The following is a 140,066-nucleotide window of genomic DNA, read 5'->3' on the forward strand; positions in this document are numbered from 1 at the left end:
CAGTGAGCAAGACAGTCCTAGTCCCTCCCCTCCTGGAGCTCACAGCTTGGCGGGGGTCCCGTAGGGAAGTACAGCGTATTGGTGGTGGTGGTGCTGTGGCTTAGATTCCCACTCGCAGCGACCCTGTGTACAGCAGAGCAGAACCCTGCCCATCCTCTCATCTTTTGGTGCTATATCAGACAGTGGTCGGCTGCTATTCATAGAATTTTCATGGCCAGTGTTTTCGGAGTGGGTGGCCGCGTCCTTCTTCCTAGTGTGGCTTAGTCTGGCAGCTCCCCTGATACCTCTCCAGTGTGGGTGACCCTGCTGGTATTTGAAATACTGGTGGCATAGCTTTCAGCATCACGGCAACACACAGCCACCACAGTATGAGAACCGACAGACAGGTGGTGTGGTTCCTTGCCGAGGAAACAAACCTGGGCCGTGGTGGTGACAGTGCCAAATCTTAACCACTAGACCACCAGACAGAGTATTAGGAGAGCTCATAGAAGGGGCACTAAACCCAGTTGGAGGGGAGTCAGGGACGGTGTCCCTGGCAAGGGGACCTTCAGACTGAGAAGGATAGGTAAGACTAGCCAGGTGAAGAGAAGGAAGTGGAGGGAGGAAGTCTGCAGCTGAGAGAACAGCCTGTGCAAAGGCCCAGAGGGAGGGAGAGCAAGAAATTAGAGCCCAGGCTGAGGGCATTTGGCCCTCTAGTGAGTTCTCTGTGTTCTCAAGGAAGCACTGTGGGGAAGGGAAAAGAGCTGGCTCTGAGGACTGATCCGGGTTTGAATCTACCTCTATCACTGACTCGCTGTGTGACCTGTGTGACTCCTCTTCAGTTTCCTCATCTGAAATGGGCTCATAAGGCCTACCTCACAGGGTTGCTGTGACTGTTAAATGGGATGCATGAAAAGTGCTGGGTACATAGTACAAACTCAACAAACGTTTCCTGACGTTGCTTTCACTCAAGAGAAAGGGAGCACGCCACATGTGCGAGGTGCTTTTTTGTACAGCATTTCACTGGATCCCCACAGCCCTGAGAAGTTTCTTTAGAGCCCCTCACCCTTCTGTTTTAAGTTTGTCGTGAGCAAACGAGCACGCAGAGGGAACCTGCCCTTCAGAGGTGCTGTGAGGATCGAAGGAGGGGTGTTCATGAAAGCACCCCGATAGACTGAAGGGCTGTACTGTGCTGGTTGTGATCTGGCTGTTTAGAACAGACACCTCCAGGGACAGGGAGCTCACTCCTTTATGTGGCAACTTACTCTAGGGGTGTGCACCGCTGGCCTCTGCCCCTTGCCTCTCCCTCCATTCTCCTGACCCTAGCTGCTCTGCCTCCTCTGAGACCGCTCTGCCCTGGAGATCAGATCTTGCCCAGTGTCACCCTGGCTTTCACTGATCGTGCCTGGGTCATCCTGGGCAGTGGATGACCAGTGGGTCCCCTGCCTCAGAATCACAGGAAATGGGCAGGGTCCCGGGAAGCTAACTACTTTGCCCAAGTAGAAGGGCTGGGCTCTGAACCCACCTGGCTCCAGACCCTGCGCCTAGCAGCTCAGCCACACTTGCTAGAGTGGGGGCGTGTCCCGAGGAGCAGCCCAGGACCAGAGAAGGGAGGTGAGAGAAGTCATCAGAGCATGCTGCCCCCATTCTCTTCTCCCCTGGCTGAGGAAGTGGCTGCACTCTGAGCTGAGATCCAGGAGGCAGACTTATCAGCATGAGGAGGGGCTTCTGCCTGCAGAGACGTCCCCTGGCACGGGGCTGACTAGGGGAGGAGGGAGTCCCCTCCTGGGGAGTGCACAAGTACTTTTTCGTTCATTCCACTGCCGTCTATGGCTCTGGGCACTGTGGACACACGGGAACATCGGACCCAGTTCCCACCCTGGGATTCCCAGTCCGGGGGCCGGAGGATGTGTAGTTGGAACAAGGAAGGTGAGGATTCCCAGGCGGGGCTGGATCCGGCGTTCTCCCATCCCAGCTAAGAGTCTAGGCGCCCTAAGCCTTGGGTCCTGATGTGGACTGAGTGACCCGGCCCCTAGAAGTTGACATGCCACCCTGTCTCTTTTTCACACCTACACCCTCTCACAGAAACACACGCTCAGACTTGTAGACACCACACAGCCAGGGCAGCCCCCTGTCCTAAGTCCCGCCCCCGAGGTACCTGGCACTTACCTGGCCACGCCCTCTCCCAGGTGCCCGCAGCTGCTGCTCTCACAGGGACCACTCCTGTCTGTCCTGGGCAGCCTGAGCTCCAGTGTCCCTGCCGCTCTGCCCGGACTCCGCTCAGGCTCAGCTGCAGGAGGACAAAGGGGCTGGACGCCAGGGGGGAGGGGAGGGGAGAGAAGGGGAGGAGGGGACGCTGGGCTTTTGTTCCACTCTTGGACCAGCCCTGGCAGGGAAGGAAAGAGGGAGGAGGCAGGAGTATGCGTGGAATCAACTATGTACATCTCCAGGATCTGTGTGCCTGGATTGAGGGTGACTTGGCGTGAGCCGTGCACCTGAACGATGCACAGGTGTGAGGGTGGTGTGTGTGTGGGGTTGCCTGCCCCAGGGACACAGGGTGTAATCTGGTGGTTGTGAGCGTGCAGGCATTGCAGGGTACCGGTGTGGGAGTGTGGGAGTGCATGGGACACGGTGACGGCATAGCATTGGGGTGGGTGTGTGACCAAGAATGTGACTGCACGGCTTAGAGGTCTAGGTTTCCCTCCTGCCTCTGTGTGACTCTGTGCTGTGTCTGTGTTCCTGCTTGACAGCAGACGTGTCGTTGTGGGACTTGGTGTGTCTGGTTATATGCCTTGTGTGTCCGCATCTCTTTGTGTCTCTATGTGATCATTTCTTTGTGACAGCGGTCTGTCTATGCATGACGGGTCTGTGTCTCCATGGACCGTGTGGTGTGTGTGGACAGCATGTGGCCCTCTGTCTGTGGTCTGGCTTGAGTCAGGGTGGTTTTCACTCAACAATGCACCTGCCTTGGAGGGGGCCCGGTGGGGCGGGGCGTGGTGGAACTGGGCAGGCCTGTTGGGGTGGAGGAGAATGAGGCAGCTCTGGGTCAGCTTGGCCTCCTGGAGGAGGCCACTCCTCCAGGAGAGGGAAGCCACTCCGTAGGCTGGTGCCTGATCGTTTGCTGCCTCTACAAAGGGCTGCAGGACCTGGCGTCCATGGGGCGGGGGAGGGGATTTGGCTTCATGGACGAGGACAGCAGTTTGGGAGGAGGTTGCCTTGACAAGAGTCTGGATGGGCCCGGGGCACCTGGGGCCTGGTGCTCATGTGCCGTGTAGCCCTTCATAGATCACTGCCCACCCCTTGGCCCCGGCCCTTCATCTCATCAGGAGAGAGAATCATGATTCCTGCTCTGCCTATGGTATAGCATTGCTGTGACACTAGAGAGGGTTTGTGAGTGAAAGCCATGTGCCATGTGGAGTCAGTGAGGCCCGTGTGCTGCAGGGGCCATCCTGGCCAGCCTCAGGCAGGTCGAGTTTGTGGAAGGAGCCTGATGGGAGGGGTCACTGTGATGCTGGCCAAGTGTGTGTCCCGAGGCCTGGCAGGATAGTCTGTTCCATGGACCCTGCTCCAGGAAATGGCGTATATCCCTTCGCCCTAAAAAAGGGTGGTATGTGTTACTGTTTGTTAAAGGATGTGAGAGAGTCGGGCACCTTTCTATGTATACTTGGGAAGGAGGGGCTGAGGGTTCACGGAGGGCCCTAGAGGAGATGGAGGGCCGGCTCAGCCTGGGGGAGGCCTCACCCGCTCAGGTCCAAGGGAGGAAGGAAGGAGTGGGTCTGCAGGGGGTGGCAGGAAGGGGAGGGGACCCGTCCCCTGTTTCCCTGTGAATGGGCAGTCAGGCTGTCCTCCACAGACAAGGGGAGGACATGGGGGGGACATCAGGAAGGCGGGGTTCTCAGTAATCCCTCAGGTCAAGGGACAGGAGCCAGGGTTGACCACAGGCTGTGGCTCAGCTGAGGGTGGAGAAGGCCTGGCCATCTGCCCCACTGGGGTTGGCCTCCGTCCTCCCTCCATTGTCTGGGGTGAGGGGAAGCAGCTGGACTGCCTCTGCACTGGGGAGTTGGGGGGTACAGTGTAGGGCCGTGGGGAGAGTGGAACTCTGACTGGCTGTTCTACTCAGAACTCCCAGCCCCCTCCACCCCCTCCTGAAGATTCCAGGATATCTCGAGTTGCCCAGGTGTAGCCGGGAGGCTGGGACACCCTGGTCAGGGGGGCTTCCTGGACAGGGAGGGGCCCGCATGAAAGCTCAAATCCGCTTTCCCAGGTGGGCCTGCAGGAGGGTGAAGAGGAGGTTGTTGGGGCATTTGGGGTAGGGCCATGTACCCCACTTCTGACCCAGCTCTTCTGGGTTGCACTCATACTCCCTGCGCCCAGGGAGAGGTGGGAGCTGACCTCTGCCCCAGCAAGGGAAGCACTTGCCAGCTATTCAGTGAGGAGAAAGGAGGGGCAGTCCTAGAGGTTAATGTGGGGGGCCCAGTCCGGGTTCCAACATTTGGAAGCAGTTTCTTTTTCTTTCCTCCAAGGTGTCAGAATCACTGAGACCCCAAGAATTCTTTCCAGAAGACCCCTGTTTGGAGAAGAGACACACCCCTTGGCTTTCAGGAGGCACCACTTTTATTTAATGCAGGCTGGAGCAGGGGTTCACCTCCTTCTCCCTTAGGACACACCCAAGACCACGCAGACTCGTAGGACAAAGATGGGAGTTACAGACCTGCCCTGACTCTGCTGCCAAGCCCTTCCCACAGGGGGCAGAGGGCAGAGGTCCAAGGACTGAAAGACAGGAAGGGACATCTATGGTCTCAGGGGCTGTATTTTAGCTTTCAGCCCAGGTGCCCCACTGTGGCAGGAATGGGGGTGGGCCTCTTCGGTCAGGTCCAAAGCCCTGAGAAGTCAAAGCCAGACCGCCACCATGGGGGAGAGGCATCTGCTGGCTGAGGGCCTGTCCCTCCATAGGCCAGGGGCTCAGAGCCTCCATGTGGCCGTGAGGGGACCTGCTAGTCCCACTGCCCAGCCCTGTATGGGACCCAGAAGCCCTCCCCACCTGCCATGCCATTCCCGCTGCTTATGGAAGGCGCATGGACACACTGGGGCCAGAGCATGCATGGGATTCTGGCCTTACCTGTTCTAAGTTGTGTCACCTTGGACGGTCATTTTAACTCTCCAGGACTGTCTCCTCCACCACAATATGGGGATACTGGTTCCCCCCCACCCAGGGCTGTTAAGGAACCCCTGGTGCCATGGTGACGCAGGGTAGGGCTCAGCCACCCCGCCACTCTCCCATTCATTTCTGAGAATGGTTCCTCCTCAAATGATGGGGCCCAAACTGAATCTCAAACCCAGCAAGCTCTGTCCCCACCCTCCCACGGACAAATCCGAGAGGACACATGTCAAGATGGCAGCATTAATCATGTTGGCCAAGGCCCCTCGGGCTCCCTCCACTGCAGGCTTCCTTGGCCACACGCCCACCCTTGTACATGCCCAGAACACTTTTCCCAGATGGCCCCTGCCCTTTGGCCACTGACGTGGAAACTTGAAGTCATGTCAGTCTGTGGACTCCAGGTCACTCTGCCCCAGAGGCCTGTTGGACACTTGGGCACAGGATCGAGCAGCCCTGAGCCTGCCCTTTTGGCATCTCTAGCTGCTCCTACAGGACATGGCTCAGGCCCTCTCCTGGGGCAGGGATGGCGGCGGTGGGAGGCTGGTGGGGGCGGAGGAGTGTCTCCACCACCACAGCAGGCTTTCTCCTGGGCCAAACCTCCTTGTGCTTTGAGATGGACTTGAGGAGCAGAGCTGCTGGCAGTGGAGGCCCTGCTCAGACCCTCAAGGCAGGAGAAACACAGAGAAGTCGGCTGCCTCACAGCATGGACAGGAGGACGGACACACGTGGGCATCCACATCCTCCATCCACAGGGGGCATGGGATGGCCCAGTGACCCATCAAAGCTTCCAGATCACGATGCAAGGAGGGCCTAAGAGGGAGGACCAGGCCCCGGGCCCCAAACTTCCCAGAGGGAGCCCCAGGCCTGCAGGGGCATCTGAGAGGCTGGAGTCCTGGCCCACCTGGGCCTCAGGGGAGAGGGGTGCCCCCTCCAAGAGAGGCCATGGCTGACAAGAGGCTGGAGCCAACGAGGAGGCCATGGAGCCAGCTCCCAGAGCACTCCAAGTCCAGATACGCTCCTGCCAGCTCTCCTGGGTTCCTGGTCTCCACGTTTGGTACAGGCTGGGACAGACAGGTCTTCAGCTAACGCCCACTCCGGTCTGTGAAGGTCTTGGCGCGGCTGCCCCTCCCTCGGGGGTCCACAGGGGTGGTGGCGCTGTTGGCGTATGTGTCGTAACTGTTGTCTGAACAAACAGAGAGCTCATCGGAGACCTCCATGCCATCGCTGATCTCTGTTGGGCCAGAGGGAGGCAGAATGTGAGTGGGGGAGGGGGAGTTGACAAGAATGGCCGCCAGGTGCAGTGGGAAGGATGGCCTGCACCAAGTCCTGGTCAGGCACCTGGAGGCTAATGAAACCACTGGGTGCAGGTTTGGTATTGAGCTCGGCATTCAAGGCCCCCCTTGGTCTCTGCGAACACCCTCAGTCTGCTCTCCCTGGAACTGCACCTTCCAGCCACAGAAAACCATCTGCACCCTCCTGAGCTTGGCACCCCGGGCACTTACTCTCCTTTGTACATACTGGCCCCTCTCCTGGGAGTGACCTCCCCATCAACACCCCCTTTTCTCAAAATCGGGCCCAATTCTTCTCATCTCTGTTATTGCAGCCCCCTGAAAGCCTCCCCTGAGCCCCCTCAGGCTGGGATGGGGCCTCCTCATGGCCACCCTAGCCCCTGCTTCCACCTGTCCCATCACATCCTGTACTGTCACTGTCTGTGGCCCCCACTGACTGGAGCACTTCAAGGACAAGTGAGGTCTGGGCATCGGTGTCCCCAGTGCCTGGCACAGCACTGGACACAGAGCAGAGGCTCAGGAAAGGTCTGCTGAGTGGAGCTGAGCCCACCCTGAGGGGACTCAGGGTGCGTTGGTGGGGCTGAGGGTCTCTGGGGAGGACCTCTCAACCTGGAGTGGGCAGGGGGTGAGGACTGTGGCCCACTCCTCAGGAGGTACTCAGTCAATGGCCTTCAGCCCTGCAGGAGAGGCGGGGGCTGGATGGGCAGAACCTGCCAGGCCTAGGGGCTGGCCTCCTGCCTTCCATTCATTCTGCCTGTCCCTTCTGACTTCTGCAGGCAGGCACAGTGCAGGAGCCTGCGGACCCCAGGTGCCCTGGACTGGCCCTTCCTTCCAGGAGCTCCCCAGTGTGGTCAGAGGGCTGTGGGACCCCAGGGGAGGCACTCCAACCCAGCCTTGGTGCTCAGGGAAGGCTCCCAGGAGGAGGAGGTTTTTTTGAGAGAAGGTAGGAGGAATGTAAGTGCCTCACAGGCAAGAATCTGTATCTAGGCACCTAAGACAGTGCCTGGCATTCATCTATTGAAGGAATTAATAAAAAAGGAGTGAATAAGTAAGTGGATGTGCACATGATCCTTGGAGCCAGCCCCAAACCCACAGTCGCCCCCACTGGCTCCCGTTCATTCAAGCAGTGTTGACCAAGCACCCCTTGGCCGGGCGTGGTGCTAACCCTCACCAGTACCCCATGAGGGAGAGCTAGCCCATTTAACAGGTGGAGTGTGATGCTGAGGGAGGTTGGATCATGTGCCCAGTTCACACAGCTAATTGAGGACAGAGCTGGGATTTGAATCCAGGTCCATCTGGCTCCTATCTCTCTCTCAGATCTCTCCCGTCTGTTCCCATGCCCAGGTCTCTTGCCTGAATTATTGGTTTCCTTGCCTCTGATCCACCCTCCACACTTGTTATGGGTTGAATTGTGTCCCCCAAAATTCGTTATGTTGAAGTCCTAACCCCCAGTACCTCATAATGAGACCTTATTTGAAAATAAGGTCGTTGCAGATGTAACTGGTTAAGATGAGGTCATTAAGGTGGGCCCTCATCCAATATGGCTAGTGTCCTTATAAAGAGGGGAAATTTGGACACAGATGCATTCTGAGAGAATGCTGTGTAAACACGAAGGTGACCGTCTACAAGCCAGGGAGAGAGGCCTCGACCAGATCCTTCCCTCATGGCCCTCAGAACGAACCGACCCCGCCAACACCTCGATCTTGGACTTCTAGCCTCCAGCACTGTGAGACAATAAATTTCTGTTGTCTAAGCCCCTCAGTCTGTGGTACTTTGTTACAGCCCTATGGTAACAAACACAAATCTGCCCACGACTCTCTGCTTTCAGAATGAAGCCCGAGCTCCTGATCGCAAACTCGAGGCCCGCATGCCTCCCCAGTGCCATCTTGGGGTGAGCCAGCCAGAGGCCTCTCCCCTCAAGCCACATGGAGTCAGACTTAGTTCCTGGTGCCCCGGCAAGCAGTGCTGCCTCACTTCCTCTGAACACAAGCTGTTCTGCCTGGAATGCCCTTCCTTCCCTCTGCTCGCCCAGCCCTCACCTCAAACCCATCATCCAGGCCCATCCTTCCCCTTTCAGCTACGTCACCTCCTTGCAAAGTGGGCCCTCAAACCTTCCTCACTGCCCCAGGGAGCTCTGACCACTTTCTCCTCCTGTGCACCCCACTCTGGCTCAGCATCCCATCTGTTAGAGATCGAGTGACACCCAATTTCCCATGTGTTTGTTTATCCAGCTGCCTCTCCATCAGACTGGGAATGTCAGCAGGGGTGGGCAACAAGCAGGGGTGAAATCAATATTTGTGGGGTCTCTATGAACCAGGCAAAGGGGGATGGGCCTTCAAAGCAGACTCCTCCCCAGCCCCCACCCATCACCCCTGCCCACCACCCATGGGGCTGACACTGAGCCAAGGACCTGGAGTTCATGACTGCACGTGGGCGGGTATGTGTTTCTGTATGTGTACGGGGGCCTCCATTTGCCTGGAGGTGGGCGTGAAGCTGGGTGGGTATATGTGTGTCCATGCCGAGTCCCTGCCTGTATGTGCTGCGGGTGAATGTGTGTGCACACACCTGTGTGCACGTGTGGGGTACAGAGGACCAAGCCCAGGGCCCGTCTCAGCCTGTCTGCGGGGCTGCACACCTGAGAAGATGAGCTTCTCCTTCATGATGCTGACGTCTCGGCTGGTCCGGCGCACCGCAGCGCTCAGCATGATCTGCTCAGGGTTGTAGCTCTGTATGCCACCCAGGCGCCACCTGCAGAGATGGCCCCGCGGGCATCAGGTCCTTCACCCTTCCCTGGAGCAGGGGTCCTGCTCAGTCCAGAGCTTCTCTGGTTTGGGCCTGAGGGACCAGCAGGACTCTTGTCTGACTGTACCGATGGGGAAACTGAGGCCCAGAGAAGGGCAGAGCTGGGGCTTGACTCAGTTTGCTGACTCAGCCAGGGCACACCTGCCTCCCTCTTACCTCCGGAACCCCAGATCCGCTCCCCTTGTCCAGGAAGTTGGGTGGAGGTTGGTTAGTTCTGTCTCAGGTGCCCCCAGTTATACACCTGGCTCTCTTTAGATGGGACAAACCTGGGGAGGGGGCGCTTAGCTGATGACCCGCCCTGGGGTACACACCAATCTCGAGGAGTCCCCGCTGATGTCTCCTACAGCTCCGCCATCAGGACCAGGCTGAGCGAAGCCAGTGGGGAAACCCCAGAGAGGAAGGGAAGGAAAGCAGGGAGGTGAGGGAGACAGCGGGGGGCGGAGGGGCTTGTCTTCACAGGTTCACAGGGCAGGGGGGTTAGAGAGACTTGGGGCGGGGCCTGCTGCTCTGTTCCAACATCCTGGAAGAGTGGGGTGTACATTCTCTGATGGAGAGGGACAGGCTGGGGCATTAATCCCTCTGATGGCTGAGGCAGGAGCAAGGTGGGCTGAGAGGCGGGCTGCACAGGATGTGCAGGGGCCAGGCAGGGCCAGGAGGTCTCGGGTTCCTGCGCCCAGCCCAGGGCACTGCTTTGCTGCTGCACTTCCTCCAAACTAGCCCCAAATCCCTGGCCTCTGAATTTAGACTCTTCCTGCGACCCAGACAGAAGGATTCACTGGCCCCCACCCCAACTCCCACCAAGAGAAGCGGGCTCAGCTCGGAAACAAGGACCCAACGCCCCAGGGCACTGAGCCCTGCTGGGCTGGGTGGAGGGAGCCCAGACTCCAAGAGAAATCAATTATTTCCACATGGGGTCAGCGCAGCAGAAGTGGACAGACAGATGGACAGGCAGACGGGTGGGTGAACGGAGCAGACAGACAGGGGGAAAGCATGAAGCAGAGGGGAAGGCAGCCTGTGCTCTGGCTGGGCTGGCCGCCCCACACGTCCTTGAGGGCAGCGACTGGGTCTCTTACTTATCACTGTGTCCCTGGCACCAACTGCAGTGCCTGCTGTGTGGCGGGTGCCCCTAAGTATTTGTTGAGTGAATGAATGGAAGAATGAGGCCCACGGGGAAATGATCTTTTCCCCCCAGGGTCCCTTCCTCCCTCAGGCCTCTCCTGACCCCCAGGAAGACAATGACACCGCCCTGGCTATATGTCAAGCAGGCCCAGCATGTCCATCCCAGCCCCTGGACCATCACGGGCCAGCCTCCCCAGCACACTGGGGGCTCCGTGCAGGAAGGCCTGACTCCTTGCGGCAGGCCCCACCCCGGCACCAGCCAGCACACATGGATGTCTGCCGCCCGAGAGAATGGAGGAAGCACTGGGTAGATGTGCCTTCGCTGGGCTCAGTCCCACAGCCGGGGAGCAGTTTCTCCTCCTAGAAGCTGGACGGTGAAGCCGCCTGACCCAGAAGCGCCTAACGCACTTGACCGAGGGGGACCTGGATCCCCAAGACCTAGGTCTCATCTTGGAAATGAATATTAAACCCAGAAGGAAAGTGTCAGGCAGGGTCTCTGCAGCCAGCACATCTAGGACAGGAGGCTCAACCACTGTAGGGTCCTCCCCAGGGGGAAGCGGGGAGGCTGTGCGGATGGGGGGAGAGGGTCGGGGCAGGAGTCAGAGACAGGAAGTGAAAAAGAGATAGAGATGAGGGAGCCACAGAGACAGAGAGAGTGAGCAATGGGAGAGGCAGACCCGGAGAGGAGCAAGTAACAGATGGGAGAGGAGAGACAGAGCTCGGTGGGGCGTGTGCTGGGCAGTGGTGCCCTGCGAGTGCCAGAGGGAGATGCCAGGTGAGCAACCTGCAAGGAAAAGCTGGTTCCCCGTCTGTAGAAACAGCAGACAGAACCAAGAGAGCAGAGGGACACACACGGCAAGATGGGAAGAGAGAAGGGAGGACTGGGGGAGAGAAGGGGAGGGAGCAGGCTTCCGGCGAGGGTGGGTGTCTGGGAGGGTGGCCGGTGGGGAAGCCTGACCTGGGCACTGGGCTTGGTGTGAGGAAGGTTTTCAGAGGGAACCGGAGAAGGGAGTGGCAAGGAGCGGGGAGAAAGAGGAACAGGAGGAGGAAGCCCACACCAGAATTACCTGATCAAGTGATAGCTGTGAGATGCCAGAGTGCAGCAGAGAGAGGGGAGGGGGGAGAGGAGGGACATGCGCCGGATCAGAGCAGGATGGGACAGAGAGAGAATGTCAGTCAGGAATAAAACACCGCCCGGCAGGGCCCTACACCCTCCCCTGGACCAACCCCACCTCCCCACTACAACCACCGTCCCAGCTGTCGTCTGAGGGGTGGGGCGGTCTCCAGCAGGGCACGGGCCAGTGCCGAATGCTGTGGGAACCCATGCCCTGGGTAACAGGTGAGGAGGCAAGCCGGAGAGGCGCCGAAACTCGCCAAAGTCCACACAGCAAATCTCGGCAGAGCTTGGCTCTGGGATCCGGGCTGGGTGTGCATTCCAGAAGCCACCCAGCTCTGGCTGAGGGGGATGGGCTGGGGGCCACTGGGAGTCCTCCTTCTCCCCTGAACAGGGCCACCTGGCCAGGCCTTCTCCTAGCTGAGGACTCAGAAGGTTCCCCTGGCTGGGGTAGGGGCTGAGTCTGTCGCAGGGCAGGGAAGACCACGGAAGGTGGCCAGAGCCTACTCACTTCTGGAGCACGAAAATGCCAACGACGAGGATGAAGGAGATCAGGTCGGCGGTGACCCACATGAGACAGTACTCGTCCGGGGGCTGTGGACAGATGGCCCGCGGCCAGCTTCCAATCACAGCTGGTCCACACTGGGGCTCCAGACTGAGGGTCCAGGGGCAGGAGGACCCCATGTCACCATTGGGGAGGGGCAGGGTAGAACCTGGAGGGGCTTAGGGGCTTGAGATGATATTTTGTAGGAGTGGGCTCTGGGCACTGTGGGCCTGGGGTCTGGAGTGTGTGTGTGTGTGTGTGTGTGTGTGTGTGTGTACAGGATAAAGAGATCTGTGCAGTGTTCAAGGTAGAGGTGGTGAGTATTAAGCCTGGAGGGTTTGTGTGTTTAAGGGGCCTCAAAGCAAGGGCCGAATAACGAGAGACAAATGGATGAATGCAAGGTTGTGGCGTGACCAGCAGGTGCGCAGGTGTGTGTGTAGAGGTGTGTGGCACCCCTATGGGTGTAAGAGTCCATTTGTCACTGCAGGGTGTGGAGCACGGGGGCTTCCCCTCCAGGGACGACAGGAGGACCAGGGAGGGCACAGCCTCCAGTGCAGCCAGGCCTCGACCCTCCTGGCTCTCAGGTCAACTGTGGAGGAGGGGCGGGGTCAGGGCGAGGATGGGGGGCACTTCTTACTGGTGGCCAACTCCTGTGGCTTGAAAATTCAAGTGCGCTCATGGCTACTGCTGCCACAGTCAGTTATTTCCTCTCACTCTGAGCTGAGCCCTCGGAGGTTTTCAAGGACAATGGGCAGGTGGATGGACATAACCATCCGTAACCTCAATCCGACTCACTGACCCTGGCCCTGTCTTAGCCGTGACGAGACCCTCTATCTGCCTTTCACGTCCTCAGGGAGGTGGCAGTGGGAGCACAGGAGGGAGGTGAGGGACTCCCCAAGCCCCAGTGGCAGAGCTGGGACTGGGACTCGGGCCTGTCTGCAAGTGCTCAGTCAACCAGGTGAAAAATGGTTGTATTCCTGTATTCTCTGAGCAGATTTGCATGTTCCCTATTGTTGTCCTGTTACCCTCTATTTCCACAGATTTTCCTTCCTTTAAAATGACACGAAATAAACAACCCCCAAACCAAAAATCCCAAGTAGTTGTTTATTTCTCAAGGGCCCTTAAGTGATGCTTCTCTCTCTGTGGGTCAGGCCCAGGTTCCTCCCACCAACCAGCACCTTAGTGCAGACCCCAGAGGCCATGGAAATCCTCCTTATGCCTCAAGCCTGTCCCCCCACCCTGTGCTCCCCCCACCCTGAGAGCTTGTGGCACGGCTGGGGCAGGCCACAGGCAGCACTCTGCCCTTCCAGGTGCCCTGTGCCCCCCCCCACAACCCCCCAACTCACCATGATCCAGAGGGGGGAAGGCACCTGGGACAGGGTGTGGGAGTTGTCGGAGGTGACGGACGGGACCCCCGCGCACCACAGCAGGGAGAAGAGCCACGGTGCGTTGACCGTGTAGAGGTTCACGCTCAGGTTCCAGGACGCATAGTCCCTGTGGGGCAGCGTGGGGAGCCTGTAAGTTCCAAGCCCAGCGTGGGGAACCTGTAAAGCATGTCCCCTTCACAACCTCATGCCATCCTCACAACGGTCCCCAGAGGAAGGAATCTCTACTCCCAGAGGGCTCAGCTCAGGTACAAACCCAGGTCTGCCCAATGCTCACAACCTCTCCTCTTTGAACCAGGAGCCCCTGTGCATCCAGCCCAGATGTGCCCAGATGTGTGAGGGTAACAGGAATGGGGGAGACTGTCTCCCTCTCCTCTGGGTGAGCCTGGGGTGGGCTGGGAGGGGCACCTGAGCTCCTGGCGGGACACCTGCGTGTAGCGCAGGTTCAGCCGCTGGATGTGGCCTCTCCGCAGGCTGGCAGCCGCCTCCTTGGAGCCGGACGTCTGCTGGAAGCCAGGAGCCACCTTCTGCACCAAGGGCCTCTGCCTATTAGGCAGCCACATGACCTGCAGGCAGGGGGCGCTGGCTCAGATTGCTCTCCTGTAAAATGGGGTTAGGGTGTCTACCCCCCACAGAGCCCCTGGGGACTGGCACACAGTGAAGGCTCCCACGTAATAATCATCATTAGGGGCCCAGCAAGGCTGCGAATTGCTCTGGCAGCAACTCTGGAAGTTTCCCCTCTAGGCTCTTGTCACAACGAGACTGATAACCCAAACAATTGCTCTGCACGTGGCTACCAACGTCTAGTGTGCTGTCACAAGCTGGTGTCGGATTCCTCTGATCCCCAAATATTACACCACAAGGCTGTGGGCAACGCATCCTAGCCCCATTTTACAAATGTGGAAGCTGAGGTCTGGAGAGGGGACACGGTGAGTTTACACTGGGGCAGGACTCCGGCCACGCCGGGGCTCCCTGGGGGCGGGGCAGGGCTCCTTCAAGGGCCTGGGGAGGGCGGGGCTTCCTGGGGGCGGGGCTCCTCCAAGAAGCTGGGGAAGGCGGGGCTCCTCCAAGGGGCTGGGCGGAGCTGGGCTTCCTGGGGGCGGGGCCGGGCCGCAGGGTCTCACGTGGTGCTGGGGGAAGCCCGAGCGCAGCAGGGCCTCCAGCGTGACATTGAGGAAGCTGCCGCGGTAGGGGTGCTCCCGCGGCGGGTCGCGCAGGTTGAGCAACAGCGTGGCATTGCCCTTGGCCAGCTCCAGGAGCTCTGCTAGGCTGCAGATGGACTGGTTCTGGGCCTCCCTGTGGTCGGAGGGCGACAGGGAGCTGGCAGTCCAGAAGGGGTCCGTCTGGAAGAGACAGGGACACGCATGGCTGCGTCACCAGCCCTTTGGGGCACCCGCGTGCCTTCCTGGCAACTGAGCGTGGAGACCCCTGCGCTGCCAGTGCTTGCTGGTGTGTGCATCCAGGCAAATTGACGGCTGTGGCCCTGCGAGGCCTCTAGGAGACCCCGATCCTAACCTCTCTTTCCCACCCTGCTTACCAAAAGAATCGCTTGCGGGGACCGTCTCCCAGACCCAGCACACTTCTCCTGTAGCAGCGTTTCAGACCAGAGAACCAACCTCCCCCTAGAGTTTTACAGAGTTAACAATTTTAACTATTAACTATTATCATCACCATCCACTTTTTCTGTTGGGGGGGACAGAACCAGAAGAAGCAGTGACAACTATGATATCCGGGCTGCAGTGGCAGGAGCCCAAGGAGGCCGCTTACCAGCCTGGCTGTGAGTCAGGGAAGCTCCGGAGTGGGGGTCACCTGAGCTGAGAGCCGCCCCCGCCCCCTCACTCCGTAGGGTCCCCGCCTGTGCTTTCTGTGCCTAGGACGGGGACAGGTGCAGCCAGACCTTCAGGAACCACTGGCCGGCATTGAGCCTCTGTAGGACAGTCCAGTTGAGCATGGCGGCGGGCCTGCGGGCGAGCTCCGGGAACTCCTCCTCCACGTTGGTGGTGCGCCGCAGGGTGGCGTCATGCATGAGGAAGGGCACGCCGTCCAGGCTGCGGGAGGAGGGAGCCGCCGAGTCACTGCCAACCCGGTCCCTCACCTGCCCACCAATGATCACCCCCCAGACACACAATCCCTCCCCATCTACTTACACCAACCCACCGTGGGACCCAGGCAGGCTCTGCCCCTCTCTGGGGCTGCGGCTCCCCATCTGCACAGGGAGGACAGTGGGCTGCTGCTAAGCAACTCTCTCTGACTCTTTCTCTGAGGGTCAGATGGGCGTGGGGACTGCTGAGGAAGGAGGGCTGGGCCTGTTCTCTTAGCAACCTTGGAATGTAGGTGCTACCTCATTTGATAATGGGGAAACTGAGGCTGGGAGAGGGAAGCACCTAGCTCAAGGCCCACAAGCCAGTAAGTGGTGAAACCTGACCTAGAACCCAGTCCATGTGATGCCGTAATGAGAACAGTGCAAACGCAGGCCCCTTTGACAAATTCCACCCCACCACCATCCTGGTCTACCCCACAGGGGCTGCCAATAGCTCATATGGTGTGAAACAGTAAAAGACATCTGTGCCTCCCTTCCTCAAGGCATTTTACCACCATCTGCTAGAAAGTTTTGATAAATACACAATCCTGTGATGTCTATACTGGGAACAGTCTCCTCATATATGTGGTGTCCTTGTTCAGTACACAACCTGCACAACTATATCTGGCAGCCCTGCTCTCTCACCTTCTCAGAGATAATCTGTTATGAGATTGGTGTGGGTTCTTCTTGCCCTTTATACTAATACATACCTATATATCTACATATAGAAAACGTATAAATTACTTTTATGTGGTCTTTTAAAACATAATTGACATCAAGTGAATGTATCGCTCTGTGATTTGCTTATTTCTTAGAGTGTTTGAGCTCCATCTTGCTAAGCCATATAGATCTAGTGTTTCCCTCAAGTGGATCTGTGGCAGGACTCCAGATCCCCACCTTCCACCACTGCTTGACCCAAGAGCGTCTGCTCTTTTCTCTACGTTATATCCTGGAGTTTGGCACAAGATTTATTTGCACGAACAGGGTGCCTGCCCTGAAGTGGATATCCCAGCCTCCCCTCTCCCGTCTCCAAGGCTCTGGGATGGGAGTTCCTCCAGCAGAGACCTGGATGTGGATGCAGCGGGGACAGGAGGAGGTGCCATCCTCTCAACCCCACCCCCTACCTGATGGTGACGTCAGCCTGGAGTCCATACAGCTTCTGCTCAAGGGCCTTCCGGAAGGACATCAGCGTGTGCTCTGGGGCCAGCTGGGGAGGAAGAGGGTGGTGAGGGGAGGGCAGAGATTTAGCTGCTGGGCCCCTCCCCAGCCAGCAGAAAATCTTCCACGTCGGGAGGCTGGGTGGACCCTTCCACGAAGTAGCTGTGTGACCTTGGGCACCCACACAGCTGCTCTGAAACTGTTTCCTCATCTGTTAAATCATGCTGCCTCACGAGGTTTTTTGAGGGGAGGGGAGGGATACAAATGCCTGACATATAGCTAGCACTTAATAAGTAGTAGCCATGATCATTATATTATCACTGTTGTATTCCAGGCACTGAGCTAGACACTGGGGTGGGAGCGCTTTTTTACAGCCCTCTGCCTGATGGCAGTCTTAGGCTAGGGCCAAATGCCAGGTTTCCTCCTGGTCGCACCCTGAGTCCAGGTGGAGATCCCAGAGGGAGAGGAGAGGGTAGATAGCATGGCAGAGTTTCAATGGGGTGACCAGATACCTCATCTTTACAGACCATCCCCTGGACTGTTAACAGAGACTGAAAACCCCTAGCATGTTGCCTGATAGACAGTAAGTGCTTAACAAATGACAATTGTTAACCCTATAGCACATACATCAGAAGACCCTAATTCTAGCCTTGACTCTGCCATTAAATAGCTTTGTGACCTCATGTGCATCTCTTTCTCCTATGGACCTCAGTTTCCCCATTTGCCACTTCGGGGCATATATTCACTGTTCTCTGAGGGTCCTTCCAGTTGGGAGAGTCAGGGTTCTAAGTCTCCCTCCCTAGTTGTGTCTGGTCTGAGGACCCTGTCATACCCATTGCTGCCACTGGGGGTCAGCACCATACCAAGGACTGGGCTAGAACCAGGCACAGGGCAGAAGGGATGGGGTGGAAAGGCTCCCCAGGGCTGAGCTCATCCCTGGCAAGTCACGCTCATGCCCATCTTCTCTCCCTCTGGCCATGCTGTTTCCCAACGTGTAACATATTTCCTTCCTCTGGGAGGCAGCCTGGCCCGGAGGAGCCCACCATGGCAAGGGCTTTGGAGCTGACTGAGAAGGAGCAACTCCACTTCCCAGTCACCGCCCTGGGCCATCGCCTCACCTTCGGGAACCTCGGTTTCTTTAGCTATAAGGGCCAATGCTATCAAGCTCATAGGTGAGCTACCAGACACCAGCGGTCTCTATAAGGTGAGCTCCTTTCTTCCCCTTTCCCTGGGGCACAGCAGCCTTGGGGAACCTACTGTCCCCCAGTCCAGTGGGCTGTGTGAAGCCCCACCCAGAGGTGGAGTTCCCGCCACCTCACTCTAAATGTCCTGGGGCCAGGCCTCCCATGAGTGACCACCCAAGAGGTACCAGTGCTCCCTCCCCGGTGGCTGGCGCTGCAGAAGGTAGACTGTGGATAGACACAGTGGGCGGAGCAGGGGCTGCGGAGACCTTGGGGGGCAGAGGAAGTGTCTGGAGGGGACAGAGTCTCTTTCACATCAGGTCTCCCTGGGTTAGGTGCTGGCCTCCTGGAGAAAGAGGCGTGGAAACCTGGCACTATGTGGACCCAATGTGGATCCTGATTTTAAACAACTCAACTGTAAAAAGATATTTTTGAGATGACAAAGGAAAACTGAACATGGATTCTATATTAGATAATAATTAGGAATTAAAAATTTTCTACTAAAAGAACAATCCACGCTGGGGCCTTGCCCCTTCCCCTTGCCCCCTCCTCCCCTGCGTCAGGTCAGCACACCCTCTTGTCCCCTGGCCCCCAGAGCAGGTGGGGTGGGTAATCTGGGTCACGGAGGGAAGAGGAGCTATCATCTGGGCCCCCATCTGTGGGAAGGCTGCGCTTCTCATTTATCATCATAAAAGCCACAGCGTGAGGCTGAGGGGACCAGCAAGCCCCCGGGACACACAGGCAGCATGTGGTGAAACTAGACCCCAAATCCTGTCCCTGACTCCAAAGCCATGGCCTGTCTAGCTGGTTGCCTCTAGGAGGTGCCGGGACCAGCACGGGGTGTGGTGGGAGGGCACTGGGGCCAGCTCAGGGGCACAGGCCTCTGAGCCTTCCTTATATGGCAAGAGGGTACAATAAGGCCCACCATACGCAGAGGGGGAGGACCTTCAGGGTGATTCGCAGCCCCATCAGACTCAACTCCTTTTAAAACAGTGACTTTGTGAGGCCCCCTTGACTACCCTGAAATTCAATGACACCGTGGAACTCCCAATCATTGTGAGCACAGAGAAAAAGCTCTCACCAAGTCCCCAAACGCCCCCTGGGGGAGGGGAGTGGTACTGCCTCTGCAGAGAACCAAGGGTCAAGGCGTTGGTGGCTGAAGAAACCTTTGTCCAGAGAAGGGGGAGGGCCTGCCCAAGGTGACAGGACCGTCCACTTCTTCCTCTGTGCGCCAGGCTCACAGCTGGGCTGGCCACAAGGCTAACTCCTGCTTCTCAGCCCTCGGCGCAGGACTCGCACTATCCCAGACGAGGAAACCAGGCACAGAGAAGAGGGGAATGAGTCCGGGCTCCCACAGCGGCCAGGGGCTGAGGAAGCCTGGCTCTGGGGCCCCCTCTCGAGGGAGGGTCCACTGCCGGGTCACGGCACGTCAGTGGAGTAGCAGGGCACTGACTTTGACTCCTTCCTCTCTCTCCAGTTCAGCCCGGTTCACCTGTCTGCCCCTCAGCAGTGGGCTCTGAGCTGCACTCGCTTTCCCGCCCCCAAAGCCTGGCAGGTTCTCCTGGTGCCTCATCACAGCCATGGGCCGTGTCTCCACCCCACACCCGGTGTCTCTCTCTCCTGGGCCTTCCTAATCCATAACCCGGCGGTATCTGGCCGGCCTAAAGCCCTCCTGCGTCTTTCCAGGGCTCTCGGGGTAAAAGTCCAATCTTTTTAGCAAGATGCTTTCAGGGATCTTCAGGATTTGATCCCATCTAAGCTTTCCAGCCTTTTCACTAATCCTTCCCATATACCCCTCAAAAGGGGTAAAAATTGTTGCTATTATTACATTACATGTATTACATCCATTTCCCAACAAGGTCTTCCCCCTGGGGTCTTTGCCCATCTCCCTCCAGAGTGGCAGCTCTGCCCCCACCCTGGTCTGTTAGGACCCTCAGATGGCACTTACCATGGGGGCCCCGCGGTGGCCGATGAGGGCGGGCTTGGGGCCCAGGTCCTTTTTCTCCATGATGCAGGGAGAGGAGATGGAGAGAGGGACCAGGTAGAGGGCAAACACCACGGCGAAGAAGGTACAGAGAATGGCCATCTGGGAGGCTGCAGACACGGGGTGTGAGTGCTGCCTGGTGGGCCATTGGGCTCCCACCAGGCCCAATCATGAGCCCTGGGCAGGTTGGGAGGGAATGCTGGACCCCTCTTCCCTCCACCTGTCAGGATGCAGATGCTCTGAGGGACCCCGCACCAAGGGCAGCCCCCATTCTTGCTGGGAAGGTGAACCCAGCCTCTAACTCAGACACAGACACAGAGATACGGAGGAGGAAACAAGCAAGGCCGACCGAGGCTGCAGCCCTCTATGGAACCTGTGGGCCACTCTGGACCAGAACCCCCCACACTGAGAGTGAGGGCCCACCTTATCCCCAGGTCACCCAGGTAAAGTCCGGGTGAGGACAGGACAGCTGGCCTTGGTACTTGGAGGGCACAGGGGGGCAGGTCCTGCCCAGCTGTACTTACAGGACCGCTCTGCGCGGGCAAACTGTCCTGCCACGACCCAGGAGAGCGCGGTGACGGCAGCCAGGGCCCCCACGTGCAGGAACGGCGCTGTGCCCTGGTGTGTGGGAAGCAGCAGGAAGAACTATTGGCTCCCAGCCGCGCCCAGACCCTCCAGTCACCAACATCCTGACGGCCTATCTCTAGCCACGGGGAAGGCAACTCTGTCTGCATTCTTCAACAGGGGAAACTGGATCCAAACTGGGTTATAGCCCCCTCCCCGCGTCTGACTTGCTAGGTGACCTGGACCCCTCCCTGCCACCTCTGGGCCTTGGTCTGGAGAAACAGGAGCGACAAAAAGGTGCTGCCTGTTTTGAGGGTCCTGGGGCAGCAGCCGCCCTGCCCCCTGACCCCACTCACCTGCAGGGAGATGAGCAGCACCTCCCACTCGTCCTCCCATAGCTGGGCCACAGCCGACATGGCCACCACCGTGGACACCAGGATGACCACCAGTCCTATCTGGAAGGGGAAGAGCCACCAGACAGAGGGTCAGAGCAGGGTCAGAGCATGGACAGTCCGAGGGTCCCCAGTGTATCTGAGAGAGGGAGAGACTGAGAGACAGACAGTGGAGAAATGGACAGAGCAAGAGAGGCCGGCAGGGAAGAGGGGAGCAGGAAAGAGACAGGCATGGGCTGAAAGAAAGCCAGACAGAGAGGACAGTGAGAGACAGAGGCAAGAGGAGGCAGGCAGACCCAGCAAAGAAGGGACCGAAAGAGAAATAGAAGGGAAGATGGAGAGGAGACAAGGTGAAGGAGCTGGGTTAAGGTGGAGAGGCAGCCCCAGCGCTCAGCTTCACTGAGGGTGTGAGAAGGGAAGACACTCCACAAATGGGAGCCTCCCCTGGGCCCAGCAGGTCATCCATGCCCTCACCCAGCAGCCCCAGCAACCTTTCATCCAGCACAACAGATGAGGAAACCGAGGCCCCACTGAGAGGTGGGCCCAGGTCTCAGGGGCAGGAGGCTGACGAGCTGGGTCCCCTGCAGGAGCCTGATACCCAGTCCCTCCTCGCATACCTGGCTGGGCTCACAGCTGCACATCAGGCTGGAGAGGGCAGTGAGGCAGGCTCTGCCCCAGCCGCCCTGTCAAGGCATGCTCTCTGCTCCAGCCTCTGAGCTTCCAGCTTTGTATGTGTTTATGGGGGCTGCCCTCTCAGCAAGAGAAAGCAAGGAGCACAACTCTGATGGAGGACGAGATGGAACCTTCACAGGACAGAGATCTCTGCGGACAGATGGGATCTGAAACACCTCATGCAACACAAGATGCTCCCTGAAATGAAGTGAAGTCTGGTTTCGGGCTACTCAGCCCCCATCGCCCACCTTGAGTCCTGGCTCTCACCTTGCCCACCTTCCCCGCATTACTGGGCCGGCCTCCTGAAGCCCAGGTCCCCCCTCTACCCCAAAGCCTTCGTTCATAGCCCCCATGCTCCGTAATGGGCCATCCAGGCCGCCACAGCCTGCTCCCACTGCCTTCCCACCGCCGCCTCAAGCTGATCTCCTGCCAGCAGGGCTCTCGCCCTCCTTCTCCTCCTGCACTGCCTTTCCTAGAGCTCTGTAGCTGCATTCTGAGAAACCTCCAGCAACCGAACCAGCTCTAAATTGAGTTTCTAGATGGTGAGGGCAGAGACAGCAGCCCATCTATCTGGTTCCCTGCCAGACAGGGAAGGTTCATTCTGGCCTGGGATTAAGTTTTCCTTGGGAGGTCTGTCATCCCAGCCCATCAGCCTGGAAACGAATGTTCCAATAAGAAGCAGTAATAAGGCTGAGATGGGTCGGGGCCTTTACGGACTGTGATGTGCCGGCCTGGGGACACGGGAAGGGGAGGAATGCAGGGACACGGAGGGCCTGAGTGTGCCGGGTCTGGGGGAGGCACTTCCCATCTTCCTCGTGTTTACTCCTGTCTCGTCCCAGGTGAGGTGTTACCATGTTCATTTTTCACAGAGGCAGTGGGGCTCAGAGAGCATAGGGTCTGCCTGCCACGCAGCTCTGAGGGGATGGTTCCAGAACCAACCCCATTCTGCCTGTCTCAGAGGTCGTGCTCTTTCTGGGACATCACACTGCAGTGATGCTGGAGCCCAAGGAGTATCCTGACCATCCCTGAGAATCCCCCCTCAACACGCAGGCTCCCTGCCCGCTGCGGCCCCCTCCAGGCAGGCCCCGGGCCCAGCAAGTGTCTCGGAAGGGCAGTTTCCGAGAGCATCTTATTACAATATTTAACCGCTAGTGGAAATACTGGCAATAAAACTGATTCCCCATCATCCTAATGCAATTAGAAATTTTATTCTCTCTGAGTTTTTCAGTGGCAACCATTAGGCTCAGCAGCATTATTAAAACATTCAGTGTCTGTGGGATTTCCCCCCACACACTGTGTCCTTAAGCCACAGTAACAGCACAGACTCCCAACAATGGGACCCCCATTCCTTAAACCTGACTCAGAGGGTTAAATCCCACCCAGAAGAGTGGGTCCTCTCTGAGAAAGCAGTCTTTGGTTTCCTGTGTGGTGGGACTGTGGTTTGTGATGACAGTGGGAGGGACGGGGGAGACAGGAGGGACATCGTTCATTCAGGGAGCCTCGCTTGGGTGCGGGGCCCGAGAGGAGGTGGAGCCCAGCCTTGCAGAGGTGAACAGGGCGGCCTCTGGGGGCGGCTGGAACCTAGGTTCTGTGGTCCACATGGCAGATGGTTGGTGCAGGGTTCAGGGCCGCACTTGAGTCACATCCCTTGGGGACTCTGCCTAATGGGGGAGGCTAACCTCTCAGAGCCTGTTCCCTGGGCTGTGAATGGGGAGAGTGAGGGCCGCCTGGAAGAAGCTTGGGAAGAGAAATGAGAAAATGCAAGAAGTGCTGAGCACAGTGGCTGGCACCAAAATAGTAAGTGCTTACTAAATGTTAGCGGTATTGGGGCCAGCCCGGTGGTGCAGCGGTTAAGTGTGCGCACTCCCCTTCCACGGCCCGGGGTTCGCAGGTTCGGATCCCAGATGCGGACCTACGCACCGCTTATCAAGCCATGCTGTAGCAGGCGTCCCACATATAAAGTAGAAGAAGATGGGCACGGATGTTAGCCCAGGGCCAGTCTTCCTCAGCAAAAAGAGGGGGATTGGCATCAGATGTTAGCTCAGGGCTGATCTTGCTCAACAACAACAACAAAGAAAAGTTAGTGGTATAATTTTTAAAAGTGGGCATAATACAAATGAATAGGATTATTACAAGGAGTAAATGACACACTGTGTGGAAAGTGCCTGACATACGTAGAGTAAGTGCCCAATAAATGATGGTCATGGCTGTTATGACGAGCACGGAGCCTGACATGCAGGAGGCTCTCCAAGAATGTGCCTTCCTAGACTGCAGCTGGAGGGACAGAGGCTAGACACTGAGAAGAACTGTGCAGCCTGGGCCGGTTGTTTGGAGGGCAGTCTGAATTCACCGGGAGTGTTGATGAAGAGAACGTGGAGAGAAGCAAGCAGAGGCGCCGATGGGGCCTGGGCGGGGGGCTGCTGCCACCATGGCAGGGCAGTCGGGCGAGGACACAGACAGGAGCAGCGTGGAATGATCGGTGCTAGGACGGGGACAGCCTGGGGAGGTGGGGGCTGTGATCAAAGCCCCTCACAGCCATGGCATCTGAGCTGATTCTGGGGTGGTGGGAGGGGCAGGAAGGGGGGCATCTCAGGGAAAGGGCCTCCTGTTTCCTGTAAAGCCCCCAAGTCCCCTTCGACCTTCTTCCTCACCTCCTGGGCCCCTGGACTTCTGCTGGAGGCTCAGTGAGGAGGAGTTTCTGGGAAATAGGAGCTGTGGGAGGACTGGGGGCTGAGGGGGAAGGTCCCCAAGTGGGCACCTAGATCCCCTCACTGCACCCAGCCTGCCCCAAACGGCTCCCTCCCCCAGCCATCCTGGGCGCCTCTGTCCTCTGCCCCCCTCCCCCTGGGACTCAGAGGAACCAGGGTCTCTCAAAATAAAGATCGTGATAGAAACATAATATAAAACTGTGGTATTTAAAGCAGTATGATACTAGTATAAGACCAGAGAGATAAATGAAGGTAAATAAAAAGCTGAGAAACAGATCTAAATACATTTTAAAAAGTTTAGTATATGATAGAGGTGGCATCTCGAATTAGAGGGGGAAGGATGGATAACTCAAGAGAGTCAGGGACATTGGGGAGCCATCTGAAAAGAACAAAGTACAGGCACCCTGTACCCCAAAATAACCGCCAACAAGATAAAAAATTTAAATGTTGAAAAAAAGAAGAAACGTATAATTACCAAATGATACCACAGAGAACTTCTGTATAATCGTGGAGTGGGAAGACTTTCCTCAGGGTCTGACAGAAAACCCAGAAGCCATAAAAGAGATGACAGATTCTTAAGAATAAAAAAATTCCTACAGCAGAAATACAACAAGCAAGTCAAAAGATAGATGACAAGCTAGGAGGAATTATTTGCAGTTCATCAGCCAAAGGCTAATTTTCGGAATTTATACAGAGCTCTCGGAAATTAACAAGCAAAAAGCAAATCCCAGAGCAAAAAGGGCAAAAGATGTGAGGAGACAGTTTACAGAAAAGGAGATGCAAACAACTCAAGCAGGTGAAAGTTGCCAAATCTAACTCATCATAAGCGCAATGCAAATGAAAACTCCATCGAAGTACCATTTTCACCCATGGGCAAAAGTCAAGAAATGTGCACACGCTTCATGGGCAAGGGGGTTTTCGTAGGCACAGTCATACACGGCGGAGGAGCATGAATTGGTGGAACCTGGCAAGGGGGCAATTTGGCAAGAATTCTCACAATTACAGAAGTGCACACTCTTTACATGGCAGTTCCCCACCCAGGTCACTGCCACATCGTCCTGGCAATCAACTGAAAGCAACTGGGATGTCGATCAGGCCCGTCAACAGGGGACTGGCTAGGGACCTCAGGAACTCAGGATTAGACCAGGGGACAGGAGCAAGGGACGGACACCGATGGGAATGCTCTTAACGCACGGAAGGGGAAGGAGGTCCAAGGATTTTGCTAAGGTGCAGAAGAGAGGGGAGAGCAGGCTACTACTTGTGTTTAAAGAAAAAGGAAATGTATATGTCTATTTGTATGTACTTAGAATATCTCTGGGAACACAGTAGGGAGATTTACACTGTGTACTTTTTGGACCTTTTTAATTTTGAACCATGTCAATGTATTAGATGATCAAAAATTGGTTAAAACAAAGAAAAAGAATATGGATTCCTTAGAATCTTAGAATCAAACGATAGAATCTTGGAAACAGAATAGGATTTCCAGCCTCTACTTGAATACTCTGAGCCCCTGGGAACTCCCTCCCTCCAGGCGCAGCAGGTCCGGCTGAGCTCACTCTGCCTGGAAGGCCCTTCCTCGTGCTGAGATTGCATGGGTGGGGGGCGTGGTGCAGAGGGGCAAGAAAGGCAGGGCTGGCACCCCGGGAGCTGGCCTCGGCACGGATAAAGGGATCTGATCCTCCTGCCCCCAGGAGAAGACTCCCTGCACTGATCTGCCACCCTGGCTGCCTCAGTGCCCCCGGGGCCCCTCCACCAGGATCAAGCAGGTGTGACCTGGCCTGCTGAGAGCCAGGCCTCACCCAGAGGGGGTTACCACAGTATGAGCCAACCCCACCCGGGGTGCCGGCTGGTGTAGTTCTTTCAAGTGTCAGCTTTGCAGCCGGGAGAAGAAAGTGCCTCACAGAGGGGACTTCAGAAGCCCAGAGGAGACCTCAGGATAGAGACAAGCAGGAGGAAGGTGGGAGGGGACCAGAGGCTGCTGGCTGCTCTTCCCCGCTCCAGGACTGCAGTCACCCGGCTCCGAATGCCCAGCTCCAGATCATGGAGGGCCCCTAGATGCCCATGGCACCTCCCACTCCACACAGCCCAAATGGAGCTCCCACGTCCTTCTTCTGGTTCCCGGCCCATGTCCTCCTGGCTGGAAGTGAGCCCCTCTCCTGAGTCACTCGACCCATCTCATGGGCTCATGGTTACTTCTGGACATTTCTACCCCTTCCTAAATGGTGTGAGAGCCTCCCACTGAGCGAGGCTCTGGGCAAGGAGAGATGGCCCAGCCCTCCCTCCAAGGCCCAGGTGCTCCCGGGAGGGAGGGGGTCTCTCTTGGTCAGCTCTGTGCCCCTTCTGAGCCCACTGGGGCCTCAAGAAGAGCAGGCATCAGCCACATACATTCAGTACCATGCACGCAATGAACGGCGACGAGAGAGCTGAGGCTGGGAATGGATGATGCCTCCCTGCTCTGGGCCCAGCTGATTCTGGCCTGCAAGGAGCTCCCAGGCTGGGGATGGCTGGGGTCAGGGAGCTAGACGGAGGTGGACAACACAGATGCTCAGGACTGCGGTAGGGGAGCCCCAGCAGCCTGTGCAGGTCGGGGAGGAGAACCAAGGAAGGGTCCAAAAGAGAGAGAAAGGGAGGGCGAGAGTGGAGGGTTAAGTAGAGAAGAGCCTGATATGCTGGGAGGGCCTGAGATGTCTCACGCGGCAGAAGCTGAGGGTAACCGTCCAACAACAGCATTAGGAGCCATCTAAGGGCCTTAATGCCAGGTTGGGGAGTTTGGATCATCCTAGGAGCAATGGGAGTGGTGGAAAGGGTTTTAAGTTGAGGAATTACAACACTGGATCAGAGTTTTAAAATGAGCTCACTGAAGAATGAACAGGAGAAGGTGAGACAGAGGCAGAGCCAGCCAGAGGGCGGAGCTGTGACCTGGGTTGGTTAATCGCACGGCTGCAGAGCCAGGATCCTGGATCCTCCACTTAAGTGGGGGACCATGGGCATGTTACTTAACTTCTTTGTACCTCAGTTCCCCCAACTGCAAAATGGGATGATAACAGCATTTACATCCCAGAGCTGCGGTGAGGGTTAAGTGAGTTAATACAGGCCAGACAGTGAGGACAGTGCTGGGCACATGGGGAGTACCCTGTGTTGGCTACTAGAACAATAATAATCATAGTCCACTGAGGGGTGATGTGTCCAGCTCCTCCTCTGCTGCTGTGGCCTCCAGCCTCCCCTCCCCTCTCCTGGCCCCGTGGAGGCAGCCCTTACCTTGTGCAGCCAGTGCAGGTTCATCTGCTGCCCCACAGCAATGTGACATAGTGCCAGGACCTGAAGAGGGGACAGAAGTGGGGCATTCAGGCACCAGGTGTGACCTGAAGGCTTCTTGCTTCCTCCACTTCCCCAGGCCCCCTTCTCCCATTGCTGCGCAGGGCCTGGCTCAGAGCAGTCAGCAAATCCTCCCCACAGGCAATGGGAATGCCCAGCCCAGCCCAGCCCAGCCAGGCCTGGCCTCCTCCCAGATTATTTCAGGCCTCCAGACTCCTCTTCCTCTAGGATTTCTCCCTTAAGAGGTCCCTGGGCCCTGCTGCCCTTGGACTGCCCAATCAATGTGGCCAGAGTTCCAGGCCCCAGGATTCTGAAGCAGACTTGAGCCTTGTCCCCAAGGAGCCCCCAGTCCAGCATGAGGATTTACCGGAGTCTGAGGGAGTAGAGAATTGGGAGCAGGAACCAAAGCAGAAGTTTCTGGAAGAGAGAGTCTGCTGTGGGCCCTAAGAACGGGATGCTCTCACCAGGTCAGGGAGAAACATTCCAGGATGGGGCAAGAGCAAGATGACCTCCCACCTTGAAGGAACCAGGCCTCAGAGCTGCAGCAGCCCAAGAGGCCCAGGGAAAAGCCCGCTGCCCTCTTTAGACAAGGGTAGGCCCCCCCATCAGCCCAGCACAGGCCAAGGCTCCCTTCCCCTGGGAGCAGGGCCACCTGCCCCCTGACAGCCCCACGTACCAGGAGGCCTGCGATGTAAGTGAAGGCGGCGGCTGTGGTCATGAGGATGGGCACGGACCAGTCACTCCAGTAGCCCATGCGGTTGTAGAGGTACCTGCCAGGGGGAGAAGGGGCAGGGGTCAGGCCTGCACCAGGGAACCAGGAGGCTCTCTCAGGCTGGCCGGCTCTCACGCAGCCAGGCTCAGTGGCCAGGCCCTGCCTACTCAGCAATGACGTCACTGTTTCCCTGATCATCAGTCAGGCCTGCCGAGGGTTCACGGTGGACACCTGGGCATGCCACGAAGCATAAAGAAGAAAATAACAATTCTTCGTAATTCTACTGCCCACAAGGAACCATTACCAAGAATTTGCTGAATTTTCTTCCAGTGGGTTCCCTCCTCTATGCTTATATATTTGTATAAATAGCAAAGCTGGGACCCACTGCGTGGTGCACAGCCGTCCGGGTTTGGGCTCTGGAGGGAGGTACATGCAGATTCAAATCCCCACTCCGCCTCTCACTGGCTTGTAGGACCCTGCAGAGGTGACAGGCTTCGCTGATTCTAAGATGCCACCAGTTGTGACATTCATCTCAATGTCAATGTTGAATTGTGAAAATATGGGGTTTCCGAATTGACACAATGTAACAGCTGCCTTCTCTGAGCCTTAGTTCCCTCCTGTGAGGATGTGGGGATAACTAACGCCCTGCATGGGGTTTCCTGAGGAGGAAGTGAGCGAGCCACGAGGTAGGTGCTCAACCAATTCTCTCCTTATTAACAAGAGCATTTACTGATATCAGTATAAATCCTGAGGAAATGTGATTTTTCAACAGTTACATGGTCTTCTACGGAATTAATGTACCATATGTAGCCAACCTGCTACTAACGGCAATTAATAGTTCAATTATTCACTATTATAAAGTAACACGAAAATGAAAACTGTGTGTGTATCTTTCTGTATTAGTAATTATTTCTTTAGGATGAACTCCTACAAATAGAATTATAGAGAGGGCCTTTTAATGCTCCTGATGGGTACTGCTTAGTTGCCCTCCAGAAAGACTGAACCACCCACATCCTCCCTGTACTACCGGGGAAACTGCGGCTCAGAGAAGCCAGCAACTTGCTCACGGTGGTCAGAGAATCTAGCCGGCGCCAGGCAATTTCAGGCCTGCTGCCATCTTGGCCCTTGGCAGGAGGCTGTGAGGGGACATCAGGAGGACATCGAGGGCTTCTGCCTGCCCCTGTGCCCTTCCCTGGCCCCTCCTCTCAGATTCCGGCAGAAAGCTACTGCCTGGAAGATCACTGAGTGCACTCTTCTTACTGTACAGCTGGGGAAACTGAGGCCCAAAGAGGGGCGGCCCTGCTCCTATAACTGACAGATGTTCTGGTTCCACTGTCTCTCACGTTTGACAGGGAGTCCTCCACAGCAACAGCCCAGACGGCCCCTCCCTGCTCTCCTCGCCCAGCCCTGACCACCTGGTCTCGCTCACATCCTCTTACTGCAGGAACCATCCCAGAGACTCGAGACCAGGAAGGCTGGGCCAGGGTCTCCTGAACCCCAGCACTGACTCCCAGAACCTGGGGTGACAGGCTGAGGGTGCTGCAGGTCTGCAGGCCATCCCTGAGTCCCAGGCAGGCCTGCTTTCTGCAGCCTCCCCAGTGGGGCAGGCACCTATCCTCCACTTGAGCCGCCCAGTGACAGGGAGCTCACCCTCTGGGCAGAGTGGGGTAGCTCCATGGACAACATGATACAGTCAGTCAGGCTCAAGTCTCCGTCCTAGATCTGTCTGCCTCTCGCTGTGTGACTCTGGAAGGCTACTTAACCTCTCTGAGCCTCAGTTTCCTCTGACTGTCTTTGACGCGTGTTTTTGGCCCTAACTGGTTATGTGGCCATGGGTGAGTCCTGCCCCTCTCTGGGCCTTACTTTCCCCATCTGTACATGAGGGGGTGGACCCGATGATCTTCCAGGCAGCAGACCTCCAGTTCAGCAGAACTGTCCAGTCTGCAGTTGAGGACCAGCAGGGACTGTCCCCATTTACCCACAAGAGTCCCTGTGCCTTGGACACCTGCAAGGATGAATAATTGATTTATGGTATTTAATAAAGGCCAGAGGCCACCTCTGGGACTCAGCTGGGGCTCCGGCTCATCTTGCCAGGCTGCGGGGGGCAGTAGCACATCCTTTATGGGGTTATTAATAACAGAGGCACTGCCTGGTGCCCTGCAGAGGGAGTGGATGCTCATTCCATGAACAGAATCTTAGGATCATCACAGACTCTCAGAACCATGGCCCATCAGAAGCCCACAGTCCCAGAAACCCCAAATTCTAACACCATGGCCACCTTCCAGCTGGAGATTCGGCCTCCCAGGAAGCAGCCGTCAGGTGTAGGTGGAGCTTTGAGCCCTCTCAAGTCCATCAGCTCATTTCATTCTCAGAAAGACCTGATGAGGTCCCCTTTTCACAGAAGAGGACACTGAGGCTCAGAGAGGACCAGAGACTTGTTCACAGTCACACTGAGCTGAACTTCTGACAGCACTGGATGCGGAGTGAGGAGGTCTGGCTTCCAAGCCCCAGCTCTGACCCCAAATGGCTGAGTGACCTTGGGCCTCAGTTTCCACACCTGTCAATGGAGGAGTTCCCACTAGAATCCAGGGTCCTTCCCCTCCTCCCATGGCCTTTCACCACTTGACAAAGGCAGGCAGTGGAGGCACGAGCGAGGAAGAAACAGGTGCCCTCCTGTATCCAGGTACCGGCCCCAGACCTGAGGCTGGTGCTCACAAAGAACCTGAGCTGTCCCAGAACCAAACCACCTTCCAGCCCTGCCACCCAAGGCCCTGCTCAGGGGGTTACAAGGCCTGGGGTCCGGGGCCACCACCTCTGCTGAGGCCTTGGTCTCTCTGGTCTTGGAATTCTTGTCTATGAAGGGGGCCGGAGGCCCCTGCTCTGCGCTGCGCCCCATCCCTGTCCTACACTCCTCTTTCCCATGAAAGCAGGGCCAGGAAGGAGCTCCATGTCCTCCCCAGCTGGTCTCGGCTCCTGCTAAGCCTTTGTGCTTCCCAGGGGACCTGCCCCCAAGGCCACACAGAGCTGGTGGCAGAGCTCTGAGGGCCAGCCTGGGAGAGGCTCAAACTCAAGCCCCCCAGTCCCAGCCACCGGATTCTCAGGGCCCAGGCCCCTGTCCCCCCGCCCACCCCACACCCACTCACCAGTTGAATTCGTCGTAGTCATTGTGAGCTTCCCACCAGAAGTAGAGCCAGGTGAGCGTGAGGCCGAAGGTGACGGTGAGGAGCAGGAACCAGAGGCGCTCCCACTGGAAGAGCAGAGTGAGGAAAGGGGTCAAGTGAGGTCAGGGCTGGCCCCTCAGGCTGCGTCCCACCCGAATGCTCCCCCTTCCTCCCCCTGTGTAGCCAAAGCTGCTAGTAACGCCCTCTTCACACTGGCGGGACCCTAGGCTCCGAGAGGGGAAGGGACCTGTCCAACATCACAGAAGTCACAAACTGGAGGGGAGCTAGGAGCAGGGGCAGGGTCCACCCCAGAGCTGGGCCCTTTTGCTGCAGTCTTTCCAGTGCGTGTGGTCCCCCCATTCTGGCGATGGCCCCCAGGAGCAAAGGCCGTGTGTGCCCTAAGCCTTTGCACTGGCACGGTCACATCCCTCACCTCTTTCCCTCCCCACACACGCCTACGAAGCAGGCGTTGCTCTTCCCCACCTCCGCCTATGCTAGTGATGAAAACACTGAGGCGAGCGGCAAAGCAACTTGCCCAAGTCACAGAGCAAGTTAGTGGAGGATGAAAGACCAGCGCCCCCTTCCCTCTTGATGTGAGGAAGTATTCTGCCACCCCCCACTGGGCACGGGCCCCTCTGTCTGCTGCAGGGGTAGGGGTCGGGGGGCGGGGGCTGCTGATGGCCCCTGCTGCTTCCTGAGGGCCAGCTCAGAGGTCCGCAGGCACTTCTGGCCGGGCTCAGGTCTACCCCTGCCTCCATCCGGCCCCTTATCTCGGACGCACAGCGAGCTCAGCACATCCTGCTCCCTGGGAAACTGCTGAGATCATCAGAACAGACCAACAGCCCGCGAGGGGCTCAGTCAAGAGGGAACCAAGACCACAGGCCCTTGAGGGGCTGGGACTGGAGTAGCCGGGGCAGCTCTCACCTGGGCCCCGCCCGGGCCCCTTGCCAGTCTCTGCAGCTCACCTTGGCCAGCACAGGTCAGCCAGCTCACGGCAGCGGCTCTAACCCCAGTTTACCCTCCTGATGGCTCCTCACTGCTGAGCCAAGCAAGGAGGCCCCTCTGGGGGTGGCCCCAGGCCCTCTCTAGCTTCATCCCCCCACCACTTCCCTCACCATGGAAGGGCCCCTGCCCCCTGGGCTTCTGCACCTAACATTCCCATTAACCTGTCAAGTCAGCTCAAATGTCACCTCCTCTGTGAAGCCTGCCTGGACTCGGCCCCTGCTACCCATGCTCCCTCCTCAGGGCTCCCACAGCATCAGTGTCCCTGCCTTTACACTCGCACTCTGTGCACCGTGATCTACTTGTGTGACTGTGTCTCCCAGACGACAACCTTGTGTCCCCTTGGGCTCTGCAAGGACAGGGACCGAGCCTGCCTCTACTCCCTTAGTATTCACGACTGTCAGAAGAGGAGGGCAAGTTCCCTCACTGCCCAGGATACCTCCAGCCTAGGCCGCCAGGAGACGCCACAGTGCAGTGGTCATGCGTCCTCCGGACTCCCTGCCCACCACCTAGGTGCTGTATAAGCTCGGACAGAACCACTCTGTGCCTCAGTTTCCTCCTCTGTGAAATGAGGACAGTGATAGCACTCACACCATGGGGTTGATGTGGGAATTAAATGAGATGATACAAGTCGAGTGCTCAGACCATGGCTGGCAAGCAGTCAGCGCTCAGTCAGCGCATCTGCGGGCACGCTTTCCCCTCCTGGCACGCGGGAGAGGCCCTCAGGCCCCGATGAGTCATGACCCCACACCCTCAGCACCCGCTGCGGGCCTAGCTCAGGCCCGGGGGGATCGAGCCTGGGTGACAATCTCCACTCACGGTCACATGCAGAGCCAGACCACCCTGCTTAGCCCCACTTTGTACCTAGACAGAGATGTGAAGGTGACAACAGCCTGAGCTGTCTCTCCAGCAGGTGGAGGGATGGCTTCTCAGAGAATAGGCCACTTGCATCTGCCCCCCTCATGCAGAATGGCATGAGCCCCAGCGCCAGGCGCGGCGAGGCCCAGCCTTGCTCAGGAATGAAGACCCTGGCCAGGAGCAGGGCAAGCCACGTGCCCTCCTGGAGCAATGGAACCCTGGCAGCCGCCGGCCAGAGAATGACTGGGACTGTCGGGAAGAGCAGAGAAGGGCTGCAGTTCAGTCCTGCTTCCTGCGCTTGGGCCCTGGGGCCCTGGCTCCAGAGGGGCTGGCCCACCTGCCACATCTGAGCCAGCAATCCCACCATGACCGGCCCAGTATCCCCCAGGCTAGTCTTTCTAAGAGTGAGCAAATAAGAAATCATTTGCCCTGATTTCCCGCAGATGCCGCTGGCGGGTCCCGGCCAGCTGAAACATCTGGGTCTCCCAAGACTGATCCACCTGTGGTCATGTCACGCCCCAGCTTGAGAGTCCCACTGGCCTGAGCCCCGCAGCCCAGGCCCACCTCTGCGGCCCCAGCCCCCGCCTCTGCTCCATACACGCACTTTACACGCCATGCAGCAAATCACGCGTAGTTCTTCAAACAGGCTTTCAAGCCCCGGGCCTTTGCATAAGCCATACCCTCCACCTAGAAAGCAGCCTGGTCCACGGGGCAACTCCTGCTCCTCCCCGAGGCCATCCCTGTCCCAGCAGGGAGACTCTCATCCCCTCAGAGCTCCTACAACCCTTGCGCCCGTGTCTGTTATAGCACAGACCCTGCAGTTCTACAACTGTCTGACTGTGTGTCAGTCTCCCCTGCTTTAATGTAAGTGCCTCGAAGATCTGGGTGGTCTTCACATCCCCAGGGTGGGGTAGGAACTTAAGAAAGATTTGGTAATGCAGTGGTAGGTGAGGAAACACCCTTTTTCCTACCCCGACATGAGTATACCCACCCAGGAGAGAGTTCACCGGGGGCTTAACACCCACCCCCACAGAGGAGCCCTTAGTCTTCTGTGGATCTCGTGCTGGCCGTGGTGAGTGGCCACCTGTCCACAGAGATGGCTCTACCTCAGCAGGCACAAGGTCACTGCAGCTCTGACCAGCAGAGAAGGTTCTGAGAGGGGCCCAGTTAGGGGCGAGCCTCCACCTATGATTGGCCCTGTCCCAGGCAAGCAGCCCGGAAGTTGATATGTGGTGGGACCAAGGGGCTAGTGGCAGGGGCAGGGACACTGATGAAGATGTGGGGGAGATGTCCTGTGGCGAGCTGTGATGTAGGACCCAGGGGCAATGCTGACAGATGGCCAGGAAGACTGCAGAGGCAGGGAGGGCCCATGACAGACAGGGGTCTTGTGCACACTGTCCTCACTTGGCCAGATCCTGACAGTGGGGCAGGGAGGACAGGGCAAGAATGATGGCTGTCCTACCCCTCCCCTGGGAACCAGCCAGGGTGACCAGATTAGAGGCAGGTGGGTGAGGCACCCAGGGCATGGCAGGGATGGGGGCAGGGCCTAAGCAACAAGGACCTAAGAACCCCATTATCAGAAACGGTCAGGAGCTGGGGTGGGGGCCCCATAGGGATGAAAGTCCCGGGAGCTGGAAGCCAGAGACCGCGGGGCCACAGGGAGCCTGCAGATGGGGGTGAAGAGGCCCCACCATGGCGGGGGAGGGAGACGGCCACTCAGAACAATCAGAGGAAAAACCTGAGGGGCAGGAGCTGGGAGAAAGGGGAGGGGAAGGCCAGGAAGTGGTGCGAGGAAGTGGGGGGAGCAGCTCCACTGACAGAGGCTCCACGGTACTAATGGTCCCTGTCGGGGGCATTACAGAAGAGAGGCCTGTTCCATCCCTTAATGCGCCAGCCTGGCCCTGCTCCCGGGAGACGCGGGCTGTGGGCCACTGCCACGCTGGGGGGGACGGTGGATCCACTGTCCTCCCCTGATCACCTCTCATGGTCTGCACGATGCCCGGGGTTATTTATCTGTGGGTATCTCCCCATCCGAGAGCAAATGAAGACACGGAGCCTCAGAGGAGGACCACCACATATGGCTGAGCAGGTTGTGGCCCCCCCCACTGAGCAGTGCCCCTCACATGGTGGTCACTATCCACGCACAGCTTTGTCATGACAGTTTTCCAGCAGACACCCGTCAAGGGTCCTGGGGAAGGGGCGCCTCTTGCTAATTTGCGCAAAGGCCCAATCCAGGTGCGTGGAGGTAAGTCAGAGGTTGGGCAGCGTACCCCAGGTCACCGAGTTGGGGAGGAGTGGAGGTGGGACTGAACCCAGGTGTCCTGACAGGAGGCAGTCCTCTGCAGGCCTCCTAGGGAGCCAGCCCCCAGCAGCTCTCCCCAAAACCCGCCCTTGCCTTCTAGGACCCAGTATGGCCATCTAGGCCCAGTTCACCCCCCTGGGATTCCTCTCTCCTCTCTCTGGGGTCCACCTCAAGGCCAAACCTCTTTCTCCTTCAGGAAGGCTTCCCATCCCTCCAGCCCCCGAAGACCTCCCTTCCCTGACCACTTCTGCACAGACCTTGGTACCCACCAACTCGACCCTCAATCACATCCTGAATGGTGGAGACGGAAAGAGCCCAGACTCAAGCGGTAGACAGACTCCGCTCTGCCACTTGGGCAAGTTATTTAACCCCTTTGAGCCTCAGTTTCTCACCTGTAAAATGGGCATAATAACCCCTACCTGGGAGGGTTGATGTTAAATGAGGCGATGGACATCAAGTGGCACACTTGATGCATAATAAGGGACAGTTCACTGGGTTGTGGACTCCTTTGGGGCAGGGATGTTCAAGATATCTCTGTGTGCCCTGGGCCCACGTCCTGCAGGGCACAAGGTGGTGCTCAGATATGGTGTGAGGAACAGAAGAAGGTGTGACTGTGACTGTCACACAGGGAGGCTTCAGGGCCACCAGGACAAGGCTGTCATCCACCCCCAGACTCATCCTCAGGCTGAGCCCGGGGGCCTCAGGGAACCAAGGGAAGGAGCTCCTGTGCCACCCCAGCCTCCTTCCTTTCAGAGCCTTGCAGCCTCCTGGGAGCAGGACAAAGGTCAGGCAGCTCCTGAGCTGCCCGGCCGCAGCAGGGACAAGGAGACGGCTGAGAGCAGCTGGGGAAGGGGGTGGGCCTGGCTGTGGATGGGGTAGGATGCGCTATCCCTGCTCCCAGGGGGTGGCTGTGACGAGAATCCCAGAGGCCCCAGCCCAGAGGCTACGGGCATTCAGCCTCACACTCCCCGCCTCATCTCCTCCCGTTCTGGTCCCGGCCCTCCAAGAAGATGAGACCCTGCCTCTGCTGGAGCAACGCTGTGCCAATTTCCACGAGGCCGCTGCTCCTCCTCATTGTCTCCTGCTGACTGTCACGTCTTCTCCTCACCCGCCCACCCCAGAGCCTCCGCATTCAGAGAAAAAACGTGTGGAAGGAGCTTATTAGCAGCTGGGGCTCACACAGTCACAGAAGATGGGCTGCAGCCACAAACTCCAGCCCCACACACCAAGTTCGGGCACTAGCCCTGCTGCTGCCGTTTGTGGCCCCGGACCTCGGCCCCAGGCCAGGACGCACATAGACACTGCTCCCACTCCTGGGGACCCTGCAGGGTCCAGAGCACCTCCCCTGGGTCCCCAAACAGAACCTGGAACCTGAACTCTGTGTTGGGACAGCACTTGAGTGGAAGCCACCTCCCTGGCCTTGGCACCATCACAGACGTCAGAGTCAGAGTTGCTGAGCCAGAGCTGTCTCACTGGACTCCTGCCCCCTGCCTGTCACCCCTGGGGCAGAGACTGCCTCTGCAGCCTCCAGGACAGGAGCTCACCCTGTTTCGGCTCCCGCAGGTCCAGGGATGGGCATTCTCCCTCTGGATGCTGCCTCCTCCTCCTCTGGACCTAAAGTTCTTCCTCCCAAGACAGCAGCCAGACAGGGGCAGGCTGCATTTGGGAGCCCAGTAACACTCGGTTTGAATCCCAGACTGGCCACCTGCGGAATGGGTGACCTTGGAGAAGACATTTATTTATCCTCTCTGAGTGCCAGCCTCCTGCCTGTAAAATGGGACAGCAGTGTTGGCACGCTGCACAGATCAGGAGGATCTGCAAAGTGATGACGGGAGGGCAGTAGGAGTTATTTCCCTTCCCTCAGTCCCTCCCTGAGGGGCAGCTGAAATCTGCCTCCTGCACTGCCACCCTGCAGCTGGTTCTCTGACCCCACATGGAACAAGTCCAGCAAAAGGGCAAGAAAAACTGGGGTCAAATGACCAACGGTGGGGGAACATAATCAAGAGCTGGACTTGAATTCCCGGCCCTTGGACCCACGAGCCGCGTGACTATGGGCCAACGGCTCAGGACCCCCACCTCTGCTCACGGGATGACATCACCTCTACCTCATGGGAGGGCCAGGCCCCAATGTGATTACAGATGTAATTTCTAAGTCGCCAAATCCACCATCGTTCCTATAATTATCATTTCGCGTCGACAGCCCTTTAATTATGTGAAGACACTGATCAAGTCTTCCCCCGCCCCCTGCTCTGCACCAAATTTCTCCGGCTGCTGAGGACAGCCAGCACAAGGCCCACCCCCCCCCACCCCAGGGTGGGTGCCATGGTCAGCGGGACGCCGAGGTCAGGCCCAGCTCTGCAGGCTGCAGTCTAGGAGCCGGCACGGATGGAGGAAGACGACCCTGGCACAGCAGCGGCCCCAACCCCCTCACGGCCCCCCATCGCTGGCTCCGGGGGACAGAGCCCTACCCAGCTCTTCACAGAGCTGAGACGGAGGGATCCTGAGTCCTCTACTTGTTCATCTCATCCTCTCCACAGCTCTGCAAGCAGGCGATCGAGTTGGAGGAAACCAGGGCTCAGAGACGGGAGGTGACTTGCCCAAGGCCACCAAGGGCGAATGTCATGGTGGAGCCAGAATTCACACCCAGATCTGGTGCCTCCAGTACCCTCAACTGTCCCAAAGCAACAAGAAGCAGGACATGTAATTATCCTTGTCTGACCAAGGAGGAAACTGGCTCAGAGGGGCAGGGCCTGGCCTAAGGTCACATACGCAGTGCCAGGGTGGAATCCTGGAATTTCAGAGTCAGCGAAGATTTCAGAGATCATCTCACCTCATGCTCTGCAGGTCCAGTTAAGAAATGGAGAAACTGAGACCCAAAGAAGGGGGATGGCCTGGAAGCATGGGCACAGGATTAATACACAGTAAATTAGTGCAGAAAGGATGGAGAATTCAACAGATGGTGTGGGGACATCTGAACATCCATTGGGTTAAAAATACAATTGGACCCCTACCTCACACCCCATACCAAACTAAATTCCACCGTCTCCCTTCCATGTCCTCACCACCACCCTCTTCCAGTCATCCTACACACACGTGCTGAGCCCTGGACCCTGGGCGATAAAATCAGGTCTGGACTCCACTCTGAGAACCCACACAGATGACTGAGCAGCCAGCAGGCAACTCCCATCCTAGGAATGAGTGGGGTGAATGGGGCAAGCCTGGGGCTGCTTAGGAACACACTGCTAGTTATGGGCGGGGGTGATCTGGAGGGCTTCCTGGAGGAGGAGATGCCTGCAGTAAAGCTGGAAGGAATGGGCTTATTAGAAAGACAAGGTTAGGAATTCAGGCAGAGGGAAGGAGGGGAAGATGCAAAGACACAGAGCACAGGAGGTTTTGTCTGGGGGAATTGGCTTCGTTTCTTGAGGGTTTATAAAAGCTTTCTATGTAAGAGTATATTTTTTGCATATTTTTTCTTATTTTATCATTTGACTTTAATTTTGTTTTCATGCTTTTTGTATAAAAATTTAAATTTTTATGCAGTGAAATCCATCCCTCATTTCTTTTATAGGTTTTGCCTTTGTATTGTGTTTAAGGAAGGTGGCCCAAGATTATATATTTAACTCCTATTTTATCCTGGTAATTTCTTGGCTTCCTTGTCTACACTTAAATCTGTAATCCACCCAACTATCCAGAGCTCCATGTGGACGTCACGTGTATGGAGAGGTTTGAAAGCCTTTCCTCTAAAGCATTAAGATTAGAATTTCTTTTACTTTATATTTTTCCAAGTTGTTTGAATTTTCTCAACAAATGTGCACTTCCTAAATAGAAAAAAGGAGTTTAAAAATAGGAAAAAAAATACATTTTAATCCATCTGGAATTTATTTTGGTTTGAGGTAAGAGGCAGGGATCTAATTTTACTTTCACCAAATGGACACTTCAGCCATCTCCATACCACGTGTGATATTTGCCACCACATCCACGTTCCTCTACCACACAGCACATTCTCAGATGCATGTGCCTTGTTTCTAGGTTTTCCAGTCTGTCCCTTGGCCCAAGTGCTGGCTCTGCCTGGCACGGCTCCTTCTGTGCAGCTGAGCTCTGCTCCCTGTGCACCCCTGTGGTCCTGGCTCTGCTTTCAGGTTCCAGAGTCCAGCTGTGCCCTCAGCACCACACGGCCCTGCAGAGACAGGAGAGGGATGGACGGTGCCTACCCGCCGGGTCTGCCCACCTGCAGGCTAGATGTCACGCGCCAGCTCCTCCAATCAGCAGCCTGTTTCAGCCTCGCCAAGTTCCGAATGGGAGGACTGATGAACAGGGAGAGCTTAGGAAATGTCAGCTGGGAAGGGTGCAGAGAGCTCCCAGAAGGGAGAGACGGGCGGGTCCTGGGAGGATTACTCTGGCCGTGACCCAGGAGATTTGGGGGAGGGTTGAACTGCATTACAGCATCAGGGCCAAGCAGGGGAAGGGATTAGAGTCCCCAACCCCAGCCAGCTCCTGACAGCCTAAGAGGCTGGATTTATTTTTCTGGGCTACAGAGAGCTGGGCAATTAGGCCTCTGTCTGCCCTTGCTTCTGCTGGGGTCACTCAGAGTGGCTCATTAGGCAGGAGAAGGAAACCAGGCCCAGCCTGGAGCCTCGTCTCTCCTCGCCCATCCTGTGGGTTGACAGGAGTAGAAGAGCCGGGGCCCTCAGGAGGGATTACCCAGAGCCCCTCAGAGGGCCCTGCCAAGGCCACAGGGCAGTGGGTGGCCACAGCCCCCTGCTGATGCCCCATCATCTCCTGCCCCATGCCCGCTCCCTAAGCAGACGCTCCAGTCTGTCACAGAATGTCATGAACAGGAGCTTAGCCGCTTCCCCTGGAGCGTGGCACGGCCATGCCAGGCTGTCTCAGCACCGTCCAGAGAGGAGCTAGGTGTGGTGTGGGGGTTCCTGAAGGCCCGAGACGGCACGGCTTTATTGCAGCGATAAATCCTCAGCTCCCTGTGCTGCAACAAACCGGGGCTCTGCCTGCCTCTCCTCTCTCTCTCATGGACGCAACAATATCATCTCCCATTTTCTTATCCTCGTGGAAACCTTGCAAAGTTTAAAGGATAAAATGGGGTCTTATCACCCCCATTTTAGAAATGGGAAAACTGAAGCTCAGAGGGCTCCTCTCTGACCTGCTGGGTCCCTTTCCCCAAAGCATCAGAGAAGGGAAGCCATCCCTTTGAAAGTCTGTAGGGAGGACATGGTTTCCCAAAGGTTGGAACAGTGGTCTCTCCGGTACAGGACACGAGGCACATGGGTATCCATTAACTAACAGAACCCTCGGGGCATGGATCTGTACCTCCATCTAACCCACAAGCAAGCTGAGGCCCAGAGAGGACCTGGCCTTGCCTAAGGTCACACACTAAGTCACGGGAGGAGGCAGGGCAGAGTTTAGGCGCAGCTCCCTTAGCCAGGAATGCCCGAGTGCTTCTGGCTGACTCCACTCACACCCTAACGCCCATCCCAAAGACTGCTTCATCCCGGGAGCCCAACTTGATTCTCGGTAAGATCCACTCTTCCCTGCCCCATGTCCCTGTCACAGGCCCACATGGTGTTGACAGGACAGGGAGGTGGGGAGCCAGCTGGGAAACTCACCCCCTCCTCTTGCCCACTGGCAGAGCCCAATCCCAGCTCCAAGGGTGGCCTGGGAGGTCCCATGGCCGAGTCAGCACCCTCCTCTGCCAGCCCCAGCCAGGGGCACAGGAATGCAGCATGCAGCCACCCTCTCCAGACCGCCCGACACTGAGAGCTCCTGAGGGTCCTGCCTCTCCGCACACAGTCAGCACAAGGCAGGCACGTTCCCTAACTGGCTTCCTCACTCGCTCTTCAACTCACCCGCTCAGACACTGCCCTCAGAACACTCCAAGTCCAGCGGGAGAAACACAAGTCACAATCCCCATGGACAGCCCAGGCCCAGGTGCTGTGGGAGCCCCAGGAGGGAGGGAAGAAGGGAAGGAGGCCTGACTCTTTTTGCTTGAAGGGAGGACTTCTTAGAAGAACAGACACTTGCGATGAAACTTGAGAGGCAGAGACAAGAGAGAAAGGGCCTTCCAGGCAGAGGGGACGCCTGAGGAAGGCAGGGTGGGTGAAAGGGTGAGGTTATCCTGGGATGGCTGCAGTGGAAATGTGGTGGGGTGGCGAGGGTGCTGATGGGTTTCCCCAGTAGATGTCTTCCTGCCATGGCGGGAGGGGCTCCCATCACAGGAGGCAGGCAACTGGGTGTGGGGAGGTTTATTTTGTCTGTGTTCCACCCACCCCCACTGCGCTATTCCTGGACTCTACCGAGACCACTCTCCCCTCTCCCACACCCCTGGGCACAGCATGGTTTCCTGTCTCCAGGAATGGCCCCATCCAGCCAGGCTGGAAATCATGGGATGATGGGGGATCTCTTCCACAGCCAGTCTGCTGATTGCACCCTCTAGGTATCTCTAGAATCCCTCCCTTTTCTACATCCCTGCGTACCTCTCCCCGTGTTGAGGTCTCAGCCTTTCTCATCTGGCTCCCTGCTATCCCCACCTCCACTCAAGGGCCCTCAGCATGTTTTCCATGATGTCACCAGAGTGGTCCTTGCACAGCCGGAGTCTGACTGGGCTCCCCCTGTCCAGGATGCAGGCAGACTCCCCAGCGCAGCCTCAGACTCAGCCCCTGTGCAACACTCTTCCCGTCCTCACACCAGAGCCACACTGGGCCAAATTGCTTTCAGTTCCCAAACACAAGATACTCTTGTACCCGCAGCTCCCCTGCCTTGGGCACTTCCCCACTCTGGTGTGACGGGGCTGACTCTGACACCGGCTCTGGCAAGCTTTCCTGCCTGGGCCTCCCCTGGGCCTCCACAGTGATCACCCTGAGTGGTCTGGGTGTGTCCGTTCTTGTCTGCTCCCCCATCTGCCCGAGAGCCCATCAAGGGAGTGGGGAACCAGGTCTGACACACCCGTGACCCTCTGGCCCAGAGCAGGTATCAGGACAGGTTTGTTGACTGAATAAGTAACCAGTGCATCCCAGACAAGACTGTTTGGAGTAGAACAGGGGAGAGGGCACAGGACTGCGGGTGTGAGCAGGGCAGTGCAACTCCTCGGCTTGAATAAATCATTTACTCTTCCTGGAGCCCCATCTGTAAGACAGAGGGGGTCAAACAAGTTCAAAACAGCCTTCAAAAGGCAAGCGGACTATAGAAATGCAGGAGAGTTGACTGTCACTGTCAGTCTTCAGTGTCTTGGGCCGGGAAGTTCCTCCAGGTGTCTGGCCTACATCCCTCTTGCTACAGAGAAGCTGGTTTTGACACTGTGCTGCCTCCCACAGATGCAGTCTTCAGGGGGCCCTGTGGGGACGGCCTGAGAATTGTCTTCTGTCCTACCAAGTCCTTAATTGGCAGCAGTAGAGTAATGAGTCACAGACAACAACCAATTAATTATCCCCAGTTATAAAAAGCTTCGCTTCCCCTTCCTGGCCGTAGACTGAGCCGGCCTCCTGCTGCCAGGCTCCTTCACTCCCTCTGCACTGGGGGCAGGAGAATAGGTCGTTTCACCTCTGAGTCCTCAGTTTCCTGTTTCCTTATTTGTCAAGTGGGGAGGGGACAGGGTGCCCTTGGAGGAGGTGGGAATGTGTCAGGCTGGCAGGGCAGGACAGAAGGAGGCCAGCTTGGATGGAGAGGAGGGGGCGCCTTCCCCAGCTCTCTGCCCACCCTCCATGCTCCCCAGGATCCATTCCAGTAGTGCAGGACACAGCTTAACCTGGGAAACACAGAGGGTTCCTAGTCTGGCATTCAACCACTCCCTATCTTGTCCCAAATGCTCCTGGTCCAGTGCTCTTTCCCCTCCATCAGGCAGCTCCCCAAGTCCTCCTCTCTGCCCCTCCTTTCTTCTCACAAGCTCTCATTTAAAACACACAGACTCAAAACACACATGTCCTCCCCACCTCCAGCTTCCATGTTCCGGAGGCTCTTGCTGCAAATCTATCCCAGACTCCAGGTGTGTCTCCAGGTGTGACATGGCTCTAAGCCTGGATTTCTCAATGCATAACAAGGAAACATGCCCCACAGGGTGTTATGACAATTAGCAGGGCAACGCATGCAAACCACTTGCTCCCTGCATACAGTAAGCACTCAATAACTGTCAACTCTTACTCTTACTCTTTTACACTTCATTTCCCAGCCCGCGGACCAGAGTGAAATGCTCACCCCTTTTCACAGATGAGGCCCAGAAAGGTCTGGCTTCACAGAAGAACTTGACCCCAGGCTTCTCTGAGTTGGGAGATGCAGGAGGGCTCCCCAAGGAGGACCTGAAGGGAGGCAGTGCTTGGGTGGGGGGGGTCCCCAAAAGAGGAGGGGAAGGTGGGGATGAGGAAAGGCGCAGGCCCAAAGTTGGACACCCCCCCGTTGAGCTCACTCCAGGGCCTTGAGTTGTTCAGCAACATTTACAGAGCACCGTCTCTGTACCAGCCCTGACTCGGAGACACCGGATTGCTGTTCCCTTTCCTGTGTCAGACCAGAGCCCGGCCCCCCATCATGGTCCCTGCCCAGCTGTCTCGGGAGGGACTGGGGAGAGAGAAGAGGAGAGGTGAGGGGAGGGGAGGGGAGGGGAGGAGAGGAGAGGAGAGGAGAGAGAAAGAGACAGGGTGAGCAGACTGAGGCTGGAACCCAGGAAGTGGGAGGGGAAGTAGTGGAGTGAGATGAGTGACAGGAAAGGGAGGATGCTCATCCTCAGCTGGGAGTCTCAGGGCCCCCTGAGGTGAGCTCAGCCCTTTCTGCAGAGGCCCTGCCACTCAGAGTTGCTGCAAAACCCTCTCCCCTCTCCCAGCCAAGCTGGCGTGTAGCCTCCTGGCCCCTCCTGGCTTTGCCCATACCTGGCACCCCAGACCTTGGCACCTGCAGAGCCTGCACTGCTCGGGCTCCCAGCGAGCTCAAAACCGGCCTCAGCCCACCATTCCTCCCCTCTGGGCCGAGACCCACCATTTCCTGACTCCACAGCCCACCAAGCAGTGTGAGATGACCTGGGAAATACGCCTTCCTCCGGCATCTACCCCAACGGCCGAAGCGCTCTCTGCTTGGGAGCTCAGCCATCCCTCTCCTCCCTTCCTCAGCCTCAGCCGTCTCCCCCCGCCCCCCAGGAGATGCTGGACCTGCACCGCCCGGGGTCACATCCGAGCCCTGCCCCTCACTGGCTGTGTGACCGAGGCCCAGTCACTGACGTCCAGGCTTCTTTTCCCCAAGGGAAATGGTGGCAATGACATCTAGCTCCTGGGCTCGTGGGGAGACACACAAGTGGCTGTGTGTGAGTGCTGAGCACAGCGCCTGGGACACCCAGCGCCTGGGTGCCAGCTGACTGCTGCGCGCCTGACTTTCCCAACACAGGGGGGCCCTGCCGCCGGCCCCCAGTCGCTGGGGAGAATGGAGCTCAGAGCAAAGCAGAGTGCCAAGGAATTCTGAAGTCTTCACCCAACCCCTCGTCCATTTCAGAGATGGAGCGACCAAGGAATGGGAGTCGGGAATGACTCGTCTCAATGACTGGTCACAGCTGGCACTGCACTGGCTACTTCATGTTGTTATCGCATCCGCCCAGCAGCTTCTGGAGAGGGGTGTGTGCTATTTCACAGGTAAGAAAGCTTGAAGTCAAGTAGGTGCAAATAGAAATGGCACAGTTTGAACTGGAGGTCTGCCTGACTCCCGTCCACACGGCCTGCACCCCTGGAGGCAGATCCTATGGCCACGTCAGAGGGAAAGGCTGTCCCAGGGAGGGCTGGGGTGGAGAGACGGGAGCTGCCATCTCAGCCCCGCAGGGACCTGCTCTGTGGCCTTGGGCAGCCCCCTTCCTCTCTCTTGCCTCAGTCTGGCATGTTGCCTCCTCTGTGCTGGGAGTGGGGACGTGGCAACGAGTCAGGCCAGGTGCCCATCAGGTGGTACCTGCTCTCACCATTTGGAGGTCATGAACCCAGGCCCCTGACTCTGTCTAGCGCTCAGTCCCTCACCAGCACAGGCAGAGGAGGAGGACAGACAGGCGGACAAGTTTCCCCAACCTCCGCATCCAGATAGCCCTGTGATGCTTGGCCTCTGACCTTAGACGCCACCCCCGCCCTTGGCCAACCCAGCGTGTTTTGGGGCTGGCTGAATTTGGAGGCTGGCTTCTTTGTTCACACAAACAGGAGGGAAGAGGAAAGCTGTTTTCCAGGCAGTGAAGCTTTCAGATAAACACCATTTGTCTCTCTCCATTCCCTCCTGAAGGAATAGAGTTCCTTCAGACAAGAAACTAGATCCACTGGCTGATAGCGCCCCAGGGACGGAAGTGCAGCCCGGGGCCTGGCCTGGGAAGCCGGACACTGAAGGAGGCTTTCTTTATCCAGCTGAGCACCTGCTGCCAGCTCTGGCAGGTCTGCAGCTCAGGTGACTGGGCCCTGGTGCCAGGCCATGGCCCTGCCAGCTCCCAGGATCCAGGATGGCCTGGCCACCTCCTCACCCTTCCCACCAGCCACCCACTTGCTTGCCTGCCCATCCGGATCCGCCAGGATGGTGAGAACTTCTGCTCACCTTGGGGCAACCCCTTCCTCCTGGAGTGGGCCTCCTGGCGCACTCCTCCCTGTCCAGACCTCAGGAGCAGCCCAGCCCCCAGGCTGGCAGAGGAGAGTTAACAGCTGGCTGTATCCATGACACCTCCTTGCCCACCTAGTCGGGTATAGTCAGGAATGACCATGGGCCCATTCTACAGAGGAAGAAACTGAAACCCAGAAGGGGCTTTGACCTGTCCAGAGCCACAGAGCAGAGTGACAGAGCTGACACCCCTCCCCCCAGACCCTGGAGCTCCCTGGGTCCTTCTGACCCCATCCCAGCATGGCTCACCGGTGTAGTGTCATCGTGGGAGCGCTGGTAGCGTTTCCAGCGGCAGCCGTAGATGCCTGTGAGGCAGGAGAGGCACAGCTGTGGCTCATAGTACTGCAGGGGCTGGTGTCTCACCATGCTCGTGCCCAAGGCCCTGGCGCCCGGCCCTCAGGCGCCCATGGAGGCCACCGGCTGGTCCTGTGGGAGGAAGCACAGAGCTGTGAGGCAGGGGAGGGGCAAGGAGCTGGCCCCAGACACAGCAAAAGTCATTGCAGCCTGGGTCAGGGCAGGTCAGCCTCTGCACAGAGCCCTGTAGTAGGTCCCAGTCTCACTCGGAGTTGCACAGTCCCCTGCCCTCCACACCTGACCTAATCACCCCCCGCCTCCAGCCACACTTGCCCAGCACACTGCTGCTGCTTCCTCTGCCTGGACTGCTCTCCCCTTAGAACCATGCGTGGCTCCCTCCTTCTCCTCCTCTCCTCAGGCCTTTGCTCAAATGTCCTTTTTGCAACCAGGCTTGCCCAGGTCACCTTCTGTAAAACTGTAACATCTCCCCACTCCCTCAGCCATTCTCAGCTTTTTCTCTATCGTGTTGTCAAATATAATTGACTTATTTTGTTTCTTGTCTGCCTACCCCCCTATAATGTAAGTTTCACAAAGGCAAGGATTTTGTCTGTTTTATTCTCTGCTGTATCCCCAGAAACTAGAATAGTGCCTAGCACATAGTAGGCTTTCAAAATAAATATTTTAGAGGGCTGGCCCGGTGGTGCAGCGGTTAAGTTCACACGTTCTGCTTCGGTCGCCCAGGGTTTGCCGGTTCGGATCCTGGGTGCAGACCTACTCACTGCTCATCAAGCCATACTGAGGAGGCGTCCCACACAGAAGAACTACAACTCTACAACTATGATATACAACTATGTACTGGGGCTTTGGGGAGAAAAAAGAAAAAGAGGAAGATAGGCAACAGATGTTAGCGCAGGGTCAATCTTCCCACCCCCAAAAATAAATATTTTAAAATAAATTATTATAAAAGCTGACATGTATTGAGTACTTAAAACACACCAGGCACTGTGTGAGCACTTCACCTTCATTGTCCCCTCTCACTGTCACAACCACCCGAAGTGGTAGGTACTGTGTCCTAAACCCACCTGACAGTAGAACAAACCGTGGCTCAGGGAGAAAGAGGCAGTGCCTGGCCTGCAGTCGCACAGCTGGCTGTGGTCACTCTGGGAATCTGCTCTGGTGTCCCAGTGTTCAATCCCTCAGGCTCAGGGAGCCCAGCCCGGTGGGGCCTGTGGGAGGCTGCCAGAACAATGGGAGGTATCTTGTGGGTTGAGTTGCTGCCACCAGCAGCAACTGCTCCAGCCCTGCTTGGTGCCCTGGGGGTACCTGCTGGGGGCTCGGTCTCTGGGTGCCAGCGTTGGCCAAGTGTGGCCAGGTGACCGTTGGCTTGGGGACCTCACACACCCTGATGTCGGGCATCATCTGATCCTCAACGCCACTGTTATTACTGTCCCATTTTACAGATGAGGGGCCTGGGGCTCAGAGCAGCAAAACAATTTGCCCAAGGAGTCAGGACTCACCCTGTGGTCTGAGGGACTCCAGAAACTCTAAGCCATATGTTCTGTACCAGGCCCGGTCCTAGGCCCCGAGACAGTGTGAACAGGACAGACACGGTGACCCCTCAGGGCACTCAGAGGACCAGCGAGGGGCACAACCCGGCACTATGCTCCAGGCCCCGTTCCAAGTGCTGGCCATGCATGAACTCTAACAGCAACACTATGAGCTAAGTGTTATCAGTAAGTTTTTATCAAGATATACTTCACACACTGTAAAATCCACCTTTTTAAAGTGTACAATTCAGTATTTAGCATATTCTATTTTTAGTATAGTCACAAAGTTGTGCAACCATCTAATCCAAGCATTTTCATCATCCCAACGAAAACTCCACACCCAGTAGCAGTCACTCCCCGGTCCACCCCAGCCCACCCCCCAGCCCCTGGCAACCACTAATCCACTTTCTGTCTCTATAGATTTGCCTGTCCTGAACATTTCATATAAATGGAATCATATGATATATGGCCTTTTGTGTCTGGCTTCGTTCACTTAACGTAATGTTTTCAAGATTCTTCCATGTTATACATGAATCAGTACTGCATTCCTTTTTATGGCTGAATAATATTCCATTGTACGGCTAGACCATTTTATCCATTCATCAATTGATGGACATTTGGGCTGTTCCCACTTTTTGGTTGTTATGAATAACTTTTGTGTGTAAATGTGTGTTTTTATTACTCTTGGGTACATACCTTGGGATGGAATTGCTGGGTCATATGGTAACTCTATGGTTAACCTTTTGAAGAACTGCTAAAAGCCATTTTCCCCAAGCAGCTGCACCATTTTACATCCCCAAAGTATTAACATTATCATCCCCATTTTACAGATGAGAAATCTGAAGCACAGAAACGTGTGGCATTTCCCGAAGGTCACACAGCAGAGCCAGGCGGTCTGGCTCCAGGGGCCTTGCTCTAACCCAGGGGCCAGCAAACTATAACCCATGGGCCACATCTGACCGGCCACCTATTTCTGGGTGTATAGCCCACAAGCTAAGAACGGCTTTTCCATTTTTAAATGGCTGGGGGAAAAAAATCAAAGCAAGAATATTTTGTGACACATGAAAATTATACGAGAGTCAAATTTCAGTAATTTCAGTAATTTGACTGTAAATTTCCATAAATAAAGTTTTATTGGACGCCGCCACGCTCATTTCTTTGTGTATTGTCCATGGCTGCTTTAACTATAACAGTTGAGTAGTTGAGTAGTTACAACAGGGACCGTATGGCCACAAAGCCTAAAATACTGACTGCCTGGCCCCTTACAGGGAAAGCTGGCTGATTCCTGCAACCACCAGGCTACGATGGCTCAGGAGCCGCTATCCTAAGTCAGCGTATGGTCGAGACAGTAAAAGAGGCTGTGGGCACTTAACACGGTGCAGGGGGGCTCAGGGTGCGCTTCCTGGAGGCCGCTCTGAGCTGAGGCCTGTCAGATGAGCTCCTACGATACCACTCTAAATGCCCACCCCAGGGCCTGCACCATGAGTCCACCCACGACTTCCACCTCTGGGCCTCACTCAGGGCCTCTACCTACCCCGCCACCCACCCCCTCCCCCACCAAATTCCAACCTCAGCACAGGGATTACAACCTCCACTCTGAGCGGGGAGATTCATTAGGGGCTTGCTGGGAATATCGACTGACCCAAAGCCTCCCACTTGCTGGGAATTTTCTGGTGCAGCCTCCATGCCCGTGGCTCCCTGGGGAGGCATATGGAATATGGTGCAGCTGCTGGGGGCTCTCTGAGCCAAGCTGAGCCCAAGGCTTAGGGGACAGTATGGGATGGGGATGCTGCTGCAGTCTGCTTAGTTCCCACAGAGTTGGGGAAGTCTGAGGGGGAAAGTGCGGGGATGCTCTGAGCTTTACTCCACCCTGGAAGGAGTTTGTGCGCTCACAAATGCACTCCCACATTCACACCTTCCTGGGGGGTAAGCCAGGGAGCCAGATTTCACCCTGTGCACCCCCAGACTAGGGCCTCTACTGTCAGGTCGACCACCACATCTGCCCCCACCTCTGCAGGAAGGGAGGAGGCAGCTGATATGTGGAAAGAGGCCTGGACTCGTTCTGCCTCGGCCACTGACTTGCTCTGTGGCTGGGGCCCTAAGGCTCTTCCCTGAGTCTTGGTTTCTGAATCTGTAAAAAGCAGGTAACAGCCTTTGCCTTGACTTCTATAGGAGACCAGACGATGGGGGAGCCAGGAGGGCACATTGTTGCAACGACCGAGGTACAGCAGGTGGACATTCTGCGAGAGGAGCCCACACCCAGGGTCCCCTACCTTCCCTCACGTTCCTGTCCCAGGACCCCCTTGACCCTGGACTGATTCTCACGTGCCCTCTTCCCACCCCCCACGCCCCCACAACTGAGCACTACAACCCACCCAGGAGTGGAATTTCCATTTCAAATCTGGAAAAGAAGGAAGTAGAACTGCCTGCACCAGGCCTCAGCTGACTGTGGCTCTGGGCTTCACCTCTCCCAGGTGAATTTTCACACAATTTGTAACTGTAGGGGCATCTTTGGGAGGCAAACCTCTTCTCTTTCCTCTGCATGTTCTCTTGGGGCCATCTCATCCACTCCCATGGCATTGGTTACCTGGCACAGCCGAGACCCCCCAGTCTCTGCCTCTCAACTGAGATAGCCCTCAGCTCCTGGCTATCCCCAGGGGTTGTCGCCCAGGCCCTACAGACCCAGCATGGCCACATCGACCTCTCCACCACCTCCAACCTGCTTCTAACACCTCTCAAAGTCCTTTCTCACCAACCACTTGGCCACTGTCCTGGCCCAGGTCCCATCTCTCCCCAAGATGGGGAATCTTCTGGCCTCCCTATGTAGCCCTCTGGGCTACACCCCTCCATCCAAGCTCTCATCTGCAGCCAGAGTGAGATTTTTAACAGGCAAATGACCAGGATCTGGCCTCTGGCTCTTCCAGCCTCACCTTCCAGAACTTTTTGTCCCTTCATCTGGCTGATACCTCCCGATCCTTGGAGTGTCAGCTCAGATGTTACCTCCTCCAAGGTGCCTCCCCTGAGCCCCAGGTTTGGTTAGAGGCTCCCTGGCCTCCCATAGCCCTGGGCGTCCCTGATTCTTCCTGGGTACCCAGTGTGAGCACTGTTGACACGCCTGGCTCCTCCCATGGGATGACCTAGGTTATTCCCACGTCCCCAATGGCCAGCACAGGACAGCAAGAGGAGGCAGCCCCAGGGGATTCCTGGACTATACTTCTGAGGAGGCCTGGAAGTTCTGCTAACAGAGACGTGCTGCTCAGACACCGAGCAGTCGGACAAGCTCCCGGAGACCAGACTCCTTGCCCTCCCCTCCTACCCGCTCCTTCCTGCCAGGGTTAATGGCATTACTTAGGATCTATAGATTTCTCCAAGCCACCTCCCAGGGCTGCTGCTATCAGCCAAGTTCCCAAGAAATCCCCTGCCTGGAGCCACTGCTGGCTCTGGGACAAGAGAAAACCCTCACCTCTGAGCCTGAGGTTCAGGGGCGCCCCTCAGCCCAAAGTCGCATTTTCTTCTGAATCCTTGGTCCGTGCCCTGAACTTCCACAGCCTCCTGTTTGCACAGGGAAGGGTCTTCCAGGAGTCAGGCCTGGGATGGAGTGAGTGCCCGCTATGGAGCGGGAGCGGGATGTTGGCTGAGCCCACACCTCCAGGGTCCTCTCCCATCCTGACATCCTGGGAACCCTGACCCACTTCCCTGCTCCTCCTCCCTCCCAGCCAGGCTCTCACTGTCCCCAGACTCCACTGCCTCCGGCCCCACGCCCACACTCTTTCCTGCGAGTGGAAGGAGTTTCTGGCTGGTGTCAGTGCCTGGGATCCAGCCTGGTCTCCTTCAACTGACTTGCTGGTGACCTCGGACAGGTCACTAGCTGTCTCTGAGCCTTACTTTACACATCTGAGAAATGGGGACTAGATGAGAGGACAATAAAAGGGCCCAGGTCTGTAATAAAAAGGAATAAAACATTGATACATGCTACAACATGAATGAAGCTTGAAAACATTATGCTAAGTGAAAGAAGCTAGTTACAGAAGGTGGTGTGGGGGCTTGTAGGCACCATGCTGAGCAATGAACCTGTGCCATCTCCTGATGACAACCTTCCAAAGTAGAGCTCAACAGGCTTCTTTCACAGATTAGAATACGGGCTCCAGGTGAATGGATGAACAAACTGTGGTCCATCCAGACAATGGAAAATTACTCAGCAATAAAAAGAAATGAGCTATCAAGCCACAAAGAGGTATGAAGGAACCTTAGAAGCATATTGCTAAGTGACAGAAGCTAATCTGAAAAGGCTACACACTGTATGATTCCAACTATAAGACATTCTGGAAAAGGCAAAACCGTCTGGAAAAACCACGACATTCTGGAAAAAACAAAACCAAAAGGCAGTAAAACGATCAGTGGTTGCCAGGGGCACAGGCAATTTTTAGGGCAGTGAAACCATTCTGTATGACACTATAATGACAGACACATGTCATTATATATTTGTCTAAATCCATAGAATGCCCAACACAAAGAGTAAACCCTAATTAAACTATGGACTTTAGTTAATAATATCGTATCAAGGTTAGCTAATCAATTGTAACAAATGCACCACCCTAATGTCAGATGTTAATAATAGGGGAAACTAGGGTGGGGGAGGGATAGTATGTAGGCACTCTCTGCACTTTCTGATCAATTTTTCTGTAAACATAAAACTATTCTAAAAAGACATAAAGTCTATTAATTCAATACACATATTTAAATATCTATATTGGGGCCAGCCCAGTGGCGCAAGCGGTTAAGTGCACGCACTCCACTGCGGCAGCCCGGAGTTCGCCGGTTCGGATCCCGGGCGCGCACTGACGCACCACTTGTCAAGCCATGCTGTGGCGGCATCCCATATAAAGTCGAGGAAGATGGGCATGCATGTTAGCCCAGGGCCAGTCTTCCTCAGCAAAAAGAGGAGGATTGGCAGATGTTAGCACAGGGCTGATCTTCCTCACAAAAAATAAATAAATAAATAAATATATTGATGGATAGATAGGCAGGTAGATAGGTAGGCCTGAGGGATTAAGTGATTTCCCAAGGTCAAAGAGCTGACTGTGGAGGAAGGCGGATGTGATCCAGGGCTGCTGACTCTAAAGCTCAGTCTTCGTGTGGGACCAGCCCCAGAGGGTGAGCCGGCTCATGTTTCTGCCGCCTTCCCTGTCTATGCCAGCCACAGCATCTGTGTCACCGCAAACTGCATCTCAAAGGGCCACGCTCAATATTTTGGTTGGCACCAGGGGTGCAGGAGCAAGTAGTGGGGCCAGGATCCCGGGGAGGAAAAGGGAAGCCCCCGATGGGTGTGGGGCTGGGGGAGGCAGAGACCTGACCTTCTCCAGCAGCCTGCCAGGGCCCCAGGGAAGGAGGCAGAGCACGCATGCGGAGGAGGAAATACTCCCCTTCTCCCCGGCCAGGGCTACCCTCCCCAGGGCCTCCACCCGAGCCCAGCACCCAGCAGGTGGGGGACCTCCACAGGCCTCCGGTCTCCGCTTTCCCGTCTGTACCGTGGGAGGGTTTGAACACCACTGGCTGCTCTCCAAGGGCCATTCTAGCACTCATCTTCTAAAACCCTTTAACCACCTGCTCTCTCCTCATCCCCAGGAGGACAGCAGAGATGGGGCTGCTGAGGGAGGACAGAAGGAGGAGTCCCACAGTCCTTGCGTGGTCCGAAGGGAAGAGTCCCTCCACTCCCAGGACAAACGGCCGGGACCCCTGAGCCTGCCACTGACCGGAGCAGCCAAACCAGGATGAAACCTGCCAGAAGGCCTGCGACAGATGAGCGGCCGGGTCGCCTGAGTCCCATGGGCCTCCACCATCTCTGACAGGGACCAATGTAGAGGGAGTCACGGCCTGGACAACTCAGTGATGACCCCAGACTTACAGCAAAACCCAAAGTGTAAAAGGCCCAGGGCCCTGGCGACTCCTCCCCACAGTGCTCGGGCAACATGGCTGTGGAGCGAGACCAGGGCTCCCTGTGGTTCTTCCTCACTGCCTTGCCCACGCCCTGCTCCCAGTGCTGGTGTGCCTGTGAACCACCTTAGCTAGGGCCCTCTGCCCCTCCTTAAGGCCTGGAAAGCTCCCACTGTCTCTGCTCAGTAGCCCCTCCTCCAGCAAACGCTCCCACCTGGGTCAGGGTCTCCTCTGCGCCCCAGAGCCCTTGCGCTTCCTGAGGTCCCAGCACTGACCACTGCATGGCGGCTTCCAGAGAGGGCGGGATCTAGGCGGAACTCAGAAGTAAGGGAGGATTTGTAGCACAAAAGGGAGAGAGAAGGGGGCTCTGGGAAAGGGGACAGCACAAGGAAAGCCTGGTGGCAAGAGGGGTGAACAGGGGCTCTCCCAGGGCTGAGGGCTCTGTCCAGCAGGTTGAGCCCCGCACAGATTCTATCTGGTGGTGACGGTGGGGGTGGGGTCTGCTGCCTTCAGGAGCCTGCCTGCCTTCTGGGGGTCCAGGGGCGGCAGGGCATCCCCGGGCAGCTCACCAGCTGGGCTGCTTCCCCGAAAAGCCAACCAAACCCAGACCCACAAAACCAATCCCTGGCCCCAGGGCTGGGGCTAGAGGTGGGGAGACAGGGCTGATAATGGGACTTCCCACTCCAGGAACTAACTAACCCCAGGCCCCGCCCCGCCACCCTCCAGCACAGCCTTTGCACTTAGCTTTTGAGGATGCTCACAGATTCACCACATTTCCTGTGGCACGGGCCTCATCAGATGGCTTGAATTGAGAGATCTGGGCTGCCACCATCCCACTGTGTGACCCTGGGTAAGTCTCTCCACTTCTCTGGGACTCCGAGAAAGCCCTAGATTCTAATGAAATCAGCATAGGTAGGCAGAGGTAGGGCAGGAAGGAAGTCTGTCGCTGAGGCAGCTGCCAGTGGGGAGAGGCTGGGGGAGGAGGTGCCGGGAGGCAGGCGTTGGAGATCAAAAGACCAGGTGGGCCAGCATCCCCTGTCCCCCTGTCACGCCCGCTCATTCTTTGGGGAAAAGCTACTCAGTAGCTGAGGCTGGGGCTCAGCAGGAGCCCTCGAAGAATCAATCATGCCATAATTAGGGTCATTATTAATCTCTTTCCACGGAGATGCCAGGGCCTCCTGTTTACCCAACACTTCTGTCCCAAGAGACCTCTGATTGCCCTTCCTCCCAAGAGCAGGCCAAGGCGGACGGCATCACCGCAGGCTTGCTTTACCAGTTCTTCTGCCCTTCCCGGCTGCCCTCCCATAGGAGGTGCTCCCTGCCTCTCCCTCGGGAAGGGCTGGCTTCCACACTGTGGCCTCCGGTACCATCTGTCCCATATCTAAGGCTCTGGAGCTCTTTCAGTAACTGTTTAAGAGGCCTCCACTACGTGCCAGGCACTGCTGGGAGCCGAGAGAGTCACAGAGAATCAGACGTGGACCTTTCTTTCAAGGAGACAACCTCATCGCAGCTACAATTATAACATGCACAGAGCCTCCACACACATTGTCTCATTGAAGCATCTCTCCAGCTCCGCAGGTAAGTACCAGGTGCCCATTTTACAGGCAAGGGTGCGAGGCTGGTGGGTGGCAGGATAGGTCTGCTGAGCCGCACCCTCGGTTAAGGCCCTCAGGGGACAGACTTGCATGTTTGAGACGAGTTTGGGGCTAAAGGCTGGACAGGAGCCAGGCTCAGGACTCTGCCCAGGGGCCTTGGGTCTTCTTGGCACAGAAAGGACCTCTCTTTCCAAGTCAGGGCTATGCGCTTGGGTGCAGGAGTCACGGAGTGACCTGGCCTTGCCTAGAGAGCAGAGCTTAGCATCACAGAACTCAAAAATCTCCAGCTGCAAACTCTAAACCAGAGTCTTAGAGTCACCTCACCTGAGACTCATACAACCATGGAATCCTAGTGCAATCCACAGGGATCTTAGAACTATCCCTGGATTTCAGACTATTAAAGTCATCAACTGTGAGCACCAGGAAAGGCCTGGAGCTGTTCCGTCCAACCTCCCTTCCTCCTGTACAGCTCCTAGTGGTGGTTCCCCAGCACAGCGGCCTGCACAGGCTTGCATACTCTCTGTGATGGGCCCCTCCCTCCCTAGAAAGCCAAGTGGTTCCCTCTTTAAGCCACGACTGTAGGAGGGCCCTCCTGAAAGGAGCAGCCTGTCCCTTGCCACCTCCCTCCCCCACTGGCATAGACAGGTTCTCCCTGGAGCAGGCAGAGCAGGCAAATGTCCCCAGGGCCTCTGGCTGGGCCTCCCCCAGAGCCCGGTGAGGGGGGAGACTTTCACCATCCTCTCACCCTCGGTTGACGCTCCGGCTCCTCCCAGGAGCCCAGTGATTCAGTCACAGGGACCAGGCTGGCTTTTTCCAAATGCCTCTCCCTGGGTTCTGGGGAAGGGGGGCCGCCTGCACGGGAGGAGGAGAAGGAGGAAGCTGAGTCTGGCAGAGACTTGCACTGAGCAAACTTGTCTCTGCCCAGTTTTTGCCCCCTGAGGGAATGGAAGCAATGATTTATTTTATTTATTTATGTAAAATAGCAGAGTTATTATACAAACAGGCTTCCCAAGCAGGCCCTGAGGATGGGAAGAGAAGCAAGACCTGCCATTTAAGGAATGTTTCTCTTGCTTCCCTCCACTCACACCTACCTGTCTGGCATGCCCTCCCCCGGCCCCTCCTCACACTGCCGTGTTCCAAGCACACCACATTACCCAGCCTTCCCCCTCCACGCCTTTGCCCCTGCTGGGCCCTCTGCCAGAAGAGCCCCACTCCCACCCCCAATCCAAATCCCACCCATCTTAATAAACAGACCCTGTGCAAAGCTTGGGCTGACCCCCCCCACAGAAGCCCACTGCCTCCCCGCTTTGTGCTCACATCATCTGGCAGAGCTCTCGAGACATGATCACAGGCCTCTGTGCACAGCAATTATCCACTTCCGTGGCTGTCTTTCCACCAGTCTGAGAGCTTCCCTAGGCAGAGATTTCTGATCCATTCTGCCAAGCTTTTCTGAAGATCCACAGTGTCTGCGGCCCTGCACTGGGTGATGGGGACACAAGATACCCCAGGCCCCATCCCTGCTAGAGGAGTCACTGTGCAGGGGACTTGTGTCCCTGCACTGGGCCAGCACCAAGGAGGTGCCCGTTTATCTGTCAGTCAGAAAAGCTGGTTAAATGTGCAAAGGAAGGAAAGAAGGAACTGATCAGAGCCTCTTAAACCACAACTGCACAACCACTTCAGAGCCTGGTCCCAAGTCCGCCTCTGAATAATAATGAGCTTTTTCCCTATTTACAGAAAAAATTAAGTTACTAAAAAAAGTCTCAATTAAGTATTTTCCCCCACAATTTTTTCTTAAGCCTCTGATATCTGTTTGCACATTTCTGCCCCAGGTCTAGTAGAAGACGCCCTCAGATCTAGCACAGAATGCTGATTTCCTCCGTCATTTATATCTCCCTTCATCATGGTGTTCTGTGAAGAGCAGCAGCCACTCTATTTCCAGGCAAGTCTGAGAACCTGGGCCCAGAACATTTCTTCCCTTCTTTCAAATTTCCAGGTTTCCCTTCAGTAACCAAAGAAAACCAGCCTTGCTGGAATGCTGAGGAAGAAAGTCCCAGGACTTGGCTGGCCCAGCACACCTTGAAGGTTCATGCCAATTCCATGATTCAAGGCCTCCAGTTCCATCATTTGCTGTTCATTCCTTTGGCTGAAGCATCACTGCTTCCAGGATTCTCTCTTAAAATACAAATCCTCCCTGGAAATGGGAGCCTCTTAAACCCCCAGTCGGAGGTCAAGGAAACAGTTTAATACTTGGTTCTAAGAGGCAGTAAATCACAGGGATTGAGAATGGGCAATGAGAGCCAGCCTGCCTGGGTGTGAGACCCAGTTCAACCACTTAATAAATGAGCAGGCTCCTCACCGCCTCTATACCCACTCTGCTTGTCTATAAAGTGGAGATGTGAAAGCACTGACCTCACGTCATGAGGACGACATGAGCGAACACATGTAAGGTGCTCAGACAGGTACTGGGTACACTGGAGTAAGCCAGAGACCACTCTACTCGGAGCCTCAGTTTGTTCTTGCCTGTAAAACGGGATAATAATCCCTGTTCCTCCTGCCTTTTTTTGGTAAACTGTAGAGTGCTGCCCCCATGGGAGAGGCGGACACTGTTTTCGAACCCAGTGACCTGCTCTCTGTAGCTTTTCTCTATCTCCTTTCTCCTCACTCCTTCCTTTCTTTTTCCTTTACCTGGAAGAAGGTACCAGTGGCCGTGAGCTGGGCTCCCGGGGTCTCCTGTCCACAGAGGTGGTGATGTCACTTCACTGGGTGAGCTGAGGGGACAAGGGGACAAACCCAGTCAGGTCACTCATCAGTCCACCCTGCCTTCTCCCCCACACCCGACCCTTGTGAGTCCCCAGCCAGTGCCCACCCTGTGCCAGCTCACATCTAGTCCCTGCCCTGGGGAAGCTGCCAAGCTGGTGGGTGAGCCAACGAGACGCAGGAGATCCAGCCATGGGCCACAAGACCCCACACACACAATCCCACCTCCACACATGCTGTCTACAAACCAGCCCCAACCCCAAACCCAGGGCAACCTGCTCCCTGAACCACTCTTGCCCAGTCCAGGACCCATGGAAACCCGATCCAAGGCCCAGCCCCCCTGGGGTGAAACCTGGGGCTGCGCCTGGCTCCTGGGGGGCAGAGGCCCTTTCGTGCTGTCCAGGGACCTGCTTCTCTGGAGGTAGCCGCCAAACCAGCTGTTCTTCCAAAGCAGCCGCTGAGGGAGGGCCGGTGGGCTGGAGGCGGGATCTGGGGCACCACAATTATGTGGCTGACTTCTGACTCACGCACCACCTCCCCCATTGCCAGCTCCTACAGCCGGCAGGGCGGCCCTCCTGCCCAGGAACTGGGAGGAGAGACAGTACCTACAGGCCACGGGGAGAGGGGAAGGGGTGGGGGGCACCCTGGGTCAGCACTGCAGGCTTCAGAGGACGCTGCCACATTGCCCACTAGGGGACACTGAGGCTGGCGGGGCCAGGGGCCAGGGAGTCAGAGGCAGAGCCAGGGCTGGGACCCAAGCCTCCTGGTGCCCTGCAGACCCAGGGCAGTTGCCCAGCCCTGGTGCCCAGCCCAAGCCCATGCCAACACGAGAACTCTCTCCAACCCGATTGGGCCCTGGAGCCACACACCAGCAAGAAACACACAGCCAGACTCAGCCTCAGACTGGAGGGGAACAAGCTGGGCTCAGAGACTGCTTGGAAATGACATCCAGCTACTGAGAGAAGGACCCTCAGGCACCCCTAGCCCTGCCTCCCTCCACCTCCAGTCCCCAGGTTTCTCACAATGGCCTGAATGCACTGCACTTTACAGTTTACAAAACACCTTATTTCCTTCATCTCCCACAATGATCCTAAGGCCTAAGAGACAGAGGGAATATAAATAAAGCAGGGCTCCTCAACTTCAGCGTGCAAACAAATCACCTAGAGATTTTATTAAAATGCAGTCTGACTTGGTAGGTCTAGGCTGGGGCCTGAGATTCTTCATTTCTGACAAGCTCCCAGGTGATGCTGATGCTGCAAGTCTAGCGACTGCAATTTGAGTAGCAAGAACATAGTTGTTAACGGCATGGGCGCTGGGGTCAAACGGCCCAAGTTAGAATCTTGGCTATTACTGTGTGACCTTGGGCAAGTTGCTTAACCTCTCTGTGCCTCAAGCTCCTTATATATAAAATAATAAAAATAATAATTAAAAAAAAACCTGCCCCACAGGGTTGATGTGAAGATTAAATTATGTAAAATGCTTGAAGTGATTATTATTATTTCAAATTTTAAAATGGAGGCTCTGAGAGGTGGACGCATCCAGCAAGATGGCAGAGCCAGGATTTAAACTCAAACCTCGTAATGTAAATCCCGCAATCCCAAGCTGCCACAAAATGTCACAGCCAGCAAGTCCTCCCCCAGACATGGATATGGAGGTCAAGAGAGGGGCAGGGAGATGACAAGTTCATGAGAAAGTTGGTGTCAGAAATCCAAGTTCATGACTCCCGGCCTAGTGCTCTTTCCATCACACCTCACTGTCCTTCTGCAAGGAAGAGAAAGTGTCACAAACTCTCCCTGAGGGGTCCCAGCTCTGCTGTGAGCCCCCATCTCAGCAGCAGCCACCCTGCAAACCGCAAGTGGGAATGGCTGGCTGTGGAGGCTGTCCCATGCCCACCGTGGCCTGAGGCCCCTGCTCTCTCAGAGCCCTGCCCACCAGGCTGGGTGAGGAGGACAGTCTAGCATCCTCCTCCCATCTCCATCTCCTACCTCCAGTCTGTGGCCCTGCTTGGTCTCAGGGTCACCCAGCTGGGGTCATAGGCAGAAGGTGATACGGCCCAGGCCTGTCTCCACCCCCAACCTTGGTTCCCAGCACGGGGCCACTGGGAGCCTGTGAGTCACTTGAAGGAAGTGCTCGGCCCCAAACAGGAAGTGGCTCTTCAAGCAGAAACCTCTGCAGGATCTCCCCAGGGCCCTGTGGCGGAGTCTGGGGTGGCCGCGTCTGATGAAGGGAGGGAGGCTGGTTGGGACACAGCAACACCTCTTCAGAGTTCACCTGCAACTCAGACCTGGCACCCATCCTCTGCACTGTGCAGCCCGGCCAGTGGGCTTCTCTGCTGTGTGGTCCTAGGGACATCAGTGCCCTTCTCTGAGCCTCAGTTCCCTCATCTGTAGGATCATGGGGCTGCACTACAAGACTGCTATGGCCTGGCATTCCACAATGAAATGAAGGCCTGGAGGAAGTGAATGTAGGTTTCAAATAAACGAACAAATGCACATATGAATGAAATGAATGAGTGAGTGCAGATACCTAGATTTAAACTCCGGCCGGAGCATACGCTCCATGGTTCATCTATTGTCAGCTGTATGACAGAGATGTCATTGGCAAGAAGACCCAGCCCCTGAATCACCCTTAGGCGCGGGGAAGGAGGGCCGGTGCCCTGAGCCCCACACATCACAAACACACTCACAGATAAGCATATAAAAGAACATGCAGGAGCCCCTGTCACACGACATCCAGAGAACCCACAAGCCTGACCGGCCCCCCTAACACCACTCAGGCCCCAGAGAAACTCTTCTCCATTTCTTGGGCTTGAAGAACAAAAGGTGATTCTGTCCAGAGGAAGGTCTGTGGGTTGCGTCGTTGCTGATGGGGGAGAGGGAGGGACAGTGGAAGGGGACTAAGTGGCAAGAATGTTTGGGGGGGCAGGCAATTTAATTGATAAATTAAACTTATCAAATCCTTTCAGAGTGCAATGTGCAATAGCTTCTTGCATAACCAAGTATCCGTTTCCCAGTAATGCTGATCATCCTTTTATTTTTTTGGCTTTTCTCCCTGTTCCAATTTGTGGTTCTGAAACTACCTTCTCATGAGTCAGGGTGGTATTCACAATAAAGGCACATGGCAGCTCAGGAACAACTTACAGTATTTAACAATTCACATTACTCAAATTAATGTAACACGAAGATACTAATTCTTGACATTGGCAACTAGATGGACATTAAATGCTAGAACTGTGAATAGTTTCATTTTTATACAATCTTCAAAAATTTGAATTAATATTTCATCTCTATTGAAATAATTTTACTTTAACATCTGATATTAATTATGATGTGTATAGTTTTAATTTCCATAGATAATTTCAAGGAATAAAAACAATTTTTGAAAATATAAATTTTCCTTTCTTTACATTTAATTTACATTTTTGATGGAAATATATTCGAATTCTGTATACTTTAAATACAATTGCATTTTATTTTTGGTCCTTTAGATTACTACCGTCAATACACAATTTTCAGATGATGTGAAAATCTTGATTACAACTATATAATGATAGTGATCCTGCTAAAATGAAGACAATAAAATATATTTTATGAAATAAATAATAATGCATGAATTCTAAGTCTTATTATTCACCCAAACATCACCAGCCCACCAACAAAACACCCAGATGTGTAATAATAATTAAATTCAGTCTTCCTTGATACCTTGTCACTTTCAGTCAAATAAAACCATAACCTGACACATATATTTCAATTTACATTATGAATATGTATTTGTCAAGATGGGAAAATCAAACTTTTATTTAAGAGTTTCTTGGTCTCTTTTATAATCTTCAGATATCTGACAAAGATAGATTTATATTGGGCTTCTATTTGTATTTTAGTCCTGGGCCCTGCAAATTTGGGGCTGGGCCTGCCTGTCCACTCCCTGCTCACCAGCTCTCCCTTTTGTGGGGCCCAGGCCACCTGTGCTGGTCACTTCATCTCGCTGAGTATCAGCTGGCCAGCCAGCCAGCCCTGCCTTCCCCAGAGTCTGCCTTTTAGAAAGCGTTCCACACTGATGCTTAGATGCAGACCTGGCGCTCCTTAGAGTCCCTGATACTCCAGCACCATCTGTGAAGGGACCTGGGTGGGAGGGCCTAGCAGCCTCTGGTCCATCAGGCTGAGTGAATGGACCCAAGGACCTGTGGCCCCTACAACTGGCTTTCTCCTCCTCTGCACCTCTACTCAGTCCACCACTACCCATGCCCTGTCCCCCCGCCCCCTTACTCTGGGCCTATTGGTGACAGTGACACCCTTTGGGCTAAAGCCACCAGAAAGCACACTCAGCCTCCTGACATCTGGGCTGACAAATCTCCACATTCCCTGCCCACCACCCTTCCCAGCATCTTTCACATCTAGGAGCTTCCAGAGGGCAGGAGCGTCCAGGAGAGCAGGAGACTGAGAGCTGGAAGACCTGGGTTCTGGGCCTGGCTTGGCCACTGGAAGGCAGGTCAGCATCCTCATTTGTCACAAGGGCATACTGCAGCCAGCCCAGACTGCCTCATGGGACGACTGGGAGGATCCAGTGAGCAGGATGTGACAGGGCTTTGTAAACTGTAAAGTGCTGAACAATGTGATGGGGGCCTAACACCATCTCTCTTGTGTTTCCTACTTGGCCTGGCGCATGCTGAGTCCATCTAGTACAGCGCTGTCCGCCATTTCCGGAGGGCTGGCCATAGCTTGTATGAGGCTGAGATTCTGTCTGTTCTCCCACTTTCTCCTCTTAGCCAACCATATTGCAGTACACTCTACAGATGGCAAAACAGAGGCTCAAGAGGGTTTGGGTCCCCTGCTCAAGGGCACAGTGAAGCAAGTGGGAGAGCCAGGATTCACACTCTGACTCCCAAGCCAGTCTAGACATCCATAGATCCAGTCACCAACACACATTTCCTGAGCTGTCCTGTGTGCTGGGAGAGGCCCCGAGGCCCCACTGGACAGACGAGGCTCCTGCTGGAGGGGCCCATGGTCTGATGGTGTTGACAGACACACCAAGAGCACGTGTGAACAAAGGAGGCAGAAGCGGGGCAGGGGCCCAGGAGGGCCTTGCTGGTGGATCAAAGCGTCTCCCAGCCTAGCCCTAGCCCTAGCCCTAGCGGTGGCGCTGGAGCCACCGTAGGCAGCAACAAATACCCAGGAGGGAGCAAACTCATTTCCCTGCACCTACCACCCAGGCCAGCCGCTCCCTGCCTGCTCCTGGGCAGGGAGGGCAGGGAGGCCCCAGATATTTCAGACCATTTCCTCCTCTGTGGCCACCACCCTATGTCCACCCACCCCTGGGGCCTGCGGTTCCCCAGGCCTTGGGATGGGGCGCAGCCTTGCAGTGCACTAGACATTAAGCCCAGTGAAAGCAGGCCCCTGCCCGTCTAAGCACAGAAGCCCTTACACAGTAGGTACTTAATAAATGCTTGCCAGCTGAGCTAATGACTCAATAGCGGTGACTGACCACTCTGGTACCCGGCTCAGTTCACCCTGCCCACTGGGAGGTTAGTTCAGGTTCCGAATCAGACAGGGCTGAGGGCCAGAGCAGAGCTGATAAAGAGGTTGGAGCGATTGCCTGAAGCCGAGTGGTCGGGGAGAAGCGTGGGGGCTGGAGAGCTCTGTGGGATTCTGCCCCTGGGAGCTGAGAGCGAGCCTGCACCTGGGCTGGGGCAGCAGCAGGCACACGGGGCAGCTCTCAGAAGGTCCTACCTCTTACTGACCACACTATCCTGGGGCACCCATTCTGCACCCCCCTTTCTAACAGGCTAGAAGACCTGTCACTTATTGGTGTTTCCCCTGTGCCAAGTTCTGCGTAATCGGCACAGTGTATGCTTTATCGTGTATAATCCACACACTTATCCTCAGGACAGGCCTCTGTCGTGCTCCACCCACGTCCTCTGGGACCCTTTCCCATGCTGGGGCACATGGGGTTGTGTGGTCCCGCCCAACAGCCAACACCTGTGCAGGGGTGTGGCGCGTGCCCTCAGGCTGCAGAGTCTCTTTGCCTCCGGGCATGGCCATCCCCCAGGGCAGAGGTCTAAGCTCTCGAGCACCCCTGCCCCCACAGTCCACTCCAGCCTGTGTCCCCAGAGCGCCTCTGCTCACCAAGGGGCTCGGCTTGAAGTCACACTCTTCCTTCTCTTTCTGGCTCTACTTTCCCTATTCCCTTCGCAGAGTTTTTTCTGGAAAACTTCCTAATAAATCACTCTGACTTGAATCTTTGTCTCAAGGTCTGCTTCTACACACCCAACCTATGAGGTAGTGTCATTCATTTCCCATTTCCGAGATCAGGAAACTGAGGCTCAGAGCCCTAGCGTTGTTGATGAGCCCACGCAGCAGGCAGCGGAGCAGGGACTTGCACTGAGGTCTGCCCAACTCCGAGCCCAAGCACAGGCCCCTCCAGACCCGCCAGCCTCGTCGGAGCCTGTTCACATCCCCGAACGCTGACCCCTCCGGGCCATTGGAGCTCACTTTCTTTCCTTCTATTTACTGCAAGGAAAGCAGGAGACTCTGTGGATGATCCAAGGGGGATGACTAAGTCCTCAGATTCCTCTCGTTGGCTCAGACCCTGTTTTGGTCAATCCTTGTGAATCAGGGCGGGTCTGACACTCTGGGAATGCAGGCAGACTTCAAACCAACTTCATGAAAACAAGTTGTAAAAACACTGGCCGCCACTCAACACAGCAGGCTGATGGGCTTGGCTCCACAAAGCAGGTTCACCAGAAAAAAAACAAGTTCACCAGAAGGGAACGCACAGCAGGAAAGGCTTAGGCTAGACCTAGAGAAAGAACTTCCCAGTAATTGGGAGCTGAGCCCAGGGATGGGGTTGGGTGTGGCCTCTTTGCAAGTAGGTGAATCCTTGTCCTGATGCTTCCCTTTGAAGCCTCTATGAAGCCACCTCGGCGAGCACTGGAGACACAAAACCACTGGAGGTCAACCCGGCCCAGCCCTGAGCTTCAACCACTGGCCTGGAACCTGGTTTATGAGGATGCTCTGAGTCTGTGGGACTTCTCCCTCCCAGGAGGTCAGAAGTCTCCGCAGGTGAGGGCCCCCAACCCTCCCCACACCCCGCATGGACGGAGGCCCTGGAGCCTGGCAGAGCTCAGGGCAGGACTGAGGGCTGCCACCATGCCACCTCCTCCGCCCCTGCTCTCCACAACAAGCCCTCCAGGAAGAGCCACTTCCTCCAGGCACCCTCCTCCGAGGCGGGTGCTGCAGAGGACTACAGCAGGTGCTCACAGAGGGGCGTGGGGCTCCTCCTCCCTCCTGCTCTCCTCTTGGCAGCTCCTTCCAGGAGGCAATAAACAGGCCTGAGTCTCACCCAGTTCGCCCTCCTCCACGCCTTTCCAGCTGGCACACCCTTTCTTTCCTTCCTTCTCATCCAAACTTCTGAGTTGTCTACACTCATGTCTCCACTTCCTCCCTCCCACCTGCTGCTAACCCACCACCCTCTCCTCCCGCCAAGTTCCATGGTGACCTCCATGTGGTAAGCCCCCTGGACAGTTCTCAGGCCTCCCTGACACCGTGGACCTCGCCTTCCTTCTGGAAACGGCCTCCTTCCCTGGCTTCCAGGACACCAACAGCTCCGGTTTCTCCCCTCCCCCTCCAGCCCATGCCCCAGCTCCTTGGCTGGCTCTCCTCTTTGCCCAGGTCTCATGCTGCTGCCCTCGATCCCAAGCCATTTTTTCCTCCCTTGCCCTTCATATTCTCCTTGGTCAATATCATGCACCACCCCACCTGTCTCTGCCTGGACCAAGCTCAAGGCCCAAGTACCCAATGACCCTCTGGTCATCCCACCCTGGACATCCCACAGGAACCTCACACCTCCAGCGGCCAAAGGGAACTCACCACATTCCCCTAAACCTGCTCTCTCCTTTCTCCCATCTCAAGGCATCTCCATCAGGCTCTGATCTGAGCCAGCCCGAGCTCAGCACAGAGGGGCCCCCGGGAGAGGTTTCTCAAATCTGGGAACTTGTCTTTCTGCTGAATTTGCCCCATTGGTGAGGTCTGGATCTCCCCTCATCCTGCAGGTTCCCAGGGCAGGGGCTGTCTCTTTGCTCTGCTCCTCCTCAGGGCTTAAGACGTATGAGCACTTAGAGCCCTTTTAGAGACATTCTAACCTGTCTGCCATTTACAGGGAGATATCATACGGGGCCTGCAAATGCATACACACAGATATATAAAAATACAGACAGACCCAGGAAACACACATGCGCACACAGTCCAAGCTCACGGAGGTTAACGCAGATCTGCAGACAGGCCCACGTGGACAGGGCATCCCGGAAGCAGGATGGACTTGGGCCACTGCCTCCCTCAGGGCACCAGCCTCCCTGGGCATCATGGGCTCCAGGAGTCAAGGTTGGCTTGGCCAGGGCTCAGGGCTGGCTCTCATGGCTGCAGCACAGGGCCTCAGGGGATGCCCGGCCCTGGAGGACTCTTGCCTGTCTCAGCCCTTCCTTCCCTCTCAGTTTCTACAAACTCTTCCTCCAGGAAGCCCTCTCTCATCACACCCTCCCTCTCAGTGCTGGGGGAGGAGACTGCACCCAGAGGGGATCCTGCCTGGATCCCACCCCATCTTTCCCTTGGGCCCCTTCTCACATGCAAGGGGAGAGCCGCACCAGCCCAGTCACAGCTCAGAGCTTTTAGGATCAAGATCCCCCCTTCCCCAGCCCTAGTCCTGCCCTGCCTCCAAATCACAGCTCAAATGTCCCTTCCAGTAGCCCTTGGCGGCTCCCTTTCCCAGATGCAGCACCAGCATCAGAGATAAGAACTCAGCACCGGTGAGGTCATCTCACGCTCAGGACAGGCTGCTGGGCTCGGTGTTCTCCCACTCCTTCTACAGACAAGAAAACCACGCTCAGAGAGACCAGGTGACTTTCCCAGGGCCACACAGCTGCTAAGCCCTTCTTTCCTTTCCTTAAAAGCATGTTCTAGGGCCGGCCCTGTGGCTTGGTGGTTGAGTGCGCGCGCTGCGATGCTGGCGGCCCGGGTTTGGATCCCGGGTGCGCATCGGGGCACCGCTTCTCTGTCCATCCTGGGGCCGAGTCCCACATACAGCAACTGGAGGGGTGTGCAGCTGTGACATACAACTATCTACTGGGGCTTTGAGGGCAAAAAATAAATAAAAAATCTTTAAAAAAAAAAAAAAAGCATGTTCTAGGGGCTGGCCCGGTCGCACACCAGTTAAGTACACGCGCTCTGCTGCGGCGGCCCTGGTTCGGATCCTGGGTACGCACCAATGCACAGCTTGTCAAGCCATGCTGTGGCGGCGTCCCATATAAAGTGGAGGAAGATGGGCACGGACGTTAGCCCAGGGCCAGTCTTCCTCAGCAAAAAGAGGAAGATTGGCAATGGATGTTAGCTCAGGGCTAATCTTCCTCACAAAAAAAAAAAAAAAAGCATGTTCCCAGCCACGACCTCCCTCAGAGGGAACACTGGCCTTAGAGGGTGGGTGGAGGGTCTGCCAGTAAGGACCCCTGTGCCTGAAGAGTACCTATCCACCCCCACCCCCCACTGGAGGCAGCCCTGAGCCTAGTGCACCTGGCTGCAGCCACGTGAAGGGCCTGAGGCTGGCTCCTTTACTGACTTGCCATGGGATTTGGAGCAAGTCACTGGGCCTCAGTTTCCCCATCTGTGATGTGAGGGGGGCTGGATACCACAACCCTGGGGATCTGTTCCATTTGGACCCTGCGAGGCTGAAGTCAGAGTGGGGAGGGGTGCTGAACGGGGAGACCATGAGGGGTGCTGGGGCCGTTCCCCACTAGCAGGAGGCCACTGGATGTTCTCTGGCCCTGCCAGCTGCCCCAGGGTTGGGTGCCAGGCTCCTCCAGACCCCTCTGCCAAGGCAGTCAACCCCCACCCTTCTACCTTCCACTGCAGGAGAGACAATCTGAGCAGAGAAAAATCACAAAGTATCCAATATACTGGAAGGGGAGAGAAGGAGGCCAGGGTGGGTATGCATATCACATGCAAAACTGATACAAATACCCCAGCAAACACCTGAGCCGCATCATTCCTGACCTCTCCCCATACCCCGCAAGGCCTGCTGATTCCGTCTCAGAAGTGGCTCACCTACTAGGGCACTCCAGGCCCTCATATCTCTGTCTGAGAAACAGCCAAAGACTCGCTGGGACCTACAGGATCAAACACACCCCATATGAAAAGCTTTTCTCAGCCTGGCCTCAATTCATCTTCCTGGCCTCCCCCTCCTCGCCTCAGGGGATCCCCAGAAGTCCTGCCCCAGGGACTCTATTCTCCAGCTCCACACCTTTACACAGCTAGTTCCCTCTGCATGGGGTGCCTTCCCACTTGCCCTGGCTTGGCGAACTCCTATAGATCCCTCAGTACCCAAATGGGAACTGCTCTGTTCAGTGAATTGGCTTCCGTAGTGGGAGTCAAGTCCCAAAGACAGCACATCATGAGTACAGTGCATAAGGTCAAAATCACCCTTGACTATATACACCTACCACTTATATACAATGCCTAGGCGCTGTTCTAGATGGTGCCCATGTTTTGACTTATCTAACCCTCACAACTATGGCAGACTGTATTTCAAAGACGTCTGCAGCAATACCTTTCATCCCACATGCTCTTCTTACAGTGTAACTCGGACACTCTTCCACGGAGAGGTAGGGTCTACGTTACCCCACTTGAATCTGGGAGGGCTTGGGGCTAACGGCTGAAGTGACACTACGGGGCTTCCGAGGCCAGGCCATCAAACGCGATGTAACTTCTGCCTCATTGGCTGGAACACTCCTGCTGGAGCCCCAGCCACCATGTAGACAATCTGACTGCTCTGAGGCTGCCATACTGTGGGGAAGCCCGCACGAGCCCACAGAGGCACAAAGCCCTGAGATTACAGGAAGAGCGAGAGAGGTCCGGCCAACCTCCAGCTGCTCCAGCTCCTCACTCTTCTAGCACCATCTGACAGTAACCACGTGAGAGACTGAGCCAGAACCGCTTGGCCGAGCCCATCTTAAATTCCTGAGCTGTAGAAACTGAGATAATAAAATGATTGTTTTTATATAAAGTCACTAAGTTTTGGGGTGATATATTATATAACAGTAACTGGAACATCATTATTCCCACTTTAGAGAAGAAGAATCTCAGGCACAGAGAGGTTAAGCAACTTGTCCAAGGTCACAGAGTGAGCAACTGGCACAGCCAGGATTTGAACCCAGGCAGTTTAGCCCCAGATTCCATACCATTCACTATGCCTTACTAACTGCTTCCATGGTGTAACTGGTCTCTAGGCTCCCAGCAGGCTGCAGGCAGTGCTTGCTTAATAAATGACTGAGGGAAGGAATAAGCAAATCAACAGCTGAATGAGAGTGAGCGAGAGCAGAGTGAGCTCCCAGGTGCCAGGCAGGGACCTTAGACAAGCCTACACCATGCAAACGAGCCTGACACGAGCCCCTTGTCCCTGGGGCGGCTCCACTGTCCACAGCCCTGGGAGGAGAAGGTGATCAGGAGCCTGGCAGATGCCCCCTGCCTCTGCCCCTCACAGGGATTCTCCTGAGATGCTCATTGCCCTGCTCCCCACCTCCTCCAGACTTGCCTGCTGCAGGATTATACACAGGCCCCTGGAAAGCCAGGCCCTCCTAGGGACAAGGCCTGTGGATCCTGGGGACTGCAGCAGGAAGGTCCCCAGGCTGGGAGCCTGGACACCATTGACTGGCTGTGTGAACTTGGGCCAGTCCCTGCCCCTCTCTTGCCCCAGGTGCTCTCCAGCTCCACTGTTCTAAGACTCACCAGACGCTGAGCTCGCCTCCTGGATGGGGGTCGAGGTGAGCTGGGTTGTGTGGGTCCTATATACCCCAAAAGGGACCTGTCCCTAGATGGACAGTGGAGAATGAGAATGAATCCCACCTCCCACTTACTGGAGCTTGCCATCTGCCAGGCATTTTTACACGAACCATTTCTAAGCCTTGCGGCAACCCCATTAGGCACAGTAGCAAGTGACAAAGGACTCAGACTCGCAGCTCAAGTCATGCTGGAAGCCAGGATCCAACTCAGGTCCATTCATCTTCAAAACTCCCACTCTTTTCACAATAGCAGCCATAGAAGCAACCCAAGTGTCCATCGACAAACAAGTGGACAAATAAAATGCGGTACATACATACAATGGAGTATTACTCAGCCTTAAAAAGGAAGGATATCTTGTCCCATGCTACAACATGGATGAACCTGGAGGACATCAGGCTAAGTGAAATAAGCCAGTCACAAAAGACAAATACTGCATGATTCCACGTATATAAGATATCTAAAGTAGTCAAATTCATAGAAACAGAAAGTGGAATGGTGGTTGCCAGAGCTGGGGGGTGGGGGGTGGGGAGTTGTTGTTTAATGAGTATAGAGTTTCAGTTTTGCAAGATGAAAAAGTTCTGGAGATCTGTTGTGCAACATAGTTATATAGTTAATATATAGTTATGTGAATATAGTTAACACTACTGAATTATACACTTAAAAATGATTAAGATGGTAAATTTTATGTTATGTGTTTTTTACCACAGTTAAAAAAATTCCAATTCTTGGGGTAGAGAGGGGGATTAGCAGGGGTATTAGGGAGGGAAGTCCAGGCAGGCTTTACAGAAGAGGGAGCATTTGAGTTGGGCAGGATTTGGGCAAGTATAGATGAGCCTGGGGCACTACAGACAGAGGCTTGGGCCTTTGGTCCCTGTCTGTCTCCCTCCCTCCCAGGATCCCACTGACTCCAGGCCCCCGCCCCCCCACCCCAGGCCCTCCAGGTCTTCACACAAAAGCAGTGCCCCAAGGGAAGCAGGCACTGACCTGGAAGAAGGGAGTTCTTGAGCACCTACTATGTGCTCCCAGGCCCACTTACCGTGTGACCTTGGGCCATTCCCTGTCCTTCTGGGGCCCCAGTCTTCCCATCTGTACAGTCAGAGGGTGACTCAGGATTCCTTCCAGTTCTCACATTGGGAATAATCTCTGAGAGGAGGGGGAGGTGGCAGGACAGGGACCTGTAGAGAGAGGGACCAGGACACTCCCTTGGCAAAAGACCAGGGATCTGGAGCTGTGGCCTCGTGGTCCTGCCCCAAGCAGCCTCTGCACGCTTCACAGAAGGGGAATCTGAGACCCAGGGGGGGCTTGGCGTCATTACACTCAACGAACAGGTGCCTGCACCTACTCTGTTTGTGACGGGATTGTAATTCTTCCTCCCAACCCAGGACTGTTTCTCCGACGCCAGGCTGCCAAAAGCAGACAGACTCCAACACAAGGCAAAGCATGATTCGTTACACCGAGCCACAAAGTCCTTTATACCCAGGGCACTCTCCAAGAATTCTGACTCTCACCTCTCCCCTGACTCAGGAAGCCTTTGCCGCCAGAAGGAACGAGGTAGGACAGTCCTTGATTCCAATCCCAGCTCTGCCAAGTACTAGCTGGGCCTCAGTGTTCTCATCTGCATCGTGGGGATAAGGACACTTCCCCACAGCACCCTGATGATGGTTAGATGAGGCAAGGGCACAAAACACTGAGCCCAGGGTCTGGCATACAGTAGGTGCTCAATAAATGACTGCTGTTATCGGCTCTCTCCTTGAAGACAAAGCCATTTTCATCGATCTGTTTGCTCCTCTCAGAGGCCAGCTTGTTTGTTTGAACTCTTCTCAGAGGAGATTTCTCCCAGGAACCCTGGCTGAGGCTCCCCAGCGAGCCCCAGGGAGCAGGAGGGAGGGGCAGTGAGCCTGACTTGATGGAACAAGTAAAATCATCACCCGTGGAAACAAGAGCGAAGTCCCCGGGAAGCCCGAGGCTGCCCTAGCTCCTTCTACCCACCCTCTCCCTCCTCCATCCAGTTGGACCCACCGTAGCCCCAGATCCTGCTTAATAAGCTCCCTGGGGCCTAGCTGGGAGGCCTGATATGATCAGGCTGCTACTTAAATCGCACAAAGCCTTCTATTCTTAGCTGAGCAGCAGCCAGGTTCCTTCCCACCTGCCCATCAGCCAACCAGACCCACAAGGACGCGGTGGGTGGCCTTGTGACCTGACTGAAGCCTGAGGCCCACACGAGGGTCTGCAGAGTTAGCCCCCGAACACCAGGGTGCCAGGGGGTCTGCAGAGGGGCTGCCTGGGCTGGATGGAGGTCTGGATCAGATGACCCCCTAAGATCACTTCCAAGTCCAGTCTGGTTCGCGAAGTCTTGATTTCATAGACCAAGATTCTAAGGTTCCATAATCCAGGGATTCCAAGATTCGGGAATAGAAAGATTCCGCAGTTCTAGAGGATCTAGAACTCCTCTGCCCTTAAGAGGCAGAGGACGGCCAGCTCCATCCTGACCCTGGGGTCCTGGCACAACCAGTAGGACTCAGCACCGAGGTCAGCAATGCTCCCCGGCCCCCAGATCCCCTGGGGACAAGAGGTCCTGGGGAACTTCTGGGCACTGCAGGAGAAACAGGGAAAGGAGGAGGGCACGGCCAAAGCTGCCCTGAGGTCCACCCACAACAGCCACTGCTGGGCAGGGTGTCCACGATGTGTGTCTGCTCTGTGCCAGCAGGGCCAGTACACCCCGTCAGACAGGCTTGGAGAGGCTGGGCAACCTGCCCGAGGTCAAGCAGGGACAGAGCAGCCAGGGTGAGAACCCCAGGCCTGGCTGGCTCCAGAGATCATCTCTCACTCCACACTGCTTCGCTTTAGGCCACAGCTTCCTGGGACCACCTCTCCCAACATCCTCTTTTAGATGGAAAACTGAGGCCCAGAGAGAGAAAGGGCAGGTGCTCAAGGTCACAGGGAATTGGTGGCGGAGCCAGGCAGAATTATTCCCAGGCCGGGAGGCACTGACTGCCCTCATCCCCTGGCCAGGTCCCCCCATTGATCCTTCTCTGGATTCCTCCTTTCTGCCCATCTGGAATCAGGGCTCCTGGGGCAGGGCTGTCTCTGGCTCCCTCAGTCCCCAGCACAGTAACTGCTCCACGGGGTCATCTGAGGGACGAGCCGAGAATCAGGGGATGGGACAGTGGGTCACAGCCTCATGCCCAAGGCTGGCCAGCTGAGCGCCCACGTGATCTGGATGAGGCTGGCCCTGACATGTGTTGGAGCATTCACGCGGGCACCTGTCAGGAGTACTCAGAGGCTAATTAACCAGCTGTCCCGTTAGGAAAAGCAAACGAGGCTCCACTCAGCTGGCCGTCACAGTCTGCTGGTCACCAGAACGGAGAACCCAGCCTCGCCTTCCTGAGCTACTGGCCTGCACCCCGGGCCACCTTCCCCTAGACGCCCCCAAGCACCCACTATGTATCAGTTGTGATCCTTTCTTTCCAATAGAGTTTTGTAGACAATTTCTCATCTGAATCTCACTCTCTGAGAGTTAGGCATCCATGACCTCCTTTCACAGGGACAGGGAGACCAGGGACTCACCCTAGGCCACTGGTGGATATGCAGTCAGACCTCGCACCCAGGGCCTGGCCTTGCCTGGTCCCGGAGGGAAGGTCCCCAGAACCCGGGTGATTTAGAGGCTCCTCTGCTGGGTGTGGGAACATAAGCTGCACTGACCATTTCAAGGAGCTTAACAGAAATGTCCTCTTTCCTGCTTAGAGAGAATCAAGTCTCTAAAAACCCAATTTCTCAATAGATGTTAGCTCAGAGCCGGTCTTCCTCAGCAAAAAGAAGAGGATTAGCATGGATGTTAGCTCAGGGCTGATCTTCCTCACAAAAAAATAAATAAATAAAAACCCAATTTCTTTGCTCTGGGCTGGAACAAGATCTTCTCTACAAATTGATGGCCTACTATGTGCCTGGTACCCTACTGCGTGTCCTACCTGCTGGTTTGATTTGACCTCACACCAGCCTTGTGAAGTCGGTCTTATCATCAGCATTTTACAGATGAGGCCAAGTCACAAATTCAAGGTTGCACAGGCACAGGGTAGAGCTGGGACAGGAACCCAAGTGTGTCAGGCCATTTTAAGATGGCGGAGAGTGGGTGTTTATATTCACTGGCTCTTTTTTCAATAAACTGCTTAAGTTTATGCTCCTGCTCCACTATATCCTTCTCCCCGCCTGCCCCCCATGCCAGCCTAAGCAGAGGGAGCATCTGGGATGCCTCTGGGTGCCAGCTGAGCCCAGCTGTCTGCCCCGACCCCACCCCTGTTGGGGCCAGGATACCATCTGGGTGCCACTCAGGAGCAAGGGCATTGAGAGGGACCCTCAGAACTCTGGGGGAAGGGATGCTGGCCATAGCCCAGCCCTGTCCCCGTACGCCCCATCCTGGGCAGGGTGGCTTTGACCAAGCACTCTGTGTGACAGGCTGTGGGCCCCCTGGAGCGGATGCCCCAGGCCCTGCTGAAATAAAGCAGCGTCCACACCAGAGAGCTGAGTTTCCCCGACTGATACCTCCTGGCAACAACTGGGAGGTGGAGGGGTTGGAGGGGTGACTGTCTCGTTCTGCCCAGCAGCCCCAACCAGCTACCCAGGGACACAGGGCAGAGTCCCCCGTAGTTGGGCAGGCTCTGCTGGGCCCAGCCTGTGAGCAGGACAGATAAGCCGGGAAGGGGGAATTCCTGACACGTGCTCTCCACTCTTCCCCAGGGCCAGGACCCAACACTCTGCAGGCCTCTGGGGTGCAGCTGGGGAGAGGGCAGTATCTGGTCCCAGGGCCCAGCAGACAGGAGGGGCAGCGTGGTTTCTCCTCCTATTGGAACGCGCACAGACACAGAAGCACAAACAGCCCCGGCCAGTGTGTGCGACTTGTGCATAATGCATGGGCTCCCACTGCTTTGGCCTAGATAGAGTACCCAGAGGAGAAGCCTGCCCTGAGAACAGTGAGTGGCCCGCAGGGAGCACCTCTGGGAAAGGGGTGAGTGGCCAGAGGCCTGGGGGATTATGGAAATTGGACAAATAAATGTTACTAACAATAAGAACTGTTTACATGTGTGTGGGGTAAGTCAGTTTACTGTACGCTTTCACAAACTTTATCTCATTGAATCTTCATAAAAGCCCAGTGTGGAGTTACTACTGTTCCCATTTTACAGATGAGAATATTGAGGCCCAGAGGTTAAGTAACTTACCCATTTTCGCATAGAAGGAAGAAGCAGAACTTCCTACCCTGCACCAAGCTGTTTCATGTACACGACCCTCAACCCCAGCCTGGCTCAATTCCCCTTCTCCCCAAATCACGGTCTGGGGACTTGGAAGAGCCATCAGTGAGGACACCAGGGCACTTCGTCCCGAGCTCAGCGGCCAACTGCTGAAGGAAGAGAGAACGAGGAGCAAATTCTACCAGCAGAGCCAGCCTGACCTCTGCCCCAGCAAACGGGCTGCCCCCGACCCAGGGAGCCTCTGACCCCTGCCCAGCTGGGGCAGCCCATGGACCTCGAGACTGGAGGAGAACCGGTCTCGTCTTCCCCTGCACACATGCCAAGAATTCCTAAAAGCCCTTCGGAGCTGGAAGGGACATGCTAGGTGACCTTGTCTGACCATGCCCATGAGCAACTCAAGGTCCAGAGAGGGGAAGGACTTGTCCAAGGTCTCATGGTGTTATGAGTCCGGTCAGTCCACAAACCTACTGGGCACCAGCCAGGTGCTGGGACACTGCGACGAATGTGTTGTGGTCTGGCCCTCAAGGTGCTCCCAGTTTGGTGGGCACCCACTCAGCTCGTGTCCAGACCCTGGTGACTGCCCCAGCCAGCTTCTCCACCCCATTCCCAACTACACGCCCCCTCCTTGCTTTCCTCCCTCTGCCCCCATCACCCCGGCTCCTGAGATGGAACCCACCTGTTGCCCCCCTATACCTTTGCTGCGGCTGTTACTCTTCCAGGAACGCCCTTCCCAGTTGGCCAGAGCCTGCCCGCCCCCCACAGTACCCTCTGCTCCTCCTCAGAGCCTCCTCAAGGTCCCCCGCCCCCAGCTCAGGCTGCTGGATCCCAGGGGAAGCGCTCCCTCCTCTGAGCCTCCCCACACTCCTGACCTCCCTTACAGCATCCGCACCCTGCCTGGGGTGATGTTCCTGGACCCATCTCATTCACACCCCTGAGGACCTGGGACCAAAGCTCACATGAATTGAGTAAACATGTCACACACCCACCTACCATGAAGACCCAGAACAATTCAAAAATCACTTCTTCCTTTTAAGGCTTGTATTTGTCTTTCTTTAAAAACCCTTAGTGGGCACGGGGAAATGAAATGGAAGGTTCTTAGACGCTCCTCGGCATTTCCAAAAGCTGGCTCTGTGCCTGGCACACAGTCGATGTCTGAGATACGTTCGCTTGGTGGATGAAAGAAGAAAAATATCTCCACCTTCCACTTCCCACTGCTGCCTGAAACTCCACCATTATTACCAGTTCTTTCCTCGGGCTAAAAATGCTCCCTGTGATCCTCTCTCATAACAGCCCTGGGCAAGGAACAAGCCCTAGCTGGAGGCTTCGGCGTTCAAGAGGGGCGAGTGTGGGTTTGCTGATCAGCTTTTCCCAGAGTGCTGTCGCTAGACTATTAGTCCCAGACCTGGCTCTGTGACAAAGGACTTGCATGTTCAAGCAAGCCTGGGAGAGGCTGGCCGCACCCATGCCACCTGTGGGGGATCCCTAATTCACACCAACACATTAAAGGCCCTGAGAAGTCCTGCTCTGATTCTCGTGACCTAGCATTTCCCAAATTCGTAGGCCCATGTGTCCGAGGACCTGTTACCATCACAGGGAACTAGGGCTCCTCAGAGCACATTTTGGGAAGTGTGAATGAGATGGCGTGTGCAGGTCCACTGTGGGACAAGGTATGTGGGCTAAAGAGCGCTTGTGGCTGCACCCAGCCAAGGCCACGCTTCCTTGCGTTGACCATTTTATAGAGGCAGATGGCTGACCTAAGCCACCAACAACAATCCTTTGTGACAGAAGCAGAAAATGAACGGGCCATCATACAGCTTGCAAAAGGAGCACAGAAGAGTGAACAGGTAACAGGCCAGGCTGGAGACCTGAGTTCCAATTGCAATTCTGTGCTCACTGCTGGCCACCGGGCAGGGGACCTCGTCCCGCTGAGCTTTGCTTTAGTCCTCTGCAAAACGGGGACAATGCTATTCTCAGGGTTGCTGTGAAGATTCGGTGGGGTAATGCAAGCAGAGGCGGGTTATACACTGCAGTCCTGTAGCAGCACTCGCTATGGACATCATCATGTCCCTGCGTGCACTGCCAGAAGGGGGGGTCATGTCTTGAATGATCACAAGCCACTGCAGAAGTCCTCAGTCAGGACAGATGATGGATGGATGGATGGATGGATGGATGGATGGATGGATGGATGGATGGATGGCTGACTGGAATGAATCCCCAGCCAGACCCAGGATCAACAATGGCTGGTTGAACGGGTCTGAATGAATCTATTCTAATAAGCTCAATTGTCCCATTTCTCTGTCCCCAATTAGAAGCAGCAGCAAATTAGGAAGGACACACACACACACACACACACGCACGCGCGCGGAAGCAAAAGGGGAGAAGAAAGAAGTGCAGGGCCACTGGAGGCGGGTCTGTGGGCAGCAGAATGAAGGGTCCGGGTGAGAGGAGCCTGAAACCTGCAAAGGCAGAAACTACTGCTGAACACAGCAGACCAGGGTCGCGGGTGCTGCGGCAGCCGGCCTCCACTACCAGCAAAGAGCCAGCGCTCACAGGGCCCAGACCCGAGAGGTTAACCCCATCGGCGTTGCGCAGGGAGAGGAAGGGATCAATCCTCTTCACACAGGTTTCCAAACAAAACTATGAAAGGCTTGTTTTTAAAGGGGATAGGGAACAGAAGGAATGCCTGTCCCCTTCCCAGAGGAGCACATTGAGGATCCGCTGGGTACTCGTTCCCCTGGGGAGAACAAGTTGGTGGGAGCCAGAATGGAAACCCAGGTCTTCTGATTCCAGAGCTCACCCCGTCCCGCCCTCCCGAACAAGCCCCACACTGCCTGGCACGATTGCAGTGAGGATCCGGTGACATGGTAGATATCAAAGTGTTCTGTAAAGGTAAACCATTATGTGTCCAAAGCCAACAAGAAATATCTGGATTCCTTCATGAAACCAAATGCTGACATTCACAGGGGCACTCAGAACGGGCCAAAGCCCGGAACTCCTGGGTCCCTGATCCACCCCCCTCCTGCATTCCTTGGCCAACTTCTTCCCAGGGAGAAGGACTCGGCAGTCCCAGGAGCCCCCACCCCAGCCCATGGGCCCCCTCCCACACAGGAAACCACCTGGCTCTCCTGTGCTCCACCCCTGCTGAGAACCTAGAGGGCACAGCCCAGCCCGGGGGCCATGGGGACCCTGTGGGATCGAGGGCTCCAGGCTCCCTCACTACTCCCCACCTCAGGCCAGCGTCTCATCTCTGAGCCTCGGGTGTCCCTCCCACAAAATGAGGGACTACAGCAGACCTCACGTGGGAAAGGATCTGCTCCAGGGAGGGACTCAACAAGCATAATGACCTCTAGATAGATGAGTTCAGCTAGGGGGTAGGAGGAGATCCAGGCTCTCAAAATCCCTGGTCTGAGGAGGAAGGAGCTGCCCGACCCACCAGGAATCCCCCACCTAATCTTGAACTCACTGCCTGTCCTTGGGAGCCCTGGTCTGAGAGGTGGACTCAGCCCCTACTACCACCAGCCACCAGCAGGACCCTACTCTGCCGGCTTCCCCGGCTGGCTGCAGCCCAGATCGGGGAGACACAGGAAAAGAGTCTTCAGGCAGAACTGTACACATCTTCACTGGAAAGACCTGGGCCTGGGGCACAGACATCCACCAGGCCTACTGTGGCCCAGAGAGGTTGCTAACTGGCTGTAGGCCACACAGCAAGACAGAGGTCAAGTGGGTGCCAGGACCCAGGCCTTCTAGGCCCAGCACAGGGCTCTCTCCACCGCCCCAGAGTCATGTCTTTTGGAGATGGGTCAAGCACAGCGTGAACGGTCAAGATGATGCACCTGCCCGCATTCCACGCCGGTCAGGAGCGCTGGCCACTGACAGCTGGGCCCCCAAGCCGCAAGGTGAAACCAACACCCAGTTGCTCCATTCCCTGCCTCACTCACTGCAGGGACTGATGGGGCACATTTGTATAGAGGATGGACTCAGTCTGCCCATGGTGAGCTGTTGGAGATGCCACGAGCACTCCTATTAGGGGAAGACGGGGTGCTCCGTGGTGGCCAGCTACAACGAAAGGGCACTGCGTTCCAGGCCTGTGTATCTGCCCCCAAGACACCACGCCCTGGGGGCCTCTGAGGTGCTTTCCAGGCAATGTGCCCCAACACACTTCTGTCTGACCGTGCCTCTGGCTCCCTGCTTGGCAGGAATGCCATGCTCTCCCCACATCCCACAGCCAGGCACCCATCACAGGGACTGTATAGGCCAGCACTCCCTACATGGCCTATTCCAGGCCTGCCTGGCCCCATACTCCCCTTACCTGGTTTTCACAGGCTCCCAGGAGCCACCTAAGCTCATGGTGGATGGCCCTTTCTGGGGGTCAGAGGCTGATGTGGGCCCAGGGCTGCCCCCTGGAGCCACCAATGGCTGTCCAGCTCTAAGGAGAGCATGTCAAGTGGCTACACACGGGCCAGCTCTGGGCTGGGGCCACTGCTCCATGCACCTGAGCTCACCTGACACCAGCCTACCTGTGACCATTGCCCCACTCTGGAGATAAGGCCGTCCCTAGCAAGGCCACCCCAGAAGCCACCTGCAGCCTGATTTGGGGGAGGAGGCATGGACCAAGGTAGGCCCCTTGGGTCCCTGATTTCTCTGCAGCCACAGGGTCAAGGGGCAGCCTAACTCCTTGAGCCACACTCAGCACTTGCACATAACTGCCCAGCCCTGTAAGGGCTTGCCCCCATTCCACAGATGGGGAAACGGAGGGTCAGAGAAGCCAAGCCACCTGCCCACAGAGAACCAACAAGAAACTGAGCCAGTATCCAAACCCAGGTCTGCCTGATCCCAGAAACCGAACGTTCTCCCCACATATGGCTCTACCTGTGAGTCCCTGCTGTGTGCTCTGCTCTGCTCGCCGTCCCGTTGCATGCCCCCACACCTCCTGCAGCCCCAAGACCACGCCTCCTTGCCTTATGCTTACCCTTCCCCCTTCTGAGGATGGCTTGCCCATCCAGTGTGGACCAGTGGAGGTCCTAGCCTACCTTCAAGACTCCTTTCAAATGCCCCTTCTCCACAGAGCCTCTCTGATTTCTCTCATTCTCCTCTGGGCTCCTGTTCTCACATGTCTCCTGCTCCTGGCTGCCCAGCCTGCCCCACGAGGAACAGAACTGGACTGTGCCCTGACCACTCCCCTCCACCCCAGCCTCGAGGGCTCCTCCAGGGCAGGAACAACCTGAGTCCTCTTCCTCCCAGCTCCCAGCACAGACCAGGGGGCAGAACTTGGAGACATCTAGTCAACTGCTTTCTTTCACAGATGGGGAAACTGAGGCTTGATGGAATGAGAGGCCACTTCTCACAGGAGAGGGCTGGGGGAGGGGGGTGGACAGCTGACAGGCAAGCGTCCACAACGTGGCCAGGCTGCAGGGAACTGCCATAGCATGGGCACTGGGGCAGTCTAGACTGAGGGCAGTGACAGCCCCTGTCCCCTCACTAATGGTCTGGCCGCACCATATTATTTGGGACGATGGTAAAGGCTGTCATTTACTGGGCACTTCCGGCCCGCCAGGCATCATCCTGAGCACTTCACACTGATTCACCCATTTCATCTTCACAACAACGCTCTGCAGGATGCTCTGTTACCCCATTTCAAAGATGCAGAACCATGGCACAGAGAGATGAAGAGGCACGTTGTAGAGTTACCCAACCATGTTATGGCAGAGTCAGGATTTCAGGAGAAAGTCTGGTCTCAGAGCCTGTGTTCTAACCACTACCCCACACTGCCTGACAAAGAGGGACAGAGGCACACTGAAGGTTGTTCAGGTGATCAGGCTGGAGAAAAGTCAGAGCCAGGTCCTCTGAGGACCAGTGTGGGGGGAGCTGGACATAGTGGTGGGCACAGTGGGCAGGGCGTGGGCACCAATCTTGAAGGGGTGCCAAGGGAACTCTGGTGAGGCAGAGATGGACAGATGGGGACCCCCAGAACGCCTCTCCCTGAGAGGCCTGAGGCAGTTGGAAAGCTTTGGTTCATCTTCGGGGTGGGGGCTAAGACCCCCTTCATAAGGGGTATCCTCAAGTAACAACAGAGGATCCTTAAACTGCATCCCAAGGAGGGTGAGTCCAGTGGACTCCATGGCTTTTGACTGACGGAGTGAGGAACGCCTTCCGTTTGCCCCTCCAGGCCCCCTCTCCACTCTGCTTGGGGCCCAGGAGGCTGATCTCAGAGGACTGCATTGGGCTCCTTGCCACTGGCTTCCGGGGAGGTTCGCCCAGCGGGAAGCCCCAGTGGGGGACTGGAGGAAGGAATCCTAGGTCTCCTGGTACTACAGGCCCCAGCCCCTGTCCATAGAGCTGACCACTTTCTCCCCTTGCAACTTCAGCCCCGGGTGGCCACTGCTCCAAGGGGCTGCTGGCCCCGGGCTGCACTCCGCTTTGTTGCTGTGCCACGCCCCTGTTGTCTGGGCAGTCCACCTGGGCTGATACAGCCTCTCTGGCCTGGGCAGAGCAGAGGAGACCAAGCATGACTACCAACAACCCCCTTTCTACAGTCTCCCTCAAACAGCTCTCAGAGACTCCTCGACGCCTGGAACAAATGGGTACAGAACAGCAGTTTGCCCAGGCACCCATTACTAAGTGTGCAGGCCTCCACTGTCTCAGCCTTGGCTGGCCCAGCACGTGGAGCAGGCTGGGAGCAGGGGGCAGGACCAGGCCAGAGAAGGGAGGGGCGGAGGGCAGAGGGCAGAGTTCAGCTCCTAATGAGGACAATCACAGTCAGTTTCTGAGTGCTCACTATATGGTAGGCACTGAGCCCTACACACCCAGCACTTCATTTGCTTCTCAGAACAACCCAAGGAAGCATATCCTATTTATGCATTTTACAGAAGAGAAAACTGGTGCTCAAAAAGCTGAAATGACTCGCCCAGGGTCATATTGCCAATAAGCGACAAAGCCAGGAAGGAGTCAAATGCAAGTTTTTCTGCCTCCAAAACCCATCCTGATAGTTACCGTGAAATAATTTTATTGAACTGACTTCCAACAGAGGCAGCTGACTTAAGTGGGGTCAGTCATGGCAGAGGGCCAGAGAGAGGCCTCCGATGTCTCCCAGGACACTCCCCTAGATGAAAAAACACCTCTGGCATCCTTCAGTTCTCCCAGGTGGGACGGGGACCCCAAGGAGGCGGTGCTGTTGGGTGTCCGGGTTGGAAAAACAAGCAGATTCAGACAAGGCTTCATTGTTGAGGACAGCCTGCTGCTCTGGCCATTAAAACAAAACCGAGCAAAACAAAATGCTTGCTGCCTTGTCTTATCTCTTAGAGAGAAGTGGGACAGGGAAGGGCCCCAAGACTGGGTGTTGATCCCTCCCCCACCAGCCCCCATCTCAGAGGCAGTAGGAAGAGCACTGCAGGGGAGTCCAGGGTCCAAGTTCGGCCCGGCTCTGCCACTGTCTGTGACCTTCTGCTGCATGCTGCTGGCGTGTCAGGCACTGCACTGGTGCTTACCATGTATGTCCTCATTTGGTCTCTACGGCCGTTTCAGAGATAGATTATTGTTATTTCTATTTTCAGATGAGGACACCAAGGCTCAGAGAAGACACCCAAGCAGGGAGCAGAGGAGTGTTAGAATCCAGTTTATCGAATTGCAAAAGTCCTTCCATTTCCCGGTTTCTCCAGGCAGGGAGGTCCCAGGGAGAGCAGCACCACAGAGGAGGGAGCAGCCTGGAAGCGATGAGCTCCTTGTCATGGGGATGTGCAGGTCTCGGCCTAGGGATGCTGTAGGGGGCATGCCGCAGAGGGCCGCCCGGTAGTTCTCAGTCTTGGTTGCACGTTGACATCACCTAGGGGGCTTTAAAAACTACCGATACCCAGGTCTTGCCCCAGCTTGCAGGGTGGGGCCTAGGCAGGACTTTTAAGCTCCTAGATGATTCTCATGTGTGCAGCAAAGTTTGAGAGCCATGGGCCCAGATGCCCACTCACACCTCCCCCACCTCACAAGCTCCCCACTCTACACCTCTGGACGGAGAGAAGGACTTTATTACTCTGACCCCATTTCACAAGAGGGGCAAAAAATGGGCAATTTATAAGGGACAAGGTCGTGTCCTCAAGGCCCCACAGCCAGCCACAAGTGCAGGCAGCATAAGGGACCCTGACTTCAGGGTTTCTCTGGGATGAACTCCTTTAAGACACTTGGGGGATCCTGGTTCCCTTGTCAGCAGAAGAAAACTTCCCTTTGAGCCTCCTGGGTGGGAGGGTGAGAGGAATTCTTCACGGCATCTTTTTTTCAGAGTGCATTCATTCAAAACCTAAACAGCTGCAGGATTAATGTTGGAAGACCACCTCTCCAGTGGGCGTGCCTTGGGAGCAAGAAGATACAAGAACTCCTAGCAGGGCCTGTTTATTCTTCTCGGGAGGAGATTTGATCCCAGGCCTGGGAAGAGCTGGGACTCTCAGACCTCAGCTCATACTTCCTCCTCACCTGCCTTCTTGCCTCCCTTGTGCCCTCAAAGGAGAACATCACAGATGGCGAGACAGTGAGGGGTGGTGGGAAGAGGGCGGCCCATGGAGTTCAGCAGAACTGGGGTCTGCCCGAGCTCTACCCCCAGCCAGCTACCCTGGGCCAGGAGCCACTCCCTTCTGAACCCATTCCTGGTGCTGACCTCATCGTGGTGCCAGGGTGCCTGTGTGCACATGTGTGCACGCGTGTGTGTTAAATGACACTTTCAAACTCAGCTCTGGGAGCACCAGCTCCTGACTCCCTCCCCGCCCAGCACTGGACAATCCCAACCCCTGGCCTTCACTGCCACATTCTGTCACACTCTGTGTTGTCATTGCTTCTGTGCCCTCCCATCCCAGGCCAGGCTGTTCATTCATTCATTGCACAGAGCAGCTGCCCTTTGCCTGGGATTCATTCCATACTCCCCAATCACCTGTTCTCTGTTAGACACTCTGCTAGGTGCTGGAGATACAGCTAACAACATCTAACCTGCATTCACAGCTTATTATGTGCTGGGCATTCTTCTGAGCGCTTTACACATATAATTCATTTAATCCTCAACACAACCTTATGAAGTAGGTGCTATAATTGCCACATTTTACAGATAGGGAAACTGAGGCCCAGAGAGGTTAAATCACTTGCCCAAGTCACACGGCTAGTGAGTGCGTGCACTCGGCTGACATCTGAGCATCACCCTATACCCCCATCCACAGACATGGATGGGACGGCCCCCACCTCAGGGGCTCGCTCTCCACAATCTGGAATTTTTGTGTCTGTATGTCTACTTGTTGAATGTCTCTTTCCCCCACAGACCAAAATCTCTAATCATGTTACGTTGTGGATGTGTGTGTGTGAGAGAGAAAGGGAGAGGGAGACCAAATGAACGGTGCTTCCCCTTCAGGAAGGACTCCCTCTGAACAGCACAGATCCCTAGAACCTGACGGCTCCTCCCAGCTGGGTCATTCCTGCTGCTAAGGCCTGGGGAGAACCAGGCCCCTGGACATCCCAGTCCTGCTCCCTGCCCTGAACTTAGCTCTGGGCCCTCCACACCTGACAGCTGCTTGCTCACCAGGAAGGCAGTGGGAATCGTAGCCCAGCAAATCCCATCTGACCCAGAGTCCTCCCCAGGCAGCAAAGTGTCCTCCCCCGGGAAGTCCTCCCTGTCACCCAGCACACCCTCCCTCCTGCCACCACTGGCTTAACTCTTCAATCAGCTTCCTACTGAGTCACTCGTTCAGGAGGCTCCCACGGGGATGGGCAAGTGGACTCAGGCTGACGGAGCACCTGCCTGCGTGCCAGGCCTGGCCAAGCACCTCGCTCCTGTCATCTTATTTAACCTCCGCAACTATTATTATCAGCCCCATTCTACAGGGAAGGAAACAGAGGAACAAAGGTTGAGCAACTAGCCCAAGGGGCAGCTCGCACTGTCTCCCCTGATGGCGGGGTGGTTGCCACTTTGTGCCAGGCACTCTGTGAGGAGGGGGGGACTGGGGTGAAGAGAATCTAGTCCTGACGAGCTGGCAAGGGAAGCAGACCCATACAACCCCACTCCACAGACCACAGTCAGTGAGTGAGCAAGGGCTGTGGATCTGCAGAGGAGGAAGGCTGGATTCCACCTGCTTGGGAGGGGTCCTGGAAGCTTCTAGGAGGAGGCATCTTTGGGCCTAAGTACACTCCTTACTACTCCCCTCCCACGACCACCACAACAGGAGGAAGAACAAGCCTTGGCCTACAGAGCTCTGGTGCCCAGGGGGTGCTTGCCACTGCCCTGGAGGCTGCGGAGGGAGAAGAGGCAGCTGCCCTGCCCGCTGCCCTGCCAATGACCCCCCCGTGGCCGAGCCAGTCTGCCTCCGGCTCTACCAATCTGGCCTGGCCCAGCCGACTCCCAATCATAGGGTCTCCTCTGCCCAGCTAATGACCATGCTGCCAGCAGCCCAGGCTGCCACTCTCCTTTGGGGGAAGCAGCAGCTAACTACAGAGCCTGCTGGCCCAGACGGCGGCCAGGCCAAAAATCACAGCTGCCTGCCACACCACATCCTCTGGCTCTGCTGCTGTGGTCTCCTCCTCCACCTTCCAGGGTCACAAAGGACACTGCAGAAAGGGGGAGCTCAGACGCCACCCCACCCACTGTAGACACAGGAAAACAGGACCACAGAGAGGGGCCGATTCACCCCCAGCCACACAGCCAGCCAGTGTAGAGCCCAGGGCCCTGGATGCCTGGCCAAGCGGTCCTTCCTGGACCCCACGCTCCCCAGCACCGCCCTCCCTCAGCCTTGAGAAGAAGGCTCATTTCCAGGCTTTTTACATGCGAAGGATGCTCTCGAGGTACTTGGGCGGAGTTGAGGAGACAGGACATCTAAAAGCTGTCAAGCTGTCTGTTCAGTGGCAGGTAGGAGCACCGGCTTGACTCCTCTCTCCCCATTGTCTAGCTGTGTCACCTTGAGGAAGACAAGGCACCTCTCTGAGCCCAGTTTCTGGCGGATGACAGTAGTTACCTCCCGGAGTTGGGAATGAGAGGGTCTGTAAAGTGCTTAGCAGTGTCTGGCTCGTAGTAAGTACCCGAAGCTTTAGCTATTGTTAATATCATCATATTAATGAGTATTTGGATGCATTCTACAAACTGTAAAATGTGATGCAGTGGTAGGTATTATTTATTACTATGACGTGTTAAAGACTCAGAGGGGGTGTGACCAGAGGGTTGGGTAATCAAGGAATGTTTCTAGGGGAATTTATAACCGGTGTTGGGCCTCACAGATGGGGAGGTGAGCAGAGAAGAGGCAGGGATGGTGGTTCTGACAGGGGGAACCCCACAGGCAAAGGGGCAGCAATGGGGCCACAAATGGTGTGTTTAGGAGACAGTGATGAGCCCTGAGCCAGGCATCCATGCAGTGGCTACGGTGGGCAAGGCCCTGAATGCACAACAAAGGGGCCTGGTCTTCATCTTATAGGCAGGAAGGAGCCACAGAGGGTTCTGAATGGGGACTCCATGATGCCTTAGGAAAGGTGAATTCTGTGTGACATTCAAGGCCCTCTACCATCTGGTCACCCACTCCTCTTCTCCACATCCCTCACTGACCCCACAAACCCCAGCATCATTACCCCAGAGTTGTCCTCCTTCTCTGCTTACTCCACCATCCCACCTCCTCCACCACTAGCCCACCCCATGGCTCATGTTCACAGCAAAGTACCCTTTCACTAAGTACCTATCGTGTCACGTGCTTTACATATGTGATCTCACGGTCACCCATAACTACCCTCAATTTACAGAGGAGCAAACAGAGGCCTGGCAGGGTCAGGTGTCTTGCTTACTGTCACAGCCAGGATTCAACCTTGAGCCAATGTCAGGACCCCTACTCTCTACAGCAAGTTGCCCCCAGCCCCAGCCCAGACACCTCCTCGATGAAGCCTTCCCAGTTACTCCAGTCCTCAGAGGCCTCTCTCTGCCACCCCTCACCACCCATCTGGAATCAGAGACCCATAGCTTGATCCTAGCTCACCTAGCTTAGTTTCCATTGTGTCCTGTGGGTCCACCTTGCCCCCCCAACAGGAGAGAGCCAGGGCTGATTACAGGTCACTTTCGTCTTGTCCTGTCCCCCCTCCTCCCCACATCCAAGACTTTTCACAGCACTGACAGGCACCGCCTGCCTCCTCTGGTGGGGTTCAGAAGCTCAGCTGAGCCCAGAGCAATTTCCCTGAGCCTGCCTCCCAGCGTGAGGGGAGCCATAAATTATTCACTGCACCTTTGTGCCTAAGGAGACCAGACAATGGACCAGAGGGAATGTACACCAGCTCCCCCAACTCACAGGAAGCCAACAGCCCTGGGGTAGGGGCTCAGAATCCAGAACCCCTTGCCAGGGTCCCCGAGTAGATTCTAGAGGGCTGTGGGACCAGGGAGGAGGCACAGAGGAGCCTGACCCACACAGGAGTCCCAGCTGAGTACACCCAGGTCTGTGAGCGTGCAACGGTAGCCTGCATTCTAATCAGAGGCAAGTCTGAGAATTTTCCCTGACCATCCCGTCAAAATTCAAGCTTCCTTTCCTTATAGGAAAGGAAATAGATATTTGGCCAAGTGCTGTATATTTATATCCCATTAATCCTCACGACAACCTTGTAAGGGAGGAATTCTAACTTACAGAGAAACTGGGGCTCCGAGGAGTGACGTGATTCGCCCAGTGCCATCTGGCCAGTGGGAGGCAGAGCAGATCCACGCGCCTGGTCTGTCTGACTTACCACTGTGGCTGTTCCAGGCTGCCGCCTAGTCCACCCAATCTCAAGCTAGTCCACTCCTTTCCCATTTGGGTAACTCCCAGGGCACCTGGTATGCAGTCAGCACTCAGTTCCTGAAGCAAACTCGAAGGCCCTGGGCAACTGGTTCCACTTCTCTGAGCCTCAGTTTCCCACACAAGGTGCCATTAGTACCAAGCCCAGTCTTGGCAAACACAAAACACTCTTTAGCTCTGGACGCTTTGCCAGATGTGACGGCCCCGTTAATCTAAGCAGGTAACGCACAGCCTGCCTTGACCCCATTTTACAGGCGAGGCTTGGAGCCACGGATGCCCCCAAGAGTCCTGGAGGGATCCCCAACCCTGTTCTACCTCACTCCAGGTCCTTTCCACCACCCCATGAAATGAGATCACAGGTGTGAAACGATCTCATCAAAGAGGAGGTTGGTTTAGATCAGGGATTACTATGAGAATCTGAAACCCCACAGATGGGGACGGGGAATCCCAAGCCCCTCTGCCACCTTCTCTTCCCGTTCCCCCACCTCCTCCACCGGGGACTGAGCTTGCAGCCTTCAGCTGACCTCTTCACCCTCCTCCACCTCCCAGGGGCTTTCCAAGGTGGTTTCCCCTTGACTCCAGGAAGCTAGGCACAGCAGGGGTTAACTGGTCCCAGCCAAGGCCACAGGGCTGAGACCAAGGCCATGTCCCCTCCCCCTGCCCACCCAGAACAAGAGCCCACAAAGTCCACGCCAAGCACTCTTTCAGAACACCCTTCTCCCTGCAAGGCCCGAGGGGGCAGCAGAAGGAGCCCCTGCCTGGGAATCCAGACACCTGGGACTATGCCCCTAGCCCTGGCAGTCCCAGCCTTGACACCCTGTGCAAGCCACTCCCCTCCTGGATCAGAGGTGTCTTGCAAGTTCCCCTGTCCAGGAGAGGCTGAAGTCAGACCTTCAGTCTGGGCCAAAGGTCATGGCTGCTCGCCTGTCTCAGACCCCAGCACGGAGCACACAGTCTCTCACAACAGCCTCATACGTGGTCACCCTGACCTCACATCAGGGGTGGGAAAACCCCAGCCACCTACCCAGAAGATGCTAACTGGGGAGAGAGACTGGCTACCTTGAAGGGTGTTTGGGAAGGTTTTCTATGTACTTCTGGCTCAACCTCACCCTGCCACCCCACCTCCCACCCCACATTGCCCCCAAGCCTCAGTGTCTACGTCAGTAATTTGAAAGATGTGAGCTGGGTGAGCGCTGAGGGACCTCATCTCCTCCAGCTCTGATGGGCTTTCAATTGGGAACCTCTACACTGAGTTTCCCCAACAGATACGCAGACTCAGGATCTCCAGAGTGTCTTAGGGAGCCTGGAGTCTGGCACACAGGGGCCAGGGGCTGCTGCTCTCTGCTCCTGGGCCCACAGGGAGAAAAGCTGTGGAACTAGGAAGCTTCCCACCTCTGCCCTCAACTCTGGGTCACCTTTCCTGGGAGGTGACATGGCCATGGAGTGGAAGGCAAGGAGGCCAGGAGAAGCCACCTCCCCAGCCTCAGGATCAGCTCTTGGATGCCCCAGTGGCCCCACCTTGACCCGTTCCCCCCACCCCCTCCTGCCTGGCAGCTATCCACTTCCTTTCTCTTTCTCTTCACTCTCTGCTTCTTTCCCTCTCCACCCTAACCCTCTTCCCCAGTCTCAGTCCTGAGTGAAAAGAGCAGGGTCACTCAATCCCGTTGAGCCTCCGTTTTCCCGTATGTAAGCGCCTATAACGATACACAACACCTTTAATCTCACGGAGTAGTAGCGAGCCTTAAATGAGGGACCATTTGCGCAAGGGTGGGGCGCGGACCCACACACAATGGGCGCTCAATAAGTGCTGGTTTTCTCCCTTCCCCCTTCCCTTCCCCGCGCCGCCTCCTAGCCGGTTCCAGCCTCAGCTAGTGCCCCGCACGTGCCCGCAGCCGGCCCGGCGCTGCCCGGGTGGGTGGGAGGCCGCCCCTGGCCGGCATCCGGGGCTCTCTCACCTGCAGCTCTCGGTCTCGCCAGCCGCCGGGGCAGAGGGGCCACCAGTGTTCTCTGCGGAGCCGAGCCCCTCGCCTGGGGCGCAGGAAGGTGGCGGCTTCGGCTCGCAGCACCAGCCCACACCGGTTCAGTCCAACTGTCCAGCCTGCCTGGGACCCCTCACGGGGCGCTGGACCCGGGCCGGGGCTTCCTGGGCGCTCGCACGGTCCCAAGTCCGAAGCACCGGGTCGGAGGCAGCTGAAGGTTCGGGTGTCGGGGAACCGGAGGCCGGGGGCCTCCGCACTCAGTCGGGGGCTGGGGCACCCTGCGTTAACCCTGGGCGGAGGGCTGGGGGCTCCGACACACACTACAGACAGGCTGGGAACGAGCCCGCAGCCATGGCCCCGTGGCGGGCCAGGAGCGTCCCGCCCCGGTGCGCTGGCTCAGCGTCGCGGCTCGGGGCGTCCCGGCCACGGCGCCCCGGCCCGCGGGGCGGGGAGCGTCCCGGCGCGGAACCGGCCTGGGGCAGGCGGGGCAGGGCAGGGCGCCGGCGGGGAGGCGCGGAGCCGCGGCGGCCGGCCCCGACGGGAAGTCTGCCCAGGTCCGGACTCGGCTCGCTCTGCAAAACGGGCGGACCTCGGCGCGGCGGCTGACTCTGGAGCTCGCGGCCGCGGCTCCAATTCCTCCTCTTCCCCGGCTCGCTCGCCGCTCGCTCAGCCCCGCGCCGCAGCCGCTGCCACCCCCGCCGCTGTCACCCCCGCCGCCCACCCCCACCGGAGCTGCAGCCCGAGGCCGAGCCGAGCCGAGCCGAGCCGAGCCAGCGCCGCCCAGCGCCCGAGCGCAGGCCAGCGCGGCCCCGCCCGAGGGGGCGGAGTTAGCTCGAGGCCCCGCCCCTCGGCCGGGCCTCGGGCAAGGGGCGGGGCGCACTCCAGGTCGCCGCCCCGGCCCCGCCGTGTGGCGGCGGGAGCCAATCGGAGAGGGGGAAAAGAGCGGAGCTCGGCGGAACGTGCACTGCACCTCGGCGGGGGTGGGGCAGGCCGTGCAGAAGTGCGGTGGGAGCGAGGACAATGGAGCGGTGGGGGTTTTAAAGAGCGGAGCGGGGGCCCGGGTAACCTGGCGACCCGGAGGGAGGGAGAGGTGAGGGGGACCGGTTTGTGGGGGACAGGGACGTGGGGGAGTCTGGGGTAGGAACAGGGGGCGGGGTAGGGAAAGAAGTAGGATGGAGGTGGGTTCCCCAGGGTAGTGGAGCCCCCCGGGAGGGGTGGGACGCCGCCCTCACAGTACTCCTCGCTCTCCCCAGCTTCTAGGGCTTCAGCGCGAGGAGGTGAGCGTCGGATGCTGTGAAATATTCAGATTTCAGGAAGCGGTGATAATAAGTTTTATAAAATAAAGTGCGCATCTTTCTTTGACATTTCCCCTTTCCCAGCGCCCATCTGCGAGGGAGGTGCGTCATTGTCAGTTTTAAAAATATGAAGTCAAGAGCAGAGGTGTGTGAGGACACACACACACCCCTCGAGTCGTGAGGTCCCTCCCGTCAGTGCCCCGCCGCCCCACCCAGAGCCTGGGGGCGGGAGCTGTGCCAGATTTATCTCGAGTCCCCGGCGCCCCGCACAGGGCAGGGCACAGAGCAGGCGTCGGAGGGTTTTGATGTATGAATGAACCGAGTGTTGAATGTGCTGTAGGGACCGTGTGAAAGCCACTAATTGGACTGAGGGGTGAAGGAATGGAGGCCACACAGTACAGCTTTTCTGTGAGCCTTACGCCAACGTATGCAGGAGGTGCCCCATTTCGCTGATGAGGACACCAAAGCACAGAGAAGCTAAGTGATGTCGGAAGACCATATTGCTGGCGCAGGATTCTATTCACTCATCGCTATGGCATCCTAGGGCAAAGCTGTGTGGCTTTGAACAGACTTGACCTCTCTGAGCTTCTGGTTCCTTATCTGTAAAAGGGAAATAAAGATGCTGCTGCTTGGCAGGGACTGGGCAGGTGCCAGGCTTCAAAGGAGGGAGGGAGGGGTATTCCTGGCAGAGGAAACAGCATGTGCAAAGGCATGGAGTCTGAAAGAACACTTCTGAGAACCCCTGGCTGATTCTGGGGGATTAGGGGAGGCTTCCCTGAGGGAGTGACAGACACGCTCCGGCCACAAGTAGGGGTTAGCTAGGTTAGGAGGGAACCTCAGGGAATGGACGGTGCTCTGGGCAGAGAGGCCAGCCTGGGCAAAACCCTGGAGGCGAGGGAGAGCATTGCTTTGTTGAAGAACCCAGACAAGTTCAGGGCGGCTGGAGCTCCCAGGGAAAGGACAGGGGAGCTGATGGGAAGAGGAGTGTGGAGAGGCAAGCTGGGCCAGACAGGAGGGAGTTCAGACCTCAGTCTAAGGGCGAAGAACTCTGTGGGGGTCGTGCTCATGCCCCTGAACTCAGCAGGGTTATGCTGAGGCCCCAGCCTTGGAGACCCTGAGTCTGGACTCACTGGTTGTCAGAGGGGCGCCCTGGGAAGTTTTGAAGCCAGGCATTGGTATGGGAAAGACAGAGCTTTGTAGGGAACCAGACAGCATGAAAACATGTAAAGCCCACAAGAGGCAAATGGTGTGGGGCCTACCCGGTGAAGGGCTGGAGTCCAGGGAGGCCTGGACCCAGAGGCTCTGCCCCATCCCCTCTTTAGAGTGCACCAGCCTTAGTCTGGTTGGAAGAACAAGAAAGAGGGAGAGCTGGAGGCTGAAGTCCAGGCGGGGGAGGGAGGCTCTCTTAGCCAGGCCCAGGGGTTGGAGGTGGGGAGTGGGCTCCAGGTGGCTGTGGCTAGAGGGCTGGTAGGAGGCTATTTTGCCTTATGTGTTGAGCTTGGTAATGGTGCTAAGAAACCTTGTGACTTCTCCCTCTACTCAGAACCTTCAGTGGCTCCCAGTTGCCAGCATGATCAAGTCCTAAGTCCCTAGCCTGGTGTTCCAGCCCCTCCATTATTGCTCTCTGCTAACCGCCCCCCAGCCTCATCTCCCAATCACTTCCCTCTCCCCTCGCATCAAACCTCCCAGCAAACCTCGCACCAAACCTCAAACCACAAGCAGGATGTAATCTCTCCCCTCCATGTGATTGCTCCTGCTGTTCCCCTTCTCTGGAGGACCATGTTCCCCTTCTTTCCTGAGTTAATTCCTACTTCCCTGCTGGACTGAAGGGAAGGAACTTTGGGGCAAATGCCCGTCTGTCCTGTTCACGGCTGTGCCCTCAGAGCCTAGCACAGAGCTGGGCACAGAGTAGGTGCTCAGCACATAATTGTTGAATGCATGCTCCATCTCACAAATCAAGTGTCTCCTCTGAGAAGCCTGCCTGGACTCCCCCAGGAGGTCCGCCTTTGGCCTGGGATCTCTTGGGGTGAAGGCTCTGTAATTATGTACTTCATGTCCAATTGGCCCCCCTGGGCTGGGAGCACCTCTGTGGCAATGCACCGCCGCCCCCCACCACCCAGCAGAGTGCCGGATGGCCCTCGTAAGACCTCAGACTGGGAGATGAATGAGGCTCTCAGAGAGCCGTTCTCCGGCCGCCCCTGCCGTGAGAGCCTCCTCAGCGGGCCAGAGGAGCAGAATGCCAAGATGAAAAGGCGGCTTTCAGAACAGACCCTGCTGACCCCCGAGGCCCGGGAGAGGAGGGCCCAAGGTCACCAGGATGTGACCAACAAACAGTTCTCGGACGCCCACATTCGCCCCTGGCCACCCTCCCAGGGGGAGGAAGTCTCCTGACCTGGGAGAATTGGGCCTTGTTGTGGCCTGAGAGGCCCACGAAGCGTGACAGAGGCATGGTCACGGTGGCTTGTCTGGGAAGGTGATTGAGGGCTCAGAGGCGGGCCCTGAACCTGGGCCTCGGGCTGACAGAACAGGCTAGCCTCGTCAGCCTTTGCCCCTGCTCCAAGAACCTTCCACCCTCCGTATATTCTTCCCACCAGAAGAGGATTAACAGCAAAGCTACTGCAGCTTCAGCTCTGCTGTACAGCTCCTTCCCACTTTCACTGAGAATACACACTCACTCTTGTGCCTACATCCATATTAGGAATTTTGCATTCTTTCTCTTAAACAGGGCCACCAAATTGTATGACTTCACACCCCATGAGATCTGCCTCCTAAAACCTTCACAGCACACCCACTATGTCAGGCTCTGTGCTGGGTGCTGGCAGGGGACAGCATGGAGCGTCAGGCAGAGGTGGCCCTGCCCTCCTGCAGCCCCGCTGTGGGGTTGGGAGGCTCAGCTGAGCTCATTGGTCCTCACAGTACGTCTTGCTTTCCTGCCTCCCTGCCTCAGCCTCTGCCAGCCCGGAATCCTTTCCCCGGCTCTCCTGCTGCCTGCACCCCACTCGGCCACTGGGATTTTCTCCATCTTTCCAGGCCCAGTGCACAAGCTGACCCCTGGGAGAAGCCTGCTGGACTCCACCAGTGGGAAGCAGAGTGTCATCTGTCGGAGCCTGGGACACTGCAGGCTCTGTGTGCCTCTCTTGGGACTCAGATCCCCCTGGATCTTGGGCTGTCTGTGGTTCAGTTGTCCCACTAGAGGGCAAGGGCTGGAGTCTGGTTTCTCTCTGTGCCCCCAGCTCATCCTGCATTCACCATTTCCCAAGCTGGACGAAGTTCTGGACCAGACATTGGGCATCCAGAGGTGAGACAGTCAGGGAGGAACCGCCCTGGATATCCAGGAGTCCCCAGTGCCAGGGCTGTCTGCAGTGGAGGTGTGTACAGAGTGCTCTGTGACACACAGGACTCTGCCTGTTGGCAGAGGAAGGAGGCCGAGGTCAAGGGTGGCCTCACAGGGAAGGTGACACTTGAGTTGGCCCTCTAAGGATGAGGACAGCTTGTCAGGATACCAAGGGAAGAGTCTTCTAGGCAGAGGGGACATTGAGCAAAAAGGCATGAAAGTGGAAACAGCAGGTAATGGGTGAGAAGTTCGGTGTGTTTGGGGGAACGAGAACAGCAGGAAGGGAGCAATTGAGGTCACACACGGAGCACTTAGAGCATAGACTCTGGACCCACATGGCCTGGGTTCGAATCCTGGCTCTGCCGTTACTAGCTCTGTCATCGCTCCGTGCCTCAGTCTCCTCATCTGTAAAGTGGCGATAATAGCATCTACCTCACTGGGTAGCCCCACTAGTAGTGTCTGATAAAGAAGATGGAGCTGGAGGGACAGGTGGAGGCTGTATCAGGTGGGGCTCTGAGTTTGGACTTTATCTGGAGGGCTTGGGAGCATTAACGAGGGGGAGGGAGTGAAGAGGGGGAGTGAGTTGGGCTTGGATCCAGCCTGGCTCCGCCCTACCCACCAACATCCGGAGGGCCTCCTGCTGGCCCCCAGCCCTGCTGCCTCTCCCCCTCCCTGGCCTTCCGGTGCCCCCAGTGGCCCTGTGACGTCAATGGACGTATAGTGGAACTGTGGGGGCTGGGGCCACATCCACCCCGCACACCCGGGGAAACTTTACGGCCCAATTTATTACCAAAGGAGGTCAAGGGTGGGCCCCGAGGGGTCCAGGGCACGGGGGCAGGGTGAGCATCCAACCCCTGGCTGGGCTTAAAGGATGGCGGGACTGGATAAGTGCGTGAGTGAGGAGTGGATGGGGTAATCGGGAGGCGATGACAGTCACTTGCCCGGACTAGGCAAAGTTGGATGTAGGACACCGTGTGGCGTGCTGCTGTGGGCTTGGGAGCCAGATGCACATCTTGGTCCAGCAGCCTCCCGTCTTTATGTCTCAGCTTCCTCGTGAGTAAAATGGAGATGAAAATAGGGCCCCTTAAAGGTGATGTGGCTTAAACGCGGTCATTTGACTGCCTCTGCTGCCCCCTGCTGTCTAATACTGGTCGGTGCAGAATAATAACAGCGCTAACACTAGAGCGCTGGTTCTCAACCTTTTTGGTCTCAGGACCCTTTTCCACACCTAAAAATGATTGAGGACCCTAAAGAACTTCTGTTTATTTGGTTTATATCGGTATTTACAGTACTAGAAGTTAAAATTGAGACATTTAAAAATATTTAAGTAATTAATTTAAAATAACTATGTCTTATTAAATGTTAACATAGTCTTATGAGAAATAACTATATTTTCCAAAACAAAAAATTAGTGAGAAGAGTGGCATTGTTTTATAGGTTTACAAACTTCTTTAATGCGTGGCTTAATAAAAAAAATAGCTGGATTCTCATATCTGCTTCTGCATTTAACCAGGCTCAATATACTGTTTTGGTTGAAGTTTACAAAGAAAATGCAGGCTGACACTGACATTTAGTTAGAAAAGGGAGGGGTGTTTTAATGGCCTTGTCACATAATTGTGGCTATTCTCCTTTAATACTAATCTGAACTTGACAAATTTCTTGAAGGTTGGTTGCTATTAGAATCTGAAACCACATCAATGAAATTTTCCTACTCAGTTACATTAAAATCCATTAGTCTCTTTTGCACTTTGAATGTATCTTTTACCCATGCATGATTTTGGAGCAGCAAGCATTGGCCATTTGGGAGAAAAAAATGGTTCACCAACTTATGCAGATCTTTCATATATCAATAAATTTCATTATATAATATAAAAAAATCAAATTTGTTAATATCACCACCAATCTCATCAAAAAAGTCTCCAAGTATTGAGAAGCTGTCAAGCTCACAGTGGTGAACACAGGTTTTACAAAATTCTAATTTTCACTTGAAAGCTTGAATTTTATCATTAGCCACAAATACTGTTAGTTTACCTTAAAATGACAGACTCATTTTATTCGTGTTTGAGAAAATGTCTGCCAGATACTCAAGTATGCATAACCATAATTTATCTGTTAATATTTCTTTCGAGTGTAAATGATGTTCAATGAAAAAAGTGGCTAGTTCAGCTCACAATTCAAACAAGTGCACAAACGTTTTTCCTGGAGACAACTGTCATGCTTCGGTCCTCGACGGGAGTGCCTTATGGTACTTCCCAGTGTGTCACACGGAATATTAAAAAGATGTGCATTCAAGGGTCAATATGTAATGAAATGAATAATTTTTATTGTTTCATCAAAGACTTTCTTGAGTGATATTGGCAGTGTTTTACCGTGAGGGCCATCGCAGCAGAGAATATGGTGACCTCTAGTACAGTCTGGGGCTGCTGCTCTGAGTCATGCTAAGGCACCCACGGTTGTACCACCATTGCTTATGCACCATCTGTGAAGCGTCACCCCAGTGGAAAAGGTCAATGTCACCTTAGTGTCATTATGAAAAGAGTTTGGACCTCGCAGACCCCCCGGAAGGGTCTGGTGTCTGCCCTGGAGTGTGTATTGTGTACTAGACTCTGGTCCAAGCATTTCACTCTTTTTAAAAAAATTTGTACATAAAATATACATGCTATAAAATTTACATTCTCACCATTTTTAAGTGTACAGTTCAGTGGCATTAAATACATTCACAGTGTTGTGCTACCCTCACCACCATCCCTCTCCAGAACTTTTTTCATCTTGCAAAACTGCAACTCTGCCCATTAAATAACTCTCCATTCCCTCATCCCCCAGCCCCTGGGAACCACCAGTCTACTTTCTGTCTCTATGGATTTGTCTCCTCTCGGTACCTCATATAAGTGGAACCATACAGGCTTATTTCACTTAATGTCTTCAAGGTTCATCCATGTCATAGCATGTGTCAGAATTTCCTTCATTTTTAAGGCTGAATAATATTCCACTGTATGAATATACATTTTGTTTATCCATTCATCTCTTGATGGACACTTGGGTTGCTTCCACCCCTTGCTGTTGTGAATAATGCTATTATGAACACGGGTGTAAAAGTATCTATTTGAGTCCTTGCTTTTAATTGTTTTGGGTATATCCCAGAAGTGGAATTGCTGGATCATAAGGTAGTTCTATTTTTAATTTTTTGAGGGATCACCATATTTTTTGAGTTTTCCACAGTAACTGCACCATTTTACATCCCTACCAACAATGCACAAGGGTTCCAGTTTTTCCACATCCTCACCAACACTTGTCATTTTATGTTTTTTGATAATTGCCATTTTAATGGGTGTGAAATGTTATCTCATTGTGGTTTTGATTTGCATTTCGCTGATGATTAGTGAGTGTGAGCAACATTTCATGTACTTATTGGTCATCTGTATATCTTCTTTGAAGAAATGTGGATTCCTTTGCCCATTTTTGAATCAGGTTGGTTGTTTTTTGTTGTCGTTGACAAGCATTTTACTGTTAAACTTCATCAGAGCCCTGTGGGGTCAGGACCATTATTATTCCCACTTATAGACAAGGAAACAGGCACAGATGCTGAGTGGATTACCCAAAGTCACACAGCTAGGAAGAGGTAGACCCAGGACTCAGATATCTGGGGTTCTTTTTCACTATGCCGTTTTCCCCCAAGAACAGAGGGGCGTCCTTTATCTCCAGGAGCAGCCGGGGAGGGGAAAGGAAGAGGAGAGTTGAGGGGGGACATCTTGTCTCTAATGTTGTGGGCTTAAGAGGCAATCGTGGGCACTGTTCTTCAGGGCAGAAAATGAGAAATACCCCAACCAGCCGACCCCACAGGAAAGGTGATAGTGATGGTGGCTCCTCTGATAATTCAAGGCATCTTTGCTGAGCGCCCAGTCCATACCAGACCCGAGGCTGGCGCCAGAGACAAAAATGCAGCCAGACCCCGTCCTCTGCCCTTGAGGAGAGAGTTCAGTTAGTGGAGGGACAGAGATATGCCACATCCTAATAATAACTTCACCAAAGAGAATTTCATAAACTCAAAATGCTCCCTATTGCTTCCCACAGAGTTCTTTTCTGACTCTGTTTCTGTAAACAGAAACCTGAGTGCACTAGTTTCAGCATAAGGGAGAATTCAATGGAGGGATATGGGGCAGTGCCCAGAGCTCTCAGGGCAGGGGTGCAGTCGGGCCTCAGGATGAGGGAAAAAACAGGGCCATCAAACGGGCGTAAGATTAATATTATTATGGTCCACCCACCCAGAGAAACTCAGTTTTCTATGTCTGTCCTAGTTCCAAAATTCCTGGAAACAAGATACTTGGCCCAGATTGGTGCTGGACTTTCCCCATCATGGAGGTCAAGAGTGAAGGAACATGGTACCTGTGTTTGCAAACGTGGATGGAGGGAGTAGAAGCAATTCTTGGAAAAAAGGTGCTTGGCGGACAACCTGCCCAGTGTCCCTGTACTGACCAGTGCACAAACATGTCTTTTGTACGGTCACAATGAGGCTTGTTTGTAACATTGTGGACTTGCCTTGTTTTACTAAACATGATTTCATATGTATAGCAACAATAAGATTCACACATTTATGGCTTCTAATGTGACCTTTTGGGATCACTTCTCTTACCTTGGTGCATTGGTCAGATGTTGCAGTGATAATGCTGCATAACAGGCAACCCCAAAACCTTAGTGGCTTATAAACAATGTTTATTTTTCTTGTTCATGGTCTGCAGGTGGGCTGGGGTGGCAGAGAAGGCTCTGCTTCAGGCTGTTTCTCAGGCTCAGGTCTGCTCCACATGCTCTCATTCTGGGATCAATGGCTACCCAGGGCGTGCTTTTCTCGTGGTGGATGGCAGAAACTTAAGAGGGGCGAATGGAAACACACAACCCCTCGTAGGGCCTAGGCTCCGAGCAGTCACACAATTTCTTCTGCCCACATTCCATTGGCCAAAGTGAGTCACAAAGACCAAGTCCAATCTCGATAGAGAAAGGAAACATACTCTACCATCATGGACCATGGCAATGGGAGAAGGAAGAATTGAGGACAAATGATATACCCTATGACACTTTCTTCAACTGTAAACATCAAAACTTGTGAATGGTCATTCAGTCTCATGGGTGCTATCCGCTACTGCCGTGACTTTAATTACTCTTCCTCTAGCCCAGACCGCCCTCCTAATTCCGGACCCATGTTTCCAGCTTCCTTCTGGATGATCCCCAGGCCTCTGAAACTTACCATGTCCAAAACTGAACCCATTGCTTCCTCCCCAAAGCCACTCTTCCTCCTGCGTTCTCCGTCTCTGCAACAAGCCCTAGCCTCCACCTGGTCACCCAGCCCAGGGCCTGGGGTCATCCTAGACTTCACTCCCTAAAGCCAGTCAGTCATGGAGACTCAGAGACAGGAATTCTAGAACTACTGGGGTCCCCATGCTTCCAACTCTGGAGTTTCTGTCTCTCAAACATCTAAACGTCTTTCCAACCGCTCCCTGACCCTGTGGCTCCCATAATCACCTCCCCAGGCTGGGCGCCATCATCGCAGCCTCCTCCCTGCTCTCCCCACCTCTTCTCTTGCCCTCTCCAGCCCACCTCCCACTCCTCCCAGCTCACATCTGACCACACCGATGGTCAGATGAAAACTCGTCTGTGGCTCCTCGCTCCTGGGCCCCCCGCAGCACGTGCTGGACCCTCTACACGGAATGCCTTTCTCCTCGGCCAGCCTGGAAGATCCAACTCCAGTTTCTCCTCCTCTAGGGAGCCTCCCTCAGACTGTGAGGGAGGTCTGCCGTCTGTGAAAGGAGAGAGGGAAGGAAGAATTAGGTGGGAAGAGCCTCAGACTACAGGGCAGCTCTGAGGGTCTCAGCAGTGAGGAGCCCCCGAGCACAAACTGCCCGTTAGAGGAGACTCCCAGTGGGCAGAAATGGCCAGGCCCTTGTTCTCCCACCGCGCTGAGTCATTGACTAGAGCTGCCAGGGGGAGCGTGACCTCGGCAAGACCCTGCAGTAGATCCCAAAGGGGCTGCAGTTGGAGGCTGTTGCTAAGGACACTCCTTGCTGTACATTCTCTCTGGAAGGGAGCTCTGAGCGGCAGGCCTCCCGGGCCTGATTGAGGCCTAAAGTTGGAAGGAATTTGAGAGAAGCTCTAGGCCAGCAGCTGGCAGCTTATCCATATGAGGAAACTGAGACTTAGCGAGGGGAAGTGATTTGCCCAGTCACCCAGCCGGTAAACCAGTATGCAAACCCAGGTTGTTCTGATCCCACATCCGTGCTCTTCATCTCGCCGCTGCCTCCAAGTCTCTGCTGGACTGAGTACAGCCGGTGGAGAGTGGCGAGGTATGACTTCAGGCAGGGCCCAGGGGTCATCAGCTCGCCTCTGGGCTCCCACAGGCCCCTGTGCTTCCCTCTGCCCACCCCTTTACCAGCGGCTTCTGAATGTCAGCTCCTGTGTCTGCTTCCACCAGCCACACCCCCAGCACCTGGCTCGGGGCCTGCTACACCGTGGTGCACACGACAGTGGTCATTGTTGCCCAGTTCTACTGCCCTCTCTGGGCCGCCCAACCCTCCTAGGCAGGCAGAGCATCCTTCACTCATTCACTGCTTCCTTCCTTTCTTCATTCCTTAAATAAATGTGTATCGAGTGATGACTTTGTGCTCAGCATTGTTCTGATGCTGGGGATGCAGCAGGGAAAATCTCCGCCTTCATGAAATTTACTTTCTAGTGGAGGGAGGTAGGCAATAAACAAACAAACAAACAAAAGAATGGTACATTAGATGAGATCCATACTATGGAGAAAAGAAAGAGCAGCATAGACAGAGAGCAGGGAGTGTCAAGGAGGGAGTTATCATTTTAAATAGTCAGAGAAGGCGGCATTTGAGTAAAAACCTGTAGCAGACGACAGGTGCAAAGGCCCTGAGGGGGGCGTGCCTGGTGTGTTCAAGCCTGGAGGCCAACATGGCTGGAATGGAGGGAGTGGTGGGGTGGGGGGGAGGTAAAAGCTGGTCTACAAGGTCACAGAGATCAGATTACGGAGGGCCCAGAGCCCACGGTCAGGAATTTGACTTTTACTCCAGTTGAAATGGCAAGGCCCTGCACAGTGCTAAGCAGAGGGGTGTCATCATTTGCTTATGAGTTAAACAGGCCAAGGGGGATAGGGTAGAAGCAGGGAGAGCAGAATGCAGCAGTTAGACAAGAGGCGATGGTGGCTCAGCTCAGGGCGACAGCAGGGGTGGGGAGAAGTAATCAGATTCTGGAATGTGTTGGGGAGGTAGAGCCACAGGATTCTCTGATGGATTGCATGGAGGTTGTGAGAGAAAGAGAGGAATCAAGGATGACCCCAGGGTTTTGGCCTGAGCACCTAGAGGGATGGCGCTACCATGATCTGACACGAGGAAGATGACAGGGGGAGCAGGTTTTTGGGGGCAGATCAGAATTCGGGTTTGGACCTGCTAATTTTGAGATGTCTTAGACGTCCAAGTGGAGAGTCAGGTGCACAGTTGGGTGTACGAGGCTGGAGTCTGGGAGAGTCCAGAAACCTGGGAGCGGAAGGCAGAGAGAATGTATTTAAAGCCCTGCGACTGGATGAGATGGACAAGGAAACAGTGGCTGCTGGAGAAGAGAAGACCACAACTGAGCTCCAGGGCTCCCAGTCCAGGGGAAGAGGGGCAACCAGCAACAGAGACTGAGAAGGAGCGTCCAGGGAGGCAGGAGGAATCCGGGGTGTGTGGGGTCCTGGAAGTCAGAGGAGGAAAGCCTGCCCAAGGAGGAACAGCCGGCAGAGTCAAACCTGCTGAGGGGCAAGTGAGGGGGTGGAATCAACCCCTGGATTTAGCACCAGCGAGGTTGCGGCGACCTTGGAAGGAACGGCTCCAGTGGAGTGATAGGGGTGAAACACTGGCTAGAGCGGGCATGAGGGAGACTAGGAGGAAGGAACTGGAGACAGAGATAGGGACCACTCTTCTGAGGAGTTTGATGTAAAAGAAAGGAAAGAAAAGGGATGAAGAGAAAAACAGAGGGGGTGGAAAGTGTGCCAGCTGACGGGAACAGTGTAGATGAGAGAGAGAAATGAAGGTGCAGGAGAGAGCAGGTGAGGGGTGGGGTCGAGCCCACAAGAGGAGAGGCTGGCTTGAGCTGGGGGCAGGGACAGCTTGGCCCACAGGAGCAGGAGAGGAGGCTGACTCCTGGGGCGCAGGTGCAGGTGGGTAGACGATGCTGTGGTGGGAGCCGGTGGGGGTTCTTTTCGTTTGCTTCAATTTTCTCAGTGAGTCAGGAAGCAAGACCATCAGCCGGGAAGAGGGTGGGGAAGGGGTCTTGGAGATGGGAGGGCAGAGGAGACGCCGTGCGCTGTTGCCTAAGAGGGCAGGATGGGGAACCTGGTACGGTTGCCTGGAAACCTGGGCACCTGGGGACGGTGGACATGGATCAAGCAACAGGCGGCCTGGAGGGCCCCGATCCCAGGCCCTTCACGGGAGCACGACTTCTTTCATATTGGTTAGCAGGCCAGGCACAGCCGTGTGGATGTGCAAATACAGGACTTAGTACACACGCTGCAGACCGGGATCTGGGAAAGGGAACATGCCTAGGAAGGCTCAAACTTCCAGGACTGGATTTACATATTTAAGCAAAGCCACCCGCTCTGTTCCTTTTTCAGACAGTGTGGGTGTGGAGAGGGGCGCTTAGCAGCACCCCTTTGGGGTGGTCTTACAATACCTCCTATGCCCAGGACCCTAATGTGCCCGTAAGGCAGATGCTGTCACCGTCATGTCATTAGGAACAGGGACCCCGTCTCCCCGACAAGAGCTGTGTTGTGCTGCCCTGTCTGTTTCATCGTCCTTGTACTTCTGTGGCTGTGTTTCTGCAGAGGCTGCTTCTCCTAGATTCTTATTATCTGTTTGCTTGCTTCTAAGACAAAACTGGACAGGTTCGACTTTGGTGTTTTCTTTTTCTCTGTGTTGGTCATCAGTAAAGACCTGGCTGTCAGGGGCCCTGCCCAGTGCCTTCCCATCCTGACCCCAGGGCACTGGATCCTTTCCTGCCTCCCACTCCGGGCCTGGCTCCTGAGGACTCCCTGCTCCACTGCTGAGCTCCCGGGGTACCGACCTTCAGATTTGGGGTGGCACGTGCCGAGCCTTGGGGTGTTAGGACCAGCTGGCCAGGCCCATCCAGGGACGTCCCTGCCTCTTACCTCCCAGCTGGTCCCAGCTCCCTTCTCCCTCCACGCCCCCTCAAGGCACCCGGGAGGCCCTGTGCTGGCTCTGGGGCTGGAACCATCGCCCTCCTCAGGCTGGATAGAAGGAGCCCACATGTGCAAACTCTCCTGATGTATGTCGGGCACTGTGCGAGGCACAGGTGGCCAGCCCCTCTGCTCGTTCCCCACGATCTGTGCCCTCCTTCTTCCATAGTAACCACACTCCTTATTTTTACCTGGGCTCGTGGCCCCTTGGAATAAAAATTACATGTCATAGACTCGCAGCTCTCTGTGGCCCTGGGACTAAGTTACAACCAGTGGAATGTAAGCGGAATTGCTGTGTACGACTTCTGGGAAGTGCCCTTAAAGGGAGGGGCATGTACTTGTTCAGTCCTTCTTCCATCTGCTGCCTGGAACATGGGTGTGATGGCTGAGGCTCTGGCTGCCATCTTGGTCTTTGAAGACAAAGGCCAAAGCCTAGGGATGGAGGAGCCACAAGCTGGAAGGAGCCTGCATGCCGGAGGCCTTAACAAAGCCGAGCCCCCACACCACCCTGGACCATCTAGCTCCAGACTTTTATCTGGGAGAGAAACACACTCTCTTGTTTAAGCCGGAACAATTCTGGGGTTCTGTTCCTCACAGACCTAACCCTGTGATGATACCTCCCTCTTCCTGAGTTGTCTCCTTTGCATCCTCAGACAGCCCTGTGGATGTGGATGTGACCTCGTTTCAGAGCAGAGGAAAGGAGGCTGTGTAAGGCTGAAGCGGGCTCAAGCCTGGTTGCTCTGACTCCTGGGCCTGCTTCTCTCCACCAGCCCTCGGGGCCACCCCCAGGCTGACCCACCTGTGGGCACGGGCCTGGAGTGACTAACACCCGCTGGTCTTCCCGGGTCCTCATCCAGGGCCCAGAAGCATCTAGTGAGCAGGAGGGACCACTGCAGGGCCTGCCGCAGGGCGACAACTGCCCCGGTTTGCCCCGGAGGCCCCACAGCCCTCAGTCCTGCGCAAACCCGGACAGGTGGTCACCCTAGAGCTGCGGTCCAGCCAGGACCCGTTGCTGCCCTGTGGGCACCCAGACCCTGAGCCATTACAACCTGCCAACTTCCAGGCATTCGTCCCCTCCCCTCCCGGGGCCCTGGCAGCTTCCTGAGCTGGGGCCTTGCTGTGGGCCTCTGGGGTCTGCCTAGGGGCAGGGGCAGGGGCAGGGGTCAGTGCGGGCAAGAAGGAATGGCCCCAATTGCATCTCGACTTGACCTTCCACTGGCCTCAGAAGACAGCAGCCCCCATGCCCGTCTTGACCCTTCCTTCTCCCCTGACTTTCTGCCTATCCTGTGACCCCCCAAGAAAGCACCGGGTCCCAGCCCTCTGGGGTCTGAGGCAGTGGGCTGACCTGAGGGTGCCCCATCCCTGCCTCCATCCAGGCCCCATCAAGTGTGGCTGAGCCCCGACGCGGTATAGCAAAGGGGCTCTGCGCTCAGAAGGGTGGCTCTCCTAATTCCACCCGTGTGACCTTGGCCGGTGATTTCACCTTTTGAGCCTCAGTCTTCTCATCTGTAGGACAGGGATAATAGTACCAACCTGCCAAGGCCGTAACAGGGATTAATGAGATCACGCACCATGAAACTTGGCCCAGGGCCTGGCACACAGTTATCACTCAGTAAAGGTTATCATGTCGCTGTTACCACACTGTCACTCCTCTGTGCCAGGCAGCCCTTGTGCTGGATCCCAGAGACTCAATGATAAACCAGAAGCCAACCAGCGACTCCTCAAGGAACTCACAGTCTGATGGGGAAATGTGACACGAGACAATTTTTAAAATAAAATAATTATTCTGATGGAGGAGTGAACAGGTGTGGTGGGAGCATCAAGGAGGAGGAGAGTCTTAATGTGCCCTGTGGGGCAATCAGGGAGGTAGTCCTGGAGGAGGCAGCGCTTGAATAGAGGCTTGCAGAGGAGCAGATTTTTGCCAGGCAGATCCAGGGGACGAAGGAGCCTCTTGAAACTCTCTAAGTCTACAGTTCTCTAGTCATGGGAGGGGGGTGGGGTGGGAAGGAGGCTCCTCCTGCTGTCTGGCTGTCAGCAAGTGTTCCAGAAGCTGCAGACAAGAGAATCCAAGCATCTCAAGTCCTAGATGGAGCATCAGACCATCCTGCAGGACCTGCAGAGGGCGTGCTCCCCGACCTCTCCAGTCCCGCCAGTCTCTGCCATCACCCAGCCCTGTTAGAAGGGGTTTTTGGAGAGAACTGTTGTTCTGCTCTGCTTCCCCTCCCTCCTTCAAGCCAGGTGAGGAGGAGGCTTTAAGACAACTGTTCAGAGAGCTGGACTTGTGCACCTCGACTTTGGGGACACGGGGACCAGAACTGTTCTCACACATCACAGCATCTAACAGCGAGGGGCTGCGTGTGGGGGCAGCATGGGGAGGGCCAGGGCCCCACCGGGAATGGCTCACTGCTGGGGTGGACCAGACAGGGCCTGCCTGCCTACACCGTGTCCCGCTGCCTGAGGACCACCTGGGGGGAGATGAGGAGACCCCAGCAGAGGGGGATCTACTGGAAATCCATGGAGATGCTGCAGACCAGAGGAGGCCCTGCTTCTGTCAGGGGAAATCCAGGTGAGGGGTCCCGGAGGAGGAGGTTCCCTGAAACGCATCCAGGAGAATCCATGAGCTAAAGTATCAACTCCGGACATCTGCCATGGCCAGAGGGTCGCCAGGCCAGGTCACACCTGTGTCAGATGAGGAGGGCTTTTTCTGCCCTCTCTCTCCCTCTGCACTCTACCCCGAGGAGCCACACGCAGCAGCCAGAGACGGTCACGGAGGGAGAGCGAGGAGGTTGTCAGCGCTCTCTCCAGGTTTGCGATTTCTGAGGCAGGCCCCACCTGAAAGAAATGTCTCATTCTGGACTGGAGAGATTTTCCAGTTTTACTATTACTTTGAACTATGTTTTTAAGAAACGAATGTGTGGATGATTTCAAAGATACATGAAGTTAGAGAGATGAGTATAATGAACCCTTGTGTCCCTGTCATTCAGCTTCAACAATCATCAGATCATACCGATCTTGTTTTATCCTGGCCCCGGGCCCACTCCCTCTAATGTAATTTTGAATCAAATCTACGAGAAAGAATAGAACAGCTTCCTGCTTGCCTCTGAAAAATTAATAATAAAAAGCCAGCATCCCCTGTTTGATTAGGATACTAAGTTTAGGGGGTAAACCAGCAGGACCCACTGAGTCATTCACCGAAGGAGGGGTCCATACCTTCTTCTCCCACCACTGTGTCCTCACTACTTGGGCCGGTGCCAGGCACACGGCAGGTGCCAGTCAATCATTCTGGGGCCTCTCCTCCACCCGCTGCTCCCCTGCCGACCCGGGGAAGCAGCTCGTCCCTGTCGGGCACCAGCTGGAGCTAACACCCAGCTCTCCACCCAGGGCTGCAGGCAGGTCCTGCCCACAGCACCCCCACCCCCGGCAGTGGCCAGAGGCAAGATCACCGCACAGAACACAGGAGATGGTGTGGTCCAGTGCCCAGCTCAGCGCTCTGTAATGGCGGATGGCTGTTATAATAAAGCAGTGGTAAGGAGACACCACAGAAAAGTTCTGAGCAGGAGGGTGACATGGGTAGACATTTTGGGGACTCCACTGCATGGAAGGTGGACTAGAAGGGGTGAGAACAGAGGCAGCAGGACAGTGAGGAGACGGGTACCAAACCTGGGGAGAAGGGATGAAGGTTTGACCCATCAGGGAAAGGAGTAATGGGGGATGCGGAAGATGGGGTATCTGGGAACACAGAGCACAGCTCAGCTGCTGGAGGTCCGACCCCTCCCGCCTTTGAGCTTGGGGTCCTGAATGTTCTGGAGGAAGCTTTGTAAGCGTCCTTCCTAGAACTGACTAGCTGGGCAAGATAAAAATGCAGGTCTCTGTGTCCAAAAATTATTTAAAATTTCAAGATGGTGACACCAGATCATTAAGCCAAGAGCAGATTTCTTTGCTTAGGGCTGCCAGATGTAGAAGGGGTAAAAAAATAGGACACCCAGTTAAAGCTGAATTTCAGATAAACAACAAATAATTTTTTAGTATAAATGTGTCTGGTGCAATATTTGCAATAAAAATCCTTCATTGTTTATCAGATATTCAGCTTTAACTGGGAGTCCTGTAATTTAGCTGGCGACCCTCTCAGGTGGGTCCTGCTGTCTCCTGATTACCTGGGGCTCCCGGGAGAAGGGCTCTCAAACTTCAGCCTGCGTCAGAAGCACCTGCAGGGCTTGTAAAACACAGATTGCTGGGCCCCACCCCCAGAGTTTCTGATTCATAGGTCTGGCGTGGAGCCCCCAAATTTTCATTTGTAACAAGTTCCATGGTGACGCTGATGCTGCTGGCCATGGGGCCACATTCTGGGAACCACTGTTCCAGAGGTTCATTACCCTCGTGAAGCCCATAAGACCCAGAAACATGCAGTGACCCAAAATGGCCACCAGAGGGCAAAGCGCCCACTAGTCAGGCCTCGGGCCCCGTCCATCGTCTTGGGACAGCTTACACCTTTGTTCAGCGTTGCTCTGTGCCTGACCATGTCCAGGGCCCTGGCTGTGACAAAAACATGGGTCAGACTCAGTGCTGCCCTTGAGGAGCTCCGGGTCTGGAGAGGGAGACAGAGGTGTTAACTGGCAATTACAGTTGGTGCTGAGGTGGTGCTGAGTGGGCTGGGGCGGGGAGGCTGTGCAAGCCCGGAGGAGGCTGGGGGTAGTCAGGCAGGCTTCCAGGAGGAGCCTGTCGCCTGAACCACCAGGAGGAGTCACCCAGATGGGGAGAAGAGGAGGAAGGGCATTCTGAGCATTGGAATCCACGAGCGCAGGGCACACAGGCTGGGAAGTGTCAGGTGTGCTCAGGGAGTAGGGCAGTGTGAGTACCTGGCGAGGCTGGCAGGGGCTTGGCTGGATCCCGAGGGTCTCAGGGAGCCCCAGGAGGGTTTTAACTGGATAGTGTGTTAGAATGTGGAGGAGGAGAGGCCAGAAGCAGGGAAGCTAGTGAGGAGGCTGGGGCAATGGTCCAGGGAAGAGGGGACTAGATGAAGCAAGGGTGGCGGCAATCTCTCATTCATTCAATCGTTCATTCATTCCTCCATTCATTGCACACATTCATGGAACAACTTCTCTTAGTCAAGCCCTGGGCTGGGTGCTGGGACTCGATGGTGATCATGACAGTCAGTTCCTGGCTTTCTCAGAGAGCTTACATTCCAACAGGAAAGGCCACCATCCAACAGCCAATGGCACTGGGAGCCAGCCAGGGACAGCTGTGGTCCCTGAGGGACCAGGACCAGGGATGCTAAGGAAGCCAAATGGCAGGGTCTGGGCAGAGGTGGGGGGTGGGAGGCCTCTCCCAGGAGAGCCCCTGACCTGGGCATCCTGACCTAGCGAGCACAGATGCCTCATTCAGCCAGACCCTGGCGCCCTCGCACCGCAGCCCAGAGCTAACAATATGGCCATTGAAGGCTATGCCACCGCTCAAGGTCCAGCCCTTCCTGCCCCCAGCCTCCCTCAGCCACACAATCCTGGCCTTCAGCGGGGAAGAAAGAGCAGGATTATATGCAGGTACCAGGGTCTGGGCCCACTCCTCGACCAGAGTTGTTCTGGCCCCTAGCTCCAGGTGAGCACCCAGGCAGGCACCGTCATCAGACACCCAGGACTCTCCTTCTAAGCGTGTGAAGGGTGGGCCAGCTAGAAGCAGAGGATGGAGGAGACGACCTGAAGTGCCAAGGGGTTGCTTTGTAGGGGTTGTCCTGGATGCTCAGGGTTCCTGAAGGAGACCACCTTCATCTATAGAAGTGGGATTGGCCCCATGGAGGAAGTTGATTAAAATTACGCTAACAGGAGCATTACTTTCTAGAAGGGTGACCTTCTTGCCATTCCCTGAACATGCCCAGTTCATTCTAGCCTTGGGGCCTCTGCTTGGATGCTCTCTTCCACTCCAAGGCCTTCTCAGGGTTGGCTTCTGTGGTTTGCAGAATGATGGCCCCCCAAAGATGTCCATGTTCTAATCCCTGGATATGTTAACTTACATGGTAAAGGGGACTTTGCAGATGTGACTAAATTAGGGATCTTGAGATGGGGAGATTACCTTGGTGGCCCAATGTAATCACCAGGGTTCTTATTAGAGGGAGGCAGGGGGCGGGGGGTGTTCAGAGTTAGAGAAAGAGATGTGATGACAGAAGCAGAGGTCAGAGGGGGGGAGGTTTGAAGATGCTACACAGCTGGCTTTGAAGATGGAGGAAGGGGCCTCGGGTCAAGGAATGCAGGTGGCCTCTAACAGCCGGAAAAGGCAAGGAAACAGATCGCCCAGAGCCTCCAGAAGGAATGCAGCCCTGCTGACCCACTTTAGTCTTCTGACATCACAACTATAAGAGAATGAACTTAGGTTGTTTTAAGCTGCTAAGGTTATGGCCATTTGTTCCAGCAGCAATAGGAAACGAACACAGCTTGTCATCATCCGGTCTCACGCTACCCCGCGCAAAGTAGCTGTCCCCTCCTCCACCACCTGTGTTCATTTCTTCTTAGCTCTTATCATCATCAGAAATTATCACATCTGTTTATTGGTTTATGGCCTATCTCCCCGAGCGCACATGTGAGGCTCCTGGAGAGCAAAGGCCTTGTTTTGTTCACTCTCATATCCCAGTATCTAGAACAGCACCTGGTACATAGCGGGTTCTCAATAAATATTCGTTGCATAAAAGAAGGAATAAAGGACTTAACATGATCTGTCTCACATGCACACTGAGGGCAAGGGATGGGAGGAGCTTTGGCTGGTTGGGGGAGGCCTGGAGGGGTGGGGAGGTGATCATGAGTGTGCCCATGGGAGCTGGACAGCACCTGTGCACAACTTGTGCACACATTTTCCAGTTTACAGGGCTTTCCAGTTTCAAACTCAGCACGTTTTTTTTCCCTTTTGTCCCTCAGAACAAACTGGAAGACAGGCTGAGAGGAACCATCATTATCACCTTGCAGACGGGGGCACTGAGGCTCTGGATGGTGACTTGAGCGTGGGGGGCCATCCAGGTGCCCAGCAAGGACTCAGGGGGATTCGGGAGTTGCCTGAAGGCTCACCTTCTCCTCTGGGCCTTCCCAGTGCCTCGCAGGCCAGTTCTATTCGCACAGGCTTCCTCTACAGCCCTGCTGTTCCCTCTGCCTGGGCTGCCCTTCCTCTCCTCACCGTCTCTCAGGGCTGGGACGAGGGGGAGGCGAGTGGGGCATCCACCCTGCCTGCAAATTAAAAGGGGCACCAAAACCTCAGTAATCAAGAGAAACAACACTTTCACGCAATCTTTTCTAAAAATAAAAGTTAATGCAAAAAAAATTCCATGATGAACAAAATATCAAAATTTTAAATAAACCCTTTTTTTCTCTTTTGGCTCAGGCTCCAACACAGCTTGACATAAGACTGTGTTATTGATCTTGTCAGGACTGGGTATATGATGTGTGGGGCCCCTTCTCCAAAAATTATTCAGAATTTCAAGATGGCAACAGCAGCACGTTTAACCACGTGCAGGGCCCTGTGAGACTGCACAGGTCGTACGCCTGTGAAGTCGGCCCTGATCCTGTCTCCCTTTAACATTTTGATATTTTGTTCATCGTGGGTATTTTTTGCATTGATTTTTTTGTTTGTTTTTTGGTGAGGAAGATCAGTCCTGAGCTAACATCCATGCCAATCCTCCTCTTTTTTGCTGAGGAAGACTGACCCTGGGCTAACATCCATGCCCATTTTCCTCTGCTTCATATAGGATGCCGCCACAGCATGGCCTGACAAGCAGTGCGACGGTGCGCGCCTGGGATCTGAACCTGCGAACCCCAGGCCGCAGAAGCAGAGCGTGCGCACTTAACCACTGTGCCACCGGGCCGGCCCTGCCTTGATTTTGGCTTTTGAAAATATGACTACTCTTGATGACTGTGGTTTGGGTGCTCCCATTAGTTCCGCACCCAAGGAGAGCACCTTACTGTCCTCACCCTCCCCAGGCCTTCTCTGCCTATGAGAGGTCCTTCGGAACCCCAGGCAGCCTCCTCCAGGAAGTCTTCCATCCCCCATCCCTGCGTGGGGTCAGGTACTCTGAAGACCTCGGCCTCCTCCCCTCTGTCACACCCCCGAGCACCCTGTGAGCCCTGTTGCTTAGGGACAGGGAGCAGATTTGGTTTGTTTCTGTGTTCCCAGCACAGGGCCTGGCTTGAAACAGCTGCTCAGGAAAAGTTGGCTTTGAGTGAAAATGAGTGGCCTGCCAGTGTTTGGAATTCTATGTCAACATGATGCCTTTGGGTCAAGTCCTTCTGTCTCCAGAAGGTGCTTGGAAAACCTCTATAGGGTAACCCGGTAGCAAGAACCCATCTCTGAAAATGCCCAGCGGTGGCAGCGGCAGCTCTGGGGACACCTGCTCATCCCTCACCCCCTCCCCAGGACACCATGGCAGACCCGGCCCCACTCCAAGTGGCAGACCTCTGGCAGGATGCGGGAGGTGGGGGGGGGGACAGTGCTGCGGGTGTGGATGGGGGCAGAGTGGGCACGCTGTTGGGACTGTCGTCTCAAGGCAGCCTCGTGTCTGTGCTGTGCTGTGCCGGCCCGTGGCCTGTCGCTGAGCCGCTCACTGCACAAACTGTGCTGAGCTGTCTCTCTGAGCCAAGCCCCCTGCTGGATGCTCCTGGCCTCAAGGACTCACGGTCTTGCTCCAATAGCCAGGCCTCCTGCCTTGTTCCTGGGACCAGGGCTTGATGTCTAGATTTGCTTCTGAGACCCTTCCTGGCACTCAGCCGCACTCTCGCTGGTCTTCCATGGCCTGGACCCTGTGTCAAGGAGGCTGCTCATGGGTCCCTAGCCTCAGCCTATGCTGATCCCATTAGATCCTCACCACCCCGTATCCTGCGACTCCGTCAGACCCGGCTCTCCATCTGCACTGCCAGAACACTGCGTCCCAGGCAGGGTTAACAAAGAATCGACTTGTAGACAGTGCCCAAGATTTGGGCAACTCTGAGTTCCGGGCATCAGTGAGCCTCCCGATGCCCCCAGATATGGCCCAGTGGGCTGCAGGGGTCAGAACCCCGGACCCCAAGCAGGGAAGCCTGGCTCCAAACCCAGGCTCTGTCATTCCTGGGCTATTTGAGGCTGTTTCCTTGTCTGCAAATTGGAATTACAATGGCTACCTCACAGCAGGGTTATGGGAGTTAACAGAGAGTGGGGGAGCTCCTGGCACACAGCGGGAATCAATAAATGCTAGTTCTCTTTCTCCTATGCCTGGTTTGGTGCTCGGACTGGTCAGCTGTGCCCCTGGCGACCCCCTTCCCACTCTAGCTCCCAACCTCTGAGTTCTTTTTCACAACTCTCTGTCCCAGCTAAAGAGATGGGGAAACTGAGGCTCAGAGGGGTCAGGGACTTGCCTGTAGGCAGACACAGAGTCAGATGTTGAACACAGACTGGCACCCAGGACCTGACTCAGCCTGGGCTCTGCAGGTGCCCAGCTCCTCCCCTCCTGTTTCCCCATCTGGCCTTGGGAATGCTGAACCCGAGAGGGACAGCTGTGCGTGCAGCATCAGCTGTGGGCCCCTCCCCACAGAGCTGAGGGCTCTGGGTACTTCCATGAAAGGCGTGTTTCCCTCCTGAGTCAGAGCAGACCCAGAACAGATAGCTTTGGGGCCCGGCTGGGCTGCAGGCCCAGAGCTCCAGCCTGCCCTGAGAGCCGGTCCCCCTCCCTGCTAGAACCTCTGGGCAGCGGCCAGCACAGCTGCATCCCCTCAGCAGGGCCTGCAATGATAGGCCCACGTTGCATCAGCTCGGCCTGTCTCTGCGCTGGCTCCCACCCGCCAGCCAATGGGGCCTGGCCGAGTGTACAGATCCCGGTTCTGGCCCACCCCACCCGCCACGGAATCACCACGCGGCAGCCTGGTCCTCCCTCAGCATTCTCAGCCAGGGAGGAGGGGCATAGGGCACGGTTGCTCCATTGCATCCCACATGGCCTTCCTCCCTCTGCCCCCGGCCCCCCCAGTGGCCCTGCCAGCTCTGCCTTAACTCTCCTTCCTGGAAGAGGCAGAGGTCCCCCCTCTGTCTGACATGGTCTGTTTCTCCCCAGCCTCTGTTCTTCTTACCCTCTGTACCTGCTCCCACCCACACCTTCCATCCTATTACTCTCCTGTGTCATGACTTCCAAACTGTCCTCTCCAGCCTGCCTTCTCCCCTGAGTGCCAGACTCACAGATGCCACAGCCTCCTGGACGTCTCCAGTCTACAGACAACAGAGCATACCATCTTCCCCTAGAGTCTCCATCTCAGGAAGGGGACCATTTGCCGCCCATTCACCCAAGCTGGACACACAAGAGTCCTCCTTCCTCCTCCTGCCCGGCCTTCCGTGCCCAGCCCACCGCCAGCCCTCCGAGCCCCACGGCTCCTGCCCGGGTCCAGGCACCAGCATCTCGCTCTGGGTTATTGTGACATTCTCCTCTCTGAGTGTCACTCTCTACTCCATAGGCAGAGAACTTTAAAAACATCAGTGTGACCTTGTCACTTCTCTGCTAAATTGCCTTCAGGAGGAAGCTCCGAGATCCCCAGCCTCCAAGCTCCTTCGAGACCCACCTTCTGCACCTTTACCCCCACATACTCCTGCCCCCTCACTCAGTGACCTTTGTGGGGACTCTTCACTGCGCTGCCCCGGCCGCTTCCCATGAAATCCTCAGAATCTAGCTCAGTTTAGCCTGAGGCCTAAAGCTCGCAGGCCTGTGGTGGTGGGAAGTGCCCCACCTGGCAGAGGGGCCCCAGCCCAGCCTCCCAGCCTCCCCACAGCTGAAGTTTCTTTCCTATTCACTTTATTGATTTTTTAAACTGATTATAAAGGTAATATTGAAAAAATTTAGAGAAGCAGAGAGGAGAAAATAGAGTAAAATGTATTTCCATCTCTAAAGATCAACAGTATTAATCCACTTGAGAGTATTTCCTTGTAGCCTTTTCCTATGAATATTATACATATCTCTATTTTTTTGTTAATACAGATTCATTGATTAAGAAAAAACTTCCACACAGCAGAAATGTTTTAAAAATTAAGTGGAAATCATCTAATAGCAAGCGTTGACTTTTTGGTGAAATGTGAACACTCTTCCACATCTCTGTGTTAAGAGTTTTTATAAACAGACTATTTTATAAACTGCTTTATTTATTTATTTTTTTTTGCTGAGGAAGATTCACCCTGAGCTAACATCTCTGCTTTTTGTATGTGAGCCGCCACCACAGTGTGGCCACTGACATGCGAGTGGTGTAGGTCCGCGCCCAGGAACCGAACCTAGACTGCCAAAGTGGAGCACACCAAACTTAACCACTAGTTCGGTGTGCTCCACTAAACTGCTTTATGTTTTATCCACCACCAAAGAGAGCTTTATTGAGCTTTCTTTCTCTGCCTGAGGATGAAAACGGCTTCCCCCTTTATGATGCTGCCAGTAGTCCGTCCCTTACTGACCTTGTCTCCAACATTTGGCCCTTTCAAACAAGGCTGTAATGAACATCCTTGTACATGTATCTATGCTTGTATTTTCAAAAATCATTTCCTTAGGCTAAATTCCTAAAAATGGATTTTTTCCAAAAAGAACACAAATAATTTTAAATTTAAAAAATGTGTGAATCGGTAATGCATTCACATAGTCCAAAAATTTGTGAGGGATGAAAGATAAGTCTCACTCCTCCTCTCCCTTCCAACCAGTTCTTCCCCTGCCAGCAAGGAGGGTTACCGGCTTCTCGCTGACCTCTGGGGCTCCAGGGACGGTCTGTGCAGATCTCAGCAATGGCAGCAGACCATACCCACATTCCCTCACTGCCCTTCCACTCTAAGATCCAGTCACTATCAGGGCAGGAAGAATTTCCTCACTTTGTGTGTTTCCCAGTTTCTTGGTATTCCCACCCTCCACCGATGGACAGTTAGCTTGTTTCCAATTGTTGCTATTACAAACAATGTTGCAGGGACTTACTCAGTAACACATGTTTAAAGCTCCCAGTGCCAACTGCCTTCTAGAAAGGGTGTGCCAATTTCCCCTCCTGCCAGCAGTGTGGATGAACACTTCTTCCTGTTCAAAATGAAATCCCTCAGATCCTTCCAGATCCTGCTCCTACCCCCACGTTATAGATGAGGAAACCGAGGCACAGAGAGGGCAGTGACTTTGCAAGGTCACTCAATGAGTGGTGGTGCCCAGGCTTCCTGACCCCCAGGCTGGGTTCTTCCCCCTTTGCCAGGCTGCCCTCCTCTGGCTATGCCTCCCCAGGGAAGTCTCCACTCCAGTCACAGCCCTTTGCTGTCCTCACATGTATGTGCAAGGCCAGGTGTGAGTGGGACTGACAGGATGGTGCTCAGAGGACAGAGCAGGATGGTCAGAGGTGGCTTCTCAAGGTTAGGTGGGATTTGCCCAGACGATGAAGAGGTGAGCAGAGAGTGGTGCAGAGATCCTAACATCATTCAGAGTTCTCAAAGTGCTCTCCAATTCGTTCTTTCGTCTGTGCTTCTCATCATCCTCGAGATTATCATTCGTATTTTACAGAGGGGGAAACTAAGTCCTGGGTACAAAGCTAAAACATCACAGAGCTAGGACAGGATCCCAGGGCTCCTGACCCCCAAGTGGGGGCTTCTTGCACTTCCTAACACTGGGGAGGCTGCACTGGGCTGTAACAGATTAGGGCTGGAGGGGTGGGGGTCAGAGCTCAGGGATCCCTTTTCTGAGTGTCAGAGACACTGAGACAGGGAGGGCCTCACTATTAATACAGCTGTTGGTGTCACTTGGGGGAGAGGAGAAGAGCTGGGCGCTGGGCGAGGGGGCGGAAGGAGAGGCAGCAGGGGAAGGGGAAGGGCAAGGCAGTATTTAACAACCATCCTGCCCCTACCAGCCCTCCAGGCCTGGCCTTGCAGGCGGCTGGAGCCATTTCCATGGGCTGCCAGAGGAGGCCTGGGAGAGGGAGACAGGGAGAAGAAAGGGAGCTCCCAGTCTACCCCCAAAAAATGTGCTCCCTCCCCCAGAAGCCGAGCTTTCTCAAGAGCGAGCATCCTCTCTTGCTCTGGCCCTCAAAAGGCAGAGTCTCTGCCCGGGACACCAAGAACCTGCCCTTACACACTGGCATGCCCGAGGCGAGGTGCCGAGGGCAACGAAGGGGCTTGGACGTCCTCACTGGGAGCCACACGAGCGTTCTGAGCTGGTGTGGTGGGTGGAGCCCTGGGCTGGGGTCAGGGACCCTGTCCCTGTGTTATGCACCAGGCTCATTTCCTTTCCCAGTGGGAACTCTATCTTTGCCTTGTGGGGTTGTGGCAGCCCACACATGAGAGATGCTCAAGAAAAGCCTGCAGGTTTTAAGGTGAAGGCAAGGGGAAATGTCAACCGGCAGGGAGTGGGGTGGCAAGGAGAAGTCACACCCTCTCATTTCACACAGGAGACTGAGGCACAGAGAGGGGAAGTGACTCCCTCAAGGCTTCACGCTAATAAGAGGTAAAGAGATGAGAGGGGATCGTCTGACTTCTGGGCTCTGCCCTTCCTCCCGTGACCTCGAGTCTGCGCCTGTGTAAAGGTACCTATTAGGCGTGTGTAACACGCGTGGTGCATGTGCGGTGTGCTGCTAGAGAGTTACGCAGACACGTGTGTACATGGATTGCATGAAGGGGCCGCAGAGGGTGGGTGACACATGTGTCCGCAGCGTCGTGCGTCTCCGGGTGTGGTGACAGGCGTGTGGGTGCAGGCACTGGAGTTCCCGTGTGACTTCCCTCTGACCTGGGAGGAGAAGGGGAGGCATCGCGAGCCCGTCCACCCCACACCGCCCACCCTCCGACGTGGCAGTTGGCAGGACCGCCCTTTCCGTCAGAAGGCCCCGCTCCTTGAGAGAGAGTTGGAGATTGCAGAAATTGCGTTTCCCTGACTCATGCTTCTGGCTGCGAGCACATTCTTGGCTCCCGGAAAGCATCGCAAAGAAGAAGGGCCTGTGGCGGCCCAGGCTCCTCAGGAAGGGGCCTGCCATGAACTAGTTATCAGAGCCTTTCTGGGCCCCGGTTTTATCCCGTGTAAAAAGCAGAAGGGCTCACACTTCCTTCCAATTAGTGCCCGTAATTAAAAGTGAGGTACTGTTTCGGTGCCCAGCACAGGGCCTGGCCGAAGCAGAATGCCCCATAAGTGTCCCTTCCCTCCCCTCTCCTCCCTTCCCCTCTCTTCCTGTGGACCAACAGACCTAGTTCAAATCCCAGTTCTGACAGCAACTTGCTCTAGGCCCTTGAACATGCCGCCTAGCCTTCCTGAGCCTGTTTCCTCATGCTGAAAATGGGGACATTCTTACTTAACCTGAAAGTATTAAATATGATAATGTGAGCATGGTAGGCACTTAAATAACATGTCAGTTTTTGTCCTAGGAGTCTTTAGGGCGAGGATTGCATGAATCTAGGCTCTGGGGCCAAAGAAAGCTGTTTCTGCAATACTTGGCAGAGCTGGGCCTGCTACCTGGCCAGGTCAGTTAGCAGATGGTGTCGGGGAAAGAGGGCTGGGGGTCCAGGGCATGGGCTGGGGCCCAGCTCCACCTCTGACTTGCTGTGTTACCTTGGGCAAATTCCTGCCCCTCTCTGGGACTCAGTTTTCCTCTCTGTACAGTGTGGATGCAGTTGGACTCCATGGTTTTCTACTGCCTGCTGCCCACACCTCTTGGGACCTAGAGATTTCCAGCTGAGCCCCTATGGGAGGCTGGGGGGGCGGGGCAAGAACAGCTCCTTCAAGAAGCCTTAGGCACTGGAGGATCCCAGACACGAAATGCTGGAGAGGTTCTCTGCATTTCAGACTCTTTCCCCCAACAGAAAGAGTGCTTTTTTCACGAAGTACAGCCTGGGAGTGTGGGGGAAGGGCCACAGTCAGCAGGGCCTGGGCTGGGCTCAGAGCTAAGAATAAAGTGGCAAAGGCTCTTAAAATTTTTTGCTGATCTTGGAAATTTAAAGGAGCCGTTGCCGTTCCGTCTGCAAGGAGGCTGAGCTTGGAGCCCAGAGGACGCAGGCAGCCACTTCCCACCACTCACTGGCCATGTTTACCCAGGGCCTCTCCTGGGCATGCCCTGTGCCAGGGATGACTCAGAGTGAGAAGGAGAAGGACCTGTGCATCCAAGGTCTCCAGTGACAACACAGGGCGATGACACAAAGAGAATGCAGCACTGACACCACACAGGAGGCTTCTGACCCAGTCTGAGCTGCAGTAGTGGTCTGGCCAGCCTGGCAGAGGGTCTTCAGACTCAGCCCTCTCCCTAGGCCTCAGCTTGCCCATCTGCAAATGGAGGGCATTGATCCTTTCTACTCCAACCTTCTGGGAAACCGGGTTTATCTAACAGCATGAGCCTCAGATTACCCCTCCCCCTCAGGGTAGTCACTGACAGTCATAGCACTCAGCTCCCCCCTAAAGCATCGGCGAGGCCTCAGAGACCTAAGAGACGGAAGAGTGTGAAAAAAGGAAATCTCTGGGATTTTGACATCTGGACCTGCTGGAAACCAAGGCAAACCTCCCCTTCATTCCGCCAGCATTGATGGACCCTTAGCTCACTGGCGAATGACCATCAGAGGGCCAAGCTGGGGTGGGGGGTGGGGCAGAGGGTGGGGTCTGGCCTGGGACCCAGGCGGTTTCCTTGGACAGCAAGGACTTATCCTGAAAAGCCATACACAGTTCAGGCAGCAGGACACGGAAACCCAGGACAGCCACCCCAAAGAGACGGACACCACCCTGAGGCAGAAAGATTTTGTTAACGATCAGACCTGTCCTCGGGAAAGAATGAGGGGCTGCTTCGGAGGGAGGGGAGCTCCCTGTTCTGAGAGACGCCTGCCTGGGTGCTCACCTTCTTGGGACGCTGCAGAGACGACTCCCCTTGGGGCTGCAGATGGGAATCCATGACCTCTGAGATGCCTTGCAGCCCAGGGTCATTAGTACTTTTATTATAAGATTCTTTGACTCTGAGATTTCACACTGTAAGATTCCTTAGATGGATTCAAAGATTCCACAGGGCTTCGAGTAAGATACCATATTCTATGATGATCACCTTAGAATTCAAGTAATCTCCGATTCTTTGACCCTGATTCAAAGAGTCTGAAGCTCTTGGCACCTACGATTTCCCACAGCCCTTGTAGTCCAACTTGAAGCAACATAGCCTAACCCAGTCTGATAAGTCGGTCACCACCACCAGGCTGGGGGGCCAGAAAGGGCCCACCCCCTGCCCCTGCTGCCAGGGACCCAGCTGACTCATCTCTTGGGTGCTGGGATTCATTTGTTCCCCAAGATCCAGAGATGCACCTGGAAGAAAGAAAATACTCAACACAGTTTGTTGACTGAATAAATGAATGAGTGAATGAAGTGTCTCTCTACCCTGGCCCTTGCTCTCCATACTGTGCACATCTGTTGTCATTTCACTATTAAAGAAAATTAGGGGGAGGGCAGGGGTGTCCTAAATAATCTGTCTTCCTGAGTTCCCTACTAACATGCACACACGCCCCTCAAACGTACATCCTTGAGGGCAAGGACTTTGTCCTGTTCCCAGCTGTGTCTTCAGCACCTACAACAGAAATGAATACCCCAGCTTAGCTCAGACCTCAAAGGGCTATCAGTGGTGGGAGTGTGAGGTGAGAGGAGTTGATAGTGAGACCTGGAGCCTGTGGGAGGGGACCCAGACAGGGAGGGGGCAGGGATGACCAAGCAGACAGAGACAGAGACAGGAGACAGAGAGGAAAAGGAAGCAAGGAATGAGTTAGCACCACATGTCACAGCCAAAGAAACAGAGGCCCAGAAAAGGAAAGTGACTTGCTTAGGGTCACACAGCATATTACTTAGTGGACAGCCAAGGTTTTCCTTCCTGTGCACCCCTCCAGGCCCAGCCAGATCACCTGATGTTCCCGAGTGTCTCCACCTCTATCACTCCGACTTGCCGAGGTGAGGGTCAGGTACTGAGTCTAGTCCACCCCTCTCCCCCTCTGGGCGGTCACTGGGGTTGAGGCTGAGCTTCCGACAAGGTGTTCAGGATAAACTGCAGATGGAGAAGGGCGCTGCCTCACAACCTCTGACCGCCTCCCCTGAGACAAAGGAAAGGGGCCCTGACTGAGGAGGGGCTTGCAGGGGGACCCAATTAAGTTTCAGCTCGGGGGAGCGGATCCATGGGGGCAGAGCCCCTGCAGGGAAAGGGGGCTGGAAGCAATGTGGCATGTGCCAGAGCCTGGGGGTGGGAGGGGGCTCCTCTCCCGGGAGCGGGACCCTGAAGCCCCGAGTCCCCCTCCAGCCCAGTGGTCCGCACTCCCCCCACCCACCCCAGGACCACAAGGGTCTGGAGACTCCGCTGAGCCCAGGACGCGGCCCTTTGAAGGTCGTGCTGTCCCGGGCCGGCCTCCCGGCGGGGGTCCCCCGCTCCCCCGCCCCGTCCGACGAGGTGGGCAGTAGGACCCAGGGGCCGGGAGAGCCCGCAGAGGGAGGGGGCGGGAGCCGGGCGGTTTGGGGGAGGTCTTTGGCTTTTTTTGGTGGAGCCGGGGCGCCCTCCGGAAGCCTTTCTAACTTTCCAGAAGTTTCTCGGGACGGGCGGGAGGAGGGGACGCCATATATAGATCTGGGGAGCGGGGGAGCGGCGGAGAGCGGAATCCGCCCGCGGCTCGACTGCAGGAGTCCCGGCCCGGCCCAGGTGAGGGGGGGCGGCCTGGGCGGCGGGGAGCGGGCGCCCGCCGTGGGGGTGCCCCCGGGAGGGGCTGGGGCCAACCCAGAGCCGCACTCCGGGGCAGCTGGAGGCTTGGGGATAGAGAACCCGGCTGGGGCAGAGGTCAGAACCGGAGAACCTGGAAAGAGTGCCAGGTTCCCCAGAAGTCTGGGGCAGGGGTGGCGATGGCGGAGAAGAACAGCGGGGCAGGGGGCCGGGATGCTGACCCTCTGCAGGAACAAGGAGGCAGGAGATGGGGTCTGGGGCCCCTTCCAGCAGGGACAGGGAGGTCTGGCCTGCTTTGCAGTTTGGGGTGCCTCCAGTTCTGGGGTTGAGGCCCAGGGGCCAGCAGGGACTGGTGGACCAGCCTCCTCACAGGCTCGTTGGGCGACATCTGAGCCTCCTGAAGGTAGGGGTTTGGGGAAAGGAGGTGAAATAGTCTTGGCTTTTCCTGGCGGGGGTAGGGGGTCTTGGCTCTTGGGGTCCCCATGGTTTGGGAGGAGTCGCCAGTGGTGGCTCCATTTCTGATCAGCAGCCTGTGTGTGTAGGTGAGGGCAGCTCAAGGAGGGACTTAACTAGTACCCGTCTCCCCCATCTCCCTCCACAAAGGGGGTGAGGAGTCGCGGGGTCTGCATCCCCCCACTGGAAGGCCTTGAGTCACCCACGCTAATTCTGTCCACTGCCACTGGCTTCCTGGAGTAACTGCAGGGTTAAGGCTACTTCAAGAGGCCGGGGTTCCCTGCCCCCAGCTTAGGGACATTCCTGAGGAGCTGGAGTGGAGGAAGAAGAACGAATTGGCTTCCAGCATGGCCAGAAGGCCTGGCCCCGCCTCTTCCCCGGTTTCCGGCTGGTCCCTCTGGGCTGCGGGGCCCGGATGGAGACGAAAATTAGGGGGCTTTGATTCCCTGGAAGTCTGGCTGGGACCACACCCTCCTGTCCTCAGATGGTTCATCTGCCCATCCCCCTTCCTGAGGCCTGTGGGTCCCCTCCTTTTGTCTCTGGTCACTGGCAGGCGTAGCAGAAATGTTTTTTACTGGCTATGGAACAGGACACCACATCCAGCCTCAAGAGGGGCTCTCTGGGTGCTCAGGGAGGAAGGAGCCCTGTGCCAGGATGCCTGACCCCCGACTGATCCCTGTGGGATTTGGGGTGGCTCCCTGCCCCTCTGGCCTCAGTTTCTCACACTGTACAATGAGCTAGATGACCTCCAAGGTCCCTGTAGATCTGGGACTGGTTTTGCCTTACTTTGTGCAAGGGGCAGTGTAGACGGGGTCCCATTTGGGGGCTGGGCCTTCCACGCCCCTCCTCACCACCACCCCAGCTCTGCCCTATCCATCCTCCTCACTCTTCTGTTTTCTTTCAGAATGAAAAAGGCAGGGATTGACCTCCCCCTGAGGCAGTTTCAAGGTACTTTAGACCTCCTCAAGTGTTTGAGACCCTCCCTGGTGGCCCCCCTAGCATCTGCTTCTCTTCCCTCCTTAAAAAAACCGGGAATCCAGTCTCAACTCAGTCTGGCTAGCTGCGGGCACAACCCTCGGCTCTCTGATTGGGTATTTTTCTTTGTGGGACTGTAAATCATCTAACCTTGGCCCGAGGGCTGGGATTTCTCTGTGGCAACATGGGCTCAGCTGCAGGCGTCTGGCGTGCTTGCAGTGACTTGCCTTCCTCCGTTCCTGCGGCTCAGTTAACAGCCCTTCTCCACAGCCGCACATCTCCCTGCAGAGACCCATGTGCAGACCTGAATCTAAGGCCAGGGAGGCTGCATGGCACCCCTGGGACCTGAACCCAGGCCTCCTGCTTCCCAGGCTGGAAGCCCCCCTCTGCCGGCGGATGGAGATAATTCAGTTTCCAGCCTGCCACGTCACCCGGAGCAGAAGCAGGAGCGCAGCTGTGTGGCTGCCTGAGGAATCCCAAACTAGTCATTTGGAACTTTCTTGAAAAGCCCCTCCCAGCCCTTTGAGGTCTGGTTGGCTGGGGGTGGGGGCTGTCAAGATGGTGTCTGCCACGTGGCAGGGCCGTGAGCTGGGCTCCTTCACTCTCTCCCCAGGGGATGCTGGTGGCCTCTGCAGCAGTCTGAGCTCTGGCATCAGCTGTCTGGACTAGAGGTGGCCTTTGAATAGGGTGACCGTATGCCTGTTGTCCTGGCGTAATAATTAGTAGTGCCCCGTTTTACTCTCTTAAGTGTCTTTGTACAATAATTATATGGCCTGCCTGCCCTTTGAGGCTTCAGGGCTGGTGGGGAAGGTGCTAGAGTGGGAGGAGGTGGCCTGGGCCCTGCGCTACCCCTCCCCAGTCTGTTCTTTAGGGTCGCCTCTCTTACCTCTGCAGTCTGCACTCCAGGGCACGGGTCTCTCTTGTACCTCTCCCCAGGCAGTTGTGCATCTCAGTGGCCTTCCCTCCTCCCCCGCCTTTCTCCCCATGTCCCCTTTGCTTCTCCTTTGCTCCGCACCTTCAAGGAGGTGTGGCCCAGGGAGGGGGGCCCTGGCTGGTTCACAGAACAGTTGCAGCAGTGGAGTCGGTTGCAGCAGTGCTCCCGCAGGCAGGCCCAAGTCCCGAGGGTCTTCTACCGGGATTCTGAATTTTTGGTCTTCCTTGAGGAGGACCACGAGATGGGGTCTGCCTGAGCAGGGGGATCCCTGCCTCCACCAGGATTCCTTCCAATCCTTCCCTTTGCTCTGTCACCCCTCTTCCATCCCACTGCGTGAAGTGGAGAGGAAATGGCCTGAGGGAGGAGAGTGTGGACATATCCCCCAAGGAGAGACTGTCCTGGTTGCAGGCCCCAGCGAGGGGAGTGAACCTTGTTCTGGGGCCCCTGCTACCGCTGTGGTTGGGGGAGGGGGCCTGAGGGCAACCCTGTGGCCACAGAGCACGTGGCCTGTGTGGCAGGAGCTGTCAGTTGGGAGGGCAGGATGGAATCTAAGGTGGCTCCAGCTTCCTGGGAGGCTGAACACGTCTGGCCAGCCTCTGGTGAAGTGGAGGGATGTCGCTGCTCCATTGAACTGTGACTGACCCCCTCCCCCAGTATCTTTCCTCTCAGGAAACCCCCCCCTCCGCCAGCTTTTGTCCTGGGGATTTCCCATCCGCTCCCGGGGCTGTGGGCGGATAGGCAGGTCCCTGCCAAGACAGAGGCCTCCGGCATGGAGGCCTAGACCCTTACGACTTGGGACGTGGAGACTGAGGCTCAGAGAGGGGTGGACACACAAGCACAGGCACACTCAAGGTCACCCCGTGGGGCAGCAGAGTGGAGCATCTGGGCTCCCCCATTTAATGAGTGAACCAACCAGTGACTCATTAACATCCCAGGGCGGAATGAAAGGCATGGGGGAGGAGCAGGCCTGCAGCTCTGTCCCACGTGACATCCTTCGCAGACCCTCACTTTGTCTGCCACTTTTTTCCACTGGAAAAGGGCCCCAGGGTTGTATGAGATCAGAGCTAACCTTCATGCACTCTGAGGACCCCACGTCTAGCCGAGTGGCCCTGGTTTCTGAGTGGCCCTGGTTTCTGCTCGTTCAGGAGCAGCTGAGGCCTATTGTACTAGGCACTGGGGGTGTAGCGGGAAACCAGACTGGCTAGGTTTCCTGTCCTCTGGAGGTCACAGACTAGTTAGGGATGGAAATAATACATAATAAACACCTAAGTCTAAGTGTTGTAAGATCAGTGCAAGAAATCAATAGGGTGGAGGTGGTGACTTGCTAGGACCCCTGCTTTGGATAGGGAGGTCACAGAAGGCCTCAGAGAGTGGGCAGACTGAGATCCCCGATCTGGGCAACCCTGAGTTTTCTGGCTCACCAGAACTCTGGGCTCTCTTGCTCCCATCTCCAGGGGACTTGGTGGCAGCCAGAATGCTGAGGGTGGTTGTTGGGGAGGAACGCCTAGGGCTTCAGGGCCGCCCTCTCTCTGCAGCCCGCACAGGTCCTCCATGGTGCGCACAGCCCGCCTCCCAGCTATGCACTCCCTCCTGCTCATCGGCACCTTCTGCCTCCTGGCCGCGGCCCTGGCCGCCGAGGTGAAGAAACCCGCGGCCACAGCAGCCCCCGGCACGGCGGAGAAGCTGAGCCCCAAGGCGGCCACACTGGCTGAGCGCAGCGCCGGCCTGGCCTTCAGCCTGTACCAGGCCATGGCCAAGGACCAGGCGGTGGAGAACATCCTGCTGTCGCCGGTGGTGGTGGCGTCGTCGCTGGGGCTTGTGTCACTGGGCGGCAAGGCGGCCACGGCATCGCAGGCCAAGGCGGTGCTGAGCGCTGAGCAGCTGCGCGATGAGGAGGTGCACGCGGGCCTGGGCGAGCTGCTGCGCTCGCTCAGCAACAGCACGGCACGCAACGTGACCTGGAAGCTGGGCAGCCGCCTGTACGGGCCCAGCTCGGTGAGCTTCGCCGACGACTTCGTGCGCAGCAGCAAGCAGCACTACAACTGCGAGCACTCCAAGATCAACTTCCGCGACAAGCGCAGCGCCCTGCAGTCCATCAACGAGTGGGCCGCGCAGACCACCGACGGCAAGCTGCCCGAGGTCACCAAGGACGTGGAGCGCACCGACGGCGCGCTGCTGGTCAACGCCATGTTCTTCAAACGTGAGTCGGGCTGGGTGGGGCGGGACCCCCTCCTCCCCAGCCCCTGGCACTTACATCAGTATCCTCCTTCAATCCTCAGAGCAACCCGTGGAGGCAGGCACTGGTGTAAACCCTTTCTAGTACAAGAAACTCAGTTGGGGAGGTGTAGGGTGTGCCTACAAGAACGGGGCAGAGATTCGGGCCCACGGAGGGACTCCGGGGGAGTTGCTCCTGCTGTGTTTCATCATGTGGACGTGCTATTGCTTGTCTTGGAATCAATAAAATTCGATCATCAGCTCTGCCTCAGGAGTGAGCAGGAGAGAGACCCCACACCTGTGATCGTCCCTAATCCTAAAGCAACCTGGGGGCAGGCAGGGCTACCTCCATTTCACAGGTGAGAACACAGGCTCAGCTTGGAGGTGGCAGAGCCGGGACTCAGGCCCGGGCGCATCTGTGTTGATTTGAAGGTTCGATTTGGGGTTACTGAGTATATTTGAGTACAGTCGTCCCTCAGTATCCACAGGGGACTGGTTCCAGGGCCCCTGCGGATAGCAAAACTCGAGGATGCTCCTGGCCCTTAGTTGGCGCTCTGTATCTGCAGGTTCCCCATCCGCAGATCCAGAGGGCTGACTGTACCTGTGTGGACAGCACTGGTCCTCTCAGGGTGTGTGTGAGGATGAGGTGACCCCTTCACCCCTTACCTAGGAGGGTGGAAGGTCTCGCACCCAGTCAACGGCTGAGTCTGGATTTGAACAGAGGTCTGGTTGTGACTTAGGGTGGGGTTCGGGCCACTGTTACCCATGCGTGGTTTTTTGGGTCATTTTTCTGGCCACAGGGACAAGACTTGCAGACAAGAATTAAGGGTGGTGTTGGGGTGTTCCCTGCCCAGGGCACAGACCTCTCAGGTAGCAGGTGGGTTGGGGAGTCTGGCCCAGCACACGTTCCCCAAATGCCTGACTGGCACCGGGGCAGAGGGTCCTTTTTCTGAGGGAATTCCCTGTCCTCTGGAAACAGCCAGGTCCTGACTGTAGAGAGCCATATCTTTAGACAGCGTGCCCTGGGGCCAAGACTCCTGCCCCCAAAGCAGGGAACATGTACTCCGTCGAGTGGGTGCTCAGGCGGGCTGCAGCAGAGCCCCAAAGCCTGGAACAGAGGCCTATGGCAGGATAAATCAGGGTGTGCATCTGGGGGTAGGGGCTGTGATAGTGTTTTGAGGTGGGGGCATGTGTTTCTGACCTGGTGTTCTACCTGCCACTGCAGCCCACTGGGACGAGAAATTCCACCACAAGATGGTGGACAACCGTGGCTTCATGGTGACCCGTTCCTACACCGTGGGTGTCACGATGATGCACCGGACAGGTAGGTGCCTCGCAGAGCGGGGGCCAAGGTGGGGCTCCGAGGGTACTTGGGGCCTGGCCCGCCCCTGCCCCACGTGCCCAGGGCCCTCTCTGTGCTCTCCCAGGCCTCTACAACTACTATGACGATGAGAAGGAGAAGCTGCAAATTGTGGAGATGCCCCTGGCCCACAAGCTCTCCAGCCTCATCATCGTCATGCCCCACCACGTGGAGCCCCTCGAGCGCCTGGAAAAGCTGCTGACCAAAGAGCAGCTGAAGACCTGGATGGGGAAGATGCAGAAGAAGGCTGTCGCCATCTCCCTGCCCAAGGGGGTGGTGGAGGTGACCCACGACCTGCAGGTGAGGGGCAGCCCAACCCGGGGGCCTGCAGGGCTTGGAGGAGGGGGGTGCTCGGGGCACCCATTCACCAGCTCAGCAGGTCTATCCTGAGCCCCCCTGGGTGTCCAGGCAGTACTGGGCTCTGCTGTGGGGGAGGCTGGGGAGGAGGCAGGGGCCCTGCCCTTGGGAAGATGGTGATAACATCGCTAGCTAAATATAGTTGAGCACTTGTTGTATGCCAGGCACTCTTTTAAGCACTTTATATGTATTAAATTCTTAATCCTCAAAACAACTTTATTAGGTGGGACTATCAACCTTATTTACAGAGGAGGAGACTGAGGCTCAGAAAGGTTAAATATTGTATCCAAAGTCACACAGCGAGTAACTCAGACATCTGGCACCAGGCATGCCCTCAGTCCTGTGCTGTGCTGCCTCTGAGAGTCTGAAGTGCCCCAGTTACAGATGGTTCCAGCTGGAGGCTCATCCTGCCTGCAGTAATAAGACTCTCAGCTCTGGGTCACTTGGGATGAGTGGAAACTTAACCCACCCACTCAATGTCATTTACCCGTCGTGACCACCCTGGGTAGTGGGCAGCAGGTCGGAGAGAAGCAGTGACCGGCTGAGGTCACCCTGGCTAGTAAGTGGAGTCACAATTAGTCCTCCAGGTGAAAACTCAGGGAGGCATTTTTGTCAATGAGGAGAGAGAGATTTTTGACCTACTCAAAGGGGAAAACTTTCATCTCGTTCTCGTATTGGCTGCCAGAAGTGGTTTCTTGGGAGGCTTCTCACCCACAGAGTTGATTCAGACTTGCTGCTGAGAGCGTGGAGCGAGAGCGTGAGATGCAATGGGGCTTAGGTTCCGAGCCAGACGCTAGTGGAGCCGGTACAGTCTGTACCGTCAGTGGCACTGAGGTTTCCGGTGAGGAGCTGTCGCTGTCTCCCTCCTGGGCCTGTCCTGACTCTTCCCCAGCCCCTTCTGCAGTGGCTGTTACATGACCCCCTTCTCCCCTTCTTTCTCCCGTGTCTTCCTGGAACCCTGGGGGGCACACACTACCCGCCAGTCCATGGGGTAGACTGAGTTGGGAAATTTGAAGTGGGCGACTTGTGCAAGGTCATTGGGACTGGTAGAGACAAGAACACCTGTCTCAGGACCCCCTGCCTCTCAGGACCCCAGGTCTAGTGCCTGTTTGGCCCTGCTGGGGAAGTGGATTGTCCTACAGGAGTCTCGGTCCTGGCGGCTGCTGTTCACTCAGCCAACAGTCCCTTACCGCTGCCTCTTCGGCACTGAGAGCCAGGGAGAGCCCTGGATATGGGCCTCGCCCCGGGGGAGCTCTGAGGCAGCGGGAGAGACAGACAGGACCAGACCTGACAGACAGTGGAGGCCAGTGGTGCGGAGGCCCCGGAGGCACAGCTGCAGTCCTGTAGGAGAGGGGGGCCTCCTGGAAGACGAGGTGTCTAAAGAGGCCCCCAGGGAGAGACGCAGCCATCTCAGACGCAGGCTGTTCAGTGCGGCTGTGACGGGGAGAGCAGGCTGGGGCGTGCTAAGGGTGAGGCTCCTACGCAAGCACAGTCTACATGTGAAAGAGCTTGTACTTGGCCTTCAGGGGCTGTGCAGAGCCATGGAAAAGGATGTGTGTGTGAGGGGGGTGTGTTTTAACTTTTTACTATGGAAATGTAAAAAAATATAATAAAAATAGATTAGTGTAATGAACCCTAGTGTATCCATCACGAAGCTTCAACCATTATCAACTCCTGACCAATGAGAATTCATCTATACACACCCATTCCTCCCCCATCAGATTGTTTTGAAGCAAATCCCAGACATCCTAACAGCCTGGGAAGGTTTTAGTCCCGTAGCTGTCCTTAGATCAGTCTTTCTCAGACTCGAGCGTGCCGGGAATTACCTGGAGAGTTTGTTAAAAGGGTTCCAGGTCCCCGCGGGACTGTGACACAGTGGCTCTGGGCTGGGGTCAGGGGTGGTGCCTTTCATCTAAGCTCCTGGTGGTGCTGATGCTGGCTGTCTGTGACCCACACCTGGAGAAGCTCTGGTCAGAACTGCTCGGCAGAGCCAGGGGTAAATTCTGCCTTTTTCCCCCAAGTCTCAGTTTGCTCGTCTGTGAAGTGGCGGCCAGAGGCTCTTGCAGGGTTGTCCTGGGAGTTAAGGAAGCAGTGGTTTGAAGTGCCCACGCCATATGTGGCACACAGAGAGTGGCCAGAGAGTGGCTCTGAGGAACGACAGGGGAGGAGAGGGCGGGCAGTGTGGGTGGAGGGGGAGAGTCGAGGAGCCTTGCCCACCGTGGCCTTACCTGACACCCACCCGATCCCACAGAAACACCTGGCTGGGCTGGGCCTGACGGAGGCCATCGACAAGAACAAGGCAGACCTGTCGCGCATGTCTGGCAAGAAGGACCTGTACCTGGCTAGTGTGTTCCACGCCGCTGCCTTCGAGTGGGACACAGAGGGCAACCCCTTTGACCAGGACATCTACGGGCGCGAGGAGCTGCGCAACCCCAAGCTCTTCTACGCCGACCACCCCTTCATCTTCCTGGTTCGAGACACCCAGAGCGGCTCCCTGCTGTTCATTGGGCGCCTGGTCCGACCCAAGGGCGACAAGATGCGAGATGAGTTGTAGGGCCCCAGGGTGGGCACAGGATGGCAGGAGGCAGCTGAAGGCTCCTGAGACACATGGGTGCTATGGGGGTGGGGGGGCTGAGGTTATCGGCCTTGGATGTTCCACGGGGTGGGGGTGGGAAACAGCAGGCTCCTGTGTCCAAGCAGACCTTCCTGGCCAGCATTCACTCCGCTTGGATGTGGGGCCCCAGGTGCCATGATGCTGAGCCCAGAGAGCCCCTGTCCTGTGGGTCCTGGGCGGTATTTGTGGTGCCCTGCCCTCAGAGAACTAGGATCACGCCTGCCTCAATCGGTGTTCGTATTTATAGCCAAGCGCTTTCTTATCTGTGAGAGGAGTTGAGCTGGGGGTCCGGCCCAGCCCTCGTGGCATGGGAGCCCTCTCTTCCGACACTGCCCCCACCTCCACCCCCTCCCCAGCTCTGTCCCAGTCTTCTCCCAACTTCCCTCAACTACAAAACTCGGTGCTGCAGCCCCTGAGACGGGCACCCCCACAGTGGCCATGGCCCCAGTGAGGGGTCGGGAAATAGCTCACAGTGGGGCTCCTGGGCAGACTCTGGTCAGGCATCATGGGGATGAACTTTTTTTTCCTTTTATAGATTTTCAAAGATGGGGAGGGAAGGAGAGAAAATGAGCCCTTGTTGCTGTTAAACCAAGAACTTATTTGTACAATTTTTTTTTTCAATAAAACTTTTCCAGTGAAATTTTGTTAGAGCATGAAAATGATTGGGTCAGGGGATTCCCATGTCATTCTTCTCAGAGGACAAGGGCTCCTGATAAGCCAGGGTTGCTACTAACAGCCCATTTCAGGCCCTGAAATGCTGGCAGATGATACGCGTGGAAGGCCCACTGCGTGCTGACTCGGGAATTGTTTCAGCTCTGCTGCCCCAGAGAGCCAGTGACTGCAGGGCCCGAGTGACAGCGCTGGACTTGGAGCCCAGGGCATCCGATCCTGCTGTGAGGGTCCCAGTCTTCAGCCCCTGAGCCTTTCAGTTCAAGCAGACCCGTCCATATCCAGGGCCAGAGGGTACAAGCCCAGGCGATCTGACCGGGCAGGGCTTCAGAAGGAAGGAGCTTGTGGGATCCTCGGTTTGTGCTTGGGTTTGTAACAGGACAGGAGGAGGGACCTGACAGCCCTCCTCCCGTTGGTTCCCTCACGTTGGCCTCTTCGGGAGCCCCTGTCACCACACCTCAGGGAGGGAGAGGGTGAGTGGGATGCACAGGACAGAAGGAGGGGCTGGGGAGGCAGAGGAGCAGAGGAAACTGGATTTGAGCCCATCTCTGCTGCTTGCTGACTGTGTGAGCTTGGATAAGTCACTCCCTCTCACTGGGCACCTCTCTGGCTTCCCTCCGCCAGCAACTCTGCCCTGGAGGTTGTTGGTCCATGGAGGGAGCCCCTGCCTGGCAGGGCAACCCAGTTGGAGTCCTCCAAGATGTGACTGGGGCTGCAGAGTGGCCACCTGATTCATTCCTGTTATTACCACACGGAATTTCAACACAACTGTCCAGAGCTCCAGGTCTGTCCTATGGACCCAGTAAATTCGATCTCAGCCCTCAAGGGCTTCCTCTAGAGATGGAGACTTAGGGACAGTGACAAGTGTGCTCAGTGCTCACTGTTCCAGTCCCCTGGGTCATTCTGTTCCCAGATTTGCCACTCTTAATCCCCTGCCTCAGGGCCTTTGCACTAGCTGTTCTTTCTGCCTGGCAAGTGGTTCTTCTAGATCTTTGCAGGGCTACTTTTTTGTCATTCAGAGCTCAGCTTGAGTAGCATCTGCTCAACGAGGCCTGCCCCGACCACCCAATATAATTATGATGCTCTTCCACCTCAGTCTCTCTGCCATGTTTTCTCATTTTATTGACTCAGCGCTATGAATTATCTACCTATTGACACATTCACTGTCTATCGCCACTACGAGAATGGAAGCTTCATGAAGATAGGGACCATGTCTTGTTCATCACTGTGTGTCCTGACCTAGATTCAGTGTCACACACATATAAGGCACTCAAAACATATCGGCTGAGTAAGTGAAAGGGCTGTCCAGAAGGGCACCAGGGCCATAAGAGGCCAGAAGTGGAAGCCAGGACTACATGAGCAGATCAAGGAAGACTCCCTGGAGGAGGTGACAGGTGGGCTCCCTTGAAGGGTGAGTTGGCATTTCTTGATCAGAATAATGATTTTAAGAATACTAGCTGGTACTACCTTTGTGATTTGCCCCTACTATGTACCAAACACCATGTCAGTCACCTGACACATATAATTTTATCCAAGCCTCCTAACAGCTTGGCTAGGGAGGGATTATCCCCATTTTACAGGTGAGGTAACCGAGGCTGAGAGAGGTTAAGTGACCTGCCTGAGGCCCCACAGTAGTGGGCTGAGCTAGGAATTGCTCCTTGTCAGCTGGATAGTTGTTCTTCCTCCATGCCACACAGGAAGGGCAGGAGAGGAACTGGCCAGATTCTAATAATAAAGCTACATAACCTGCTGTGGTCTCTAGATGTCGTCCCGCTAATCCCCACAGTAGCCCAGCTAGATGGGGAGTCATCCTAATCATAGGGTGCGGCTCAGAGATGGGACTAGAACCCAGGACTGCTGGACCCAAAGTTCATCCTGCGACAGCTCCCCCACCAGGTGGGAGTGGGCAGCAAAAGAAGCCCGGCCTGGGTGTGGGGGCTGCGCAGACGACACAAGGGAGGCCCTGAGACCACGTCTCCACCCGGGGCCAGGTGAGGAGGGTGGGGAGAGGTCTGCGCTCCCATCTCGCGGGGAGGGGTGGAGTTGCTGCTGTGGAGGGTGGCTGGGTGGCGGCGGAGGTGGCTAGGTCAGGGTTGGTCAGGGTTGGGCTGGGCTCGGAGGACCATGTCGGCACCCCCAGGGGCCCATCACAGCTGTGCGGAGCATTCCTGCCACCTGAAGGCTATTGGAGGGACCTCCCTGTTATTCCCACCACGGTGCTGGTTAAAGTCCCAGAGAGACAATGACCCTGCTACATGGTGAGGGTCCCGGATGGGACACAAGCGTGAGGAGATGTGGATGAACTTTCCCCTGAGCGCCAACTATGTACCCCGCAGTGCTGTGTATGATCTCATTTAATCCTCAGAGCTTCCTAAGGGGAGCTATCACTGCCCCATGTTTAGATGAGGGAACGGGCTCAGAGAGGTGAAGTGACCAGCCCAAGGCCACCCAGCAGGTCAACGACAGAGCCTGGCCTCTATGGGAACCCAGGTCTCCTGGCTGTGCAGGAGAGAAGTTGTCAATACGCGTGCGCTCCACACTGCACAGTTCATAGAGGGTGATCACCAGTGGGATTCTGTGTAATCTTTACCCCAGTCCCTGCAGCCTGGGGCTTATTATCCCGCATCTTATGGATGAGGAGACTGACTCCAGCTGAAACCTCAAGAGTGGGCCCTTCTCTGCCCATGTCCTGCCACATCCCCACACCTACCACAACGCCTGGTGCATAGGTGGTGCCTAATCAATGCACATGCAAACGAAGTGGTCCAGTGGGTGCTCTGGTGCTTAGTGGCAGAGGCCTTGGAGCCTGACAGACCTGACGAGAATCCCAGCTCTGCCAATTCCAGCTGTGTGACCTTGGGCCAGTTACTTAACCTCTCTGAGCTTCAATTTCCTCACCAGTAAGATGGTAATAACAGTACTTACCTCATAAAGTTGTAGTGAGAATTAAATGAGGTAACCCATGGTACTTAGCAAATAATACATGCCCAGGAAATATTAGCTATTAATAAGAGAAGGTAAGTCACTCAAGATCATACGGCAGAGCTGGGATTTAAACCCATATCTCTATGACTTGAAAGCCCGATTCTTTCCACTATGCCATACTACCTGGGGGCCAGGCTGAGCTGAAGTGGTCAGGGGAGACTCTCTGGAAGAGGTGCTAGAGCTGGATAGGAAAGAGGGAAGGAGGCATTCTAGAAGAGAGGAACAGCATGAACAGAGGCACAGCAACTGGAACCAGCATGGCGAGCTTGGGACACAGTGAGGGGGCCTGTGGGAGGTGGGGGTGAGAGATGGAGGGGAGGTCTGGGTGCCAGGTGGTAGGTTGAACGCTCAGAGAGGCTGGGGGGAGGGGGTTGTCCGCTGGGCCCCAAGGTGAGTGAAGGGTCAGTGAACGTTCCTGTAGGAGCAGAGTGGATGGCTGTGCCCCTCCCACCCCTCGCCTCCTCTCCGCACAGCCCCACTTGACTTCTCACCACCTCCCCTGGACGTGCCTCCCTCTTCCCTTTCACTCACGCTGTCTCCTCTGCTGGTATCATGCCCCATCTCCGCCAGAGGAGCCCCTCCTCATCCTTCCAAGCTTAGGTCAAAGGGACCCAGGGACCCTTCCCAGCCCCCAGTCAGAAGCGTGGCTTCCTCCGTGCTCCCAGTGCTCTGTCAAAGCATCTCTGACAGCACACTCTGCTTCTTCCCTCCGGCTGCTCTTGGGGGCACTTGATCCTTCACTACATCTTACTGTCACCTTTCTCCCTTTCTCTCGTGTGACATGGACATGTCTGCTCAGCTCCCCCTCACTCCCATCTCCAGTGTCTCATTTGTGGGGGAGCACGGAGTTCACATGCCCAGGCACGGGCTGACCCGCCTGGCTGTTCCAGCAAGAATTCTGATGCTTAAAATACACAGAGAAGCAGTCAGCTCTCACATTCTTTTTTTCCACGTCATTCCTCCATTAACCCACTCTTGGTATGAGCCAGAGATCACAGACCTCGCAGGGGAGAGGAGAGGAGGCCTGAGCACAGGGGGGAGCGCTAAGCTGCCTTACATAATTTATCAAGATGTGAGTTTGATGCGGGAGTCACCAGATTACATTGTCGGTTAGTTGAATTCACAGCATTGCTAGGTCTCAGGTGAAATTGAGGGCGCTGATCTCAGGGAATTAGGGGACATGGAGGATTTGGATGGATTAGAGCACCCCTAGCTCCACTGAACCCCGTTGCAGCCAAAGCTGTCTTGCCTGAAGACCTTGAAACTCCCTTCCCTTGGAAGTTACCCTGCAAAGTGTTTAGTTGTTTCTTGTGGAGTAAAAACTAACTTACCAGCTTAAAACAGTTCATTCTCTTTCACAGTTCTGCAGGTTGGCTGGGCCATCCTTCCATGGGTCTTGTCTGAGTTCGCTCAGCGACTGCATTCACTGGATGCTGGGCTCGGCTGGGATGGCGGGGATGGCTGAGCGCTGAGCCTCTCTCTCCCGTGGTCCTGCATCCCTGGCTTCTTCCAGGCCCGGTGGCTCAGGGTTCTGAGAGGATGAAGGCAGGAGCTAAGCCTCTGAGGCCTGGGCTCTGCAACTTGCATCGTGTCACCTTCTACCACATTCTGTTGGTCAAAGCAATCATGAGGACAGCCCAGATCTGAGGGATGAGGAATAGACTGGCTCTGGATGGAAGGAGCAGTAAAATGTCATGGGCATGTTTTCAGTCTCCCACCCAGGGGGAGGCCAGTCCTCTTCCTGCCCCACTCCCATTGTCTCCAGTCCCGTAACTGGACTTAGTGTTTTCCTGCCTCAGAGGACTAGTTCCAGAGTCAAATCTGGGAAGAAGCAGCATACACATCAAAAGAATTGCAAGATTTTGCTAATCTGGATAACACATGTGGGAATGTTTTCTGTGGGGGCTAGTCCATGGAGGGAAGAATATAATTTTCACTGGGCTGATTTTATTAATATGGGTACTTTTACCTGAGATTCTTGATTGAGTGTGCCAGTGTGAGCAGTGAGGAGTACTTTTCATTGTTTGCTTAGCTGGTTGACTGAAACCCGGGTTGAACCGAGGCCTATGCTTAATTGATGTTGAAATGTCAGAAATTCCTTGCTTTAATATAGAGGAAGGAGTCCAAAGACTAAGGGAGGGAAGAATGCTGAGGTGGCTTTACCCTGTGTGACCCCTCATATACTCCTAACCAAGTTCCACACTCCTACTTCCTCTTATAGAACCTGGAGGAGACTCCCTGCTCCAAGGCATCGAGAAATACAGTCATGAGGGGGACACGATGTTGTACTTGTTCTCCGCAGGCTAGGGATGCTAGTGGAAGATGCTGCCACGGAAATGGGCTCCACGACTTGAGTGGAAATGATGGGCTCCCAGGGGAGCAGAGCACACGCCGCAGCACGTGGCCACCCGGGACACCAGATGTCAAGTGGCACTCAGAACGGTCTAACCCACAGGGGCCAGCCCAGTGGCGTAGCGAAGTGCGGGAGTTCTGCTTCAGCCGCCCGGGGTTCGCAGGTTTGGATCCCGCGCGTGAACCTATGCACCGCTTGTCAAGCCATGCTGTGGCGGCGTCCCAGATAAAGTAGAGGAAGATGGGCACGGATGTTAGCACAGGGCCAGTCTTCCTCAGCAAAAAGAAGAGGATTGGCAGTAGACGTTAGCTCAGGGCTAATCTTCCTCACAAAATAAAATAAAATAAAAAATTTAAGAAAAAAAGGTCTAACCCACAGATGTCTTGAGCAAAAGTGAATTGTTCAAGGGCCAAATAGGACCAATGGGACCAAACAGATAGGCAGCCTCTGAGTTCTCCTTAATCTGTATTATAGAAACAACAAAACAATAAACAGACAAGACTCCAGGTCAGGCAGTGGAAGCCTGACTTGAGCCACCATGGAAGGAGCCCTTGGAATGGTAGAGAGGCCAGTACCCTTCAGAGCGGACCTTTCAATAGCACCCGAGATCCACACTGTAATCTTCCTTTTAGCCTGCTTTCCACAAAGGGTCCTGGGCCTTTTGTCAGAGACATGTGCTCCCTGAAAGGAAAATACAGAGACTTTTGAGGGATTAGCAGACCTTGAGTCTATCAAAGGCTAATTCCTAAGGACACAGAAAGCCACTGTGCAGAGGCTCAGGTGGGTCAGGTGACAACTGGAGTTTTGACCCAAGTCCAGGCGGTGCACCCACTGGGACTCTGGACTCATCCTGCAGTTATTTTTTTACTCTCAGGGTGTATAATTGGACTTTACAGGAGAATTTACACACGAGCCTCCAGACCTGTGGAATAGGGCGATTATGGTAGAAAGGGCCAAGTGGAAGCCCCTGGAACTTCCCCTTCTTACTAATCAATAAACTGATGGAATGGAGCAACTCCAGGAGAATCACAGAAATGGCGCCATCATCAAAGACTTGAAAGACACAGGGGTGGTTTCTATCACATCCCACTGGACTCACCTGTTTGGTCTGTGCAGAAGGCACAGGCCTTAGAGAATGACAGGGACTTGTCCTAAGCTCACTCAGGTGGTGGTTCTAGCTGCAGTTGGTATTCCAGGTGTGGTCTTTTTATGGGAGCAAATATATATATTTTTTGTCACTTGATGTGAAACGATTCATCTGAAAAAAAATTTTTTTCTCTTCCTCTATAGAGAACACCAGAAACAGGTTTCTTTCTTTTGGCAGGGACAGCAGTACAGCTTTCTCATCTTGTCTTGAAACTTGTCAAGTCTCTGGCTCCCTTACAATTTAATCTATGGGAATTTCCATCATCCCCCCATATCACAGGACGTCGTACTTGTCCACTACATCAATTACATCATGTTCCTAGGATTCGGAGACTGGAAAGTAGAGGCTACTTTAGATACATGAGATGCAGATGTACTGAGACTGGAAGATAAATTCCATAAGAACATAGAGGCCTGCCATCTGAGTGAAGTTTCTGGGTGTTCAGTGGTCTGAATCTCGCCGGGAAAGATGTGTACTAGTGAGGGTTCTCCAGAGAAACAGAATCAATAGAAGATATGGATATCATGTGTATAGATAGATAGATATAGATACAAAGAGATTTATTATAAGGAATTGGCTCACATGATTATGGAAGCTGAGAAGTCCCAAGATCTGCAGTCACCAAGCTGGAGACCCAAGAGAGCTGATAGTATAGTTCTAGTCCAAGTTCGGAGGCCTGAGAAGCAGGAAAGCTGATGGTGTAAATTCCAGTCTGAAGGCAGGAGAAGGCCAATGCCCCAGTTTGAAGATAGTCAGGCAGAGAACAAATTCTCCCTTACTCAGCATTTTGTTCTATTTAGGCCTTCAATAGATTAGATGAGGCCCAGTCTACAATCTGTAGACTATAGAGGACAGTCTACAGATTCAAATGTTAAATCTCATCCCTCACAGGCACACCCAGAATAATGTTTGACCAAACATCTTAGCACCTCTGTGGCCCAGTCAAGTTGACATAAAATTAACCATCACATCTTGCAAAGTGAAAGAACTTGCTGTGCTTTCTATCCCCTTAGTTGTCGTAAGAAAGCAGCACACTTGTTGGGCTTCTGTGTATTTTGGAGGCAATATATATCACATTTTGGTGTGCTGCTCTGACTCATTTACTGAGTAACCTGTAAGGCTGCCAGCTTTGTGTGGAGCCCAGAGCAAGAGAAGGCTTCCAAGTGGTCCAGGCTGAAGGCAGGCAGCCCTTCCACACAGCCCTGATGACCCAGCAGATCCAAAGTGATTCAGATGTCTGCAGCAGATGAGGATGATGTTGGAGCCCATGGCAAACCCTGGTAGAAGAACCACAATGGAATATCTAGGATTTAGGAGCAAAGCCGGCACTTCTTGGCAAGCAATATTCCTCGTTTTGAGGAAGAGCTCTTGGCTTGCTGCTAGGCCTCGCTGAGAACGGTCCCTGTGTGGGAGGCACCAGCGACTATGAACGTATCTTCTCTTTTCTCAGGAATACTTGGGGTGTATGTGCCCAGGGATTGCTAACTGAGATATCAGTGAATCATGCAGCAGGTATGAAAACACTCTCCTTCTCCCTTTTCCATCCTCCATTTACTGGAATCAGGCGTCTCTTGCCGCCACTCCAGAGACTCTGCAATTGCCAAGTTTACCAGTGATCTCTTTATTGCTAGTGCAATGGATACTTTAAAAAATTATTTTGGAAATATGGAAAATTTCAAACATACATGCAAGTTGAGAGAAGAGTGTAATGAACTTCATGTACCCATCACAAAACTTCAATATGTGTGGACATTTTACCCATTTTGTTGAATAGACACGTTTTAATCCACATCGTAGGGAAGCGTTCATGGTTTCTGAGCCTGTTGACCCCTTCCTCCTTGATGCTCTCCCCAAGGCGGCATTCTTTTCTGTTCTTCTCTGACCTCTCTGCTGCTCCGTAGCGGGCTCCACCTGGGGCCTTCTCCCTTTCCTGTCCCCTAGGTGTTGGGCTCTGTCCCAGGGCTCTGTCTTGGACCCTTCTCCTCTCACTTTCCACAGTCTTCCTGGGTAAACGCACCCTCTCTCATGGCCTCAAATACCTTCCCAGGGCTGGTGAGGCCCACATTTCAATGAGGTCCCCATCTCTGCCTTCAGCCCAGACCCCTGTCCTAGGCTGAGACCACCATATCCAAAAGTCTCCTACACACCGCTCCCTGACTCTCCCATGGGCATCTCCTGCTCAACATGTACCAAACTGAGTTCATCCTGCTCAAACCCACTGTTTCCTGCATTCCCATTCATCCACTCACACGGGGTTCTTACATACCTATTGTGTGTGTAAGGAAAAATGGAAGAATTTGGAATAAACAAAGAAATCACTGCTATAATCAAAAAGATGGGCAATAACTAGTGTGGACAAGAACGTGGAGAAATTGGAACCCTCATACATTGCTGGTGGGAATGGATTATGGGGCCTCTGTGTGGATGGCTCCAGGGGTGTCTGGAAAAATGGCATAAACACTGCACAACCTGGGCAGACTTGGGGAGCCCCCAGCCAAGCATGGTGC

The 140,066-nt window shown here is 55.5% G+C and overlaps 2 protein-coding genes and 2 long non-coding RNA genes across 9 annotated transcripts; 1 reads left to right on the forward strand and 3 right to left on the reverse strand.

Moving 5' to 3' along the window:
* Positions 1–5,372: 5,372 nt before the first annotated feature.
* GDPD5 (glycerophosphodiester phosphodiesterase domain containing 5) lies at positions 5,373–90,668 on the reverse strand. 5 transcript variants are annotated; one of them, XM_087433462.1, is made up of 18 exons: positions 89,990–90,668; positions 71,073–71,211; positions 58,140–58,222; positions 46,334–46,510; positions 31,300–31,403; positions 28,121–28,214; positions 27,388–27,447; positions 20,714–20,812; positions 20,318–20,411; positions 19,758–19,903; positions 16,595–16,677; positions 15,288–15,438; positions 14,515–14,733; positions 13,799–13,956; positions 13,352–13,499; positions 11,973–12,055; positions 9,062–9,174; positions 5,373–6,368 (listed from the first exon to the last, which is right to left on the reverse strand). In XM_087433462.1, the coding sequence occupies exons 4-18, from the start codon at positions 46,448–46,450 to the stop codon at positions 6,220–6,222; spliced, it is 1,818 nt and encodes a 605-aa protein (XP_087289588.1). In that variant the 5' UTR covers positions 46,451–46,510; positions 58,140–58,222; positions 71,073–71,211; positions 89,990–90,668; the 3' UTR covers positions 5,373–6,219. The 5 variants fall into 5 exon arrangements, with proteins under 5 accessions (XP_087289588.1, XP_087289587.1, XP_087289590.1 ...); XM_087433461.1 differs by lacking the exon at positions 71,073–71,211; XM_087433464.1 differs by lacking the exons at positions 58,140–58,222; positions 71,073–71,211.
* LOC147916634 (uncharacterized) lies at positions 50,291–58,110 on the reverse strand. Its single transcript, XR_015552693.1, has 3 exons — positions 56,772–58,110; positions 56,200–56,306; positions 50,291–54,753 (listed from the first exon to the last, which is right to left on the reverse strand). It is a non-coding gene; the product is annotated as an uncharacterized LOC147916634 (long non-coding RNA).
* A 28,840-nt stretch (positions 90,669–119,508) lies between the features above and the next one.
* LOC147916635 (uncharacterized) lies at positions 119,509–120,999 on the reverse strand. The gene is made up of 2 exons (XR_015552694.1): positions 120,699–120,999; positions 119,509–120,111 (listed from the first exon to the last, which is right to left on the reverse strand). It is a non-coding gene; the product is annotated as an uncharacterized LOC147916635 (long non-coding RNA).
* Positions 121,000–121,320: 321 nt separating this feature from the next.
* SERPINH1 (serpin family H member 1) lies at positions 121,321–131,045 on the forward strand. Of its 2 annotated transcripts, none has more exons than XM_004434009.3 (5): positions 121,321–121,480; positions 125,396–126,060; positions 127,300–127,398; positions 127,502–127,734; positions 130,043–131,045. In XM_004434009.3, the coding sequence occupies exons 2-5, from the start codon at positions 125,412–125,414 to the stop codon at positions 130,343–130,345; spliced, it is 1,284 nt and encodes a 427-aa protein (XP_004434066.1). In that variant the 5' UTR covers positions 121,321–121,480; positions 125,396–125,411; the 3' UTR covers positions 130,346–131,045. The 2 variants fall into 2 exon arrangements, with proteins under 2 accessions (XP_004434066.1, XP_014645822.1); XM_014790336.2 differs by lacking the exon at positions 121,321–121,480 and adding an exon at positions 122,856–122,899.
* Positions 131,046–140,066: the final 9,021 nt, after the last annotated feature.

This window comes from Ceratotherium simum, chromosome 7 (assembly GCF_057802395.1).
Source record: "Ceratotherium simum simum isolate JZ-2026a chromosome 7, ASM5780239v1, whole genome shotgun sequence".
Lineage (NCBI taxonomy): Eukaryota > Metazoa > Chordata > Mammalia > Perissodactyla > Rhinocerotidae > Ceratotherium > Ceratotherium simum.

Bases quoted from the DNA above. Each gene is read 5' to 3' on its own strand.
- GDPD5 (XM_087433464.1), bottom strand. From the start codon at position 46,450: ATGGTGAGACACCAGCCCCTGCAGTACTATGAGCCACAGCTGTGCCTC. The intron at 28,215-31,299 runs GTGAGTGGGTGT...TCCCCCTGGCAG, and splicing joins GACTACGACGAATTCAACTG to GTACCTCTACAACCGCATGG. The intron at 13,500-13,798 runs GTGCCCCTCCCA...GCTGCCCCACAG, and splicing joins GTGTCCCGCCAGGAGCTCAG to GGACTATGCGTCCTGGAACC.
- SERPINH1 (XM_004434009.3), top strand. From the start codon at position 125,412: ATGGTGCGCACAGCCCGCCTCCCAGCTATGCACTCCCTCCTGCTCATC. The intron at 126,061-127,299 runs GTGAGTCGGGCT...CTGCCACTGCAG, and splicing joins CAACGCCATGTTCTTCAAAC to CCCACTGGGACGAGAAATTC. The intron at 127,735-130,042 runs GTGAGGGGCAGC...CCGATCCCACAG, and splicing joins AGGTGACCCACGACCTGCAG to AAACACCTGGCTGGGCTGGG.